Source organism: Simochromis diagramma, unplaced genomic scaffold (genome assembly GCF_900408965.1).
Source record: "Simochromis diagramma unplaced genomic scaffold, fSimDia1.1 OVJJ01000176.1, whole genome shotgun sequence".
NCBI lineage: Eukaryota > Metazoa > Chordata > Actinopteri > Cichliformes > Cichlidae > Simochromis > Simochromis diagramma.
The window spans coordinates 3,883,637-4,008,152 of NW_024386892.1; the positions used below are offsets into that span (position 1 = coordinate 3,883,637).

The following is a 124,516-nucleotide window of genomic DNA, read 5'->3' on the forward strand; positions in this document are numbered from 1 at the left end:
TCATCTCGACCGTGTGTTTGCTGCACGTTCCTCGCCCTCCATCGTTCCTTCCTTCCCGTCTTGTGACCGTCTGCATTCACGCAAACGTCTGCAGGTTCTCCAGACTTACAGTTAAAGTCAGCCGCCTTCCCTCCAGCTGACCCTCTCCTGAGACGTCAGCCATTTTTAACCCACTTCCTCCATCAGAGAGGAGGTGAAAAGTGATGGATGTCGCCTCAACCAGCTCGGATTATAGCTGGTACCTCACAGAGTAGCTAAAAGCGGGAGGAAAGGATTCATCCTCCGCCGATTAACTCTGTTGTTTCTTTAAAACCACCTTCGTTTGTCCGGGTTTAATCTCCGTTTCCTTCCCCGACACCCTCCTCTGAAAGGGAAGCACAAAAAGCTGCAGGGCTCCAGCTTTACAAGCAGGAGGTCAAAGGTCAGAGTTTCACTCAGAAAACACCTCAAACGGACAAATAGAAATCTTCACAGCTCCACTCAGAATGAGGGAAAACTGCGAGAACACTGGACAGTTTCAGACGAGTCGAGAGCAAAAGTTCAGACGACTTTCTCTGATTTTTACGCCCCAAAAGCCGAAGAGTTCAGGAGGGAAGGCGAGGCCGGATTTTAACTGTCCGCCGACGGACAGACGGACGGGCCGGCGGGGCTCAGACAGGCAGGGAGGGAAGAGCGAAGAGACAGAAACGAGAAGAAAGCGTCAAGCCGGGCAGACGGCCGGTCAGTCAAAGAGACAGAGAGACAGACAGGTGTGTGCAGCGATCGGACGGCGAGATTTAAACAGGCAGGCAGTCAGACGGACAACCTGCCCAAGAGTTAGACGGACAGGCCGAGAGACAGGCGCAGGTAACGCTTCCTCAGAAACACGCCGCAGATCGGAGAGGCTTTTTTTCACGTTTGGATCTGAAACTGTCCGAGGTTTCAGGTACCAGCGAGCGCGGGGGGGGCGGTTTTTGTTTCCTGTCTGCAAATCTGTGAAATCGGATTAAACATGAGTTTTAAAGGCTGATTCTGATGTCTGCTGATATTGTGTATTTGTCTCACTCTCAGTAAATCCCACGAAAGCAGCAGACCCACAGTAAATGTTCGCTACACCACCGTCTGATAGATCCTGTCATCCCTCTGCGCCGCTCAGCCCCGCCACTGTTAAAGTTTCACCTCACGTCACCTCGGCTCGCTCGGACACCGTCGCCAAAGTGTTTCTGAACCATCAGCGTCAAACAGGTTTCCATCTTTTCCTTCCAAAGTCCAACCGAAAGCTCTTCTCCTTCTTTCTTTAACTCTTTAACTTTAACTGGAATCAGCTGCTGCTGTCTGACTGAAAGCATCAGGAGACGTCAGTGGCAGAACCTGACGTGTTACATGGAGGTCAGAGGTCGTGTAGAGGACCCAGCTGCAGGATGCTGAGGTAGGCAGGTAAAATCAAAAAGGTGAAACCCACAAAAACATGAACAAGACGGTAAAACCAGGAACTAAAGCAGGAGAAACTCCTCCTGGATCACTAAAACAGCTGATTTGTATTTCCTGCTGTCGAACAGGTTTTACATTCGTGTGCATCATGACGTGTTTGTGTCTGTCTCCTCATCCTTTTATAATCCTTCAGTAATAATTCACTTTTCTTTATCATGTAACCAATCAGACTGCCGGGACAGACAGGCCGACATGCTGCGACGTCCACGGACGTTTCCACAACCGAGCGGCTCCAACAGAGGACACGCAACGGTTTCACTGAGTCACAATATGAACATTTTCAAGACTGAACCTGTCGTCACATCAGGAGCACTCCCTCACGCTGTCAGCTACAGTGAATCACGCTGGAACACCAAAACCCTACCAGCGCTAAACGTCCAAACTAATCCTTGAACGATTTCATCCCGTTTGTTCCAGATTATCGGGAACTTTGTGAGAAAGGACTGCTGGAAACATGGCGGTCGGTTTCACAGCTGCTGAAGGATGGTGAGGGTGATGAAGGAGAAGCTCTCCACAGAGGAGGCAGCGGGACGTGGAAACTGTATTTGACCAACAGATTTGGGTTTTTGGCTGAGCGTAAAGTCGTGAAGGGACGTTAGATTCTCTGCTTCTAGCTTCTCAAATTGAACATTTCTGCTGTTTATTCGCAAATGTGGTCGAAATTGTGGATTTTTCACTCGCAGGTCATCTGCCTCCATCATCTGAGGTCTTCCTCTTTCCCTCCTGCCCGGCATCTCCCCTCTTCACATGTTCAAGTTTTATTATAACGATTAAATGTTGAATAATTGAATCATGGCCATAAACATCGGCCTATTCTGTAATATTAAAAAGGTTTTGTTTCACTTTTACACACAGAAACCGACGTGAGAAGGTGGATGAAGCAGGAGAACATGGTGTGTTTGTAGGGCAGGCATCGCTGAGGAGACGGAGCAGAGGGGACGAAAGCAGGACACGGCTGATGGAGTGCGCAAAGAGAGGAGGTGGAGGATGGTACAGCGGGAGGATGGTTGGTTAGTTGGTCGGAGGGGGAGGATGAAGAGACACGATAACAGCAGGAGGGAGGAAACAGCAAATGAGATGAAGACTGTAAAGACTCGTGGGGGGAGCAGAAGGTTCATGGAGCATGTGGAGGATAGAAGCAGGCTAAGGAAGGAAAGGTGAAACCGAGACTAATGCAGGAGGGGGGGAAATCACGAGCTCGCCCTCAGTGCCCTTCGGCCTCCTCGGGCTCCATGATTATTGACGTGTTTCTGAAAGAAATGCATTGTGGGAAATGTGGTCGAAACATGACATGAAACTGTTGAAGATGTTTTCTCCAACAAATAAATGTAAATGATATTTATTATGGAGAGCAGCAACTGCAAGCCAAGGACACAGGTAACAACTAACACTGTCAACATTGTGTGTATATCATTTATTTGTACTTTAATAAGGTCGATAGTTCCTGTGTATGACTTCCTTGTGTTTTTTCAAAATAAAGATTCTGATAAAGACTAAAGGATTAATGAAGCCGAGGTAAATATATCAGGGGACAGATGCTCAACCTGAGGCGGGAATACCAGTCAGCTACAAACCTCGGCTCTGTGAACGGATGTCTTTATAGAAATGTGTTTTTAGGGAACGTGGGTGCACCGTGATTGGTCCACCTGTAAGTCCGTCAGCTGTTTGACCACATGAGCGCAGGAAAGCATCAAAAACAGTAAAAAATTAGAGACAGCTGCGATCGTCATCCAAATGACAGCGAGGCGACAGACGGTGCCGACATCCAATGGTCACAAGAACCATGAAAAGTTCCTGTGAGAAAGAAACGAGTACGAGGAAATAAAAAAGGCCACAACGAGGAAGTTTCACAGCGTGCAACCCAGAGGAAGCTTTGAGGTTTTATCCATTTAAGTAAGTGATTGAAGTAAAGGCACCGCCTTCCTCGACCTTAACACCGACGCTTTTGTTCCCTGACGGAGCGGCAGGCGTCCAGACCTGAACCTCGACCTGTGGGACTTTGCAGGGCCACCATCCACCCCGACCACCTCCGACTCACTCGTCCACCACAGCTCAAATGTGACGTCTTTATTTTAACCGTATTTATTCCCACAACAAAGCGTTTCACTGGCATGTTTGAGATCAGCGGCGTGTTTAACCTGCAGAACCTGACGGGTCATCTTTGGACCTGTTTTCACTGATTAGCAGTAACAGATGACATGATTCACTTCCTACATTTTTATTTCTGTATTTTTATTTCTGCACAAACAAACATGGCTGACTCTGACCTCGGGCTACAGATCACATGACCCTGAGCCGAGGGCTTCCTCACTCCTTCATCCTGCTTCGTCTTCATCGGCTTTTATTGTCTTTTATAATCATGTTTTTATCATTTCTGTTCTTTTTCACGTGTTATTTGTACTGTTTTTGTAACTTTGTGGCCTTTATGAACATCCCGGTTCAGTATTTCCATGTCTGTCAAAGAAAACTTGTATAAATAAAGTTATTATTTGCTGCTGTTGTTGATTTGAGGAGAAAAGGGAAAGGAACAGGAAGTGATGGGACAGCGAAGCAGAGCTGTAGGAAAGAAGGAGGAGGAGGAAAAAGGAGGCGAGAACATGAGGAGAGAGGAGTGAACGGAGGAGACGAGGAGGAGGAGGTGAGGCAGGTGGGTAAGCCAGGGTCAGCTAAAGGCCTCTGCACTGGAAGAGGGCGTGGCCAGCTTGACCTTCCTCTGCGCCCTCCTCTGCCTCCGCCCCCGTAGAGCCCTGTGTGCTCAGACCAATGAGATCCTCTGGTAACCACCGCGCCTTCCTTCACTCGTCTTCCTCCTCTTCTTCGTCCCCTTTTTGTTCTTCTTCTGAGTATTTGCGTTCATGCCCGTTGCGTGACCACTAATCACTTCAGAGGTCGAAGCGGCTCGAGCAGCTGGGCGCATCCGCCGCCACCGCAGCCCTGATCAGCTGATCAGCTCAACTCGGCTTGTGGTTAATAATGTTGGGGCAACGGCGAGATGTTTTGCTCCGTAAGGAGGCTTCCCGCTGCCGCTGAGGGGTGGCGCCGTCTGAGAGGTCAAAGGTCACAGGCGCTGCGGCAGTAAACACGACTTCCTGTAAATGTTTGAGGAGAAGCTCGTGAAGACGTCGAACTTTAAAAATTTCATTTTATACGCATCAGATTCACTTTAAACTGTGTGCTGGGATGTTGGCACGCGCAGGCTTCCATACATGGAAACACACACACACACACTCCTGATTTTACATCCGAGGACGTAACGCAGAACAAACGTTAACGCAGTTTTTTACCTGAAACATTCATCAGCCATGACTGCTCCCCCATGAACACACATTCTGTGTCTCACAGCTGTGTTTTACACATAAACACATTTATTGGCATTTCTGGGTTTGCAAACCTTAAAACAAGCACAGCTACATTAAAAACCACTTCGATACATTTACTATATACTGGTTTTAAACCAGTGGTCTAACTGGGTCACTGTGCATTCATAACACTAACGTATCATCGATTATTAATGAGCTCGTGAAATGAATGGAAAGCATCCATCCAGCCTGCATTCACTTTAAATTCATATAAAATGATCATCATTTTTAAATTAGCAGCTAAAACCTATAAAGGTGGTGCAGATCTATTTTTATTTTATTTAATTTAATGTATCATTCTGCGTGTTTGTTTCTGATTTTTTTGTGGTTTTTGGCTGATTTTTTAAAATGATTCTAAAATGTGCTTAGAAATAAAATTGACTTTTAATTAAATTAAAGTGAAAACAATTATTGGACTTTATATTCACATATTTTTAGTCATTTATGTAAAAAAAACAAACATGAAATAATAAAATGAAAAATCTTTAAAGTTATCTTAAAAAGAAAAATAAGATTTCTTGTGTTTATTTTGGTGAAACAGGAAGTCTTTTTCTTTTACAATATGAATATTAATGCAAGTTACAGACTGGTTTCAGATTTTAATTTTGCTTATAGGGCTTTTTTGTTTTGTTTTTGTAGAGTTTTAATGTTATCCTGACACAACATATAATAATGTAATAATAACGCTTTATAAACGGGCGTTTCTGTGTCAGCAGGTCTCAGCGTGATGACAGGAGAGCTTTTCTTCAGCTGTGAACAGCACAAATCTGCAGTTTGGTCTTTTATTAAACAGCCCCACAAAAAGCAACAAATAAGCAATAACATCAATAATAAAAGCCGCACAGGTCTGCGGAAAACGCGCAGAGCGTTTGAGTGTTTTGCGTTGTTCTCGGTTTGAGAATCTTTTTTGTCTTTTTTCTTTTATCCCACCTGACTCTTTACTTTCTTCTTCTTTATTTCCTGGTTTTTATAAAAATCATTTTGTTACTTTTTGCAGATTATTACCGTTTTTCCCTCTAATGCAGCATTTTCTGAGGTTTTATTTTTTCCGTTTGAGTCTCGAGCGGCTTCTTTGTCCTCGGAATTAAAATGAAACGTGTTTCAACTTTTTTTTTCTCCTCGTAACAACAAGGAAATAAATGAATCTCTATTTCCTTTAAGAGTGTGAGAAGCAGCTGCCGAGGGTGAAGTCTCAGTTTGGAACCTGGAGCCTCGACACGGAGATCAGGCTGTTTGTTAAACGTCTGGAAGACAAATAAAAGTTCAAGTCTGAGACTTTTTAAAAAAGTAAACCGTAACTTTATCCGTCAGAGGAGACAGAAACGCAAAAACAGTGACGGTAAAAAGTCCGCAAACGGCACAGATATATATATATAAATTATTTAGTATTATTTAGTTATTATCGGAAAAAGCGTGTTGATGATTTTGATTTGATTTTTTCGGTAAAATAAAAAAGAAGCAGCAAAGAGTCACAGTCAGGTCACCAAAGCGGAAACTTTGATGGTTTTCCTGCAGCGAGCAGCGCTGAAATCAGCCAACTATTCATGATTTTCACTTTAAAATAATAATAATAAAAATCCACCATAAACTGTCAGAAGGACAATTATGCATATGATTAGGCAGCTAAAACTTATTAGCTGATGTAATAATACTTTAAGTTTAAATGACATTAAATGACATCAGAATTAATTAAAGTTTGTCTGAAGAGCTTATTACACGTTTTTAAGTTTTTTAAGTTTCTCCTGTTTGAAATGTTATTATTGTGTATTTGCATGATTGTGCAAAGAAATAAATTCTTTAAAGTAAAAAATCAGAAAACACGTTTTTGTTTTAGATAATAAATAATAATGATGAACAGATATTGTAGCTTCCACGAGACTTTGTCTGTGATAAAACACAGTTAAACTTTAATGTGTTTTTTTCTGTTAACCAGCAAAATAAATCAGAACTAATAAAGTTTGATGTGAACTTTATGAAAACAGTTTTCAGAGAGTTTATGAAGCTGTAAGCAGGCGGGCAGAGAGAGGTGAGCTTATGATCACATCCACAAGCACCCAAACTGACCACACTGATCAGTAATCAGATTACAATGACAATCGTTATTAGGTGTGTGTGTGTGTGTGTGTGTCTGCGCAGCTGTAATCAGGCTGTAGTTATGATGCTAAAACAGAACATGGATAATGATGAATCTGAACTTTGCTGCTAAAAGTAAAAACATTTCTGAAAGTTTATTAAATTTTAGATTAACCATCAGAAAGTGTGACACATAAACAAGTGATGGAAGCAGCATTTATATTATTCACTTAAAAGAAACAAAAGCATGCTGTGGTATGCTAATAATCTTCTTTTAAAAGTAATTTTAACATGAAATAAATAAAATCGAACACTCTACCATGTTTATTACTGTTGCTTTACATTTATTGGTGTGTTTGTTCAGACAGAGACACTTTTAGCTGTTTTTATACAGTTTCTCGATTTTTGATCTTTAAAAATGCAAAAAAATCTATTTTGTTTGTAAGAAGGATTAAGAATGACAATAAAGGAGCAAAATGCACAAAAATAAACAAATATTAAAAAAAAATTAAATTACACAACATAGATGGGATTTTATTAAAAGCAGTCCAGACCTGTTTTAATTGTAACATTCGCTCTGGGAAAACTGACAGACTGAAAGTAAAAGTCAGTTCACCAAAACGCTCTGAAGCCGCACGGACACGTGTTGGGACTTTTATTTTGTAGGAGGCGTGTGGCTCTTGGCTCCCAGTGGTGTCGGGCATCGTGTCGCCGAGGCTCATTTTAGTGACACTGTGGATGAAAACAACATCCGCCGCGTGCCCAAACTGTGAAGACGTTGCTGGGAATTAGAGGATAATTAGGCAGAAAAAAACGAGCTGACCAGCGGCCGTTTGCTCACATCCCATTTCTTCTCCTCAGCTCAGCGTAATCTGAGAGGACGCCCCGGGCTGCACTTTACAGTTTGAGTCGAGTTTAAAGAGGGGAGGAAAAAACCAAATACAGCAACCTGTTATCCAGCAGGACTCGGCTCAGTGAAAGCAGTGTGTGCAAACATGAGGCCGTTTGCTGCCTGCAGCCATGACACCAATCTGTGACTGTAATCAGCCCACACCAGAGGACTGATCGGTCCCATCCAGCCTCACGCCAACGTAATCTTCCCTAAAAGTGTGCGGACATTCATATGATGGATGTCACTCCGATATTCCAGCCTTAATCTGCGGCTCTGACAGCTTCCACTCTTCTGGCTTCATTCTTCCCACCAGATGTCGACCCTGCAGCGAGGATTTGCCCCCACGGATGAAGGAGTTATCCCTTAAACTAACAAACAGGCCGAGCTTCCAGGTCTGAAGACTGCGTTCTTTTAATGCCCAGCAGGGGGCGACTCCAGAGGATATCCGAGTGCATAGAAGTGGAGGAGAAAATGAGCCTACTTCTCATCTTATTAAAACAGTTTCCTGACGAGTTTATCGTCTCGCTCTCTAGTTTCAGGTCCTACGAAACACAACGTGAAGTTCACTTTGTAAAATATGATCACATTAGAGTCAACACGGACAGTAAAACTGGGGCTGATTTAGGGCGGGGCTACCTCCTGACTGAAATGCCCTGAAACTGCAACAGCATCAAAGGTCAAACGAGAGGTCAACGTTTAGGTTCATTTGTATAAACCTCCTGTCGGATCTCTAATCTGCTGACTCGGTGTCACAAATGTCATTTGTCCCCTCTGTAGAGGAATTATGTGAAGCAGTAGCGGTTTTAGATACGGGCGACACGGGCGGTTGCCCGGGGTGGCATCATGGTGGGGGCGGCATCACGGGCCTCGGCAAAAAAAAATTTAAAAAAATGCTCGTACTCATGCTGCCCCGACGTCATGCCAGTGCATATTGTGAATGTCACAGGCACCAATCCTTTTTCTATCGCCCATTTGCTGGGAGTAAGGGCGCCCTTCGTTTGCGAGGTGCGCCTGCTGCTTGCGGCGCAGAGAGGAGAGGGCGGTTTGGTATCCGTTTGCATACCATGCATACTCTCTCTCTCTTCGTATGTGTGTGTGTGTACAACAGTTTTATGTTAATGTACAATCCTTAATATGTTTTATGTGTGTGTGTGTGTGTGTGTGTGTGTGTGTGTCGGGGGGGGGGGCGCCCGAGGGAGTGTTCGCCCAGGGCGCCAAACAGGCTAGGATCGCCACTGATGTGAAGTACGAGTTACGAAAAGTTTATTATGGGCAAATTCTGTGAATGTTTGAGAGATTTTTATCCAGCTCGACTGCTCATTCTATACATGCATGTTTTATAAAAACACTGAGATCAAATCAAAATGAACTTAATTCTCCAAAATAACTCCCTGAATAACAACCCAGAGCCATTTCAAGGCTGCTGCCGAGTGACAACACGTGCCTCTACTGCAGGAAGCATGGCCTGCATCATAAATGCCCCCAAACGCACTGCAAACAGCATCTTCCTCCATGAAGATCTTATGAAGGAGGGAGTCATGGACAGAGACCAGACAGTGTTTTAACATGGGAGTCTACGGGGACGGACTCACTGCTGCCTCTGCTGGACACCAGAGGAACTGCAGGGTCAGGCACTTCCAGCTTTGTACCAGGCAAAGTTAGACTTTATGATTTTTGTTAGTAGCAACACAAATTGGAAAATGTGACTCAGCGGTTTCATAACTGATCTGGTGATAAATGTGTTGTCCAACAATATTCACAGCTGAGCATCAGCTTACATCTACTTCAGGTTCCTGTCTCTTAGCCATGAAAGTCTTCATCTTCGAAAAATGTGGTGATAAAAACAAAGATGAAAAAGATAAAAGAAGATTTGTAAATACCTCAGATGTGCGCGGTTTGACTGCAGTGGTTCCCTTCAGTTGTGTGGTGCAGATGGAGGAAACATCCACAGCACACCGACCGTTAGTGAACAGGATGCAGCTGGCACACAGCATCACGGGGCAGATGGTGGAGGAACACTAAGCAACAGGGCTGATGGGAAATGTGGTCCTTAATCAGAGAGAGGAGGACTCAGAATACAGCGAAGGCTGCAGGCTGTTTACAAACCACCAACAATAAGATGCATAAAACAGAATCATGTCGAACGTTTCCAGGTGTAAGCGATGATTAATAGTCTTTGAAGGATCAAAGCTAACCCTAAGCTGTTTGCTGTCATGGAAACAGCAAATCCCCTCCACCCCACCCCAACCACCATCTTTACTGAGTGCCAGTAGCTTGCTATACATTTGCTCCTGACCTGTGCCAAGACAAAGGCTTACAGGTCACTAATGTTAGGCACTGCTGAGGGATAAAGGTCTTTAATAAGCCTCACAGTAGATATTTTAGGCTTAATGGATGAGGGAAGGAAACAGAGTGGGAATACACAAATACCTGCAGCATCGGTCCAAAAAGGGAAGCACGTGTGACATTACGTGTGCTCCCATCCACCTGTTTAAGGCACATTTTAGTCATGATGGAACACGTCCTGAATTTCACAATAAGAATTCAGTTTTTCTCCTTTGTAAATGGGTGAAGATGATGGAAAAGTCCTTTAGCAGCAAAAACCCAAATCGGACACTTCCTGTAGCATTTTGAGATTTGCACAATGATAAGAAGGAAATAACTCCAGAGTCGCTCTGTTCATTGTGTGTCTGCTTGAAGAGCTGTCTTTGGGTCATGAACAGCACCTCAGCTGGGCTTTCACAGCGATTACTGTCGACAGAGCTGAGCCGTCCGACTTCCCGATACTGAAGCTGTCCGTGAGATCAGCTCGGAGCTGTTCCTCAGTGAACTGGAGGAAGCTCACTTTGTATTTGTGACGTCTGATTTTAAATGAAACAGCACTTCTGTCCTTCAGTTTTCCTTAAAAGGAAGCAAATGAAAACATCAGCATTGTGCTAAAGTGTGCTGATTGGCTGGTTTAGGATTGAGGCCGTGCTCCATGGCGATGGCGCTCATTTCGAAACAATAACTGTAGAAGCGTAGTTACAGCGTCAGTCACACAGGTGACTTCCTGTGATCGTTTGCATGAAGGACGCCGTCCTGTCTGCTGACACGAGCGAGAGCACGTCCAGGCCTGAAACTCAAAGCTCGAAGAATATCTGTGCAAAGACGTGGACTACAGAGGGAAAACCGAAAATATGGTGGACGCACGATAAAGAGGGAAAACAGACACGCAGGGAAGGTAAACGAGAGGAAAAGCAGTTACTGAAAACTCTAAAAACTTTAATTGTTGACTATCTTCTACTCTACAGATGAGTGGGCGTGTCCAAACTCAGGTGTTGATTTAACCAATGGAAATGAGGAAAAGGAGGAAAGGAAGGAGAAACTGACCTGTTAGTTTTATAGAAAGTGAGAGAAAATATTGATGAAGATGATGAGCTGAGCTTTAACAGCAGCGCTGTGGATTCAGACTCATGAAGAACCTTTGTGATTATTTTCCAGAGAGGTGCAAAGTTTGGCCTCTATGTCCAGTTATTGTTCATTATTTCACTGATATAAAACTATAAATAAACATCTAAATATGATTTCACTAAATGTCTATTCTTGGATGTGTCTTTAGTCACAAAGTGAGATAAACATCCCTCCACCCTCAGGTCACAGCTCAATTAACTTGTAGGTTCATTTCTAATAGATCCATATTTATATATGATCTACTATAGATAGGTAGGTAGGTAGGTAGATACAACTTGACTAAAGGCGGCAGCTCTATTGCTGGAAAAACAAACTTAAAAACATAAATACATGAATACTAAAGAAACAAATGAAACATGAACGAGAACTAAAAAATCTGGTCAGTAGTGACTGGACTTGACCGGACTGGAGAACATGGACCTACACACAGCAACGTGGAGGAAGCAGCAACAAACAGGGGAAGACTGAGGACTTAAATACACCGCAGGGTAACGAGAGGAACAGGAAACACAGCTGGGAGTAATCAGACATATCGAGACAAAAGGAAGCAAAACTGAACACAGCAGGACGCGAGACTGTCAAAGTAAAACATGACGCATGCACAGAGACACAGACGCTGAGACATGACTGACTGCATATGAAACACTGGGAGGACACAGGGACTGAAAACTAGAAGCTAAAAACAACAAACATGAACAGAAAACCATCACGACAACTAAAACCATGAATAACAACAATCAAGGAATAAACACACAGAAAACACTGGATCGCAGCCCCAGTGCCGTGACTGGGATCATCGGACTGGTCAGTCCTGATCCTGGTCTGTTTGTGGCTCACTGAAGGCTGTAGTTCATCACGTGTGTGCTGATTTCTCTTCATATTTCTTATTGCTCACACAGACTTTGCTTTCTAGCACTCTGATATGTTATAAAAACAACCAAACATTTCTTTAATACATTTGCTTTGTGTAAAATCAGGATATTGTTAACTGAGGTCACCAACCTGCAAGTTGCTTTTAAACTAAGTTAAAATCGAACTAACAGACGTTCTGTTATTTCTGTCCGTGCCGGGGCTCGAACCGGCAACCTTCCGAATACAAGACGAACTGCCAACTCTTGAGTGAGTATGATAGCACCCAGGCTCTGTGTGCTCAGTAAACTGTGTTTGATTATAAAGACCACGCAGATGAAGCTCAGATCAAACTTCCTATAAAAAACTCTCAGACTTTTGCTTTTACGTGTGCACGAGCGTCAGCGGGTCGCACGCCTGGAAACACCAACAGTAAAAATATCCCTTTGTTTACGGTGAGTCGGTGTAACCGGACCTATCGCTCAGAAGCTCGCCGCATTAGCGCAGCTCTGAGGGAACATCGTATTTTCTGTTTACTCATTAACCTGCAGACTGGCCGGACTCCAGCACACAGGCTCACAGGTCAGCCAGGTTAGAGCCTCCTGAGAGATGCTGCCTGATAACAGGAGGCTTTACTGCCCAGCTTAATCCTGTGTACCAACATTAAGAGCTGTGTTTGGCCACAGAGTCCACAGCCAACAGCTGCATTAACACTGCGTGACTCGAGGGGATGAGTCGTATTTTTGTTCGTTTATGGAGGATGGCGTGATGTTTTGTGCTGTCGGCGTGCGGCAGAAACAGGAAGTCGGCCCGTGTAAACACCTAGAATCTTTTTTTTCTTAAGATGAGCTCAGGGGCAGATTTGGTCACAAATAACTTTTTTTCCCCACCAACTAAATCTTCCAATGGAAACAGGATTGGAAACATTTGTTTAGCCTAGCTTAGCATAAACCCCAGCAGCACAGGGGAACGCAGCGACTGATTAAGTCTGATATCTGAGTGAACGTCACACTAATAATGTCCCGATATAACAAACTATTCAAACACCGTCATACCCTGAAGTTTATCTGGTAATTATGTTAAACCACTGCTGGTGACAAAACATGCAGTTCCTCTGACGTCCACTGGAGGCTCCAGCAGTGAGTCAGCCCCACAAAGCCCCATGTTAGCAGAAATAAACATGTCGGGGCCTTCTGGAGCATTTTAATGACATCATCTGACCAATAATATGGCTGCAGTGACGTCACTGCACTAACAGAACATCCAAGACTCTGAGCCCAGTTTCCTGAGTGAAATATGAGGATTTTATTTGAATGTTACTCGGCACTAATTCTGTCGCTTTAACGCTCTTACACAGTTTATAGATGCAGCTTGTTAGCTAACATACCTAGCATTAGCTCGTGATGTTGTGGATCCAAAATGTAGACACAGAAAACAGGTGGGATTTTAAAAAGGCAGGAGTTTAATGAGGCTGAGGGGTAATCAGGGAAGTGGAGGCAGCTGAAGACAACGGGAAGGAAACTAAAAGTAAGGCACTACTAACTATCAAAATAAAGCAGGAAGTGAGAAGTCGCAGACACACAAATGAACTTAATACAGGAGGATTCAGTGTTGCCAACTTAGCGACTTTGTCGCTATATTTAGCGAGTTTTTTTCTGAAAAGCGACTAGCGACAAATCTGGCGACTTTTTCTGGTGTTTTTGGAGACTTATTTATGACGACTTTTTAACATGAAAGCACATATCGCTCTTACTCTCAACAAGCAGCGGTGCACCTCACCCGCGCCAAAGCGCTCACGGGCGGAGGATAGTCCTCCCCCAGCTGCTATCAGGGCAGGAGACGTTCACACCTATGAGTCCAAACTGTAAATGAATCGCGCATGAGCGAAGCCGCTGCTCCCGCGCTGACTGTAACGCAGTCAGTTCTTCTTTTACTCTTATGCTGTTTTGTGGATCACAAGGTTTAAAACTACTTATAAACAAACACTCTCACACACAAAGTAACTCCACCATTTCGGGTCACTTTTGCGGGTCCAAGCCCGGGTAAAGGAGCAGGGTTGGAACAAAAAAACAAAAACAACAATCGCTAAAAGAAATTTAATTTGTATTTCTAAATAAATTCTAAATGCATTTAGGAAGTTTTTTTACTCACTTTATGTCTCTTCCACGATGTTATTTCTCTCTCCGACAACGTAGGTTACAATTACATTAGCATAACCAATTATGCAAATTAGGCGATGACGTCATTTAGCGACTTCTAGCGACTTGCAGGACAGCCAATAGCGATTTTCCTTACTGAGGAGTTAGCAACACTGGGAGGATTAAACACCGAGGGAAGAACTAAACTCAACCAGGAACTAAGAACGGACTAAAGTCTAAATACACGATAAAAGGAGACTACATGATGAAAATATGAGCAATGATCAAACCAAGAATCAAAATATCTAAATAAACAAAAATGGAAAGTCCAAAACCTCTGGGTCAAACAACCCAGGAGCGTGACACTGAGGGGATTCTCCAAGGTAAAGTATCAGATAAATATGGCTCATTTTAAACTGTGAATCATGCAAAGCTGCTCTGGATGTGGAAATGAGCAGCTGCCTTCTTCAAAATCCAAAGTACAGCAAAGGAATCTGCTTCATGAAAACGGGGAGAAAAGAATGACGACCGAGCACTGACTTACAGACATCGTTGACTCTGCAGTGTGACGCAGGCAGCAGAGTTTACATGTCAGTGACTGTGACAGCGCCGTTTAGACAACACAAAGGAAACTGCACCAAACTTCCCGTTTAAACCTTGGCAGAGAAGAAAGTGGTGATTAGGATCTCACAGGCATTTCCTCCACAGCCAACCATATACTTGGCACAAGGGAAAACCCGAGCAGGCCAAATCCCTGGTGTGCTTGATGACATGTGATGTAATTGAGGTAACGACACGGCGTGGGAAGCGCGAGGAGGTCTTTGTGGGTCTGTATGAGAGCGGGAGGGGAGCAGCGGGAGAGGACATGGACGAGAAGAACAAGGAGAAGAGGAGGAGGAGGAGAAAGGGGGTCCTGCTGGCTGGCTACCTCGACCTCTCCTCGGGGGTGGGGTGAAGAGGTTAAACAAACAGGTCATCGCGGCGGTGTCGGTCCTCGTCCGCAGGCGTCAGCGGGCATCCCAACTGCCACTCGGCGGCCTGTTGTTGTAGGAGCCGGGGAGGGAGTGACGGTGACCTCCTTCGCTCCGTTCCTCCCTCCATCAGCACCACATGAACATGGAGCAAACGTTTCAGCGCGGTGGGCGTGGCCCGTTTTGCCACCTCGGATGGTTACTGTTGTTCTTTTAGTCGGAACATTTTGCTTCCAGGAAACTTGAAACACAAGATGTTTTTAAAAATGACCAATTAAATCAGTGTCGATGACATCGGAGGGGGAGTGTGCTTCTGTTCTCACCCAGCACAGCAGCAGTACTAACAGCTGTAGTGTTTGTAAGCAGCAGGTCACAGACGTTTGAGCGTCTGCACCGTAAATCCAAGCATAATAAATGATTTATAAAGCAGCTGTAAAAACAAACACGTCAAACAACAAAACCTTCGTCCTGCTGCTTTGTGAGCATGTAGTTGTTTGTTTGTATCTGTTTTTATTTTAATTACAAACCCATAAACATTTTATTGATAAAGTTAAAGGCTGAAGAATCAATAACTCTCTTTAAATATTGTTTGACATTTTATACAAAGCACACGGTTTAATATTTTAATGAAGGAAGAACTTTAGATATGCAACAATCAATAAATGTATTTATTTATATTTACTTTGTTATTTTAATTGAAGCACTTTGATGAACTTTTGCTACATTAATGATGAATTTTACATATTGAAGATTTCACATGACATTCTCTCATGACATGATGATGTCACCCAAACTTCATCCTGTTATCTCTACAGTGTCGGCGTCTGCTCCGATGTGCTATTTTTATAGCGGCTTATTTCGGTAACTTTATCGATAATCAGCTGGACCGTTCCACACATCGAGCTCCACACACAGTGTCACGGTCCCTGGGTGGGTTTGTGATTCTGTTTTGAGGATAATTTATGTTTGTATCCCACTTTGGCTTCAGCGTGTCTGGGTTGTTCAGTCTTTAGTTTTCCTTTTGTGTTTGCAAGCCTCATTTATCTTCTAACACTTTGTATTACTTCGTGTTAGTTACAGTTACTTTCTGTTAGTTTCCTGTTGTGTTTTGTGTCCTTCGGTGTCTCCTGTGTCACGTTTCTCCTGTTTTACTTCCTGTTTTATTTTGATCTTGTTTAACTTCCCACTGTTTGGCAAAGTTGTCTCCGTATAGCTTTTGTATATATTGTCTCAGTCCTCCTTTGTCCTTTGCCGTGTTGTCTCTCTAAGCTGTGTTCCCTCACTCTGATTTCCAAGTTTCCTAGTATTCCTAGAGTTCTCAGATTTAACTCCATGTCTCGCTCCTTGGACTTTTTTCTCCCGATCAGCGTTAACGATCGTTTGAGTTTGACACGTGGGTCGTGCGGTTGGGTCTCTAAGGTGCTCCCACACATCTCAACATGACAGCGAAATGCTGCTGCTTCTCTGGGCCTGAGCGGAAAACTGTCCTGTGATTTGACCAATCAAAGAGTTGTTTTGATACTATCAGGCAGAAACCTGGTAAAAGCTCTGTTGTCCTGTAAGTGTAAAGACATATTCAGGGTCTGTACTCCTGGCAGCATGATTGATTCTGTTTTTTGATTTTGTGGTTTTTGTGATAAAGCCCACAGATCACAAAGACTCGTGTCCCCTCTGAAGTCAGTGCACCACCATAAAAAGAGACTTTCTATGCTTGTGACTCAGGCAAAGCCTCATGTGGAAAGACGGTGATACATGGTTGTGTGACAGCCAGTTAATCAACACATCGGCTCTTTAATAATATAAGATTGTGTAAGTGAACTGAAGCATTGCAGGTCTGACTTTTCCGGTGCTACCCACATGGATTATTTCACCTCCCAGTTCAGGTTTTTCTTCTTCTGTGACCTGAGAACGAGGTGCGCCAACATCGCCGCAGCAGAGGTTGAAAGCAGGATTGCAGAGCGTGTGAAATGTGAGATGGAAGCAGAGTTTTTAAATGCACGTCGGTGCTACGCTACACTGACCGGACCAACTTTGCTAATGGTCTCTCTGGCTTCTGGCCAATGCTGTTCCCCCCAGTAATCTCCTACTTTTCCCACTTTGCTCTTTAGTTTCGTTACTCTCCAGTGCAAGGCGTTCAGCCTGACCTCTGCCACCTGTCCTTTCATTCCTCCTTTTCCCGTCTTTCTGTCAGTTTAACTTCATCTACCCGCCTTTTTTTGGTCGTTTTCTGAGCACTGCACTGCATTAAGTTTGACCTTTTGTCTCTTTTCTCATGTCCATCAGGTTCCTCTCTGTGTTCTTTCTCCGTCCATGTCTTCCTTTGTGTAATTGGGTCTGTTCGTCTCTATGCTGCCTGAATGGAGGAGAGGTTTAACTCCTCCTGGATTAGGGACCCCTGTGGTGAAGTGAAGGCATGAAAGACAGAGGAGAGGACACGCTGATGCTGACATTCATGGGTTTGTCCTTTGGCTCATCTGAAGCCTCAGAAGATTTACTAAAAGTCACAAAATCATTTCTTAACATGTCAAGAACCAGTCCGGAGAGATGGGAACAACCCAAAGCCCGGATTCAGACTTCAACTTGAAAGATGGGGTAAGACGTGGGAGCGGGAATGTTCTGAGTTAGATCACAGCGTTCAGTGTTTTCCTTTGTTCCACTTAGTGCTGAGGGTTCAGCTCTCCTCAGTGGTTTCAGTAGTAAATCTGACCTCTGAGATGAAAGCCTCGCTGTCCTCGTCCAGCGGTCATGATAACTGTCAGGAATTTGTCCCGGGCGGGGCGGCGGTCACGCCTGGTCAAACCTCTTTGCTGGTCTTTCTCCTTCCTCTGTCACCGGGCTCACTGAGCCGTCTCACCAGCACGAGCTGTTAAAGGCAGAAAATCAGCCCAAATTAAGATTTACTCCTCCAGCATCAGCTGTCAGGAGGTCAAACTGCAGATATGATGCTAATAAGCTTAGCTTTTTCATTAAATGCAGATCAAATAAAATTTAGTTTGACTTCACACTCACTCATGCACAGAGATCGTACTGCCAGGGCTGGGGCCCAATGAAGTACAAAGAAGGCCTCTGGCATGAACATGTGTACTTCTATCAGGAAGATTTGGTAAAAGACCCGAACATCATCTTTGCAAACATCACCCTGCACAAAGTTTCCAGTGTCAGCAGACTCGACTGCCGGACTCTCTCAGCAAGAGACACAACAAGCAACTCTTATCGCTCGATAAAGTCACGTGGTACCAAATACTAAGTCTGAATAAAGCCAAACAGTAAGACGCTCATTTGCATCCAGAACTAGTTTAGAGATCCTGAACGTGCAGTTTGGCCAAAAACCTGCAGGTCCTCTGACATCCACGTGAGACTGGCTCCAGCAGTGACTCAGTTCCCACGGACTCTTTGGTAAAATGCACAACTTTACAGCAAACATACACATTTACAGCCTGCACAAGCATGAAGGTTTGTTGTTTTAAACTCGCCTGTTTAATTTGCTAGGCGCTCCTGGACTGGACCTGTGTGACGGTTCTTGGATTAGAGGAGGGGCTCATTTAGAGTCATGTTGTTGTCACCTGGGCTGACTGACACAGCACAGGTCCAAACATGCGAACATTACATCAGTTACTGATGAACTAACAGCATAATTAAGTATAAGTGATGTATGGTCTCTGTGCACAGACTTTGGATTAAAAAAATAGTGATAAGGTTAAACTCATGGTTTTCAAACAGAACTCCACAAACCAGTGGGTGATGTGGCTACTTCCATCTGTTATATACAGTCTCATTTTTACAGTACATCACTCAGAGTTTACTTTACTACTTAGTGACAGTTCAGGCTATCAGATACTGGAGATACTGAATCACTCGACTCCATCACTGAAGGGCTCCGCCCTCATGGATGACATCATGGATGTCAGTCTTTAATATACAGTCTATGGCTGGACTAGTGATACACAGAAATAGGGAGTCATAATAGTAAAATATTAATCATATATTAGTATAAAATATAACACAATTAATATGATATTAATATTAGATTTTAGACACTGTGACTTCAAACTGGTGACAGTTAAATTCAAACAGGGCCAAAACTTTTAGGGAATAAATTCAGAAACAGATTAACGCGCGTAATTCAGTTTTACTTAAATAACAGTAAATCTCACTGATTTGGAGTAAAATGAAAGTTATAAATCAGAGAAATCATTTACATTTATCATGTGCTGACTTTTAAACTGAAACAGGCTCACGAAACCAAGTGAAACCAACAGCGTCCCAATGTTGACGGAAACGTTTGCAGAAAAATGAAGGAGTCTCTGATCACAGTAGCTCCATGCTTAAATATCATGTCTTAAAAACGTTTTAGGTACAGCTGAAGCCAGCTGCTGGTTTTCAGGTCTTCATGTGCAGGTGTTTGGGGGTAGCTGGGGCTGGAGGGAGGAGCATCAAAAATAAACAATCACAGTTTCTGTTTCTTTTTTCAAAATCACACGACAGGGACGTCTAACAAAGCAACACCTTCTTGGTTCACCATCAGCCCACCTTCAGACCATCGTGGTGGATTCGCTCGTGGCAAACAGGCTGCTGAAGCTAGTTTGGTTCGATGCCTGAACTCATACACAGGACTGTGTGCCACTTCAGCCGGTCTGGGCTCCACCCGCTTCCTCTCATCTTCCTCATTTCCATAAAAGTGACTTCACCTCTGGCTGTGCGTTGATGGTCTGTTAAGAAAAGATGACTCTCTGCACGCTTTGTTTCCAAACGTCGACTGACAACAGGCGCACGACGCTCCACTTCCAGGGAAAAACTCCGAGGAACAAACTGTCCAGGCAGAATCAGACAGGCCTGATGTGAAGTCTGCATCACGCTGATGGCGCAGATGTTTTCCTTAGATTTCAGATTTAGACACTAATGGATGGCTTCGTGTCATCTGAGTCAATTTAAGTCTTTCTCTTTAGACTCGCAGGTCTGTTTGGGATTTCTCGTGGTCACATCATACGACTGTAAGGTAAATAGAGCAGCTGGAGAGGTAATTACCAAGAGTTCATCAGCAGATCATTTGATTGTCTCAGATTTCTCCTCCTTTGTTTTAGAGCCCGTGAAGACAGATGTTTCTCAGACAGTTTAAATTCTGCATCAGATTTGACGTCCAGAGGATGGTGACATGCTGAGTAAGCCTCTCGATAAGCTAGCTCTTATGTTTATAAATATTTCTAAATTTCCTCAGCTATCACTTCAATTACATTATGGGCCAGAACATTAGGAACACAAAGGAGAAACAGGGCTTTTGTGATTTTTCTGTTTTCAGAAAAGATCACGAACATTTATAACAAGATGTTTAAACTCCAAAAAAGAGCAAAAAGTCTTAGGATATTTAGACATTACGTTCTCACTGACAGAGCTGAAGGGTTTTTACCGTAAGCAGATTATTACCCTTTATTCTGATTTCCAATAACACATATTAAGACAAATTTACTCAGATCTACTTTTCATGTCACGGTGTTCAGGTTGCTGCGAAAATCCACAATACAAAGCCTGCAAGGTGACGGCCAAAACCTACCAGAGAACAAACCAAGGACACTACGGACACCAAAGACTGAGGGGAAGGACAGGGCTATTTATACACATGAAGGTGATCAGAGAAGTGGAAACACAAGGGTAAGGAGGCACCGCTGAACAAGACAGTGAGACAAGAGGAGGGAAGTAAGACTGAACATGAAGTTAGAATAATTACACGAGGAACAGCAGAGATGAATGAACTTAACGTGGAGGCAAATGGACGGGACAAAGAAAACACTTACAGAATAAAATAGAGAACTAAAAAGAACTAAAGACAGAGTGACTAAGAAAACACAAGAAAATCCAAACAGATTCACTGACCAAGCAAAGGAGCACCAGAGAAAAAGAAGAAATCAGAACAGTTGCATCACAAAGTGTTCTCGACTTTATCCGCTGTCTCTTTATCATTTGGAGAGCCGCTTTAAGCTTTAAGCCTGCCGACCTACACAATGTTTGTGCAGCAGACACACAACTGATGTATCGCACAACTGCTGCGATCAGAAGTAATCCATAGCGCTGACCAGCTTATCACTGCATACAGGAGCGTCCCAACTGTGGGTGATCTGAATGATTGAAAAAAAGGATTAGCCCCCACAAACCCACTAAAAACATTTAAGTTGGATGTGAAGTTTTCCCATCTCGCCTCGTTCTGAATGTCAGTGTAAAATTATACTTTATTGTCAGCTGATTTTAAAGCTCTGCGATGACCTGCAGATGAACTCATTCACTTCCTTTAGCAGACACTTTCATGAGAAAGCCGTCACATTTCCCACGTCAGATTTATCCTGTTGCTCCTGAGAAGTTATTATTAATCCAGCAGCATGCAGCGCTTATTTGCTTCTTATGAATGAAAACACAGACGTGTATATTAATTTACCACGTCAATCTTTTATGCTCATTATATCGCTTTAATAACGGAGTTATAAAAACATATTTATTGTTCTTCTTCTTTGCGAGCTACATATTCATAGTTAAAGACAGGGGTGGTGGAGCTCCAGGGTTCGAAGGCCGGTGTCCTGCAGGTTTTACATCTCACCCTGGGTCAGCACACCTGAATCACATGGTTAGTTCATTCCCAGGCTCCTGGACAGCTTCAAGACATGTTGAGGAGGTCATTTATCCATTTAAATCAGCTGTGATGGATCACGGACACGTCTGAAACCTGCAGGACACCGGCCCCGAGGCCGAGCTCCGGCTCTGAGGCAAAGTGATCGATTACAGGCTCTGTTAGCATCACTGATGATGAGGATTTATTTAAAGATATGTATGACAACATATTTCTGTGGACTTAAACTATTTTTAGTGCAGTGGTTCTCTATCAAATAATTTATTTACAAACAACAGCATAAACATACTGCAAACGTATAATTTCCAAGGGTCTATAGATATTAGTACAGATAACATATATACAGATACGTCGATGATCCTGGTCCCACGGCCAGTAACAGAGTGAGCTTCATCCCGACTGATCAGCACCTCCGGGAGGAGTTGGGGAACAGTCACTGTGATCGTTATCGATGATTTCAGGTTAACGGGCACGTTTACTTTAATCCCCCCGCGCTCTTCCTCGGTCGACGGCTTCACTCAGCTGTTCGTTTTATGTTTCGCTGTCGTTCTTAAAAGTTTCATTTCTTCTTTTCACTTTTGCCTCTCAGTTAACTTCATGCAGCGAAGCTTCAAAGCAGTTTTCATGAACCTGGAAAACATGTTTCTGTATTTCTGTGATGAAAACACAAATTCAGACCAGAAAAAATTGTCACAATGATCAAAAGAGGAAACTGTGAGGACGTGAAATGTGTTTGATTGTATCGGTGCTGCTGATTCGCTCTTTGAGATATTTCTCCCAGGCCGGACTGAGACCTTGTTTTCCAGCCGGCGCTCCACCAGGCAGGGTGCAGTAGAGAGCAATTACACCACCATCTGCCCTGCAGGGATTTACTGTGGTTTACTGGTCAGGATTTTACAGGCTGCGTTCAATAAACATATTCAAACATTTTCAAACAGCACGCAGCCATCTCTCCGGCCTGTTGTGTCTTTCCCGGCTGTAATTACACTCGTGTTTCCACAACCGCCGTCTCAGGTTTCACAACGCGGCAGGAAGCAAAAGCGGCGACTAATCAGCTGTAATGGAGGAAAGAGCTGCCGCAGATTAAAGGCTGCTCACGATCAATATGGCCGACATTTCTACATGTGCTTACACATGTCATCGCCGCCAGGGAAAACCTCGATGGCAACGGAAACACGAAGATGCTCTGAGAAGTCGTCGGCGCCCTCGGTTTTCCAAACGATTATTACCATGTACTGTGAAAGGTGATATTCCTGTTCTTTTCTTTCACTGCTAACGTTTGTTAGAGCAACAGCAGGCTGGGAAACGAGGAGCAGCACGTTATGTTGCCACAGCAGAAAGTGATAAAGCAAAAATCTCATTTTTGTCAAAAAATGCTGAAAATCAGCCTCCAAACCTCTGTGTGCTTTGACAGGATGTAAGGAGAATCCAGGGATCTTCAGATCTGCTCTTTGAACTCTAAACTGGGAAAGATTAAAAAGTACAGCAGATATTTGTAAAATATTTGTCCTGGATGATGAAGCAGGATTAGAGGAAGAGTATCTGGTCCAAACTGGCATCATGATAGACAGATTCCTCCTAAAAGGATGGACGATTGTCAATAATGGATTTAACAGATGTCGGGAGTGTTGTGTTGATTTTTCAGCTCTGTGTGAGTGTTCATCTGTCTTTGTGGGAGTGCTGGTTCTGTGAGGCCATGTGATAAAGACCAGAGGTTTGGCTGCCTGACTGGTAACACGCAGGTTGCTGGTTTGAGTTCTTGTTGAGTCTGTCATCTACACCATCACTGAAAAAGCCCACACAATGTCCAGAAGTCCACAGCTACAGGACGGTTTCATCTGTCTACAAATAGTAAGAATCAACATCTGCACATTTATTTTCTGTTGCAGTTTACACACACACACACACACACACACGCACACACACGCACACACACACACACACTATGTCTGGTTTGCTACCCTCATGGGGACATCCCATTTCACATACGCTAATTAATGAATTCATTAGTGAGCGTGAGCACCTCTGTGAAAGCAGAGGTGTTGCAGTTGTGTTCACACAATGTCAAAAGGACATCAGTGTGGAGAGTGTTCTGCATCCCGTCATCAAACAGTGACAAACATTCAGTCGAATCATCAAGACGGCTCCCAGTCCTCCCAGTAGTGGAGTGACCCCAGGCCACACCGAGCGCTGCTCAGAGGAGCCGCAAAAACCCAAGAGCTCCACCGCAGACTCTTCAGGCCTCAGTTAGCAGGTTGAAGGTTAAAGGTCATGGCAGGTTTGGAAAGGCTAGCAGCACAGCTTAGGTTTGCAAAGCTGCATCTGAACAAAGAACGACTGCTGGAACAGATGAGACCAAAGAGGAGACGTTTGTCCTTAATGCACAAAACCAACTCCTCAGACCAGCTGTGAGCACGGGGAGGAGTGGACCGTGAACTCCTCAGTATACCGAAGTAGAGTCACATGTGTCCCACAGCTACAGGACAAAGATCCAATCACAGCAGCAAATCTGCAACAGAACAGCTGAAAAAGGACAGATTAAAGCTGCAGCGATGGTCCAGAGTGCAGAGCTCAGAGAGCTGTGCATGAATGGATGCTGCAAATGTGAAGCCGAAGCAACGACGCTGATAAAGTCACACAGGAAGCCATCCATGCTGCACATGTATCACTGTACAGCTGCTGTGTTTGGCCTGGTGGGGTCGGTGGGCGGGTGGGTGGGTGGGGGGCATTCACTGATAATCAGGCATCTGGAAACAATGACAATCAGAGAACAGGAAGTGCTCAATCAATGGGACGGCACACGTACGATTATAGCACACATACAGAGAGAACATGGACACACACTGAAGCTCAGAGACCACAACAGTCACACCTGCTGTTTCACACACACGGACAGCATCGTCCAATCACAGCTGCTTATAATCATAAGGAGGAGCGGATCGCTGTCACATGATCACAGACAAACCGACCAGCAATAAATCCTCCAGAAACCAGAGCAGCTAGTCTGATTATTCACCCAACCTCAGACACCCACTTCATTACGTCAGCGCTAATCATATCACATCCCCACAAATGATTTTTACCCTGACCCCCCACCCCCACCAATGGGCAGCTAAAATTAAATGTTTGTATTGATTTCAGGGGAAATAAGGTCTGAGGTTTAAACAGGAACAAAGTCTTTTTTTTCCAGCACAGAGACGAGAGGACACACGGTTAGTTTGAGTCATTTATCAAAGCAAAGGCACAGAAATACACCGAGATATTAAAATAATACGGAGGAGATTAAAATGCAGAAGAATAAACGTGACCCTGAAAGTCTGTGAGTGCCCAGATCAGAGAGGCGTGATTTTATTATTATCATGTTTCTGTGAGAATAGAAACTGTATTTGTTTCCTTTATTTCTTTTATTGTTTGGATTCTGAGAAAAAAAAATTCTGGAATCTTTTTACTTTTTTATGTTTGTTTATTCAGTTTGAAGATTTAATATTTATTAAACAAATCAAAATTTCAGTTTTGAACATTTTATGACAAGATCTTAATTTCTCTATTATTCTTTGCCATTAGTATCTCCAGTGGCGTGTCCAGCGGGGTGGCCGTGCCCCCCCCCCCCAGACTGGCCACCCGAGGTGCCACCCCGAAGCTAAAACAATAAAATTCAATCAAATAGCAAATGTACGATTATGTTTTCACAGTGAAGCTCAGATATCTGAGTGTAAGTGAATGCAGCATCGGCTTCTGCACTATGAGCATCATGTTAGCAAAGGAAGGAGAAAGACGCCACTGCAGAAAACTATTTTTCGGTGAAAGAAAATGAGGAGAGAATAAATGTTCCGGTAAGTAATATTAATTAGTTTGTTGAGTTTAGTAAACTTTAAATTAGAATACCAAGGAAAAAATAACACTTAAAGAATTATTGCAACCATCGAATATTTCAGACAGTAGGCTGCTGGGGGAGCTAGCATAAGAGCTATGAGTTATAAGATATAATCCAAGTCGTAACATTGCTGTATGGAGCTGCAGATTTGGTTGCAGGTTAACATCGCTGGACTGGCCATCGGGCATACCTGTGGGCATGAACAATGAGAGGTGGTGGATTGGCCAGATGCAGGTCGATGTGTAAAAATAACTCAGTTGTTTGGTGGTGGCTGTGGCGGAGCTTCCACAGAGGCCAGCAGGTGGATGAGGGAAATGGGAGGCAGAGGAGCAGAGGCCCGAGGCGGCCGCCGGTCCGAGCGTCAGGTGAACTGAACTTCAGGTAAGAAGTTCTGACCTGCAGTCTGTCTGGGTCAGATATAAACCAAGTTTAGGTGGAGTTTATTTTCGTTGTGCTGACTTTTTACAGTCAGTTACATCAGCGGTCTCCAACCTTTTTTGCGCCACGGACCGGTTTATGCCCGACAATATTTTCATGGACCGGCCTTTAAGGTGTCGCGGATAAATACAACAAAATAAAACCAGTACTGGTACCGAAAAAAAAAGAAGATTTATTCATAACACACGTGAAAAGACCCAGGAAAACCGAGTAAACGATAAAAACAATAATAAAATAACGCTGAAAACCGATAAAAACCCTGAAAACCAGACATTTCACACCTGAACCTCAACTCTCGCGGCCCGGTACCAAACGGCTCACGGACCGGTACAGGTCCGAGGCCCGGGGGTTGGGGACCGCTGAGTTACAATAACTCGTACTGTGTACTAGCTAGCATGACGGAGTTCCTATACAGCTGGGTGGTGCTGTGATGTTACTGATAGTGAACTTTATTTTATTCGTAAGGTTAGTTAGTAGAGTTGCCAACCGTCCTGTAAAAAACAAAATCATCCCGCATTCAGAGAAAATATTACGCGTTTGGTGTTGAGCTGAAAAGGAACAGTTTGTCCCGGACTTCAGCTAGAATGGAAAAGACACAAAGCTGGATTTATTCTGTGTCTTTGCTGCACAGCTGCCTCTTCTTCTCTCATTCTCTCCCCTCCCTCTCCTGTTGCTACTTCAATCATGAAACTGATCAATGATCAGCTGATCGGCTTTTCTCTCTTGTTTGTTTATCACTTTGTGCCAGAAAGAGAAAACCAGCGGATGTCGCGCTAAACAACAGCAGCACGTTTAAGCTTGATCAGCTGTTGTTAGAATTGATTTAATATTAATTTCTAGTATCAGCTGATGTTTGCTGGAGCCACAGCTGTAAAGCTGCTGGTCATGATGTCGGTTTGGATATGTGGTGAGAGGGAAACATGAAGATGAAACCAGGAGATGTCCTTACTGAATCATCAGAGCTGTGATGGAGAAACAGGTTTACCTTTTTGGTGACATGGATGAGTTGAAGTTATGAACTGTTTCTGAGAGACAAATAACACCAGGATCCTTTTCTAAGCAGCTGACAGCTGGTAACTGTGCAGGGGCGGGTCTAGCAAAGTGTTGCCAGGGGGCAGGTAGGGCATTAACAGGGAGAGGGGGGCAGAAAGACATACCTTTCTTACTTATTGTCATTTTAAAAATCTCGCTTTTATTAAATAATTATCGGAATCTTGTGAATTATATGTAAAATGTATAGAAATCATACATTTACCAAAAAGACTGTACATCACTGTCACCACAGCGTCTGTTTTCATTCAAAGGCTTTATGGCTTTACTACCTGGTGGGCCCGTCTTTAGTCAAAATGCCCGATTTTCTGTCCCAGTCCAGCCCTGCAGGTTAATACTGGCAGTGTCACCGTGCCAGCTGACTGTATTTCATCATCAGCCAGTGTTGTTCTTTATCAATATTACCAAAGTTTACCATAAGGCAGCATAGAAAGTATTTACTTGCTTTCAGGTTTTATTCAAGTATTAGTCTTTTCATTTGTTTCCCAACTTTTTTCCTGTTTCAAAATCAAACACCAGTTTGTGAGAAGATTATCTTCTTTTTTTAATTAACAGGCAGATAAAGTTTTGCATCGGCTAATTTGCCAATTGTATGTTACAAATGTTCGTATTTTAATATTCAAACATGTTTTCACCCAAAACATATGTGCACTACATGTCAGTAAAAATACTATGCAAATATTTCTGTCCTTGAATGCTGAGTAAACACTGACTGATTGTATCTCTTGTACTTTATCAACGCAGTATCTAAAAACTTTGCACCGTAGTGGTTAAAATCTCATTCTAATAAGAGTTAAAAGCACATTCGGTTATTAGGTTTACAGGGTTATTGAATTATACTTAACGGTTGGTAGATTTTTTTTAACATTATCTGCCACCCTTCTCCAAATCTGTGCCCCTACCTGGCCCCCCCCAACAAAACTTTTCTAGACACGCCACTGAGTATCTCGGAGCTTTTATTGTTGCTGCTTTTACAGCAATAATATTTTTGGTTGTTTATTTTTATTCTGCACTTACAGAATTAATATGTCAACAATAATGTTGAAATACTTTTTTGTTTTCGTGTACTTCATTGATCCCCTGTAGGGAAACTACTCTCTGCATTTAACCCACTCACTCAGTGAGGCAGGGAGCAGTGCTTAGGGACGGTGCCTTGCTCAGGGGTACCTCAGGGTAGCTGTTCAGTGGATTTGAACCCCTGACGTTCCGATTACGGGGCGAGCGATCTACCTACTGAGCTGAAAAGTTAAATGTAGAGCTCGATTACTGAAGTTCAGGTTCATAACCTAAACTTAAATTTATTCACATTTTATAATAATAAAAAAGACATGACAGCACTGACCGAGTGCACAAAATAACAAGAAAAGTTTTTACTGAAGTTTAAATCCGTCGGGATAATTTCCCCAATCACTCAAAAAAAACTGTTGACTGAAATGTGATTACTGCAAGTTTTCTGTGTGTTTAGTTCTTTAAGCACAATTTAAAATGTCATATCTGTTCACATTAAATGTAATGGCTTACACACGTTCAGCGTACACCAAACACATTCCTGAATGATTCATTATGTGAATCAATAAACTTTGGATTTTATATATTTCAGTTGCATTTTACTCAGAATTATTGCTTCATGTTTATTGAGCGTGAAGAACAATTGGAGAAGTCGCCTCCTGCTGGCCATTGGACAGAATACAGGTTTCATGCACTTCAGAACCCGCAGACGCTACATCCATCTTTTACATACAGTACGCTGTTTCTTCCTGTGACGCTGGACGTTTTCCTCACACGACAGAACACCCGCGGATGACGCTGACTGTGACCTGATGCTAAACTAATAAAATGTGTTCGTTTAAAGCAGCTTCAGCCCCGGCTCAGCAGCCAGCACGGCCGCCTGCAGCTCACGTTTGCTGTCTGTGTTTTCCATGATAGTGAGCCATGGCTTAGACGAGACCTCTGCGTTTACAGTACAAGTTAAACTTTGGGACAGATGGCCTGACGTTATCTTTAAGCTCAGAGGGTTTCCCGCCAGCATACTGTAAGCCCGGCGACCCACCACGCCTAAGTTGCCCCCTGTCGGGGCTCAGCACCCGAGGAATATTAGACATAAACAACAGCGCTTAAATAAGATATTCATCGTTTTGACCTGCTGCACACCTGTGCAGGATGCACCCTGCATATGAGAGCATCAGGCTGCTGGTGATGGAGAGCATGCAGCAGCTGCTGAGATCGAGGCTGTAACGCTGATCTAATATCAGACTGCAGTTATGTGGTTTCAATAAATGTGTTTTGATGTGCTTAATAAAACCAATCAATCAATTAAACAGGAGATATGAGCGTGCTGTCAAACTGCAATAATGGACACACAAGTGTGTGTGTGTGTGTTGTACTGTAAAACACACAGAAACTTGCAGATGTTCTCTACCCCAGCCCTCAGGAAAACACACAAAATTGCTCATTTATGTGCAACATTTACACACACGCAGACACACACACACACGCACACACACACGCACACACACACACAGACATGCAGTCAAGCAGACAAACGTGTATGAAGTCACATTTTTTTACTACAGCGTCTCAGATTCTACAAAAACGCACACAGACGTGGGCGTGATGACACACAGCATGTCTTATCCAAACTGCAGGCCGGGACACAGCAGATGAGTCCTGGGGGCAGAAACAGTGAACCACACGGCTAAAAATAAACACAAATACACATAATACAGCTAAAGTGAGCGCGGCGCTCATGGTCGCAGGGTTGACAGTCATCCGCTCGTTAAATCCTGTCTTCTTAACTGTTTATGGGGCCAGGTTCTTTTTTCATGTCCTCAAAACTAACTGGGAACCAGTTTGAAACACTTAGTCCTCCCAGGTGTTAGAATAAAGCGACACCCATGTAAACTAAAATTTACAACGACTGCCAAGTTAGGAGGAAGTTAACTACAGACGATCCAACTGGAGGATTCCTAAAAAACGAAAACCTTCAGCTCTGCTGGAAGAAAAGAAAACGAAATCTCAGCCATGTTTGGAGGAGAAGTCGGGCCAGCTGACAGACACAGGCCAGGTGGGGGATGAGAACAGACCAAACTTCAGCTGAGAGAATGTGACCAACGAGATGATCGGCGTTCGGTGAGGCCGTGAGCTTTAAAAAGCTGAGCTTGAAGACGAGCTGACTGTGAACAGAGCCGGAAAGGCCCAACGAGTTTTTACGGTCTCTTATTTAAAGAGTTAAAAGCACGAGAACCTCGTCCGGTGTAGGAGACGCTCAGATATCAACACTTGTTTACTATGAATACAGTTGCATTTCAATTTTGCAACAGTCGTGTTAAAGGCAGCTGCGGAGGAGAGCGCGCACAGAGCTTTTTAACACAATCCTGGAGAGCGAGGGGACGATGAAGAGAAGTGTGCTGGTGATGAAGCTGATGAGCCGCGCCGTGAAGCTGAGCGAGCAGCAGTGTGGCTCCATGCTGATCACGGTCCGTTACAAGCATCAGAAAGGAGGGTTTCTATTATTCGCTCACGATTTGTCAGCACGCGTCACAGTCGTTAGTCGGTGAAGTCACGGTGGCTACATCCACCGTCCACGACGGACGCAGGTGACTAAGCATGCACGGTAGAAAAATGAATGAATAATAAAAGTAATAATAAAATCAGGCAAAGTCAAATAGAGAAGAAAAACATCTTTGCACTTGAGCTGCTTCCTGATGTGCCAGCTGTGCTTTTGATGCTTCTGCACCTCCGTCACAGGGCAGGGATGGATGGAGGCACTTCTCTCTGCTGCGGGGAGACATCGTGGAGGTCGGAGGAGTCGCAGGGACTTTGTTTCCACAGGTAAGAGTTCTGCTGAGTTTGCACGTTTTTTCTTTTTTGCTCCGCCTTCCACTCGATGGTCATGCTGATGTTGTAAAAACGACTCGGTGAAAGATCGGGGAGATTTGTGGTTTGGGTTAAAACGACCCGTTAACGGCAACAAGCCTGTTCATTCACACGTAACGGGAGTGATCGCTGTCACCTTTGACATCCAGCACAGAGCCACAGCACACACGGCTCTGCAGACACCCATCAGCCACGCCGGCACCTTTGAGGAAGCGGTACAGACTGAGGCCTCGGCGATCAGCCTGGCTGGACTGCTACAGCGGTTCCAAGTGTAGGTGTCTAAAACCAGATGCTGACTGATGTGCACACGAAGCTGCGTCTCCGTAGATCCCAGAGGGACGAGGCGTTGTTGCTGCTGCGTTACATTTCAGCCACGTTGAAAAGCTTTGATCAAACTTGTCTTGAACTTTAAGAGCTCGCTGTTACCATTTGTGCAGTGATAAACATTCAAATGTGTGAACTCAACATTTTAAACACATAATACGCCCTAATGCACACACACAGACACACACAGACACACACACAGACACACACACACACACAGACACACACACACACACACACACACAGACACACACACACACACACACACAGACTTATGGCTCGCTGCCAGCGTCCAGCTGTACAGCCGTTAATGATCAGTGAAGTGCTGACCACCAACGGACTGGTAATGAACCGAGCCAGACAATGAAAGAAGCGTCTGCACGCCCCGCCACAGTGCACGCACACACACACACACACACATTTACACTACATTGTAATGGAACAAGATGGCCGATGCATCAACACAGAGGTCACTGGGTGTGTTGGGGGAAAAGCGAGGCTGTCGGGGGTTAATGGCGCGAGAGGGTGTGGGGTTCACACACACACACACACACTCCCACGCACTCCGGGGTTTGTTTTTGTGCAGGTGTCGCCCGCTCGCACACGGAGGGAAGCGAAGGCGGCGGTGAAAACAAGGAGCTGCCTTCCAGTCTGCAAAAGTTTTCCAAACAGATCAACTGCAACCGAAAACGGTTTGCGGACACAAAATGGCGGCGCTGGCCGGGAGTGCTTTGGTGCCACTGTAGTGCTGCAGGAGGGAGGCGACGCTCGAGCCTCCTGGTTTTTGCTGCAAAAAGAACATTTTTCCTCCTCCGGTCCTTCTGCCGTCGAGCCCGAGCCGATCCAGCTTTTGTGAGGTGCGTTCAGGGTCGTGGTCGTCTTGTTAAAAGAAGTCGTTTCCACTCACAGTCTTCGTTTTAGCCTCTCACAGTGGAGTAACTCTGTGTGATCCTCTCAAAGGGAATTAACATCACGGCTGTTTGGGCTTTCTTGATGCAATAAAATATAAAAACCTACAGAAAGCGTGCGAGCCGCCGTCGCAGTTTCACGACGCTGAAAAATCCTGAAAGTGGAGATAAAATCGTCCCGTTTGAGTCGAGATTACGTTCCTCTTCTCACTTTATTCAACGTTTTCCTACAATTACATGGAATTTACTCGACTGCAGAGCAGCGTCCTGGTGATCGTCTGTGTCCAAAACGTCTCGAAATAACGTAGATCAACCTAGCTTTAATTAAAGGACAGCATGAATGTAAAACTCTGAGAGCTAAGGTTGAATCCATCGTTTTAAATGTCGCACTTTGAATTTACCGTCAACAGTGCAGCGATTTCATATTTCTGCTTTTAAACCGTTACGGCTTTGATTCCAAACCAAGTCAGGACATCAGAGTGTTTGTGTGTGAATACTTCAAAGATGTAAAAGAAATACGGAAAGTGTAAGAAATTTAAAATTAGGAATTTTTATTCCGTTACTGAGCGTTGGATTTTATTTTAGCAGAACAAGGTAAAGACACTAAAAAAAAGTTGAAATAAAAAAGAATAGAACAGGATATTAAATAAATGTATTATTTAATATGTATATATATGTATATATTTGTGTGTTTTAATGAAGCGTTTCATCTCTGGAGGTAAAATAGAAAAAACACAAAATGTGTAAAATATTTCCAGGTCACGTGAGTTTTAAAAACAATCCAGACGAGTTATTAAGAAATAATTATAGAGTAAAAAAAACTTCTCTGGTAATAATAATTAAAAATATACAGTTACACCTCATTCAAATAAAATCAGCACTTCTGGAGTTTTTATGCAGCTCAGTGTGTTTTAATATTGATAAAAAAGTTGGATAAAGAAATGATATAATGTATGTATTTTACACAGCATATATTTGTTACCTGTAATAGAAGCAGACGATCGTTGTTTTATTGAGGTTTCATTATCAAAGAACTCTTTCTGGATGCTTCTTTACTTTTGTGTGGGAAAAATGAGATTTTTCAATCACTTTGATTCTTACATGCATTATTACAGCCTTTCATTTATTACTGCAGTAATACTTCACTTGGTTTGTGCAGGATTAAAGGAAAAATAATAACCTGCAGCAGGTTTATGATGCATAGATGTGGCCGAACGTTGATCAGACATCGGTGAATAAATCAGTGCTCCTTTATGTTTGCGATATTTAAGTGTAAATGATGGACAATAAGTGCAATAGTGAAATTAACTTTCCTAAATTTAGTGAAAACGTGGTGCGGCTAATCGATGTTTTGGTAATAACTGTTAACAAGCAGGATTTGTGCGGTTGTGTTCACAGTGTCGTGTTCACAGTGTCGTGTCCACACTCACAGACAGGCGAGCCGCCGTTAAAAAGAGGAACTTCCTGTTGGGAGCTGAAGCCTCACGTTTAGCGCGACGTCTCATCGTGTTTTTGACCCCGTGTTGTTGTATAAACTCGTGTCAGGTTATGTCAACATTAAAGTACTGTTCAGCCATCCACACTTCCTGTAGAGCACCTGCCAATCACAGGGTGTGGGCGGGCACAGTGACATCATCACATGTAGCCTAGGATGTGCCCCGCCCCTCGCCCAGTATGAGCTGGGAGACGCACTGCGACCCTCTGCCGGGTGACACTGGTACCACCGTGAAGTGTTTTGCTTCTGATTACAGCAACTTTATTTATTTAGTTGTTTCTGATATGAAATGAATAAAATGTTCAGGTTTCAGTCACGCTGTGCAGTTTCGTGTCGGGCAGAAGAAATCCAGATTACGTCAGGAGCTCTGCTCGACGTCTGCGTGGTTCTCAAACGCTTGCTGGTCGACAGGGGCAAGAAAGATTTCAAATTTTAAATCTGTCCACTGCTTTAATCAATCATCAATCATAAACAAAGGTAAATATAACAGCTGTGAGGCTACAGATGACCAAAACTACAAATACAGAAACTTTAAAAATAATGTTAACGTGGGCAAAATTACACAAGATTCAAAGATTTTGAACTCTAATATAAATTAATTATATATAAACAATTCTAACATTTAACACAGTAACAATTTTCAGCTGGTTTATATTAGAATATAACAGGTGTGACACTGAATTAAAAGCAGAAATGCAAATAAAATTAATTTATAGATATAAAATAAAATAACACAAAGGTAACTACAGACGCAAATGTCAGAAATCCATTTGTCACATTTATTTTTTAATATATTTATATTATTACTATATATTTGCTGAGGTGTACAGTGATCAGGCGTGTCCCTTTTGGGAAACTACTTTCATCCCGTCTCTCCTGATCTACATTGTGGGAACTTTCCGAGGGATCAACCGGCTCTAGTTCAGAAAGTTAAGACTTGTGAGTGTGAACGGGAAGTTTATCTGAACTCTGGATACATCCACACTGAAACTCCGAGGTAATACGGAGCTGAAGTGAGAGCTAACATAGTAAAGTGCTGGTTTAGGGGAAAGTGGAAACAGGATATGACAGAGTACAAACACCGTCACCGTCTGTGACCTGCACGGTTTATCTGTGAGCCAGGTCCTAATCTGCTTTGGTTTTAGAAAATGAGAAAAACTGGAATAATTAAGTTTTCCCGTGAAAATATCTCAGATGAAACTGGATCCAGAGATCATTCTGGTTTCACAGGCTTACTTAAGTCTCACAATGCTCTGAATGCTTTACGAGAACTTCGCTTCGGCCACGCCGGCCCTCCCACTAACAACACGTGCACGGACACGGTCCCGTCCTTCAGTGCTGTTCTCCGTTTTGTATAGATACAAGTTTGAGGGAACCGTTTCTTATTTGTGTGATCTATTGTCTCATCATTCAATCACCCAGGTAGGAAACGCTAATCTATCCCCAAATATTGGGAATTCCTTTGTTCACAAACATAAAAGTGTATGCTCTGATTTTAAAGTTTAAAAAATACTAAAAGAAAATTTATTTTATTGTAAAGTGTAATTTTGGACAGATGGATCAACAAACGCAGCTCTATCACCTTTTTTTTTAAACCCACCACACTTCCATCACAAAATATTCAAGGTTAACAAATGCTGATTTTTTTTTTCAAAACATCATGTTCTTCCTCATCTCGTTTATTTCTTATTTAATGATTTATTAATTAATCTAAGTATTTGTACCTAAAATGGGCCAAAGCCTGCTCCGTCCACGTCTTGAATGACCCACGCTGCCCTCTGGATGCAGAGAACAAGCGTTGCTGGAACCTGGAGCACAGAAGCTGCCGCCTGGTTGTATGTCAGACTTCGTGTTCTTTGTGTTTGCAGAGAAGAGCTCAGAGCTGGTTTCCACTCTGCTGCACATCCACACTGGGAGCTGCCCAGTACGAACACACGCTGTGCTTTTAATAATTACCGTCCACTTCCATGCATGATATTATTGTATGTATTACTGTAGGGTCTACCTTCAAAATATAAAGAGCCTCAATATTTTAAAAAAACTGAATTGAATATTATGATCTTACAGCTGACATCTCTAATTATAGTTTAATAAGAGGTATTTTGTGAATAAATAAAACCTATAATTTATTTATACTGTATAAATATTAAAAGTACTTCTACAATAAAACATAAAAAATTAATAGTTTCAAACAATTTAAATGAAAAATCATTTTTACGTGTATTTATGTCTAAACTTAAAACATGATAAAGTTGTTTCAGTTTATATTCCTGAGAGTTTACATTACAAGCAGTAAAAAAAATGCAAATCTGAAACCTGCTAAAATAAATAGATAAATCCCCACAAACACTTTCTTACATGACAATGCTGACGGATGCCAATAGGCACCAGTATGGCCCCCAAACTTTATGAACTGGTCTGAGTCTGGATGTACCGCGTACGGTACTCTACACCAGCCTTTAACATTTGGTTCTTTCTCACTAGCCTGCTGCACTAAGACCTTCTTTCGAGTACTGATACACAAAATGTGCACTGTATGCACCCACTGTGAGTGTACTTTAAAACTGTGTTGCTCCGTTACTGATTGCCACCACTGACTGTGACACAGAGGCTGTGTTCACATGTACGGGAGGATTTTTCCTCAGCACAGTAAACTCAAATGTAGAAGAACGTGAAGAAGAATTTCCCTTAAAATCTGAGATTATTGTACAAAATCTGTCACGTAATAGGACAGAGGGAGACGTTAAACCTTTCTGTATTTGTAACATGTGGTAGTGCAACAAAACGCACACACACACAAACCTACCTTAACATGAATGATTCTAATGATTTTGGCCACTTCACAACATTTAAGATTAAAACAGGTCGGTGCAAGTAACATAGAATATAGCATAAATATATGCGATCAAAGTTTAGTTTAAAATATTTGTAAGTATTTAAATTATTTTTATTCGTTTACATTTACAATAATTCATTTTGATAACGTACAAACGTTTTGCTTTGAATTGTTCTGAACTATACAGTAAGGAACCGTTCAAAAGTAAAAATAGTTGATTACAAGTCTGGAACTTTGTTAGTGTAGAAAAGTGTTCAAGTACTTTCAGCAAAGTATTTGTACTTTGTATGTACGTAGTAATTATGCAGCAGAACAAACACTTTAAAACTGTCAGTCACGTATGGAGTAAAACATCTGGTTTTTATATCAATCGTTTGCACTTTTCCAACTAAGTTGTTAAAATAAAGTTCAGCTGTTATGGGTATTACAGATGAAGTAAAATTAAAATGTAATTATACGATAATTATTATTAATTATTATTATTATTTAGGAATTAACGGGATGGACAAAATAACAGAAACAGCTCGATACAAGAACAATAACCTCATAAAATTTTCTACGTTCCCCTTTTCACTGCTAAATTTCACCAAAAACAAACAATGTTAACCAAATGTTGGATTTCTTTGCAACCCGACTCTGAGGTATTTTTGACAGTTCAACATCTTTTCTGTCTTCTTCTTTCTTAAACTTTCTCTCAACTTTCAAACAGTTTCTTACCACGACCACAAAGTTGATTATTTTTATGTCTTGTACATCAAGTTTAAAATATTAGCATAGTGTGTTGGTGTCACAAAAGGTCATACAACCCCTTTGTATGACACTATCAGGGACACTGATCATATAACTGTAATAAAGGTGTAATGTATCACAGAATAGTGTGCCTAATAAACTGGCAGCTGAATGCTTTTCACAGATACTTGCAGTGTGTTTGAGTCATAGCTGAACTGTTTGTACAGAGTTTGGTGTGTTTGAATAAATGAAGGAGACGTTTTATTTTTCATGCCCGCTCCTACAAAACAGAAACGTGTAGATTAATCCTGACCTTACAGATGTAATCGAGGATGTAAACAACATCCAATTCCTCCTTGGGGTCACTGAACGAGGTCGGCCCCTGAAAACGAGATTTAAACCTACACGAGCGATCGTGTGTTTGGGAGTAAAGGGATCACTGATTTTAAAAATACAATAACTGCTGTTAATCTTTCACCTCCAGAATCGGACTGAAATAATAACATGCAACAATATTTAGAGACTGCAGAGCTCCTGTAATCTCATTACAGTGAAGTCTGAAAAGCAAACCTGCACTCACATGTGTTTTGTCTGTTGCTGAACGACCTCAGCTCGGTTTTAATCCCATGAAACTTCCTGTTATTTCCATTTTGTGATCCAGATTTAAGGTCAGATCTCCTTATCCAACACCTCATACAACAACAACAACCAGCACATGGCTCTTCTGCTTTCATTTCCCTTCCACCTCCACGTTTTAGACTCTCCCAAACACACCGGCACAAACAACCTCAGACCATCCGGTGGTCCAGGAGGGACTCTACTGCCCCCTCATGGACCCCAACTGAACAGTTCCCACAGCAGCTCGTTCACACATGGACCAGTATGCTGACATATTTGGTCCTGTGCTATTTACTCTGTATGTTAGCAACCTGAATTAAAGCGAACGACCTGCTACAACTTCACAGACGTACGCTGATGATGCCATCAACTATCCACACGCTAAACCAAACAGGAGACTGCAGAAGAACTCTGAGTTATACTGGTCCACATATCCGATCCATGTTTGCATCCCAGTGTCAGTAACACTGGAAAGGGATCCAGATGTGTTTCAGTAACAGGAAAACGACGATCAGTATCAGAAAATATGAACGTAACAAACTTAAAACACAGCGAAGAGACTTAAAAGTAGTTTGCCTAACTTCAGACGTCTCCTCCTGAGAATGGAGGGAAAGTTTTTTTTGTGATTTCCTTCCTTTTTGGAGCTAAAAGAGGTCACTCAAACACACCAGATATCCAGAAAGCCCAGGACGTGTCCTCGACAACGGGGCAGCTCAAAAGATAGACCAAAAACAAATGTGCATTAAAGAGGACATTAATTAATAAGTTGGTTCCCATAAGGATACTGTAGGCTCTTTAGTTTACATTATAAACCACTTTGATGTGACTGCTGTTGTGTTTTGGCTCTATATAAATTTAAGTGAATTAAATTGAATATTAGGAAGAGTTTGTGTTCTTTAAGTTTGACGGGATACGTGGTTATGTTTGTTTTATCATCCACATGCTTCTGCTCTTGTCTGTGAATAGATTTCTAGATTTAGCGTCTACAGATAGGCTGCAGATAACAAAGAGTATGTTCAGATAAATTACACAGACTTTGAAACTCTCCTGCCTGCAAAGCAGCTCCGTCCAAACCATCAAACTTGTAGCATCTGCTTTAACATAGAACAGCACAAACCTGTCCCGCTGTCCCGTCTTATGTGGGACTGCATTGAGGTTCTAGTCTTTTTTCCTACATTCTGATGGTGTCCAGTATTTCCAAGTCAGCGCTTCTTTAACTTCAACACCGCAGCAGCAGTCGGCCTCCTTCGGACACGCTCAACCACGGATCATGTGCCTCAGTGGCGATCTGGAGCAGTGATGGAGCACCGATAAAGAATGAAATACTATAGATAAGTGAAGCCGGCGGGAAGTTATTTTTGCTATATTATTCAGTTATGCAGAGTTTACTGTGCCAAACAGCTTCATGGATTTAAGGGAATAAATGAGTGTAGCAATGCATGTTTATATTATTCACATAGAGACTGAGCTGGGGTAAAATACAGTATATTTGTCTGTCACATGCTGAATACCAGACCTGTATCCTGCACACGAGTCACCTGCCACACTGTGGGCAGGGTGAACGGGTCGGGGGGGGTCTCAGATCCAGGATTAGATCCAGTCTGGCTTAGAGTAGACCTCAGATCCATCACAACTGTTTCCATATCCCAATGCATTATTCAGGCTTTCCTATCCTATCTTTAATTCCTCTGGGTGCATATCCGTGTTCAGTAGTGTATGCTTTAATGTTCTGTTAATCAATAATTCATTAAGTTTGTCTATATTAACAGCTCGTGTGGTCATGTCTTTGTTTCTCTTTTGTTTAAGTGTAAGAAAATGTGTTATAGAAATCACATTTTCATTTCCAGTCACTCCTATTTTTTCTCTTTAATGAAGAATACATCAGTTATTGCTCCTGTTTTGTAAATAAAATACAAGTTCTATTATTTTTTGCTCTTTTTAATAAAGACGTGCATGCTTACACTGAGAAAGAGTAAAATTACCATTCTTGGTAAAATTTGTTCTGCACGTTCGTTAAATCCTTTGTTGAAATCGTTATCATCAGTAGGTTCTGTTTTTGGTAGCGTTCGTGTGCATTCGTGTCCCTCTGTAAACACCACAGCTCATTTTCAAGTTTTGACTTTATGCTGATAAAACTCAGTGGGGGTGTGGAGTGGGGTCGTGTCTACGATCCATAAAAAAATGTAGCTTACATCCATTTAGCTCTTTAAGGTCAACTTAATGAATTATTGGTGGAAAATTGACAAAAAGCCTTAAAATTTAGGAACTACGACTCTTAAATGTTTGGTGCTTCTAAATGTATTAATGTGCTTTTATTTGATCTTAGATTTTTAGAATATTTGTTCATAATTAAATATCCAGTAACATTGATTTTATTGGTAATCAAAAGATAAATATTACATCTAATTCGCACAGTTATTCAGGTGAAATGTGTTGTGAATATCACAGAAAACTAGCTCTCCGTTTCTACATCCAGTTTACGCTCTCGGTTGTGTTTGTATGAGCCGTAGGTCATAAACTGCTGCAAATATTTTTAGAATCACTAACCAATGACAACAGCGTCAAGTCACGTGAGTTTGAAAAGCTGCGTTCATGAAAAAAGCCTAAACAGAGCAGGACTGAAACCCTCGTGATGCCGTCCACGTTAGTTCGAGGTCCAGGCTCCTCTTTTTCCTGTGTGGCTTAAAAAAATCTAATGCCACATCTAAAAAATTCAATATACTTTCAGTTATTTATCAATTTGATGCGACACATTTTAAGACCACAGTTTTGTGTTGGAGTAAGCCCAAAGCTCTGGCTCGCTTAAGCGATCAAACCCCAGCAACACTTTTGACGCAGCTTCAACACTGTTTACACGTTTATAACACGTTTATAACCTGAGAAAAGTCCATTGTGGTGTGAAATCGATCATACTTGTAATGCTGAGATATGCTTTAACATGCAATAGTGGGACAGTTCCTTACACTGCAGGATGCAAACACAAACATTTAATTAAATGGATTCAATTCGGTTTCATTCACACAGCACCAAATCACAACATGTCACAGCTGTCAATTCATCTGTCATCATGAGAAACACGAGTCCAGTGTGACCTCATGTGGGCAAGATTAATAAAATGACTTAAAACATAATTTTGCATTAGTGTAAAAAGTTCACTCTAAAAATCCAACTTTACTTATAGAGCAAAAATAACACCAGTGACCAAAGTGCTCTCCAGTAAAAAACAGATAAATCTCATACATTAAACGACAAAGAAAATTAAACAATATAAACAAAATGAACAAAATAAAGAAGACTGAAAACCCTGACTGCACGCTAACTCTGGTCCTACTCCTAAAATGGAAAAAGGTGTTTTTAAAAGGCCGGATGGGAGTGTTGGGCGGCCGGGTCTGGATCCGTGGCTCTCACAGTGAAGACCATCCCGATGGGCCCGAGCGGCTGCAGGGGGGGATATGAACTAATGAACTCGACGGCTAGATACACAAGATGACACGGTGCCAGGTTTGTGTTACTGCGCTGAGTTTTTGTGATATAATTGAGTTTTGAGCCTGTTTGAGGTTTTAACTCCTGTTGTCGGCCTCCTCAGAGCTCCCACTGTTTGGATCCCCTGATTTGTTTCTGCAGGTTTGGTTTCTTTGTCAATTTTTAAGTTTTTTAATCATTCATAATTGGGGTTGCTCTAAGTTACTTTCACTTCCTTGTCCCTGACATTTAAATCTACGACACCATGAAAAGAGTTTACGATGCCATCCTGCTGACCTTCGTTTGACTTGAAGTCGACGTGTTTAAAGTCGCGGCCTCGCATCGTTTTTGATTTTTAAAGGGTGAGGGAGAAACACACAGACAGGGCCTGAAAAGATGTGACTGCACAAAATTAACATAAAACAATTAGATTTAAAAATGATGCGGGGGTTGGAAAATTGTTGCAGTTGAAAGGTGTTTCATTTTGGGGATGGGGGGGCTGTATGGTTGGCAGTATGAGTTATTTATAATATGATAAGAGCGTTATGCATTATTCTGTGAAACATTAGTTATGCATGGTTTTTCTATCTAATTGTGGTGTTCAAAAACAAATTACACTCATCTGGTGGCTGGGAACTGAAAAGAAAAGTGTAATACAAGTAAATAAACCACTTTGCCAGCAAACCAACAAACCACACAAACCCAGCAGCTCTGTAGAGGCTGTAATGGCGGCAGTTTCATCAAACACCTGGACGCGAGCTTAGATTCACAGGCAAAGCCAACAAACAGGCCGATGAGCCGGGAAAGCTGGTGTCCGCTCACTCAGGACTCACCAACGACATATTTCACAATACATTAAATCTGCCGTCCCCAGCCTCTTTTGCGCCACGGACCAGTTTATGTCCGACAATATTTTCACAGACTGACCTTTAAGGTGTCGCGGATAAATGCTACAAATAAAACCAGTACCGGTACCAAAAAAATATTTATTAATAACACACAGGAAAAAAACCCAAAAAAAACAGGGAAACCGAGTTAACGATAAAAACAATAAAAAAAAAAATAACGATAAAAACCCTGAAAACCATAAATTTCACACCTGAGCTTCAATTCTCGCAGCCCAGTACCAAACGACTGGTCCGTGGCCCGGGGGTTGGGGACCGCTGCATTAAATAACCAGCTGCTAGCTTCCTGCTCTCTTAGCACAGGCCTTTAGGCCGTCATCATGTGACCTGATGCTGACGCTCGGCTCAGGTAAAGAATATGACTCCATTTGTGAGCCAATATATCGGCTATTTAAAATACCACAAATAATTGATACAACAGATTTAATCACAGTCCAGTTATTAGTAGCTGGAAGTGCTGCCAGAACCCGCTTGAGCACCACTGAAACGAGCATTTCAGCATTTGAACGCTAACGTTTAATTTATTAAAACTGGTGGAAAGAAAAACAAGATGTAAGCCCCGGCTAATCCTGCAGTCACACGAGGGAGAAACAGGGGTGCTTTAGTGACGAAGACCAACCACTAACTATAGGACTTTAACCAGAATACAACCAGTTGGCATCCAGCTTAGTCCCCTACTGCAAAGACACGTCATAGATGATCCGAGTTAATCGATGCAGACCAGCTTAGATTGTTTACAACCTGCATTTATAAATCAGACTGTAATTATTTGACAGTGATTGTTGGACTGTTTGCAGATCGGTTGCTTTTCTACCATTTTCTACCAATCAGTCTCTGACAGCAAAAACACTGAATGCAACCACTGATTGTTGGTCATCACGGGGACGTTACTGTGCTCTGGTGTTCACTCTGGTGTGACTAAACCCTAAGTTTCAGTGGTGATAATTATGAGCTGGTGTTTGGAGCCATATTACAAATTGTAAAACAGACAGAAATGTTGGTTAAACAAAGTCCTCCTTAAAAAGCCTTCAGCTGGACTTTTAGATGTTGACTTCATCAGGTCAAAAGTAGCTTACCTGAAAAACACGCTGCTGTTTTGCTCTTAGTGTCAATAAAGTGGTGTTTGGGATTATAATTTACAAAACAAACTCATCTTATATTCATTAAACATGATCAGGGAAGTGTTTATAGAGTCCATAGATCAATTTTGTCATAGACAATCGTGTTTTTGCAGCCAGAGAAGTCGCCCCCTGCTGGATACTGGAAAAAATGCATTTGCTTTGTTGACAAAAAAACAATTGTAACTTTTTATTTTAATTTTTCTTTTTAATCTCCTTCAATCTGTTTTCAACTTTCCAGCTGAACCAAACTGCACAGTTAATCCACTGTATATAAAGGATGGCCTGAACCACTGTGACATCACCCATCGAGGTGTCCAGTTTGGTTTGTCCTCCTTAGATTGTTGCTGGTGTTTACAGAAATAACCTGAGCTCTCTAGCTTCTCCTTAGCTGAGGACTGGCTGTCTCTGCTTGCAGTTTGTTGCTAACACACTGATTGATATTGGCAGAATATCGCCTCCATTACAGGTTTCCAGTTATTTAAATCCACACCTTCCAACCAATCAGAATTCAGAAGTTTCAGCAGCATAACAGCACCGAAGCCACCAGCCAGACTGAGCTGAGAGTCAACAGCTGCTGTCTCAGTATGAACACACGAGTCTTACCTTAAACCTCTCCGTCACCTGAAGTCGCGCTCAGTGGATGTCCAGCCAGCCAATCAGAGCCACCGCGGTGCCGCTCGTTCAGAGCCGATGAACCGAGCCAAACGCCCTCCAAATCTGCTGCTGCTGTTGTGCAGTGCTGGACTGAAGACCCATAGCGACGCAGGTCCAGACAGAGACGCCCTCCTGTGCCTCTCCCAGCAGCCTTCAGGAGTGTGTGGCTGAAATACAAAAGAAGAAAGAGGCCGAGGGATGAGCGAGCGCTTCGGCGTGCAGAGGAATGTCTTAATGACTGTCTGTCTGTGTATCTAACCTCGTGTCCGTCGTCCCGCTGCTCTTTTGTGCTCCAAACCGAGCGTGTGACCTCAGTGCGTGTGAATCAGAGCTTAAACAGACATAAATGAGGAAAAGTGAGGCACACAGCGCCTGAGAGAGTCTGAGTATCATCCACAGAAAACCTGCAAGAGGTGAAAACATGACATTTAATTTCATGCAAGCAGAGAAACACGATTAAATACACTCGACTGACTTACAGCATCACATCTGCATTGTACTGTCATTTTACACTGTGCTGCTACACAGCGCACATACATGTGACACACACTGGAAAATATACTGAAATATTCAAAGACTGACAGTGAAAAATGTGTTTTTAAATGTATTGAAATGCACTCACATTAAATAAAATTAGCTACTTGTTAGTTTTTACTTTCAATATATTAGCTAGCAAAGCAAAGCAGGTGCATGTGGTTCTCATTAGATGAGGTGAATACTATTGTTTTACTTTGCTCTTTATTTCGTGCTCGAGGGCGTAAAAATCCTGCACTGATGTGTTGATTGCAGTGTCACATTTACCCATTAACACTTCAGGGGAGGATTTTTTTTTTCACCTGTTGAGAGAAAGAAATAATGTGCAAGCTAAAATAAGAAATGAGGAAATGCAAAAAGGCTGAGAGAGTAGAAAATGTTGTTTTACTCAAATCAAATCTGCATTTTAGCATTTATGTCACTGAACTGATACGAGATAGTGTGCCATCTTAGGACAACCTTACGGTGGCCCTGAGAGGCCAAACGGACTGCAACTAAAGAAAACACCAGCAATAAGAAAAACGCTGCAAAAGCACACAAAACACAACGGAAAAAGGAAAAAACTGATTTCCAAAAGCACAAGGGAAGTGTTTCTGGGGCGACAATAACCCAAAATATGCTGAGAACTGAGAGACACTTAAAAGTGGAGGATCCGTCGATTTTGTGAGGAAAGAAAAGATGAACAGTAAGTGTGTTAGCCTAACTATTAGCACAAAAATCCATCATCAGTATTTTATGAATCCTGATAAGACACACCCACCATGTTTTGAGTTCCTGCAACTGGTGCGTCGGGTTATTGTCTCCCCAGAAACACTTCCCTTGTGTTTTTTCCTATTTCCGTTGTGTTTTGTGTGCTTTTGCAGCGTTTTCCATTAAGTTCGCCAGTGTTGGTCAAGTTACTTGAAAAAAGTAATAAGTAACTAATTACCGATTACTTGCCCAAAAAAGTAATCCCGTTACTTTACAGATTACTTATTTTCAAAAGTAATTAATTACTTAGTTACTTAGTTACTTTTTAAAAACACGATCTACAACCTGAAGAGGTGATAAAGCGATAGATCTTTCAGCCCAATTCTGCTTTTTCTGCATAATCCATCATACAAAATGTAATCAAATGGAAAAGTCTCTTTTTAAAACTTGTTTTATTAGTTTTAATCTTTTAACTTTATGCATCAAGCAAAACTGAAATTATCTGCAACATTCTCTGACTGGAAGAAATTAGTTTAACATTTAAACTTATTTTCTGCACATTCCAGCACATAAATAAAATATTTTTTGTGTTTACACTCAGTCTTTCAAATAGATGCAAGTAAAACACAGCAGAAAATAAATAAAGTCAAAGACTCAGCGGTCCTGTTGCTCTATTTTCACCTGTAAAGCAGGAGTGGGGTAGGCGGAGGTTTACCCTGGTGCAGGTGTGCTGCAGCGGTCAGTGGAAGAATCCATTACGTCGTAGCTACTCGGTGCTTGTTTAGGGGTTTTTTTTTCGCTGTAAAAAGAAGTTTTCTTCCCACGCACGATGGACGCTAATGTTTTTGTCACTTTTTATGGAATCAAACTCAAAGTAAGGTCAGTACTTCCACGCTTTAAACGCTGCACGCTCATACTCTCTCCTGCACTCGATATATGATCCATTGTTGATCTGCACACAGCTGTTGTCACGAACGTCGCACTCGCTTACGTCACTGTCATGAGACATTCTCGCAAAAAAAATCACGGTTTTAGTAACGCAGTAACGCAGCGTTCCTACGGGAAAGTAACGGTAATCTAATTACCGTTTTTGCAATAGTAATCCCTTACTTTACTCGTTACCTGAAAAAAGTAATCAGATTACAGTAACTGCCCATCTCTGATCTTCGCTAACCTTCACTTCCTGTTACGGAAAACGTTTAGCCGGTAGTTTCAAGAATCCTGTTTTACCCCCCGGAAGGTCATAAAAATGGGATTTACTTAAAGGGGTTAACTATTCATAAATCAACAGGCTGAGTGCTTGAAGAGATGATTATGAAGCTACATATCAGACTTTAGTATTTTTAATTTCAGCCTCAGCGGGCTGATGATCGAAAAATGCTCTGACATGCAGTTTTATCCAGGTAACTGAAAGTATCAAAGTGAATCTGTGCAACAGTATCTGCTCTAAAAACATCTTTTGGGAGTATTTCCCAATTGTTATTAATATTATTATTGTTTTACTATTTAGTGAGTCCAATTTTTCCATATTTCAAATATTATTTTATATACTTTAAAAAAATACAGAATATACATATTCTATATAAATATTTAGATAAAAACGTTACTGGAAACATTTCTGTTGTAATACCACCAAGGCAAACACAATAAATCCACAGCACCAGATGTAAAATCTTCATTTATGGATTTCTGGCTTTCATTAGGCTGGTGGCAAAATAATCAACTAAGACAACCAGAGTCCAAAGAACAGCTTTGATAATCGAAGCTGAGATATGGAAACGCAACAAAGACGAGAGAAACACGAGGTTTAAACAACGTTATGTGTCATTTTACACGTTTGTTTCTTTAACTGAAGCCCAAAAAGTTGTATTTCACTATATTGAGATATCTCAGAGATTAAATATGTTCCCAAAATTTGCAGTGGGACAAGTGAGGAAGTAATGACCAGCAGGTGAACCAATCAGGGAGGAGCAGACCATCACAAACACTGACATGAACGCTCAACAAGATGTGAGAGATATTTACCAAGTCCAGTAAATAAAAACGACAACTTCTCAGTAGAAACCACAAAGTGAAACAATAATGGAGACATGAACCAAAACACAGGATCGCACGACAGCCAATCAGAAAACCACAGAGTCAAACAGAAGCAGGATCTCAACGATATGACACGAAATCAGAGTCAGCGTTAGAATAATAACGAAATCTTTCAAAGCTTCAAACACTAGAATAAAAAACCCAAACAGGAAGTTAAGCATATGACACCAAGACCTCTCACCATCAGCGACCATCACCCACCTGTGCCTCCAACAAAGCCTTTAAATCAAAACTAATTTTTCTTGCGACCACTTTGGCAGCGTGGCTGTCAATCATGTCGATCATGTGATGGTAGCAGCAGGCATGCGCCAGTCCCAGGAGAGTCTGCAGTCGTGGCTTGGATGGCGTTGCTAGCTCCTCATCGCTGACACGATCCAAACACAGGCGCTTGGTTCCATCACAGGAAGTGAACAAGAAGTTGAGCTTAGCGCTTCCTGCACTAAAAACACCTTCTGTCCAACGTTAACGTGAAGCAGTCTGCCTGTACCTGGGATGTTGATGACCACAGGACGAGGTTAAAGGTCATTCACAGGATCAAATCCACTGATTTAGAAACAGATTTTTAAAATATTACCTGATATTGTCCAGATGTGACTTTGTGTGAAACATGCCTGCTCCAAAGACAGTAAAACTACAAAACTGACAAAAAAAACTACAGATTTAAACATTTAGAGTGACGTCATGCATGTTTCCCATAATGCAGTGCAGTCTGCAGTTATTACTGCACAAGAGGGTTCAAAGTTAATGTGCAAGATACACAGCACCTACATGCAAATAGAAGATATGTAGTGTGGTGTGTGTGTGTGTGTGTGTGTGTGTGTGTGTGTGTGTGTGTGTGTGTTGGTGTTGTTGAGACAGAGCCCCCCCCCCCCCCAGACAGTCTGGCGTTCAGCCAGGACTGATCGGGGTCCCGAGACGTCCCAGAGAGTGACCCGAAGACTCGGCTGTCGGTCCGCATGAGCATCAAACACACACACACACACACACACACACACACACACACACACACACACACACACAGAGCAGTCAGTAGAGTTTGGGGGGGGGGGTGCTATCTGAAGGTAAAGGGGGGGTAAACTCCTCTCTCTCTCTCTCTTGGCTCCCTCTCTTGGACCAATCACAGATCTACAGGCTGATGGAGCTTAAATCACAGAACAATAAACTTCTGATCAAATAATCCTTAAAAATAAGTAAAAAGTTGAGACGTGACTGCAGATACATGAAGAGGAAGGACTCGCGCTGTAAGGGCCGAGGCAACGATTCAAAGTACTCAGTGCGGACAGAATGTAATAATAATGTTTCCAGATGTCACACAGACTCAAACTGTCAAAATCAAGATGGAATAACTCCAAAACAAAAATCATAAAATCATTTATTTGCTACCTGACACATGCAGACAGCGTCACAGCAGTCCTACAAAAGCCTCTGCAGCCGGACCGAAACACCTTTGTACTCTTATTTTGAAGGACGACTTCACTTTTGAATATGGTCAGTAAACAAAAAGTGCATGTACACAAAATCCTGTCACATCTGAGGAAACTCATTAATTTGCCCATAAATAAAGTTCAACGTCTGCCGTCATCGTTTTTCTTTTTATATTAGTGTTTGTGTTTATTTTGTTTTGACTTTTGAGTTTGTTTGTCTGAGTTTCCACTGCACGTTTGCTTGTTTACTTTGATTTCAGTGTCAGGTCTACAGCACAGGTGTTAAATATAAAAACACTGATTTTTGTAAACAGTCGACTCTCACTGATCATCCAAAGCCTCGTTAGATGAACGAGTTCTAAAACCGAAGATATTTACTTCTTTATTTTTATTAATTATATTTATAAGGATATTTCTTTTCATAAAATGCTTGTTTCAAGTGTATTTTATTATTATTCTAATAATCTTGGTTATAATTATCGTATCAAGCTGTTGTCAGACGTACAGATCCAGAGTTTGACTTTTACGTATCTCCTGTGAACGTCACGTGCTGAGCAGTGTTACCGTGTTTCTGAAGTTGTGGCCTTTTCCTCCCGGGAACACGCAGCAGCTGAACCTTCGCACACAGTCAGGGTGAGATTTGTTTCTCTGGTCAAAGCGCTGCTTTGTTAGAAGTGACCTTCAGTTTTTAAAAGGTTCCTCCGCTCCCTCCTCTTCATCAGCACTCAGCACGTCCTGAAGGACAGCGCCTGAGAGGAGCAGGTGGAAGGAAGAAGGTTGGTCTGTGGAGTATTTACTTCAAAAAAATGATCACAGTTAATATTATTGCATCGGTCAGATTTAATTATTTGTTTATCACCTCCCGGGATCGTTTACAGATGATCAGCTCATCACAGAGCTGGAGGGGACATGAGCTTTGATGATGATGCTTTTCTGGATTTCTTTCCTTTATTCAAAGACTCTGACTCAAAGAGTCTGACTCCACTCTGCCCTGTGTGACCGCAGCGTGGACGCCCTCCTCCCTGATTCTCAGACGCTCAGATATCAGCTGTTTCCTCACCTGAAAATAAAAGTATATTTAGAAAACAAACACGTCGTACGTGTTATTATCCTGCCTCCAATTTTCTGCAACATGCAGTCCGACCTTCAAACCAGAGATATTGAGGTCACATGTTCAGATTTCTGATCTCTGGGCCTTGTTTACCCCTTCTCTCTCTCGCTCTCTCCATCCCCTTATTCACACACACACACACACACACACACACACACACACACACACACACACACACACCCACCCCTCAACCCTCTGGCAGTTATCTGTTGTATGGAAACACAGCTAACCCCGTTGCCCTCCGATTGTTCCTGCTAAACCAACCAACCAACCCAGCTGTCCATCCATCCATTCATGCATTCATCCACAGTCAATACGTTACCTACTGTTAACCACACACACACACGCACACACACACACACACGCACACACACACACACACACACACGCACACACACACACACACACACACACACACACACACACACACACACACACACACACACACACACACACACACACACACACGCACACACACACACACACACACACACACACACACACGCTGACATTTGCAGCTGAAACACGGTGGAAACTCAAGCTGGTATCGACTTGAAATTTGGAGAGATTTGCTCAGTGCAGCAAACTGCATCCACACACTCAGCTGCTCCTGTTTCTACTGCCCCGGGCTCAAACGCTGACATTTTATCTGCCGCTGCATCGCCGCTGAAAACGTCTGACTGTGATTGATTAATCTGCCAACACAGAGTTATGTATCTGCACTTCTGATGATTAATGCCAAACGATTTTAAAGACTAAAGGCCGATAACTCTTTAATGAAAGCGTCTCAGGCTCCAGAGGTTTGTGTTCACTGTTTTAAAACTCAGTAAATTACATTTGTCTGCAGGTGAGACAAAGCAGGATAAAACAGGACACTGTGTGATGCTAACAGGTTGATTTTAGTTAAGTGAAAGACTAATTATAGTTCTTCGTCACCTTTAAGAAAAAAGTTTTTTTGGTGCCATTTCAATTCTTCATTTATATTTAAAATTAAGGAATAGTTTGTTTTTCAGTTTACATTTATTTAATCCTATTAAATAATATGATTTGAATTACTAATTCAAATTACTAATATTACTAATATTACTAATATTACTAATATTTACTTTTAATTATGATTTAAAGAAAGGGCATATTTAAATAAAATATGTATTTAGATAAATTATTATAAACAAAATAAGAATATAAATATAATCAAAGCCTTTTTCCCTCTCTATGAATGTTAAATATTTCAGGCATATTTAAGTCCACAAAGGTTTAAACTAACTTCCAAATATAGATTCTAAAGAAAGAAAGCTGCAGTTCCCCTGATGCCCAGCAGGGCGGCAGCAGTGAGTCAGTCCCCATAGACTCCCATGTTAAACCTTTACAGCAGAAATAAACACGTTTACAGGCTGATACACAAACTGATTGGTCTCTATAGACAATTTCCTTTCAAAACACCTGCACGTGTTTTTATAACTTAAATTGTATCAAGGCTCAACATCTGTATTATTAAGGCGGGGCCTCTTAGCTACCATAGTATTACCTGATAATTTAGTGGTTCACCTGTCCAAAAGGGGTATGGCTCTTTAAAACTAGGATGGCGATGACCACAGTGGGGTCTCAGATCAAACCAGTGACATCACCACTGGGTGGTGTCTCGGTGGCTACGTCCATCATTAATATATTACAGCCTATGGATTACTATTGTCTAGTGACAACTGCAATTATTTTTAAGGAATATGGACGAGGTGGGGCTGATGGATGGGCCGATAGACTTTAACCAGAAACAGGATGTGGTGGAACGGGAGATTCACATGGTGATCACATGGTGATGATGTCATGTCGACATGGAGCTAAATCTCTGAGGAATGTTTGCAGCTGCTTGTTGAATCTGTGAAATGAAGAATTCAAACAAGTCTGAAGGTAAAATAACAAAGTGTACCTAATGAAGTGGCTGGTGAGTTATTTTTCATCAGTGGAATACCTCCCACTGTGCAGGACAGGGATAACCAGTGTGCAGTACCATTACTACCAGCAGTGGTACTGAAATACTGCTTGTAGTAATAAGTTCAAGAAAAGATGGAAGCAGCGGGTTCACAGTAACTGTAGGATCAAGTACTGGAGTCAGCATTCAGAAAGCCAAACACACACACACACACACACACACACACTCCCTATCCATTGTTAATGGGAGTGAAGCACTCAGTGTTTGACTGTGGGTGAGCGAGGAGGCGGCGGGACGTCAAACAGCATCAACGTCAAAACGAGCAGCATTCAAACTCAGCTCAACGGCGCCGCCCTGCTGCTGCAGCAGGAGCACTGCACCTCACCGGACCTCAGCCTGTGTTCTCTTTAACTGTCTGCAGTTTTACATGATTGCATCTGCTCTCCAAACACAGTCACAGCTCACATTTATCAGACTGTAAATGAGAGGAAAGCAGTTTGTTCTCACGGTAACTCAGTTTATGAAGATATACTGACATGGTTGTTGGAGCTAAGAGATGAGCCTCAAATCTGTGAAAGTGTCTGTGAGCTGAAGACGTCGCTCCAACCTACGCTTTGACTGGTCATTGTAGGCACTGTTTGTATTTTGAGGAAAGTTTCTGCAGGAATCGTGTGTTTGTGCATCTCCACACATTTTCTGCCATCATGGGTTCAGATCACAGCAGGAGCGTTTCAGAGGAACGTTTTATCCACAGTCTTTGGAATTGAAAGCTTTGTCTTCAGTGGGAACGATTACATCACAGCTGGAACGTAATGGAGCTGGTCTCGGTGTATTCCTGGGAATTCTGCTGTCAGCTACACTTCCTGTCTTTGTCAGTTTGCCCTCCTTTCTAACTGGCCCATCTCCTGTCTGAGCCCCACACATTTGCATCATCGGTAAGCTAGCCTCAGGTGGAAGGGTGTCATAAAGTCCTCCAATACAGCGTCTCCACTGACGCTGCCTGCGAACCGCACTCTGAAGGTGCTGCGAGTGCTTGTGTCCGATATGTGCCTGAGCCCATAATCTCAGACTGGAAGTCTTTTTGTTATCGCCCCCAGTGGCCATTAAAAGTAATGCAGGTTTAAGCTTGCAGTGCATAGCACAGGAACGCTGCTGGCTTTAAACCAGGGGTGGGCAACTCCAGGCCTCGAGGGCCGGTGTCCTGCAGGTTTTAGACCTCACCCTGGGTCAGCACACCTGAATCACATGATTAGCTCGTTACCAGGCCTCTGGAGAACTTCAAGACATGTTGAGGAGGTCGTTTAGCCGGAGGGACAACAATCTGCTATGATGCTTGAGGGCTAAAAATGAGCATATGACATCATTAAATGCTGATGATGTAGTGCTGTTTAAAACAATATTATTAAGAACAGACTGAGCACAGAGGTCAACTTCAGGAGCTCCAGTTAGCTGAGGCGAAGCCTCGCGGACAGCTAGCACCTATACAGTCATCTGTGACATCATTCAGTTGTCAGTCAAAGAGGCCACGCCCCTAATAATGCAAAATTTGAGCCTACACAGGTGAGTTAAAAATAAAACCCTCTGGGTTGTTATAAATGGGGAAGTAACGATAGAGAGCACCGTATCAGGCTGCAAACATTCTGCAGGTGGAGCAGAAGGACGCCCGTTTTAATTTTTGAACATTTAAAACACAAAGTTCAGAAAGTGAAGAAGTAGGTCTGAATATTAAGATCCTATTATCACTTTTATCTCACTGATCTGTGGTTGGAGCTCTCAGAAAAAAAATCCAGGATTTAAACAAGTTGACAAATCAGCTACAAGAAAAACAAGTGTGTGTGTGTGTGTGTGTGTGTGTCTGTGTCTGTGTGTGTGTGTGTGTGTGTGTGTGTGTGTGGTGATAAAAAAGATTTTGGTTGCTTTAAGAGAGGGAAGCAGCTGTAGTGTGTGTGTGTGTGTGTGTGTGTGTTGCTGGATGTTAAACAGACAGTGATTGTGGCTCTAAGTGTTTCTGTTCGGCCTCGGGGGATTAGGTCGTTGACTTTAATGTTCCCGCGGAGCTCGGCGCTGTGTGTGTGTGTTGGGTCGGATTAGTCTCTATTTGAAGTGTGAGGTCGCATCTAATCTGCAGGTCGCTGTAAACAGATGCAGTGATCCCGCCTGTCTGAACACAGTGTTCACTGCCAGCGTTACACAACACGCGGAGATTAACACAGTGATTTCATTCTGATCACAGAACTGCTTCCTGTGGAGGGCCGACGTTTCAAACGAGGCGGCTCTGAGGAATCAGAAAATGACAGCAGGAAGAATTACAGCATTAGTGACGCACAGCCTCAGCCTCAGGTAGAGATCAGGTGATTCACGCTCTGATTTTTAACCAACTTTAACAAGAAAACGTGGATTTGGTTCATGAAACAAAGACAAAATCTATTTTACACTCACTGTGTGGGGCTTTTATTGTGAAAGGCGAGGATGGGAGGAAAACCTTTTCACACGTGATTAAAACTAATTGTTTTTCAACAACTGGATCGGGCTGAGACAGATGTGAACAAAATGCAGTCTGGTTACGACTGATCAGGAGTGGTTCTCCGTCGATCTGCGACCCTGAGCTGCAGGGAGTGACCAAAAAAATGAGGTCAAAGACACAAGTGGTGGAAATGAGCTTCCTTTGTCTGAGTTCACCAGATGTGACGACTGTGGTGTGAATCCAGCGACATCCAGTGAGCATGTGCAGGAAAACCCTCCTGTCTGACACATTACATGTCCGCCTTTTTAGACTTGATGTTTTATCCAGTACGAACCAAAAAGGAGTCACTGTAAACTCACCAGAAACCAGCTTCGACTTCCTGTCGAGTGCCAACACAGGTGCTGCCCCCTAGTGGTTCATTAAAGAGAATCCAGTATCAATAAACTTCCATAACAGCTCCATGGTGCTGTGACCACAGCGGTATGATGCGATGTGCAGGCAGATTCAGTTTCAGCTCAGATTTCTGGAACCTGCTGGATATGAAATGACTGAATTTAGTCTAAACGTCTGCGTTCAGAGGGCGTCACTTTCTTTTACTCATTTCCTGTTTTTCTGCCACCAGAATGTTCCTGCACAGAGTTATCAGGAGCATGTGATGCCTGGGAATTAGGAAGTATTGTTAAAGCTCGACTTTACAGCAGCCAGAAGGACCCATGTGAGGCTAATATATAATTTATCACACTGAGCTTATGTATCTCCTACAGACCGCGTACAGGATGATAGCGCTGTCTCCCACAGGACGCACTGAATGTTGTACCGAGGATGAAAATGATCCAGGGACAAAACAATGCATGTGATTGGCAACTCTGCAGCATTCAGTTGCAGACTGACTTTAGCGAGAGTGTTTGTTTGCTTCACAATCTCAAAAAGATCAAAGGTGACATGAGATAACTAACAGAATCACAATATTTGTTATTCCGACACTCTGCATTTGACAAAACGTTAAAAATCTGGTGATTCCCACTTTGTGCTAACTCCTTCAGAGTCCTCGTATCTCAGCCCAACTGAACACTGATGGTGGCTTTTGAATCTTCATCCTCATCATCAAAGCATAAAACCATTGAGGAGAAGCAAAGCTGCAGAATGAAAAGCTCGATGTTGGCTTTTCCTTTAATCTGTCAGCCATATAAACGACGCGATCACCTCTGAAAGTCGATTCGAGCGACCAGACGTCAGTGAGGTCACAGGCCCCGCCCTTCCCCTCCAGTTTTTCTGCTCCAGTTGGCGCAGCTGAGGTCAGGGTTTGTGACCTCAGAGGACCTCTGACATCATTATCGCCCCCGCGGCTGCTGCTGCGGCTGCCATGACCGCACTGAGCACGTGCACCACATCTCTGCTTTTCATGCAGATATCCTTCTACGCTGTAATCCTTCTTAACCCGACATATTCCTAAAAGACCAGCAGAGCCTCAGTCACCTCCCTGCAGCCGCGCTCCACCTCCAGCAGGCTGCCCTACATACGCTGCTCTCCTCCTCATCCTCCTCCTCCTCATCATCATCATCGTGTTCCAGTCAGTTTTTTATCCTCAGAAATCACACGAGAAAAAAAAGCATGCAAACTTGCACTAAAATCTGTGAAACAGCGAGGTGAAAGGTGAACCTGGTGAATCTGGTTTGACTATTCTTCACCTGTAGTTTGAATGCTGAACATTGGCCTGTTTAAATCATCAGACCAGTCACTATACAGAGATGTGCTTCTGAATGTGGACGATGTGTCTTCTGCTGCAGTGATGCAGTTCTGCTTGTGTTGAGTGATGCGAACAACTGATCGATCTAAACGCTTTAACCGTCAAAATTGATCATTAGATTTTTTTATGACACAACAGTGGTGAGTGTTCCCACCTTCTGCTCCACCACATCCGGTCTCAAACCAGGAAGTTAGCATTTTCTCGTGCACAGGGTCTATCAGCTCAAATCCAACAGCAGCCTTTGGAACTGTTACAGGAACTATTATTACTAGAGACACTGAGATTGTGAAGGAGACCAAACAGGTGCGCTCGAAGTAAAGAGATCTTCACTCTGCCTGTACATTACATCAGCAGGTGTTTGCTTGTGCATAAACCCTCCAACACTGCCTATAAATATCATCATGGTCGCTCATTTAATCTCTAATAAGAGAGCCAAGAGATTTGTCCAGATCTGACACTTTAAATGTCAGAATTCTATTTTTTTTTTCAGCTTGTTTGGTTTTTTAAGGTGAGATCCTGACTCCGCCCTCCTGAAAGAGTAGTGGAATGTCAGCAAGCAGTACTCGAGTAAATGTACTTCTACTTTCCTCGTTAGGTTGCGCGTACGCAGTCGGCCGGTGTGACCTGAGCTGACCGTGGGGCGGGCAGCGTCGACCTCGGCGGTGTCAGATTTGACCCAGAAAGCAGCGGCGCTGCACTGATCCTGTTCATTTGGTGGGGATTTTGGTCACAGATTACAAAAGCTCAATACCATTTGTTTTGTAACAAGCGTGTGAAGTCAACACTCATAAAAACGCTGCCACTCCGGACTTTGAAATGCTGCAGGACCTCGTTACAGGCTTAATGACTGTTGAGCACATCCAGCGCTGAGGGAGCAGAAGCTCCCGCTAAGCTTTCCAAGGAAAAGTACTTCTTTGATTGTTTGGTCAAAATCTCCTCTGAAAGCCGCAGAACAAAACCAGAGGAGGGATTATCCTCCTTTGGAGAGGAAATGAAATTCTTCAGAAGAGGCACTTAAACGGGTTCCAGCTTCTGCGAGTGTGTGTTGGGGGGAAATACGAGCGGCGCTGTACGACTTGTTAGCTCCAACAATTTGACACATCATCCAAAAAACGAGGCTCCAAAGCTCATTAGAACAACAGAAAGCGCAGCTGTGGGCTCGGCAAAACCAAACATCAAATCCTGAAAGATGAAGCCAATGAGGAAGGAAAAGCTGCAGTTCCTCTAACGTCCAGCAGAGGCACCAGCAGTGAGTCAGTCCCCATAGACCAGAAAGAAACATGTTTACAGCCTGACACACAAACTGCTTCGTCTCTATGGGTAATTACCACCTTTGTAACACCTGTACAGGTGGAGAAAGCTTAAATTGTATTAAAGCTTAACATTTGCACTAATAGGGGCGTGGCCTCTTTGACTGACATCACTAGCATTACCTGATAACTTAGTGCCTTACCTGTCTTGCTAAAACCAGGACGGTGATGACCACAATACTTAAACCAGTGATGTCACAGTAGCTACAGCCATCATTTATTTACAGCTTATATTTTTAAGACACACCCTCTAATGATAGCTGTAACAATGACTGAAGGATGGGGGGGAGGTCAGGTTGATGGAGCCGATGCACTTGAACAGGAAACTGATGTTTATGTCCAGTTTCATATCAGTATCTTAACCACATCTGTGCCTGTGTGATGCACAATTACAGTTTATTAGTGCATCTTCTTAATAGAGCTTGCTAGCATTAGCACTTTACCCTCGGGTGCTGAATGTAGTCCTTTCTGGCATTATCCAGAGCACTACTGTTGAGACTTCAGCCTTTTATGTACAGCCTAAGGTTTACCATCAAGTGACACTGCCCTCTAGTGGTGACTTGAAAAAGGGACAGAGGTGGTTAGGGTGGATGGATGGGTCAGTAGATGACAAAGTATCTCCTTTGTGTCACATTTCAAAGAAGGTCTTGCCGTTATCTGTGTGATGTATCCATACAGGCTAACACTTTGCATCCCATGCTAGCTAGCATTAGTAGATAGCTTCCACACCATGTGAGCAAACGTTTGAGGCCAAAATACAAATGCAGTGGCTTCAAAATCTGAAGCCAAGAAACCAGTGAGTGACCTCATGATGATAGCGTGGAAGCTGGATCCCCATCTTTTATGTACAGTCTTTGCATTCGAACTAAAGTCAGATTGTTGAGTTTGTAGCAGAGCTGAAAACGTGAACCAAATTAGGCCAGTTTAAGTGGCAGCAAAGTGCAGCTTTGAACCCTGCTCAGTGTTTCTGACACATTCAGATTCTACAAAAATAGGCACACCTTTCTTCTTCTGAAAGGTGAGAGGCGTTGTGCTGAGGACATAAGGAGGTGATCAGCTGCCTCTTCAGTGAGTTTTATGTCTCAAAGATGGACTCGAGCATGTCATCTATCCTCAGTGTTTTACTTCTGCTGCTGAAATTTACGATAAAGTTTCATTTGGTGGAGAGCTGTGTCTCATGTATTTGAGACTCCTCAGATTTGAGCCGAGCCCTGCAAGGATCCTGATCACAGAGGAAACATGAAGCTCGGAGTAAAACGTGTGAATGTTTCATGGGGAAGGAAATGCATTTGTCAGTTTGCGTGAGGCTCAGTGATGCGTTTCTGTGAGAGACGAGCATCACTGCGTTTACCGCAGGAGGAGCCCGAGAGGGGACGAGTGTGTCGGTAAACATTTGGTCGCGTTTGGCACATTCTGGGACAAAGTTTTGAACACGCACCTCTTTAGTAAACTCCTGGGAAAACGGCGAGCTTCCCTCCGTGCCCAATCTTCTCCCCATCGTTGGATTTGAACAAACACAGTGATCAATGTGCGCCGAGCTGGAAAAAAAGCGAAACTTGGGCCTATTAGCGGTTTTTGGAGACCAGGCGGGTCCCTCAGTAACGGGGTCAGGAGTCTGTTGGCCTCCTAACACGTTGCGACTCCGCCGGCCTCGAAGCTGTCTCCTCGCTTCATTCTCATTCGCCGGCCCGCAGCGTCTCTCACTCATTTGAATATTTTCTGGGCTGATGAGGATGCGAGGGCGGCGAACCGAGGGCCGAGAGGGTAACGTAATTGCAGGGGACAAAATAATGACCAGTTGCAGCAAAGTCGCTAAAGTGTGTCATCCATTAAAATGCAAGCGTGTGGCTGAGCACGCTTTGTGGCGTCGGCCTCGTTGGATGTGACAGCAGAAACAAGATGAAGTGAGGACACGCCACAGCGGCGTCCTCAGACCCTCTGATGCTTCCAGGGTTTTGAAAACTGTTCAGGACCTAACAGGTCCATGAGCTCCACATCACAAAATGATCTGGACGCAGATGGGATCACAGCTGGAAGATGACCTTAATTTAAGTTTGATCCAGTAAAAAGTGACAAACATTAGCGTCCGCTGTTCACTCTGCGTGGGAAGAAAACTTGTTTCTACGGCGAAAAATGAAACTTCAAATCTGAGCGAGCAGCGAGCACGCTGCCACGGGAATGTGACATTCACAGAGAAATCCCCAGATCCCCCCCACTGACACGCCCGCTGTGGGCAAACCTCCACCCGCCCCACTCCTGCCAAACAGGTGACAACAGATTTAAGAGCTGCTCAGTCTTTGATTTTATTTATTTTCTGCTGTGTTTTACTCGCATCTATTTGAAAGAGTGTAAACACAAAACAGTGTTTTATTTTATTTTATATGCTGGAATATGCAGACAATAGGTTTAAATGTTAAACACATTTCTTCTTGCATATAGTTTAATTTTTGCTTGATGCAATGTGCAAAAGTTAAAAGATTAAAACTAATAAAACTAAATAAAAGTTTTAAAAGGAGACGTTTTCATTTGATTCAGTTTATATGATGCAGAAAATATAGAACTGGGCTGGAAGGTCTTTGTCTTTATTACGTACTCAGGTTGTGTATCGTGCTTTTAAAGAGTAACTAAGTAACTAATTCGTTTTGAAAATAAGTAACTTTAAACGTGTTTTTCTGCCGTTGTTATGAAGTTCAGCAGAGCAGTCAAAACAGCTGGAAACATCATTTAAAAGTACTAAATGGAGGTCCTGTAAAATATTCATAGTATGAAGGTAAAACTTTGGATTTATTAAATATAATAAAGTTATTAATCTAAAAAAAAAATCAGCTGATTCTGAGGGGGTCAGGTGAACCAATGGGGACCTGTCTGTGTTTGTATTGGGCGTGAGAGAGGACGGGCTGTCTCAGTACAGACAGAGGATCATCAGGCAGAAGCTGAGAGGTCAGAAGGTCACCAGCGTCCTACAGGACACGATGAGGATTCCAACGAGCTCGGCTCATGTTCACAAAATCAGACGAAGCTTCAGAAGAGTCAAGAATGTCTTCAGTCAACTTCCAACCTCAGAAAACAGTCAAATTTAAGAAGTCTGGAAAGTTTTCCTGGCTCGGACTTCAGAACTTCAACGATTTGTTTTTAACGACTGGAGCAGAGGCGTCACAGCCCGACATTTAGTGTCATTAGGAACTGTTTGAGTTCGTTTGGCTTCACTCTGTTCTCCTTCAAACATTCCCTCGACCTCCTGAAACTGAAGGACAGCGAGGAGGAAGAGGAGCTGATTTGTGCGACTGTACCCAAAGCCTCATGGCCTCTTTGTGAGCTCGTCTGTTGGGGATGTGCAGCCCTGATTTCCTGATTAGGACCCGCCTAAATAAAAGCTGGTCTCCTCCTCCTCATCATCCCCACACGCCGGGACGCGGGAAACCTCGTACAGGGGCGGAGTCACTGATGGTGTTTAAAGCTTAATAGTTGATGGACTGAGCAGATTTATGGACCGGATAAAGATCTGGGAAGTTTCCTGATCACTTAGGTCTCACCTTTGCCCCGTGACGTGGAGCTCCACCACGCTGGACGAAGTCGGTCTGTGAGGAAGTTCTTCGTTAATAAAATCTGCATGAAAACGACTCAAACGAAAAGATAAACGAGGATTTCTGATGTTTGGTGAATCTCGGGTGAGACGTGGAGTTCGCTGTGATACTTGTTTCACGCAATGCTGGAAATATTAAACATCAAACTCTTAAAGGATTCAGACTCAAAGACTTTTATTTTTTTAAGGAATGTTTGCAGGAAAAAAAAGCTTACAAAGTACGAGCACGCCACTTTCTAACCGCCAAACCTCGCGATCAGTCCCATAACAAAGAAAGCACTCAAAGATACGCGGTGGTCCCCTCGTCCGGACAATAAATACATCACCACCATCGCTCCTCTGAAGTCATCGACATCTAACACCAGAAACTGGCGCCGTCGTCGATGCTGTGACGCCGCTGCCTGACTCGACGTTCCCGAGGAGCCGACCGTCACAAATGAATTTCGAGTACCCGAAAGTCCTGAACCCGCCGGAGCGGTCACGGCCGGTACTGTCGGTACTGCGACTGTGAAGCCAGAGGGTTTCCGAAGCGCAGCGGCGCCGTCGACCCGCCAAACGCAGTTCTGTAGCTCTGAGAGGACGGCCCCCCGCCGCTGCCCACGCCCAGTCCGAGCCCGACCCCCAGACCCTGTGTGCCCAGTCCCATCCCGCCACCAGGCCGCGCCAGGCCCTGATTCAGCATCCCTGTGTAGGGGGTCGACCCGTAGGAGAGTCCCAGGCCTCCGTACGGCCTGTGGGTGTGGTGTCCCAAAGCGGCGAGGACCATCGGCTGCACGTTCCTCCCCGGAGTGTCGAAGGAAAACTCCGGAGGGGGGCTGGTGGGTTTGGAGGGGGTGGAGGTCAGCGGGTCGAACTCTCCTCCCGGGGACAAGAGCAGAGGAGGCAGCGATGAGGCGAGGGCGGCGTAGCCATCGGCAGCACCCAGCGGGGAGGCAGTGGGCGAGGAGGACGAGGAGGAGGAGAGGGCCCCGGTGAGGAGGGGCCGGGACCAGTCGTCTTTGAAGATCTGCACGGTCAGCGTGGAGACGAGCGGCAGCAGCCGGTTGGTGACGTGAGCCAGAACCAGCTGCTCGTTGGCGTCGCGGCGGATCCGGACGTGGGCGGAGCCAGCCTGAAACACAAGAACAGAGACAGAGAAGAGCTAACTCTTCAGTAACTGCTCAGCAAAGCGATTAAATACAAACACGCTCCAGACCAGATCAATAACACACAGATTACAGTAAGCCTGATCATGCAGTTCCTCTGACGCCCACACGGGGCTCACTCCACATACACGCCTATATTAAAATGCCCATACGATGTCTATCGATGCCCAAATATGGTCATATCTGGCTCCGAAAACCCAAAATGAAGCAAAAAAAAAGCTTCAAAATGCAGAAACCAGCGGGTTATGTGACGGTGGCCACGCCCACACGGCCTGAAGTGTCTTCAAGTCCGTGACCCCGTTATCGGTGCGCAGACACGAGAGCGATCATCTGATCCGAAATCATGCAAACAGTTCAGATCCAAACTCGGAGACGAACAAAGACGTCTCCAGTGTTCCTGCAGCGCTCCTCGGGCAAACCGAGCGGCGTCACAAACGTGCGCTGAAACGAAGCTTAGCTGGACTCTAAACGCTGTTTAATCCAACCTCTCTGACCTTAAAACATTAAACACAGTTTGTCATTTCTGTTGTTGGGAATATTCAGACCTCACAAGGACAGACTCCCTCTCACACACACACACGCACACACACACACACACACACACACACACACGCAGAGCGAATCGCCCCATGGGGCAGAAGTGCAGTCAGGGGGTCAAATCAGTTTGGACAGCTGCTTTGTTAGCAGTGGGCCAACAACCAACAGTTGTGTAACTGCAGCAGCATCACAAACGACAACACGAGGGGCGGCGGCATCGACAACACGAATACAAACAATAAAAACAGCATCAGGGCGAGGTAAACACGGGCGCTGCGCCACCCGGAGGCAGGCAGAGGAACGGCGGCCTTCATCCTTCATACCAGAGAGGAGCTTTCAGCAGACACACGCCTAACACAGAAGGTTTGGCCTGTAACCATGGATACTGTGGTGATGTCATCTTTAACCCCACAGACATGAGCCTCGGCTGGAAAACGCCTCCGTGCCTCGCAGCTCTTCGTTTACAGGAGATCCAAGAAGAAGTCTAAACTCAACCTGAAGTCGCCGATTTCAACCAAATTTAAACCTTGACAGGCTCAAAGCACCCACCCCTCTCACCCAACCACCCCACCCATCTAAACCCCCGGAACCAATGGGTGTGTTCACTGAAGTCTCGAGGGCGCTGCAGGGTGGATAAATTTGACTAAACGTTGTGTTTTGGTTTTATTAACATGTATGAGCCGAGTGATATGAAACTGTGCTAGCCTTATGTTAGCGTCTCAGTACAAAACTCCAACAGGAAAGCTGCTAATTTAAGATAATAAGCTATAAAGCAGAACTGAAAGCTGACTCATGAAGTGCAGATGAACTATTTTATCCCTGTTTGAACTTTGTTGTTTTTCATTAGCGACAGCTTCACTTTTACTTCCTCACTTTGTTTTTAGGACGTTAAAAAAAACGCAGGAAGTGGACAGGAAGTTCTCCTCGTGTGAACCTTCAGGCTCAACAGCAGCACGGTTAAATTATCCATAAATTATAATGAGCATCTGAGCCCGGCAGAGGAGACTGTCGGTGTGTGCGCTCCTCTCTGTGTGCGTCCCGCCCTGAAAGCCAGCTGGGTTTGTTTGCGTTGCGACGACAGCAACACGAACAACAACAACAACAACGCACCCCCAAAAAACAGAGAGGGAGAGGAGGGGGGAGCCAAGTCTCCGCATGAATGAGTCGTTCCTTCTTTTCGTCTCGTTGAACAAATCCCTGCAGATCATCGCTCTAATCCGACGAATGACGGAGGAGCGGACGGAGGAGGGAGACGGGACAAACTCAACAGGAAGAGGAAGAACCGTCAGAGAGGAACTGATCAGCAGACCCTGAGAGACCTCTGACCCCGCTCTGTAAGTAACCCGATTCATTTCTTTAAAAGAGATCGCGGCGCCCTCACTCATTTATTTACTACGAGTCTGCAGAGCTGCACTCAGGCTCAGCCCAGGATACGTTTTCCTTATCGGGCTTCACTGATTCTAACGCCAGCGATCCGACGCCACGATTAACTGGATAAGTTAATCCAGAGTTTCTCCGTCGGCCTCTGTCACTCACCAGACATCCAAAGCCAACAGTCCAGAAGTGCTCGTTTCGGACCTCCAGCACCCCGTCCAGAGTCGACACCTGATTGGACACAAGAAGGCACAAATAGCCAATCATAATCAGTCATAATCAGTCAGTGTGCTGTTCTCTCAGCTGTTCCTAATAAAGTTTAACGTGGTTTACGGCGTTTGCTCGCTGGTTTCCGTCTGACGTTGACCTCGTGTTGTGTCTGAAGGACTCAGAAACCAAGCTGCCGTCACCGTTAACGTGAATGAAGGAAACATGAACAGCAGCCATGTTTGGAGGGTTAGCTCAGGACTCGTTAACTCTCTTTAACTAAAGTTCATGTTGGGAGTCCCTGATGGGCGGAGACGAACGCCATCGGACGACAGGAAGCTGAAAACGGAAGCTGTGAAATGATCCGCCCAGTCAGTAATCTGCTACTTCGTGGTTTGGATTGACTGTGAACGGAGTCGAGATCCTGAGCGTCGGTGAAATCGCAGTCGGCCCCGAGGCGTCCGGTCAGCTGCAGAGGTTTGAAATTCGAGTTTCTGCACAGTTTAATGGTGCAGTGTGCTGGACACCCCATCGATACGTCAACAGTTACATTTGCGCTTGAAATTTGATCTTAAATACCAAAAGTGACAGTTTTATGCAACAATCTGGACTCAATGTAAGTGATGTATGAAGCCTCGCAGGGAGAATTTGATTGGTGGATTTGATCCAGTTCATGTTTGGATTTTAAACTCTGGTTATGAAGAATTCTGGGATAAAACTAAGCAGTAGAAACACTTCCTGATGTTGCAATAACGCTGCGATAAAGCGCCGGCTCTCACCTCTCTCAGAAGCTTGTCCAGCTGCCCGATGATGTGGGAGGGCGTGGTCTGTGGGCGAGAGGCGGTTAATAATCATGATCACGTGGCTTCCATACCTGCATCATATTTTGGGGTTAAAGGCCAAAGGGGAGCGCACTGTCCCGTCTGTCTCACCTGCAGCAGCACTTTGCCGCTGTACACGCTCATGGGATACATGGTGCCGAAGGTCATGAGGGCGATGGCGACCGCAGACGCCGTGTCCACCGCGTTGAAGTTGCTGAGCACACAGATCACGGACACGAGAGAAGAAATGGTTCATCAAACATAAAGAAGATTTCCACTTTTCTAAAATAAATAAACGACATCACTGTCACCACCACAGATCCTGAAATAATCCGGTCTGTAAATGAGCCGATACAAGCGCACAGTTCACTCTGAGGAAGACTTCAGAGGAATAAATGACAATATTCATGTTATTCGTTGAAACTGGTCGACATTTTCATCTGTGCACGTTTGCCGCTCTAAGCTCAGCACCGCTGAAGATATAAAAGGGAAGCGGGGATGGAAACGGCATCAGCTGAACAAACTCGGGCTGGTTACACAGATCGTGGACGAGCGTGAACGTGGGGATTTACATCCACGCAGATTAAATTCTTACTTGATTTCGATGAGCATGTAGGTGATGCACAGGGACAGAGCTCCCGCCATGTTGATCAGGACAAAGGGGTTCATGCGAGGCAGCAGCACGCTGCTCAGGCCTGGAACGATGCCACACAAACTACACACAGACACACACAGGGAAACAAACAGAAACAGGATTAGTGCACATGATCACCTCCACATTCTCCCACTGAACAAACTCCAAAAGCTCCTCCAGCGTCAATAAAACATAAAAAAGATTAAAATACGACCGAAACATGAAACAGGTCACTTCCTAAGGAAGCTTCCTTTACGTATGTTTCCTACATCCTAGTTTTGATTTATAATTTTTTTTCTAACTGTATATTATTAAAAATAAGTGCAGTTATGCTCACGTGCATGTTCTTTATGATTATAATGAAACTGTAGTTTTAAAGTAAGCTGCCCTTTAACTTGGTGAAGATGCACCTGAAACCTCAAAAGCAGAGCCGAGCAGCCTGTTTGGTTGAAGACTTGTTTGGTGATCGTTGTGAATGAAACTGTCATTAAAATCAGACCAACACTCGGAGGAGCAGCAACGTTATCAACTGTGCAAGGACGGCTGTGTGACAGTCACCTCCCCGTCGCACGAGCTCATTGGTCGTGCAGCGACCGCCAGCTGCTCACGTGAAAACTTTCTGCCGAAGTTAAAATCTTTGGTTGGATTTGCTTCTGTTCACGTTTGCGCCCGTCGGCTTCGCTGCACAAAATCAGACTGTGCAAAAATAGGTGTGAACACACCTGAGGGGTTCTCGACTGATGACCTCACAGGGTTAACAGGACACCCTCACCTCATTGGCTCATCGCAGACACAGCAGCAGGTTCAACTTGTTAATAAAATGTCATATTCTCGCACCTCTGAGTCTGTGTGCTCTCAAGTCTTTCTGGCGTCAAACAGGTAACAGGTGCGCAAAGGTATGAATTTAAACTGACTTCATAGTTTCATAGTATCTGGAATTCCTGAAACCCAGCAGCGTCTCTGGGAGGCAGAGCCCTGAAACCTCCGGTGTTTATATTTGTCTTCAGGTTTAGCCTTTAACCCGATCACGCCATCATAATGGACTTTAGGGGGATTTGAACTGGACCTGATGGGATCATTCTTGTTTTGTTTCATGTTAGTTTAAGCTCCGACCGAGCTCCCGCACATCCTGCCTGAGCATCGGAGAAGAGCCGTCACACGAAAAACTCCCTCCGAGTTCATGCCAACAGCAGCAAATGATTTAATGTGGGAGGAGCCGACGGGGACGCTGATCTAAACGATCCCGGGAGTTAAACACTAAGGACCTGCTCCAAGAAGCAGCGATCCCGACTCCATGATCATCAGAAGGACGAGGAAATAGGCACTGAAGATGAAATATAGTTTATCCCACAGTACAAAAGAAAACCCTGATAAATGATAATAATACAGTGAAATATCAAAAAGAATTTCAAATGGTTTATTAAATACAGTCACATGTATCAGACAACAGCAGATATTAATATTTATACAGATACATGTTCATTATTTGCTGCTGGTTGGATAATAATAATAATAATAAAGAAGAAGAAGTAACAAATATAATAAAGGTGTGCGATGAAAGTCGACCACCTGCAGGAACAGTCTGACCCCTCGACCTTTATTGTTCCTCTCAGCTGAGGTCAAAGGTCGCGCTAGCGTAAAAAACAGCACCTGTGGAGCTGCGGAAAGTTTCGGTTTCTTGCTCAAAGGCACTTCAGCAGGAAACGATGCATCTGACAGGACCTAATGTGATGTGACAGCGTGATGTGATGTGACAGCGTGACGTGATGCAACGCGGCGTGACACACGAAGACGCGGTGGCGGGATGGTGTCCCGACGGAGCGCCACACGTCGCGGTTCAGAGACAGCGGCATGGCGCCGGATGTTCAGCCTGAGAAGACTCGACTGAACGAGGTCAGAGAGGACGCCCATCGATGACGCCTCGTCCGAAGACGAAGATCGAACGCAGCCTGCGGACGGGCTCGCCGTCATTTTATAACCAGCTAAAGAGAAACGTTGGCCTCAGGACACGCTGCCAAAAATCCTGCTGTTCCAGCTGTGACAGAAGAAAAGGACATCCTCCGTCCTAATCCTGCCCCAAAGCCTAAAAGAGCACCTCTACGGAGGGCCCACAGTGCCAACAACCGAAATCCATAACATGAAACGCAGCAAAAAGACCTCGCGCCCCTGGTGAGACTGAATATGTCACATGGCTGCACTCTGCCGCCGCTGCCTGGGCGTGTATCATTAGATGATGATTAGAAAGAACGCAGAGACACGCATGTCAACACGTAATTAACGTCAAAGATGTCATTCAGAGAGGCGTGTGCTCGCCACGGGCGGAGCTGGAGGAACAGACGAGGGGGGGGGGGCATCACATGTTTAGCAGCAACAACAGAAATGCACGTGCTCCTCCTTTAATGTCTTCAAGGTCAGCTGACGGCGTCATCAGATCCTGCGGCGGCTCCTCGGACGGTGAATAATGGAGGGCCGGGCAGGACGCGGTGATGTTAGCGGGATACTCGAGCACATGTCGTGATTCACCGGAGGACGCTCCGCGTTCATATCTGAGCCGCGGCGAGGAAACCTGAGCGATGAGTCACGACACGGGAGCTGCTGGGTTCCCCTCGCCAGGCTTAGGAGGTGCGTTTATGTCCCCGCAGGACCTTTGAGGCGTGCAGAAAATAAGGTTTAGGTGTCTTCCTCATCATCATCGTCACTGCTCGTAGCTTTAAGATTGCAAAGATTCATCAGGATCATTTAATTAAAGCAAAAATGGATGTTTGAAGAGTTTTTTCCTTTAATTTACGTAAAACTGAGGCACAGACGAAACAAAATGATCATCTGATCTTGTTACTGACGCTCCGGGCTCTTTAATCTGACATTCAGTGAAGAACTGAGTCTGCACACTGTGAGACTTCTTGTCTTTAGTGTTGGACTGGAAAGAGCAAAAGACAAAAAGGAGGCGAGACTCAGAGTGTCGAGGATGAGCCTGACAATCCCAGCGATCCCATAATCCCCGCTGATGCATTGATATAATTTGACATGTGACCTTGTGTGTGCTCATCCAGAGCGGCTGCAGGATTTAAGCAAAGTCACAAACGAACTCTTGATACCCCGTGGCGCTCTGCCGGCTCCACAACGAACCCGATAACAAGAAGACAAACGCCCAAACTGCAACCCGTTAACCTGTGGGAAAACTCCAGTTTAGGTAAGGGGCGGAGCCTGGACACAGCGCTGCAGGAGGCAGGACCACGACTACCCGATCACTGTGAACTCTCCAGGCTGAACGCGGGCTCGACTGAAGCGCCGTCCGAAGCATGCAGCGATCTGCTCAGGGGACCAATCACATTTAAAGTTGCTGCTGTTCACGCCCATTGGAGACAAATGATTGTTTATTTGAAACAACGACAACGGAGTCGGTATAAACGTACGCGGTCCAGCGCTGAAGCTTTGAACTCGGCGTTTTCACTGATACCATCTGAGGAACACCTGACACCTCATTAACCACTGAGCACACCTGGGATAATCCTCTAAAGCCCGTCCACGTTTAAACCAATTAACTTGTTGCGTACACTTTGTAGCCGGTCACTAGTGGACATTCGTAGATAACCCTTTAATGCTTTTACCACCTCGTGCATCCATCAGCAGCATCCTTGACTCACACTGAGAGAAGCTCGATGCAGGCTTGAATCTCTGTCAGAGGTTCTGATGGAGCTGCAGGGAATTACGATCGACATGTACGGACATGTTTCATTTGTACTAGGGATGGACCGATATCACGCATCAGTCCGATACTGACCTAAATTACTGGATCGGATATCGGAGAGAAATAAAAAATCTAATCTGATCCATTCAATATCACCAAAGCACCTCCCAAAACTAGCGACGCGGCGTAACTCAGCTCATAACGTTAGCACGTCGGAGCAGTATGCGTCACGTGATAGAGCAGCTGTGGCGTGCGAGACCTGTCGGCGGTCTGGTTGAGCATTTGAAGCCTCGCTACCAAACCAGCATTTCAAAGTAGCAAAGTGGCATCGTGCCATCTCTAATTTCTACACTGCAGTTTGTTTATAAATAACGTCGTTCCCGTGGCTACGCTTTTAGCATCCCGGCCTAGTTCCAGAAAACATCTGCAGGAAAAAAACTCCAGATCAACACAATTTAAGACAAACTGGTTTCCAGTCTCAGCTTCCACCCACAAATATCAGGTGTGCAGATATTCAGCTCCCTGCAGCCTGACTCGAGTTCACAGTGAACTGTGACGGACCCGTGCAGGGAGGAGTACAGACTCCTCCCTGCTTCCTGAATATGAAACAATAATTTACATCCAGCCTGTGAGCACATAAAGGCATCAGGAAAGGTAAAATTCATGCAAGGTGAAGCGTTATTGGAGCCAGTGTGACTGCCCCCTGCTGGCCGTCAGAAACACTTCTCTGTTTGCGACACGTCTCAGATCCGGGAGCTACGGCCCGACGGCTCCCGAGGGAAACGTCTGCATTTCGAGCCGCTAAAAGCTTCTCCGTGTTCAGCAGCGAGCGTCTGACTGAGCCGTGTCTGTTTGCTGCTGAGCAGGTACTCCGCTGTGGCTTTTTAGAGCTTCTCCTCTGAACACAGACGCCTGCTGCGAGTGAAAACAACGCTACGGGCAACCGCTCTCGCGCTGTCACAATATTTTCACATCGTCATTAGAAAAAAACGCCAGTTTAAAAAAAAGAGAGAGAAGAAGACGCTCAGTGATACAGCAAGTGTTTTTTACTTCAATGCAAAAGGAGTCCTGCATACAATAACCTGAAATATGACACAACACAGCAGCTCAATGTAAACATCACATGGTCTGCAAGGGAAACAATTAATATGTGTAAAGACTTCAGCTCATACAGACGTTCAACGATGAACATCTGCAGTCACACATCTGTCTGCTGCCCAGGTGTTTGGGGGCTAATCTAAGCTCATTGTGACATCACTAGTCTAGTCCAATCATCTTTGTGCTGGCCTTCTCCAGGCCAATCAATTTAGATGGAAAAAAGAAAATAAAGAGAAAATGAAATTACCAACTGAGTTAAGTTGGTAGAGATTTCTAAGTGTCGAATGATTTTGACTGTGGTCAGACGTCCTGCCTGCACGGGCAGAAAAAGACGGAGACGTGGGACTCCGTGACCTCCGTGCCACAATCACGTCTCCTGTGACCAACAAGTCGACTCCATCAGAGGTCAACCATCCATCATGTTATCAAGGTGATGCAGAGACTAGTCTCCGCCCACCTGAGAGCACAGGTAGAACCTCCCTTGACCCTGAGAGGTTTGCACGCAGACTGAATCTGGGGGCGGCTGATGCAGTCCTCTGCATGCACGGTTAGAAACGCCTCCTCTGGTTCCTCACGTGCATTGACACGATTCAGCAGCTGCTACTGAGAGAGAAGCTGCAGGAAACACCTCAGGAGGCGATAACGTCTCCATTCCTGCTCACCTTCGACACTTTGAGGTCAGAAACACTCTGGATGTGTTAGTGATGTTCAGGAGGAGGAGCACAGATCTGCTCCTGCATGTGATAGCAGCAGAGATGGTGAGAGGACGGCTACACAGCTGACGTCTGGGACAGGATGTCAGGGAGGTCCAAGAGTGCGCGTACCTGGGCGTCCACATCGATAACAGGCCGAGCTGCAAGACCAGTGCAGAGGCTGGATACGAGAAGGATCCGAGCAGGCTCTGCTTCCAGGGAAAGCACCACAGTGGATTTCTGCAGTAAGATGGGGGAGCAGCATCGAGCTGCAGCCTCCAGCAGACGGGATAAACTGATCAGGAAGTCGGGCTCTGGGATTGGAGGTCACCAAGAAACAGTGATCCATCATGGATAATCCCGACCACCTCCGGCTCCTCCTCTAACACAGGAGCTGCCCTGAGCGCAGACGCAGGAAGACACATCTGCCAGATGTTGTTGTGACTCTTCATCATGTCTGCCGTAACAAACGCACAAATCCAGGAATAATAAAGAATTTCTCATCTCTGTATGTAAACGTAGACAAATGTGCTATAAATAAAGTTACTATTTAAAAAAACTGAAGACGGTGCAGCGATGCTTGGAAGCAACCGGACGAGCAGGATCAGGGCTCGTTAATCCAAATCTGCACGTTTTTTACTTCCTCTGTCTCTCTCCTCCCCGGTGGCAATTTACACACACACACACACGCGCGCGCACACACACACGCGCACGCACACACACGCACGCACACACGCGCACGCACACACACACGCGCACACACGCACACACACACGCACACACACGCGCACACACACACACACACACACACACACACACACACACACACACGCACACACGCACACACACACACGCGCGCACAGAGCTCAGGCTTCTGGCTGGTGAGGCTGACCGAGCAGCAGGCTTTATATAACCCAGTTGGCCCTCAGACCATGCTGGGGTTAAGTGGGGACAGGCTGTGATAACACACACACAGTAACACACACACAGCATCTCTGTGTGTGTCTCTCCCACACGCAGTCAAAGAGTGGAAACTAGGCTGGGACGTCCTGTTCACTTCTGCCCTCTCAGCCAATCACAGCGCAGTTCTGTTGCACAACTCTCCAGGCTGTCACCCTGAGTAACCCGCGCCGACTGAGCTGCTGACTCTCAGCGTGTGTGTGTGTGTGCGCGTGCGTGTGTGTGTGCGGGCAGACATCGTATATTTCACCCACTTCGGATGCCGGAGCGATGCAGCAGCATGGAATATTTATCACAGGAGCAGCAGAGGCTTCAGAGCCGGTCGACAGGTTGCACACGGGAAGTTGCCTTTGGTGTTTCATCAGACGCGACGACACAATTATCAAACACCGATTAATGCTTCATGCTTTAATTGCATAACTCGACATAAGGAAGCTGAATTCTGGGAAGCATTTCAAATTTCTGATTCCATGTTTCTATTTTTGGATTCGACTGCAGCAGCTTTGCACGATTCACTGTTAAAAATAATCAACATTTACCTCACCTGCTGGATAATAAGCCCCGCCCACATATAAAGCACATCGTGCGTCAGCCGACTGCCACCTAGTGGACAGTCCTGGCTACTCGCTTGCTTATTTACCGCCTCTCACACGTCCGTAAAGAGCATCCTTTGTTCTCATTGGCAGTCACTGGGTTTGGACTGATTTCATCAGCCAGCAACGACTCGCCGACCACTCGGGGAACACAAACTTTTTCCTGGAGACGTGTGGCTGTCAGAGGGTCATCGGCCAGTCTGTGTGTCTGCGTCACTGACGCCTTATTTCGCTTTCATTTGCTTAATGTCACTTCCTGTGGTACGCCCCCTGAGGTCATCAGCCATTGTCCAACTCTAAATTCTCCCTCAGCTCTAAAAATCAAACACTGCGGCGCCGCTGAGACTCAAAACGTCCAAATTCCTCCAGTTCAAACGGACGGATCAGTGTGGCTGTTTCCCCGGGTCGGCCACGACCCAGGCTGAGAGTGACGGGTGCAGGGGTTTGATGATGCTGCAGAAGAGTCGTGCCTGTTGTTGCTGACGTCTCGTTCTCTTAAACCAACCATCGATCGGCCTCAGAAAGACTCGCGGTTACGATAATATTCACTGAACTAACGCAGCATCAGTGGCATAGCTTCAGAGGCTTTTCCTTCCTGACCAAGGAAAACGTCTGCAGTTCTTCTGGGCGTTGATCCTCCGGATCAACAGAATTTAAGACAAACTCTGCTCTGGTGCAAAGTCTCAGCTTCCAACCACAAATATCAGGTGACCAGAAACTGTCAGCGGGGGGATATTCAGCCCCCTGCTGCCTCGCCTCTGCAGACAGAAACTGATCTAACAGCTGTTTCTGAGAAGACAAATCAATGAGGCTAACCTTTGACCCCAGAGGCCATACACCTGGGCACACACAGGTGTAACATACAGGATGGATGTGTGTGTGTGTGTGTGAGCGTAAGCAGAGCGAGGAAGCGTCCTTACCTTCGACTTAAATCTGCCACATGCTCCTGAAGCCAACTGCTGCTAGCCGCTGAGGAGAGAGAAAGATCGGTTTAATACAGCAACAAAAACCACACGCAGCCTGTCTGAGGGTCCGAGGGTGGAGCGGTGGTGGAGCGGTGCACGGACACGATGAGCCCGGCTCGTTGATGGCTGCACTCGTTAAACTGTTCAGATCAAACACGAGGAAACTGGGGTCAGTGTCCCATTTAAAACCAAAGGAAGCTCAAACTGTTATTTTTAACCTCCTAACTCTTTGATGGCATTTTTAATCTTAGCTATTTGGGCCGACTGCGACCTGATGAATGTAAAAACAAAGAGTTGCCTGATTTTTGTTTCTGACAAAAATGTGATGTCCACATATGAGGAGCCAGGTCCTCGGAGGTTAGGCTGAGTTGACTTTCTTCTTTTTTTAAACTTTTCTGTTTTGGAAAATGTGGTTTCTGCCCTTCGAGCCCTTCATGATGTCACTCCTGTATTTAACGCCTCTGCCTGAATACAAACGTGATTGGTCGGATCATCAACACTGATATTTTCTGCTCATAAAATTGTTTCCTGTTTCTGCTCCTGCATCTTTTCACTACAGGCTTTGATTTTGTCGCTGAACACAGCCGAGCTACGAGATTTACCGCTGCAGGTACTCAGTGCTCAAAGTGACGATTAACAGAGCTCAGCTGACAGAGATGAGTCGGGCTTATGAACAAAATGATAGAAAACCATATCGGATCTCTTTCTGAGTCAGCTGTAGAGGAAGCAGGTGTGACAGGCTCCGCCCAGCCTGCGTCCTGGCCCGGGTCCTTCAGCGTTACAGATTCAGACACGATGGCGCTTGTTGTGGAGGAACGGAGAAGCTCGAGATGGAGAGTGGAGGACACGTTTCTGTCTCAGTGCTGCATGAAGGTCCCAGCTGTTTCACTCCACAGCTGCCTCCGTCAGCTCCGCCCTATAGATCGGACACTCGCGGACTCCCGCTCACCCAAACCTGCAAAACTGTACATCGCAGTTTTCTTCTTCTTCTTTTTTGGTTGTTGGGTGGGCGGGGGTGGGGGGAATCTGATTACAGTGTTTAAAGTGAGGAGGGCGTAGCCGCCGCCTCCATGATGAGGGATAAAAATACCTCCCACTCGTCTTTAAAAAAAGATAAGCGCTCTCGCTCGGCTGCGCCGTCCCACCTTTAATGTTTGAAGACGCCGCGAGGCCCGAAGGCTCAGCGTCGGGTCAAAGGCCCTTCACATCCCATCCTGCTCAACCCCCGAGTGTGTGTGTGTGTGAGGGAGAGTGTGTGTGCTCTGTTTGTTTTGCTAGCAGGGTGAGTCAGTCTAAACAAACATTTTAATGGAGTGACTTATTTATGATCCGTGTGCACGAGGACGCCGTGTTTGTGTGTGTGTTGGCATGTCTTTCTGCTCGCATGGCCCCCTGGCACACTACATTACCACTGTCTGGAACATGGTTGCGTAATGCACTTTTAGTCTCGCTCCATCAGAGATGCTGTGTGTGTGTGCGTGCATGTGTGTGTGTGTGTGTAATGAGTGAGAGATTGTGTGCTTCAGCAAAGTTAAGTGCCCGTGTGTGTTTGTGTGCGAGCGTGTGCAGCTTCATCCCCCTCCTGTTCCAAAATGTCAGATGTTAAGTGATGTTGAGACTGCTCCGAACGCAAGAACAGACAGCTGACGAACACACACACACACACACACACACACACACACACACACACACACACACTCTGACCTCATTCATCGGTAGACTGTTCATGCAGTGAGTCAGCCGGAGAGGAGAGGAGACGAGGGGAACACATGAGAGGAAAGGAGAGGAGGAGAGGATCTGTCGGTCTCCTTCCATCTTTTTATTTCTCCACATGATGACGGTTTGGATTTTTAAGGAGAAATGATGGAAAAAGGAGGCTGGAGTGAAGGAATGAAGGGGGCAAAGAAGGCTCTAAGCTGTGTGGCTTGTGGCTTGTTGTTTATGGACCTTTCAGGCTCCTCCTCCCTGCACAGGTGTACACCTGGTTGGCCAGGTATATTCTGAGGTTTATTTTTACCTTTTCATCCATCAGATTTTTAAAGTTCAGTTATGGCTACGAAGCTCAGGTGGACTTCAACTCCAACATTAGTCCTTTTTCTGCTCTGGAGAATTTTAATTCCAGTTATTATAGGCAGGGTGGAGCGGGTGGAGACGAGTGTCAGGGGTGAGCTGTGACAGAAGGTGAGCAGGAAGACTGAAAGAGGAGGTTTAAAGATGGCGCTGAGATGGCGATGGTTTGGAGACGGTGGAGCTGAGCTGATGTTCGCTGGGAGCGAGCGGGATCATCTCCTCCACAGAAGTCTGTATCCTACGCGGGTGGACGGCCAGTCGACTCCTGGTGCTTTTAAATGTTCTTAAAAGGGACTTCAGGAAACCTTCAGGAGCATGGAGCTGCGTTAACCCTTTAAGACCTACCATAGAACCAAGTCCGCCAGAGCTTACTTTATATTTTTACATGCTGCGGAGCCATTTCTGGGAACATTTCAAGCTGCTATACATCAATACAACTGTTATAGCCCAAATTTTAATAATATTTATGCATTAAATCCATAGTAACCACATTAATTGCAAAAAAGTGCAACAAACTACAGAAAAATTGAAAATCGTTTTTGTTTTTTTTACATATATTTCTAATTAGAGAAATTTAAGAGGTTTATCCCTCAAAACTTTAAATACAAAAAAGTTGCAAAAAATAGTTTACAACCACAGGAAATTTATTTTGAGTGTCTTCATAGTTTTATTTTTGAGATACAGCAATTTTTATATACTGCAGGAAAAACAAAAAACAATCCTATGTTGCTAATTTGCAAAGAAAACAGCAGGTGCATCAAAATAAACTATTTCCAGCAGTGCAATTCGAGTTCTGAGCATCCCAGAAACTATTCAGAAAAGCATAAACCGAGGACAAGCTGATGGCATAAGATGTAAGTACAACTCCTCCGGTTTCATATGCAAAAAAATTATTGCGCTAGCTTACGCGGTTCCGGTTCTACAGGGATCTACAGGGATAGTTACGCAAAACGGAGCGTGCCCGCTCTGACCGGCTTTAAAGAGTTAAAGCTTCAAATCTAAAGACATTCATTTCACTCTTGTTTGTAAAAGGCTCTGAATCCATTAGGTTTGGGTAGAACTCAGTCCATTTTTGATATGTGCTTCAAAATGATGCCCCAAACCTTTAGATAACACGTCTCACAGAAATCTTAGTGATGGGTTCAGATAACAATAGCAACTGCATACACACATTCTCGTTTTGCTATCTTAGTGAGGACATCTACTTGAAAAATAAATGCCTAACCCTAACCCTTAGCCTAAGCCTAACCATAACCCAACTGTAACCCTGACACTAAAACCACATTTTGAGTCTCAAAAATACCTTCAAACTTGTGGGGACCCCACGAAGATATGAATACACACACACACACACACACACAGCAGGTGGGGACACGCACTGGTTTAACTGCGATGAAGAGGCAGGACGTACCTTCTGAGACGTAGGCGAATGGTTTGTTCCTGACCGACAGTAAAGTCAGCAGGTTGAAGAAGAGAGCGACGAAGGTCCCGACCAGCAGACGCCCGCTGCAGACAGAGAGAAACACGTTCAACATGTTATCCAGACACAGTTAGGTCTGCAAATGTTCCCACAGGAACTCGGGGTTCACATGTAGGCACGACAGATCTGAATCAAAGGATCGGACTCTGATCGCCTCAAATCAAGGAGCCAAACACAAATATTGCTTTAAAAGTTTATGACTGCAGTCGCTTTTGTACATTTTCAGATGAAGAAGTAGAATAAAGTCCATGAAATAAATCTAAGATACACTTTTTGTATTTTAAATATACGTGTTAAAGGAATGACGGTAGATTGTGGATGGGATTAAGATGCTGGAACGATGGCTTCAACTTATATTTGCGTTTTCTTTCTATTTAAATGAAATAATTTGTGCTGGCAACCTCAGGTGTGCCGTCTTCTTTATATATTGCGTTCACTGAGATTTTTGTATTTTTTAGCTGCGGCTCTTTGAGCATCGAGCTCTGATCGGCATGGATGGATTTCCATCGATCAGAGTTGGATTCAGGAGCTGATGAACGGCATGCTGCACAGAACTGTAGAGGTTACGAGGAAAGGTGAACGCTGTGGACTCCAATAAGTCTTTGAAACATTTGAAATTCTTATGATTGGTCACGAGGTTATTGTAGTTATCTAAAACTAAAAACTTAAACTTGACCTTTAAAAAACTGAAACCTCGAGAGTTTCACTTACTAAACAAAACAAACACTGAAACCGTGAAGTGGAGCAAACAGACTGAGCCCCCACGTGGCCACACCCTCGCCTCCCCGAGACCTTTTCCAGCGATCGGGCCCTCAGATCATCTGATCAGGGTCCACATCGACCGCGCTCTCAAGGCTGTACCTCCTAAAGTGTGACGCAGCCCTGAAAACGCACGTTTACAGGGTCGCCTTTCCTTCATCTGTCATCACTGATCTTATTCAGCTACAGCCATGGATGCTGGGATATGTACGCCTCTTTAACGGGTGAAGCACTGCTCTAAGACACGCTGTACACATAAAGGTAAAACTTTTAGAGGATCATCGGACCAACAATTTTAAGGTCTAAAATCTAAAAAAAAAAAAAAAAAAAAAGACGTCATCAGCAAGCTAAACAGCTGAAGTACAGATTAACGTTTTTAATTAACATCCTTGTAATAAGAGCCTGTAAATAGATGCTTAGTAAACCATGTTAATGAGACTTAATAAACAAACAAACAAACACAGAGTTTGAGCTCGACGGCTGTTTGAGTGATTAAAATTTAATGGTTAATGTTTTTAAGGCTTTGTCTTTGTGTCCCCAGAAGAAGTCGAGTGACTGTGTAGTATGAGCACAGATTTACACACACACACACACACACACACACACACACACACACACACACCAATACACTAATCACACGGGACAATCCATTTAAGAGCCTAGAAATTTGGTCCAAACAATCAGCGGGAGGCGAAACGCTGCCCGACGGTGAGCCAGAATAACTGGATGATAACCTCCTCCTCCCTTTAAAAAGGAGATTAAAGAGAGAGAGAGTGTGTGTGAATGTCTCTCGCTCGGCGGACACCTTTCATGCCGTCCAATCACATCTCGTCAGAGAGGAGAGAGAGAGAGCGGAGTGGGGTGGGGGGTAATCTCGTCACAAGAGACAGGTTTAAAGCTCGCTGTTTTATTTTATAAAAGCCGTCGCTAATCTGCTTTAGAACCGAGAGAGATGGACAAAGATGGAGAGGGGACGAGCGAGAGAGGAGAAATTATATTGCAGAAATCAATAATCATGATTGTTTTGGTCAGATTTTAAAACAACTATCACTGACTCAGGGTCGTCTGGTAGGGAGTTTAGGGGAGTCGTCATGTAGTCAGTATAAAAGAGGGCCGCAGTTTCTGAAACACGAAGCCGATACTGCCCTAAACCTGCATTCTATTTAATATCCACCAGGGGGCGACAGCTGTGGGACGAAAAAGACTTCTAGACCTGCTGAAACTAAGAGAAAACTGTCAAAATCAACAACCTGTAGTGATGACTGGAAAAATAACAATCGGTGAGCTGGTTCTAAAAGCGAGGTTGAGACGAGCGATGGAGGCAACCACCAATCAGAGTGAAGGGTACGACTGATTGACTTATTCTGAGTGGTAAACATATCAGAGGGCTACCTGTGGATCCTGAAATACCAACCACCAGATGCAAAACAATGCATGAAACTTAAACTAAAGTTATCGAAGGATCACTTTGCATGAACGCGGGACATCAGCGCGAGGTGTTTCTGACATGGAAGGCCAGCCTGAAACCTCCACCATGAGAAGTATTGCTGTGTCACGTGGGGGTAACAAGAAGCTTGGGCAGCATCAGGTTATCCCCAAGCTTTCCTGGACTAACCCGGGGTCTCCGTTTGGTTTGGAACTCCAAAGGGAGGCGTCCTGACATCCAGGAGACGAACTCGGCTGACCACTTCCATCTGAGTTCACGACCGTTAGCGACTCAGCTCTCTTTACCGCGATGGTTTGGTACAGTGCTCGCATCACTGGGACCGTCGAGAAACTAAAATATCAACCAGCGACTTCCCATTCAGATGCAAACTGAGTTAAACTTTGATGTTTGGCTGCGCCGATGCCTGAAAGGTTCAGTAAAACCTCCACGCTCCACCTTCCCAACGCTCATATCTCCACTCTGATTACCTTGATGTTTATTTCAGACTTCACAAGAAATCTGAACAACCTACAGAAAACTCTGAAACCAGGAAAACACTCGGTAGGTATGGAAAACATAAACGATACCACCGAGGGAGGAAGCATGGACAGATCTTACTGGTCTGCTTTAGTTGGTGTATGCAGACTGGTCAGTGAAGGAGGCGAGGGTTCAGCGTGCTGCTGTGGACAAACACGATCCTCCGACTCAGTCCCAATCCCGCCGTGTTTGTGGGTCTGTCTGACCCAGTTTGTTTGGGATGTTCTGTTCTGACAACAGCTGGCAGGCTCTGTGTGTGTGCTTTTACAGACACACACACAGGTGTATCATGCTGTGTCTGTTTATTTTACAATGTCACATGGGAATTTGTGTGTGTGTGTGTGTGTGTGTGTGTGTGTGTGTGTGTGTGTGTGTGTGTGTGTGTGTGTGTGTGCGCGCAGGGGTAATACTTACGTATGGACCTCAGGCTGCTCCATGAAACGCTCCACACTAACAAAACAGAAACAAACACCGTCAACAACAGTGGCCAGGTGGGACTACACTGTGTGTGTGTGTGTGTGTGTGTGTGTGTGTGTGTGTGTGTGTGTGTGTGTGTGTATGTGAGAGAGCTAGAGGCAGAGTGATCGAGACAAATGAAATGAATGAAAGGAGACAAGGGGTGAACAAACAGAGAGAAAACAGGAAATACATTAACACACATGCACGCACAAGCATGCATGACATGGTTTCATCTGGCTCCGCCCCCTGTGCTGCTGCCCTACTGAGCCTTTCATGGTGTGCACAGACCCCCCCCCCCCCCCCAACATGCACGCACGCGCACACACACACACACACACAAAGCTTTGTGTGTGTGCGCTGCCTCGCTCACAGGGAGGAGCAGAAACGAAGAAAATCACAGACCTTTAAATTAAACTGCTGTTTAACAGCAGCGTCCACCAGCAGCACACAGGAAGATTTAACCCTCGAGTGCCCGGCCTGGTGCACAGTCACCAAACATGAGTGTATCAGATGAAATGGTCACGACTTTTAACCTGTTCATTTGGGTTTCTACTCGTAACTGAAAATGCTCCAAAGAGAGCCATGTTTCCTGACTTCCTTTCCTAAACCACCTCAACCTGATGGAGCTGCAACTCCAAGCTGCCTTCAGAGCTCCTCCTGCATCTGCAGCCTCATGGTTCTGGTCATCCAAGAGTTCATGACAGAGGGACCCACGGACAGAGGGACACAAGGACAGAGGGACACAAGGACAGAGGGAGCCACAGACAGAGGAACCCACGGACAGAGGGACACAAGGACAGAGGGACACAAGGACAGAGGGAGCCACAGACAGAGGGACACAAGGACAGAGGGACACAAGGACAGAGGGACACAAGGACAGAGGGAGCCACAGACAGAGGGACACAAGGACAGAGGGACACAAGGACAGAGGGAGCCACAGACAGAGGGACACAAGGACAGAGGGAGCCACAGACAGAGGGACACAAGGACAGAGGGACACAAGGACAGAGGGAGCCACAGACAGAGGGACACAAGGACAGAGGGAGCCACAGACAGAGGGACACAAGGACAGAGGGAGCCACAGACAGAGGGACACAAGAGGACAGAGGGACACAAGGACAGAGGGACAGGAGAGGGAACCACAGACAGAGGGACACAAGGACAGAGGGACACAAGGACAGAGGGAGCCACAGACAGAGGGACACAAGGACAGAGGGACACAAGGACAGAGGGAGCCACAGACAGAGGGACACAAGGACAGAGGGACACAAGGACAGAGGGAGCCACAGACAGAGGGACCCACAGACAGAGGGACACAAGGACAGAGGGACACAAGGACAGAGGGACACAAGGACAGAGAAACCCACAGACAGAGGGAGCCACAGACAGAGGAACATAAGGACAGAGGGACACAAGGACAGAGGGACCCACAGAGAGGAACCCACAGACAGAGGGACACAAGGACAGAGGGACACAAGGACAGAGGGACACAGGGACAGAGAAACCCACAGACAGAGGGACACAAGGACAGAGAGACCCACAGACAGAGGGACACAAGGACAGAGGGAGCCACAGACAGAGGGACCCACAGACAGAGGGACACAAGGACAGAGGGAGCCACAGACAGAGGGTAGGTGGACTGACAGATCTAAAGCTGAGCTCAGTCTGATAACACGTCTGTATCAAACCTCACATTCCTCCTTTGCATCACTCGTGAAGAAGAACATCCCAGAATATCTGAGCGCTCTCTCAGCCCAGTGAGGTTCTGGGACTAAACACCTTCGTGGTTAAATTTAGGCACTGAAAATGAGGTGCAGGCTGTTTGTCATCCATGTCACCTCCGTGAGTCTGCACAGAGAGACAGACTCTGCAGCAGTAAATCTCGTGACCCTCGGTGTGTTAGGTCGGAATTAGAAGCTCGCCACACCAATGACCCAGCTCATGTACGAGTCGTGGTGAACTTGACGTGTTGAATTTACCTGAGACGTTTCACTGACAGCTGCAGTGCAACTGAAGACTTTAACCTCACTGAACCACAAACCGATCGGCCGTATTTAAACCTGATGTGATTTTTGCTTTTATTAATGGAGCTAATCAAGTTTACTCGGAGTAAATCACTTTATGCAGCATTCAGGTTTGCAATATTAAAACTAAGACTCAGGCTAAGCTGCAGAGTCCTGACTGAGCGCAGACAGAGAGCACATTTCCCCATCATTAGTGTCTCTGTGGAGAAATGAATTTAAAATCCTTAAACGTCAGGCCCGATTAAAGACCTCGTAGCAGCACATCATCCACACACTGCAGGCTGACTCGTGGTTTGCAGTGTAACTCAACGTTGTTATAATGGGAGGCAGAGCAGTCAGGACTCTCTCCTGTGGAGCGAGTCGCAGTAATAAATACAAATGAACTTTCTGTGAATCTCATTTTCCTCTTACACAAAGGCCACGTTTACAAAGTGCTCTGTGGTATTTTAGGTGTGTGGGGTCAGTTTTCCTCAACGCTCCGTTCATAAATGCATTTATGCAGGTTGATAAATGCTGAGGCCAATATTCCCAAAACACACACGTGTCTGCAGATGAAAGCGTGAACAGACCTGTGTGTGTGTCTGTGTGTGTGTCTGTGTGTGTGTGTTTCAGTTTTCTGGAAAGGGAAAGGAACCCCTCCCTCCCCTGAGAACTGACCGCAGGACAACCTCACACAGGCCACCTGAAGGTGTGACTGTGTGTGTGTGTGTGTGTGTGTTACACTGACAGACACAGCTAGGCAGTGACATTCCCACAGTCTGAAAAACATCTCAAACACACACACACACACACACACACACACACACACACACACACACACACACACACACACTCACACACACACACACACACACACACACACACACACACACACACTCACACACACACACACTCACACTACAGCAACCCACTTGCCCAAAAAGTGTTTGTGTTTTAGAGTTTAGCAGAAAAACTATTTCACACCCATTTTTGTCCAGTTGTTTAACATCAGTCTCATCACAGTTTGCAAGAACTATAACTGTCAGTTAGTGAGATCACTGTTTAAAAAACGCTGGCAGGAGTAAAGAAAGAAGGACTTTTTCCAGAAGAACGATTGTGTTTAATCGAGATAAGGCTTAGACGTGAATGAAGTGTGTTCACACTTTTACCCGAACAAACCACGGGTTCACAAACGTTTGAATGTTCCTACAAGAGGATTAAAAGTGTGAGTGAGAGAGACCTACACACCTTTCCTTCAGGATGAACAAAGCTCCCAGCTGGACGAGAACAGTGGAGGCAAAAACTGCCAAAACTTCCAGTCTTTCAAACCTGCAGACAAGAGGAACACACACACACACACACACACACAGTCAGATATATATACACGACACACCAACACACTCATCAAAATCCAAAAACGCTGATGTTTTGGACTCATGCTGGTGTACGGTCACTTCCTGCCGGCTTTGAGCACCTATAAGCAATATTCCCACTGCAGCAGCTTCGGCGGCCGAGGGAGATCTGCTCAGCATTTACAGGGTTGGATGCTTGATTCAGATTCTGGGTCTAAAGGTTTCCCTGAAACACCTCAAGAAAAAGAGATTACGATTTCTATTTTCATGGGCCTCTGTCAAAAACAAAAAAGTAAAAACGGTAGATTAAGAGCAAAAAAAAGGACAATTATGGAGTAAAAATAGTCAAATATAGAATAAAACAGAATGGAGTTTATTCCTTCCAGACTCAAACATGAAGCTGAGGTCTGTCGTCTCCGAGCCTCGGGACACGTCCCTGCTTTGGGTTCACACTTTAATGCTCATGCACAGGAACATAGCCTGACATAACCTCTCCACAGGGAGACAAATGAACCGCTCCGCTCTCTAACACCAGCTTTACTCTGTGAAGCATATTCAAATATAGTCACTCAAATATACATTGGATCCATCTCACTACAATAACCTGAACCAGGATGTGCCACAGCTGCAGATGCATGTCAAATCAAAACGAAGCAAGCGTCGGCCTCAGGGCGAAGAGATGAAGCTGCGACTCAAAGTACTGCAGCTGCAGTTCCTCTAGTGCCCACCAGAGGCTCCATCAGTGGGTCAGTCTCCATTAGGGCTGGGTATCGATTTTGATTTCTATGATCGAATCGATTTAATTCAATTTGGACTCAAACGGTCAGAAATATTATAATTCTGATCATTTATCAGCACATCTCCATATTTTATATATGTATAAAAACAAAGCTGACACTGTGAGACTTCGTCAGAGGAGTGAGCATCACAGCAGACGCCTTTGTGTCAAAGTCACTGAGGATAAAACAGAAAAACATGAAGCACATTTTCCTGTCCTGTCCTGTTTCTAACAGAGAACCTTAAAAATATTCTGCACTCAATCAAAAACTGAGGAAAACCATGAATCAACATCTTTACGTTACCTGATGCTGCTGAAGTGAAGCAGAGCAAAGTTACAGAGGTTTGATTACAGACACAACGAAGAAATTTGGCATCACTTTAAAAAGTTTACATTTCTTCCTGACTGAACAGCAGAAACGAGGCTTTACTGTCATTTCTGGAGGAAAAAAAAAACAGAGGCCGACAGCACTGAACACAACTGTAGACTCATGCGTAACAAGCAAGAGAATAATGCAGAAAACTGAGATGTTTGATGGTAAACTGGTCTCTGAGTACGCTGAGAGAGAGCGCTGTGAGGAAGTGTGATTTTATCGTGGTGGAAGCAAAAGTAAAAGGGAATTCATGACGATGTTTATCGAACGTGTAGTTCGGATCTTCTTTTGCTGCTGGTTCAGTGAACTTTGGCTGGAGTGATGAAACCTGCAGCCTCAGAATCTGTGAGACGTCGGCTTTCAGCCCCGGGGGCGTGTCCGTACCATCGAGTGACCGTGTACCTGCTCTCATTTACTGTTTCACCTGTTTGGCGGGTGCTGAAATAGTTCTGTGACCTTTAACCTGAGATTCTGGTGTTTCTGGCAAAATGCATTTATAGTTAAAAATCGATTCAGGATTTAATGAATGAATATCGTTTTATTCAAACTAAAATCATTTTGAATCGGAAAAAACGATTTTTTAAACCCACCCCGAGTCCCCTGAGACTCCCAGGTTAAAGTTTACAGCAGAAATAAACATGTTTACAGCCTGATGCACTGATGTACATTTAAGGAGGACTGGTTCGGTTTGAGTCTGCAGTCTCAGAGGAGGAAGCTCATGTAAAACATACTGACGGCTGCATTATGTGTGAGTATTCTCTGTGAGGAACCAAAGCTCAACACCAGCTGATTCAGACCGGAATAAACCCTTATGTCACCAATAACAACCATGAATACACCTCTGAGTTTAACTCCACCCTCTCACATCCACCCTGTTTATCGGACACATTCACACGTTCTTTCCTTTCACAGGAAGTACAGTTTCTCTCAGAAGACACTTTGATTTCCAGGTACCCTGTTTAGCCCCTCCCTCTCGCAGTCATTTGTCCTGACCCTGCAGGTCTTGGTGCAGGTGAGGTGAACAGATCGGGGCTAAGAGGCTGAGTGGATTCAGTCTCAGCTCTAAAGAAGAAACTTGGCTGCACAGTTAGAGGTTTGATTTCTGAATGTGACCGCGTTCAGAAATCTCTGAACCTCTCAGCCGGTGTCGTCACCGCCGTTTGTGGCAGCACATCGTGTGGGCGGGACTCGTCACCAGGGAAAAATGGGGATGTCTATTTCCGAGCAGCGAGATAAGGCGGACAGAGACAGGAATGGGGCGACGCCAGTCCTTCGCACAATGGAGGCGACAGTGGTGATGAGGTGATGAGCTGTCAAGATACTGTTGCCATAGAGACAAAAACCAGAGACTTATGAAGCGACTGGATTTGTCCAAAGTCCTTCAATCTCAGAAAAACGCAAACCCTGTTTAAGTGAACACTGATGGATCTGAACTCTTCCATACTTATTTTTCCTAAAGATAATTATAACATGTGCCAATGTGTTTTTGATTTTAGACCAATAAGATTCAGCTGCTCATAGGACCGCCTTCAGCAACAATAAGCTGCTGTGATGGTTTCTACTAGAGATGGACCGATCCGATATTACGTATCGGTCCGATACTGACCTAAATTACTGGATCGGATATCGGAGAGAAATAAAAAATGTAATCGATCCATTAAATATCAAAAAAGCACCTCACAAAACTTGCGACACGGCGTAACTCGGCCCATAACCTTAGCACATCGGAGCAGTATGCATCACGTGATAGAGCGGCTGTGGCGTGCGAGACCTGTCTGCGGTCTGGTTGAGTATTTGTAGCCTCGCTACCAAACCAGCATTTCATCTCCGAGAAAGTGATCCCAGAGAGAAGAAAGCAAGTGTGTAAGTTCATCTCTGAATGTTTGTAAAGCATTCAAGGTTAACAACAGATACATGGAGCGACTGCCTCTCTCTCCCTCTCCTGCTGCTACTTCAATTGTGAAACTGATTATTGATCAGCTGATCGGCTTTTCTGTCGCGAGTCCGTCTCTCTTGTTTGTTTATTGCTCACTTCGTGCCACAAAGAGGAAACCAGCGGCTGAACAACAGCAGCACGTTTAAGCTTGATAAGCTGCTGAATTTATTTAATATTACTTTCTACACCAGGATCTTTTTCTAGCTGACGGCTGGTAACTGTGCAGGGGCGGATCTAGCAAAGTTTAGCCAGGGGGGCCGATAGGGCATTAACAGGGAAAAGGGGGCACAAAGACATACTTTTCTTTCTTATTCTCATTTAAAATGTCGAGCTTTTAATAAATAATTATCTGAATCTTATACACAAAGTTTTAATCTGATGTAAAATGTATAGAAGTCCATTACTGTATATAGTAACTGTTAAGTCTAATATACCCTAGTAAGCTATAGTACTTTTTCCTATGGGAAGGTACCATCTTGCAGTCTGCAGTTCTGTTGAAGAAAGATGTTGAATCTATTTAATTATTCTTGAAAAATAATTGATTTCTGTGCATTTTTTCACACTGCATCAAATTATAGTTGATTGTGTTGATTAAGCATCATGAGGTGGGAGGTGGGGGGTGGTTCCCTATTTTTTTTTTTTTGCTGGGAGTTTGGAACCCCATTAGTTAGGTTGCTTACTCTTTAAAATACCAGAATAGGGAGGATGGTGCAGGTTTAAGTTTATTAGATTGATCAGTTTTGCTGAACTATGAAATATTTTGGGTGCAGTGTATTTTTTGCATACAGGTATAACAGAATAGCTTTAGTGTTTTATTTTTTTTTTAAACTTGAGTATGAACTTATACAAAACGCAGCAAGATATTAAAAAAACAGTTTTGTTGATTAAAAAACACTATATCGGATTCATATCAGTATCGGCAGATATCCAAATTTATGATATCGGTATCGGACATAAAAAAGTGGTATCGTGCCATCTCTAGTTTCTACTCTTCTTTACGGCGTTGCTTCAGCTCACAGAGGTTTTCAGCACAGCTCTTTGAAGCTGCAGCATCTCAGTCAAGCTGAGCTCTGCGCTGTGACATCACCATCGCTGCAGCTTCATTCTGTCCTTCTTCAGCTGTTCTGTTGCAGATTTGCTGCTGTGATTGGATCTTTGTCCTGCTGATGACTCAGTTTGGTCCAAGGTGTAGCTGTGGGACACATGTGACTCTACTTCGGTATACTGAGGAGTTCACGGTCCACTCCTCCCCGTGCTCACAGCTGGTCTGAGGAGTTGGTTTTGTGCATTAAGGACAAACGTCTCCTCTGTGGTCTCGTCTGTTCCAGCAGTCTTGTTCTTTGTTCAGATGCAGCTTTGCAAACCTAAGCTGTGCTGCTAACCTTTCCAAACCTGCCATGACCTTTAACCTTAAGCCTGCTAACTGAGGCCTGTAGAATCTGCAGTGGAGCACAGCCCGGTCTGACCTCAGGGGGACTTTGCTGGACGTCCATTCCTGAGAGGACTGTGGCATTAACACACACCTGAACGCTCCAAACCTCTGCTTTACAGATGTGCTCACTCTTACTGATGCTCAACTAATCAAGTGCGTTGATTAGCAGCACACCTGTCTGGTAATCAAAACAGGCGGGGGGGGGGGGGGACAAGGTCTTGTGAGAGACTTTACTCGACGTCAGCGGGCTAACTCCCGACGCCTTCAGGTTAATGGGTTCCTCGTCTCACCAGGACTGCAGAGTGGGGACGCTCACAGATGACTCCTAAATAAAATCCCACATAGTTCCCACTGATGTGGGGTCAAAGGTCACACTCTGCTCTGCAACCTCCTGTGGTTAATCTACACAGGCTCCACGTAAAGCTGCCGTCTGCTGACATCATCATGTGTGCCCCTCCTCCTAGTTAAAGATAAGATCAATATTGATCGTACATAAAGTCAGAGTTTAGTGAGGACGCGTTATTACCGTCCATCACGCCGCTGACTTAAAGAAGTGAGTCACAACTCAACCTCAGTGCTAATGAATCAACACCACGCTGTCGGGTGGTGGCGATGATGTTTTGGGGGAAACAGAATTAGAAGCTGCCTCCTTCGCTCTGACAGCCCTGTCACAGTGCAGATGACAGCGCCGCTATTCATGGTTTATAATTGTTTCAAACATTTGAGTCTAAACATTTATTCACCCTGTAAATCCACTTTATTGTGTTATATTCACACATTAATGCAGCATATGAAAGCTCTTGGTTACTTTTAGAATTTAACTGTTATTATGTGAAATTCTTTTCATGTAACATATTTTATTTCTAACAGTTTGCATTTAGTGTTTCATTTCATGTTCTTAACGTCTGGGATGAATAAAAGAATATTTCTGATTAAAAATACTTATGGGGATAGTTTTGACTGCTAATTTAAATGGCTGAATGATAACGTCCCACTGTGATCAGGTGGTCATCACCGAGTGAAGATCTGGATCATGTTTATCTTTTCATTATTCGTCAGCGTTTATTTTTTGTTTGATGTCCTTTATTAAATTGTACATTTACTGTTTTCTTGTTTTTATGCATCATGTCTTAATTTTAATGAACTGTAAATTGTCTTTATCCAGCATCATTTCATACAATTTATTTTATTTGTATATTCTAAACGTACTCTGGGTATAATTACAGTTAACTGGTCATTTTGGGCACATAAGCTCCGCCCACCTACTGATCAAACTTTTGGTTTGTGAAGGATAGCCAATCAGAAGAACGCTGATTTCATGGAGGAATTAAAATAGTTTGAGGATGATCCTACAGGCTGCAGAAAAGCCCAGAATCAGTCAAATATGGATTATTTTGAACTGTGAATCATGCAAAGCTGCTCTAACAGTTAGAATAAAAATATGGAGCTGGATAACTTTCATGATAAGCCTACTGTGATCAAACTAAACTGCAGCCTGAGGTGGTCATGAGGTGCTAAGAATTAGAACAAACATGGATCAGGCTAATTCCTGAAAAGACCAGTTCAGCTCCGGTGGGGTTTAAAGGAGTCAGACACTGGTTGAACTGGGGTGTGGGCCATTTAGGTACTGAAAGTCCATTAGGACACAAACACAATTGCAGACACACAAACACACACTTGGGCATTATGGGTGTCAACTGAAGCTGAAAAGCAGATTTCCACACGATCACCAGTCTCCCACACCTCAAGGTCAGAGATCACCTGTCAGCTGCAAAAGCACTGTTTAGCCAGCTCACAGACACACACAGACAGTAAACTGGCTGTGTGTGTGTGTTCGTGAGAGACACACAAACAAATGACAGCGCATAAACAAACACAGATGGAGCCCAAACCAAAAACAAGGAAGCGATGCTGATACATTCATGTCAGTAACGACTGCAGTAAATATAAACCAACGGATGCCTAAAAATAAATCTCTCGGGTCTGGACCTGGAAAACGAGTCTACAGTCTGGAGTGGATCACGGCCACGGAAGGTCGCTGCTAATTTCACTTTTCAGAGGCCGACGTTTAGCAACGAAAAGCAAAAGCAAAGGCACAAAGGATCCCACAAATCTGCTCAGAAATACTGCAGCGTGCACTTCAAAAGAAGTACAGCAAAGCATCGACTGTATAATAAAGATGGAGCTAATCACTGTGCATTCATTCTTTGTTAAGTCCCATTTTTATGCTTCAACTTAAGCATTTTACAAAGACAGAAATACCTGCTAATTAATGCTGGAGCTCAGACGTCACAGACAGTCTGTTCAAACGATATCTGGGGTCCAACTGTAAAAACACGGCCCAGAGGTCCCGTTCAGAGGACAGCTAGCAGCGACGGCTACTGTCAGTCAAAGAGGCCACGCCCATAATAATGGAAACATTTTGGTTTTAATACAATTTAAACAGCTAAGTTATAAAAACCTTTTCTCCCCGTACAGTTGTTATGAAATGATCTATAAAAACCAGAACAGTTTGTGCATCGAGCTGTAAACACGTTTATTTCTGCTGGAAAGTTTAACATGGGAGTGAATGGTGATGGACTCACTGCTGCCTCTGCTGGACGCTAGAGGAACCTCAGCATGGAGGTGGTTTGATCTAAACCAGGCAGAATTTACTGATATCTGAGCCTTTTGAATAAAGATGTTTATTCAAAGAAAATGTATATAAGTGTAACTGTGGTGTACAACACGTTCTGGGTTATTATGGTGGACTCACCCAAACGAGTAGACCTGGCTGGGTTTCTTCATGGTCACCCAGGAGCTGATGAGACAGGTGATCAAACTGCAGGTCAGAGGAAGGAGAAGAGGAGGATGAGGATGAGAGGAAGCAAGGGTGATGGCAGGGAAAGAGAAATTGGGTGATTGATGGAGTGGATGGAGGAGGACAGACGAGAGAAGGACAGATAGGAAGAGTCAGCGAGAGACAAGCGGCAGAAAAAAGAAACCAACACGACACAGAGGTCGGCCCAAGTTCACCTCCTCCTGATTTATTTTTCATTCATAACATCTCAGAATTTATTTTTCATAAGGAGCAGAACATGAAAGTACAAAGCTACGCTGAGCAGGCTGAGTGCAATCCGCCATCAGTTTCTGCGCTCAACCCGTCGATCAACCTGCCAAACATCTTCAACCGGCTCTAATCTATTAGACTAGTCTAGTCTGCAACCTGCTCCGGAGTTTCTGTAACACTCCCGAGACTGTTAAAGACCTCAATAAATACAAACTAAGATCAAACAACCACATTGTGTCACGTTAGATTTTTTATTTTTTTAAATGGAAACCTCCAGACACCAGTGGCAAACCTGTTCTGCAGAAGCTTTCAGTTATCCAGAGCTACACTGTCACGTTTTAATAAACTATTTCAACTTTAAAGTGCCAATAAAATCAGAGGAAACAGAAATATGAGGTAACCCACTCACCTGAAGAGGTCAAAGATGGTGAGGTACGTGTAGGCAGTTAAAGCTGAAACGACAAAACAAAAAAAGACAGTCGAGTTAGAATTTGTGTAATTTCATGTATTTGAGGATTTATCTTCATCTACATTCTGGACGCATGTATACGCATAAAAGAGGTAACTGATTAGAATAAGACATTTAATAAAATTACCCACAACATTTAAATTGTCTTCTTTTGGTGAATTAAATGTCATGAATACAACTTCGTGTATTAACCAGCATCTGTAATGAAGCGAGAGGTTGATTCATCACATCTCTGAGACAGTTCTAACGTCAAACTGTGTCTGATGGAGTTTGGCAAAAACACACAAACTGAAACACAAAGTCTGATCTGCAGATCTGTTGCCATCATCTGGTACTTACAGTTGCAGCAGATCCTCAGAAACCATTAAATGTTTTTCACTGACTTTAAAGTGAGTGAAGGTGCTACAATCAGTTTGTTAGCAACGAACTGAAAAGTGCCCACGGTTGGACACCCATCCATCAGGGTAAAGAGAACTGAACAAAGTTTGTACACAGAGAAGTCAAGCTCAGCACTATAAAACGCCAAATCCACACTGCTTGCCTATGAAAATCTAAAAATACACATAAATTAAAAGCCAAAGTGAAATCTCTCCTTATATATCGAACAGCGTTCTGTTCTATAATCTCCTCTCGCTGCCTGTTTGCATCCGTCCTTTAATTACTGCCATCTTATGGTCACAGTTTGCTATTGTCTCTGGAAGCAAGGCCTGAATCTGTCGAGCTGAGCAGGCAGCAGCTTTTCTTTGCTGTAGTTAGCTTGTACGCATTAACAAGCTAACTACAGTAGCTTGTTAACATATAGCTTTCATTGTTATCTGCCTGCTTAAGCTAGTGGTAGAAAGCTAACAGCTCTGTATTAAGGTGAGGTAAGACGTTCTTCTTTGATGTCAGAGGTGGTAAAGCTTCACTTTCTAACAGTATCGAGTCAAAAATGGTAAATATATTTCATGTTCATTTATTCTGGTCTTACTGACCACTCAAGGTACCTGATACCTCAAAAACATGCCCATTAGTGCAGCATGTTGTCTATCACAAACACACATATACACTGATGGATGCATTGGGGACAACTGGGTGTTCTGTCTATGGCCCTTCCAAGCCACTGTAGATTATTTTGGGATGCTAAAATAATCCCTAGGCTTAGTGAAATCTAATATTTTTACCCAGTTTGGGGCATTTTGTTGGCATTTCATCCTTGAGTTGTACAGTGTGAGGTTTACTGTTCATAAATTAACTTCCATGTAATCCAGTGGTTGCTGGTGCGGTCAGGGGAACACACGGAGAGTTTTACGACTGTCCAAATGAAATGGGTCGGTTTATACAGACTGTTTACTACCAGGCTTGACTGCTAGCCACTAAATCAGTCACTGAGTTAACAAGTCAGTAAATCACGCGGGCAGACAATCAGCCAGGCTTTCACCGAGTTAATCACCCAGACTAATTACCTGGCTCGTTTCCAGCCAGGTAAGCTGAAGCGGCAGTTAGCCAGTTAGTAGACCAATTAGGCAGTCGGCCAACAAAGTAATCAGTCTGTTAACCAGCCAGATACAAATATCGGCCTGGCTTAAACCCTGCCAACCTGCCAGTCCGTCTGTCGATCTTTCGGCCTGTCTGTCTGTCCTAATGCTTGCCTTCCTGTAATCAGGCTGTGCTGTGGGGGATGAGGAGAGCGGATTAGAGCGGCTTTGTGCTGAGAGGAACATTTTGTTTCCCCACCACCGCCGTTCATGTTGGCCAACCTGACGTCCTGTAATCCTGACAGAGAGGCCCCGCGGCAAAAACCCAAAGAGAGGCAGACGGACAGAGAGGGAGACGGGCGGGAGGGCTGAGTGACAGATCGACAGGCTGGGAGAGGGAGGCGGAGGGAGACAGATGGATGGATCGAGGCAGGAAGACGGGCAGAGAGAGGGAGGTGAGAAGGCGGATAGACAGCATGATGGACGTGTGGACGGACGGGTGCAAAGAGGGAAAGTGAAAGAGTGAGAAAGAGTGAGAGACGACCCCTAAATGTGGCGAGAGTAGACAAGAAAAGGGAGATTGAACCAAAGAAAAGTGTTTTCTAACAATGGTTTGGATTCTAAAAGAAAAATCTATTCACGTGATCCTCGTGGAGAATAAAGTATGACTAGTCTCTGTACAGGCGCCAGTGCGACCAACAGCATTTAGTTCAACTTTGATGAGCATGAAGTCGTAAACAGTTCATGGAAAGACAAGAAGCCCTTCTTACATACCGATTACATCCTTCAGATTGATTGCTAACAGCTGTGGCTCTGATAAACTATTAATAAATTATTTACAGTTAGATTACTGCTCAGTGCTCCAAATCAATACCCACATTTATCATCTGTTCAGCCTTTTAATCACATCCTGCTGTCACAGAGGGACCGGAATAGTTTTTTCCAGACTTAACGTAAGAACTCTTCAATAACACTGATAATCGAATTAAAATGTGAATTAAAATACATTCATGTCAGTTTTACTTTGACACCATCCACCTGCTTCATCGCGGCCCCGGCGCGCTCCAACAGCCAGTCAGACAAATTTGCTTCGTTAAGTAACAAAAAAGAAAACATCAAAGCAGGAAGTCGGCCTCCAAACCAGTCCAGAGGTATCAGAACTGAGACACTGGGCCCTGATTTAGGGGCTTTTCCTCCCCGCTGTTACTCTGCTGGCTCATCGTAGGGTCTTTACCTTACACGCCTCGAGGAGACTGCTGCTGGGATTTATCACCATATAAACAACTTTACTGCACTAAATTTGACCTCTGACCTAAGTCAACACTCCCCTGTTGAGTTTCTGGTCCCGTGCTAGCAAACAAGTGTGCGGGTCTCAGTTTCTGTTAGTGAACAGCCCCACAAAAAGGCGACGCTACGTGGGGCGCATCGCCTTTCACCGATTCTGTTCATAACTTTCATGGACAGCAGCTGCAGCCACGGAGCGGACTGTGCTGGCTTTGGTGGTCGTTTGATTCAGAAAGCAGCGACCTCCACATCAGACTGTTAAAGCTTCAAATCAAGTGTGAAGTGGCACCTCCACGCCTGAGCCTGTGGTTCTCTTAGATTTCACCTGTCCCACATCTGATATGAGCCTTTAAAGTTTACCCAGAATGCAATTTTTGACGTTTTCTCCAGTATCAGAAACTTTTGGTATGATTCTGATGCTCAAAGCTGGTCACAGACGCAGGAACTTGTGTTCACACTGTGACTCTGGGGGTAAACTGATTTGGTTGACTTACAGTAATATAAAATAATTTTCAGAAGGTCCTTTTGCTGACTTTATTTTGATATGCAGCAGCTCATCTCTCCACGGGGATCAATGAGCGTTGATGTCACTGTGTTGAATTAAGAGCTGCAGACAATAAAAGCAATAATAATACAAACGCTGACATCACAGTGACCCTGAAACAGGCCGCAGCAAATCAATACGTGGGCTGAAATTTCCCCTTGCTGTGCTCAGATAGGTTTACATGTACACTGCAGCGCAGACGCACACACACACACACACACACACACACACACACACACACACACACACACACACACACACACACACACACAGAAGCCAGTTGAATTCCTGTCCCAGCCTCCTGCTTACAAACACTGACACCCAGAGGACGTGTGGATGTGATACCAGAGCTGCAAACACAGCAGACAGGACATTATTCATCTGTAACACACACTCATGCTAAAAGGAACAGATGGAGAACATTACGCTGAGCTACAAAACAAGAAAACACACACACACACACACACATGTATATTAGAACATGTAGAGACATAAAGGCCCCAGAGGACCTGAACTCAATACTCAGAACAGAACGAGAGGATTAAGATCCCTGTGTTTGTTTTCAGGAATGATCGATGGAGGGGAGGGCAGCAAATCTGTCACAACCACTCGTCTCTCTTTATGTTTTTGGCCTAACTCTTCCGTTCTCTTTGTTCCACGGCTTTCCTGGGTTTGCTTTCCTTCTTTGATGTTTTAGAAGAAACAAAGTGTGAGGATTTAAAACAGAAGGAAGAAGGAAAGCAGCGGGGAGTGGACGGACAGATGAGAGAGGAGAAATACGAGCAGCAGGATGAATATTTAATGGTGTCTGCAGAGGAGAAGCCCAAACACACACACACACACACAGGAATCAGAATTAAAACTATAAGCGCACACTGGCAGACGGACGCTGCACCTTCACAGGTTGCAGATTCAGAATTCGTGTGGCCCATTTTCTAAGAAAGTTTCTACGAGTGCATCTAAACCAGCTGCCCCTCCCATAACCATCACGTCCTCATGATGGACTCCTGCTTCACGGTCTTGGACTGCAGCTGGTGGTGTTTGGGGCATTGAACCAGCTCTCCACCTGCTGCAGGGTCTGGTTAGCGTGGCCTTCCACCTCTCACCACCTCCAGGCCAGAAGGACTTCCATCAGCAGCTGGAGCCTGAGACTGTGACACTGGAAGAAACCTATCAGAGAGAAGCTAGACCAACCAGCCCAATGAGCCGGCCTGCAGAGCAAACAGGCAGAGCACAGGACAGCTGGTTAGGACTGCCATCACCAGCTGCATCATAGCAAGGACCGCCTCAACAGCAACCCGACCAGCAGCAGGCACAAAGATGGCAGAACTGCAGTGAGAGCATCACCCATTCGTTCTGAACTTCGACGCGTCAACGTCAGCATTTTAGATGCCGCCATGTTGTTTTGATATGGATGAAAGGGCGGAGCTTTAGCCAATAAGCTAAAGCTTCTATGCTCGGTTAGCAACAGCATCCACACCGATCTGCACTAATTAATGCGACATGAAAAACGATTTAAATACCAAGAAAACTGGAGCTGAGTTAGTACAGTGACCTCACAGCAGCCATGTTATTGGTCAGATTAATCATTAAAAATGCAGCACAGACACGGCGCACAACTTCCACCTCACCGCTTTCTGTTTGGGGCAACAGTTAGACACAGAAACACACTCAGATACTCTTTGCGCTGACATAATGCCCAACCCTGACCCTGACCCTAACCCAACTGTAACCCTGACACTAAAACCACATTTTGAGTCTCAAACTTATGGGAACCAAAAGCCTGGTCCCCATAAGTAAACTTTCAATTTTTGGTCCCCACAAAGATATGAATACACACACACACACACACACACACACACACACACACACACCCACACACACACACACACACAAATTGGGATCTGGATGTGCTAACCACAGAAAATAGCAGCTTAGTGTCATTGGTTCCGGCAACCAGTAAACTGACACACACACACACACACACACAGTGGTCGTGGTGTCAGTTCAGCTCTTATGTGGTGCAGATGTAAACTAAAAGCTTCTATCGAACGCCTCAACTGCTGCGGTGAGGAGGAGGATCCTCGGGGACGAGGAAGAAGATGAGGAGGAGGAAGAGGAGACGGCCGGGACACGGGAGGAGGAGGAGGAGGTGCACTGCTGACCACTGAGGAGGAAACTTTAAACTGGAGAAGGCAACACACACACACACACACACACACACACACAAACGCATGATCACAACACTGCCTATAATATCAGCACGCAAACACTAAATACACACGTGCTGATCAATACACACACACACACACACACACACACACACACACACACACACACACACACACAGTCTTCATCAGCTTAATGTGAGGAAATAAGCTGGAAATCAATCAAATGAATAAGACTGGGAACCATCGTGTCCATACGATCATATTTTAATTATTTAATTGGTCAAACAGAAACACGGACACGCCCTCGTCATCTTCGGCAGATCTTCGTCGATATGAAACCAGAGCGACGCCGCTCTCAGTCAGACTCTCGTGTCTCCACGTGGGAGTTCAGAGGCAGCTGGCTCTGATATGTTAAACCACACAGGCCCCCCCCCTCGCTCTGACCCCGCAGCCCCCTCCTCGGGCACTGCTGATGAGGATAATCAATAAAACACGATGAAGATAAGCAGCAGGGCTGTGTTAAGGCTGCCTCTGCTGACTTGGATCTGCATTTAGGAAGAATTTCAGAGCCAAAGGACCATCTTCATGACAGATCAGGTAACCCCCCCCACCCCCCCACCCAAGACACTGTGATAGGCTTATTAAATGCACACAAAACCTGACCTTCATTCAAAACGAAAAAAGGCTGAATTTTTGTGCTTTTCAATCATTCTCCAGTATTTCTGAGTCCTTGTGATTCCACAAAGTGCTGCAAACACTCACATGGAACTTTCAGGACAGAAAACTGCAACCAAATCCGTTTTCTCCAAAATCTGTTTATTAATGACGGGGTGGAGCTCTGGTATGGTGGGATCTGTGGTAGTCTCAATAAAGAGCTTCATGTCTCAGGAACAGAAGCGAGCGTTGTTACCCTGCATGTTGGTTCTGTTTTCTGATTCCCTCTAAGTTTGTCTCCAACCGTGTGGGACGGACGGCTGCTCAAAACAGGCGACGGCACATTAATCCTCCATGTTTGGTTCAGGCCGGCCCACACGTTAAGGCGGGCATGGAGCACATACAGTCGAATCACTCCGGTCCTGCTTAAAATTCCTGCAGTCTGAACCCAAACAAGCCGTCGTTAGAATGAAGTGACTGCAGTTTGCAGCAGGCTGTGCCTTTAAAGGTGGGACCCCTGGGAGCACATTCACAGACATCAGTGTGTTTAGGAGATCGAGTCATAGGAAGAGCCAGGAGCACATGTGGTGGCTGTTTGGGGAGCAAGAGGAGTGGATCCCTCTCTCAACACACACACACACACACACACACACACAGCTACAGCAAATGTGTGTGTGTTGGCTGTACTGAAGGCCCCGTGGGACGAACTGCTTCACCAGCTGTGTTCTGACACACAGGAACACTGAGGGCCTGGGGACAGCACACACACACACACACACACACACACACACACACAGATCACATGTGTGCACTCAACCGTGTCGGGATGAGAAACAAACAAACTCATGGATATGCACACAAACACTGCAACAGCCGAAAACACGACTGAAATATTCCAACTCCTAAAGTCAGTGCATGAAAACCGTCTTTTCTACTCGAATTTAAAACAAAACTCCAGGAAACATCAGATTCTTTTTATCATCTGTCTCAGACTGAAACACGACGAACAAAATCAAACTAAGGTCTGCACATCACAAAACCCCCCACAGAGGGCAGGTCTTCTATTCTGAAATCGCACACCTATCCTTTCATTGTCTTAATGTGAGAAAGTCAAACACACACACACACACACACACACAACAGGCTCAGTCTTCAACTCTCCCGAGGACGGAGGAGCAGGACGTGTGTTTATTCGTCTGTTGAAGACACTTGACCTGGTTTGTCTGAGCTGCTCTGGGCCGAAAAACAGCTGGAGACACACACACACACACACACACACAATCAAAATATTTAAACTATATATTGAACCTGGGCATTAATGTGGGTTGTATGATTTTAGAAATGTTAATTCAGTGAAATATTCAGCTGCTCAGCCGCCACACAGGATCTAACCTGCACATCTGCACTGACCGTACGGGTGAAGATCTCAGGCAGGGTACGAACCACCACCACCACCACCCTAACGCTTTTAAAGACAGCAGTTATTTTAAATAAATCCACAAGTATGGTCTGCCATCAGAAACCATTTCTGGGTCCAAACACTCGACCGGTGCCATCAAATGATCAGCGCACAAAAAACAAAGCAAAAACAGAGCTCAAAGTCGTGCTGATGACAGCCTGGAGAGGCCGAGGATGACATATGACACATGACATCTGTGCTCTGAAATAAATAAATAAATAAAGGTCAAAGAACTGAATTAAGAGACGAGAGGCTCGTCCCACCCAGGAGCTGCTGCAGGGAATAAAGTTTATTCAGTCTGGAAGCCTCGAAGCAAACACATGCAACATGCAATTAGGTCCAACTCTGTGAAAGGAGGAGGAAAACATGAAGAGCCTCTGAAAGATGGAGCAGCCATGAGCTGCGAGGAGGGAGGAGGGTGGGGTCAGGGGGTTGAGACAGGCAGGAGAGAGAAGGAGGTGAGTTCAGGTAAGTGCTGAGAGGTGTGTGTTTGTCAGGGAAACAGAGGGGGAGACGGGATCTGTGTGTGTGTGTGTGTGTGTGTGTGTGTGTGTGTGTGTGTGTGTGTGAGTGAGAGACAAAAAGCTGATGTCTTCATTTTGTAGAAAGCTGAAAAACGATCCAGTGGTCCACTGCACAATTTGATATGGACACACACACACACACACACACACACACACACACACACAAACACAGATCTGAAGAATCATCATCAGATTAAGTTTCAGCAACACTGGCTGCTTAAACAGCGTGTGCACACACACACACACACAGACACACACACACACAGTCTGAGCTCTCACATTTAAAGAGCTTTTTGTAGTTTCCCTCTGCAGTGCTCGACTAAAACTTTCACCAGCAGGGGGCAGAGTTTCACCAGCGTGGTGACATGTTTCGTGTGCGGCAGGTTTCGCTTTTTCACTTTTATATAAGCCCACATGTCCCACAGAGCTGTAAAGAACACCTTCCTCATTAACACTGATATGAAGATTACAGCACTGCGCCACCTTGTGGTATAAAATGATACTGATTACAATGGTGCAGCGTGGTTCGACTTCTTCTGTGTCATAGCGATGGTTTCGTCCAACGCCGTTGATGCCTGTGGTTGTTTGCATTGAACCGTTTTTAAACCTATGAATTTACCTTTTTAAGCATCGTTGACGGAGCCTGCGTTAACCTGAACATTCACATCGTTGCTTTGTCCAGATTTCAGCTAATAAATAATCAGATTCATCATATTAGGCAATCTCAGTCGGCTCGCTCGTGATGTAAGACTGAAGTTTCATTTATTCAAGACAGGCACGTGTTTACAGGTAACTACAGAGTGTGTTTCTATGTCTTCAAATATATTTTTCATTAATTTGGTTTATTTGATGTATACTTTATCATTTGTAGGATCACTTTATAGTCTCTCTGTGTCGCAGTTACACACAACGTGAGGTTAGCACTGGCTTTCTTTTTGCTTTCACAATGACAATAAGGTAACAAATGAAACGCCACCCGTAACGTTTCCCTCTGATTTAGCTTTAAATACCTGCTCCTCTCCAACATTTAAACCAGGTTCCTCCTGTCTGCAGTGACGTCATTGCTGCTTCTTACAGTTATGCAGACCACCCTGACATGCCTTCATCTGGATACAAGTGCTGTGCAAAAGGCCTGAACCACCCTCATTTCTTCCTTTTTTGCGTAGATGTGTTGTTAGGTTGGGATAAAGTAAGATTAGGCTGAGATTAGGGTAAAAGTTCAGGAAACTGACTGTAGAGAACATGCCATCCTCTGATGGCTGTAAATCTATGGTGTGTATTTAAACGTCAGCTAAGCCATTAGTCATGAGCTAAAGAGTGTCTGCAAAGGGAGGTCAGCGGGGACACGTCTGCGTGCGTGGGGGGAGTCACATATATGTGGCTTATGCTTCATTTAAATGAAGGCTGCCTCTGCACCACAGGTGCTGGATATACACATTTTATTTCAAAGGCACCAGAAAACACCAGCAGCTGCAGTGAAGTACGAGCAAATTAACCTCCAAGTTAAACTGCATAAAAATGTCCAATAAGTCGCCTGTAAATGAGGCATTAAATTTGTCTCCAAGAATGACATCATTGAGAATGTTGGCATGATTTAACTGAGCTGGTCGGCTCCTGTGATGCTGCTGTGATGCTGCTGTGATGCTGCTGTGGGCCTGAGCACACAGCAGCATCACAGCAGCATCACAGCAGCATCACAGCAACATCACAGCAACATCACAGCAGCATCACAGCTCTGTGTCCAGTTCTGAAAATCACAGCAAATCTTTTTTTTGCACACATGAAATCAAAATTTTTAAAAAATGAGTGTGTAGGTGTGAACCTGTGAGGGTCTGTGCATCCACGCCTCATACGTGTGTGTGTGTGTGTGTGTGTGTGTGTGTGTGTGTGTGTGTGTGTGTGTGTGTGTGTATTGGCCTCAAACTAATGAGGTGGAAGATAAACAGTGAACGTTCCACATCATCAGGGTCATTAGCCAACAGCTAAGGACAGGAGGAGATCTCATTGGATCTGACACACACACACACACACACACACACACACACACACACACACACACACACACACACACACACACACACACAGAGCTGATAACTAATTGACATAAATAAATCAGAATAGTTTGACAAAAATGAAACAAAATTGCTCAATGAGCTGAAAATGAAAGACAACAATATGAAATCTTTAAACCTTCCTGTCTCAAATCATCGCTCAACGTCATCTCCACCCGCTCCACCCTCCCCTGCACTCATGATGATGAAAGAATGAGGAAGAACACATTCTCTCAGATAACAGAGTTTTTAGGAGGAAGGATTTTAAAAGTGGCTCCATCTGAGAAGTTCAGAGAAGCTATTCTTCTAAAAACGCTGGCCAGGGTGGAGATTTCTGAAAACTCAGTTTTTGCATTTACGTGTGGACGAGGAAAACGGAGAAAACGCAGCGTCAAAGGTGTGCGCCTTATTTGCCGTCACACTGTGCGCCAGGTTATTGTTTCGGTGAAATGAATTTCTACAATACTGTTACTGTTACTTGTACTCGCTGCAGTGTTTAAATGCTCACATATACACACAGTTACTGTCCCTCCACACATACGACTCGGTTCTGCTTCTATGCCCCATCTTTGTTTACTTTTTCCCACCGAGGCTTCTAGACTTCTGATTGGCCAACATTTCTACACGCTTAGGAATATATCGGCACCTGTTGCTTTGGCATGTTCCTAGCAGCGTTTTCCTTCATTTCTGTCTAAATACAATTAGGGAGTGTGTCTTTACATGCCAGAAAAAGGGGCGGAGCCTGGACTGGAATCATGAGCTGCACAAACGTTGCCCAACAAACACGAATGTACCGGACGCCACAGCGTGAGCGTCGCTGTCTTTTCCTCAAAGGGTGCATCCATAAACACAAGCACGTGTCGTACTTCCTCGTAACCTGGGTTAAAGTTGTGTTTGCTGCTGAGGTCGGAGGAGACTTCCTCGGTGCAGAGGACTGTCTGATAGCGTTGAGACCGGCCCGCTGTCTGCGCCCGTTGTTCTCCTCGGGCCCGAGTATCGACAGCGGTGTCGCCTTCCCCTGTTTGTTCGATACCTCTGTTCTCTGCTTCCTGTCTGTGCGACACCCGACGCCACCACCCCGTGTGTGTGCGTGTCTCAGTGTGTGCGTGTGTCTGATGCCGCAGTATTTGCAGGCAGAGCAGGGGATAAAGTTGCATGTTGTTCTTTTCATGGCAGCGTTTTTCAGAGCGATGGATCCCTGAGAGGATTTAATGTTGGTGGGCATACACGGGCCTCGCTGACCATAAACACGCCGCCTCACCCTGCGGCTGGAGGCAGACGGAGCATCAGCACAAACACTAAATAATCAAACCTGAGCTCGTAACACTCACACGAGTTTAAGCTGCGACAACCGATATTTCAGGCTTTTGGAAATGTTTCTCTCCTCGGCATCATTCCCACCGATCTATGAATCCACCAACCTGTGAGCAGACGTCTCCTTCCCATCTGCACAGCTCTGAGACTGATTTAAACCTGTCTCTTTCATATACAGCGAGCAGAGCTATGAGGTGGAACGGCTCTGCTGTGCTGCTGAGTTTGGAGAGGAAAAAATAAAGCGTGCCTGTCAATATGACAGATGTGTTCTCTGTGTTGTAGCACCGGAGGGCGAAAGCAGACGCTGTGAAGGACTCTGTTTCTTCAACGTGCCCTTTAAAGTGCAATATTTTGACTGAGGTGACCTCCCCGCCGCCGCCGCCTCAGACACACGCACACAGCAGCATCGGGATCAGCCTGACCCCCTGCGGCGAGACGATCCTGCCTGTGTTTGTGTGTGTGTGTGTGTCAATCTGTGTTTACGGTGTGTCGACAGGTATCTCTGCCGGTTAACATCCGAGACTCCGAGAGTGTGTGTGTGTGTGTGTGTGTGTGTGCTCACCCATGCTGTTGGTGGAGCTGCACCACATCAGCAGACAGCCGGTGCACAGCAGGTTGAGCACCCCGAACAGCAGGATCCTCCACGACTGCAAACGACAACAAACAAACAAGAAATCCGTCAGAGAGCGGCGGCTCAAGCTCCGGGTCACAAGCAGTCCTTTAATCAGCATCACATCGACGAGAGGCACGAGGGACTTTACTTCACTCAAAGTGCTGAAGAAATGTTTTGAAGCTGTTTTGAAGCTTTTCACCGACTGGGATGGATCAGTGTGGTTAACCATATGAAGCAGAACAGATACAATCATTTTAAGTTTATTTGCACACGTGAGGTAAATGTTTTTCGAACATGCAATAATAACAAAAAGGTTCATAAGCGAGCAGGAACACCAGCACTCCTCAGACAGCTTTACATCCGGCGAGCAAGGAGCAACGTCAGCTGATCAGAGTCAGGCTTTGATCAGCTGACCCTCAGTAAACCAAACAAAACTCAGAGTGACACAAGAGTTTTTTTAAATACATTTTTTGAGGCTTAATCACGTCTCAACCACTCACCACAGACAGCTCTCCTCTAACAGGCAATCAGAGCTCCAATCGGACTGGGAGCTGCTGGTTTTGGCTCTCGGACGGAGAGGGTGAGTTTCCCACCTGCAGTCCCGCCGCTCTGAGCTCGGTGAGATTTAAGTAAACGCTCTGAGTGAACGAGGCTTGGCCTGGTGGCAGGACACGCTCGCTGAGGTCTGAATCAGAAACACGAGCCCAGAGGAAGGTCACATTCAGAGCACGAGAGCAGGAAACGGGCTCGGTGATGACAAAGAGCAGCTCTGCCCGTCAGGAACATCTGCAGGGCCGAGCCTCTTATTCCAAACAGAGAAATAAACGAAGCAGAACACCAAGCGTATACAGCGCTGAGCCACGCCTCATTTCTTTAGATTTTGCCTCTAAGGAGCCAGGCTGTCTTGTAATTCTTAAACAGGTCTTGAGAAATAGTTCTCCAGATTATCTGAAGGTATTTTTAAGTTGTTCTCTGGACATTGGCTGCTTTTTCACTCATTTTCAGTGCAGTCCATGTACTTGATCATTTTCACCGCAGTTTCATGTTTGTTAAACCACCTACGACTCATTCAAGCAGAAATAGCTTCAAACTCAAAGCATGAATCAGTGTTATGTCTACACACAACTGAGCACCTGTTACCAGCAGGTGTTTCCATTTCTTTAGTAGAATCTATGAAAAATGCCAAAATCTGACATAAAGTAGTATTTTTGCACCAACAAGGTGAAAAAAATTAGCTGAAAACTTGGCATATGGAGCACAAAAGAAGAATTTCTTCTTCTCCTTTTTATTTACAACAGATCAGAGATGACCTGGACCTTCAGCTGATCGTCTACTGTTGACTGAAGCCTCCTCAGAAATGTCTCGTGGAAGGGCGGCTGTCAGTATTTCCATGTATGTTTGCATGTTTCAATAAATTACTGCATCTATTACTGCAGCAACACATAAAGAAGGGCTGGGTCAAGACTTTTACACAGTACTATGCTTCTTAGCATTTAATGATACGCACCAGCAGACCCGTACGCAGCATTTATAAAGACATAAAATAGGCCCTAAAGCAGGCCCTTGTGGAACTCCATATGTCATGGTGGCTCAACTTTACCTGAGAAAGCTACACCAGTGTTAGCTTCTGTCCTCATGTGTGGTTTGTGTTGGTAACCAGTAACGAGGCGACATTAGTGATTACTGGATGTTATTCCCAACAGGAAACCTTTGTGATTTTTTAAGGGAACATCCAACTTGACTCAAAGAAAATCCTGCTATTAAACCAATGTCTTCCTTCTCTTACCCCAACCAATCACAGCAGATGGCCCCGCCCCTCCCTGAGCCTGGTTCTGCTGGAGGATTCTTCCTGTTATAAGGGAGTTTTTCCTTCCCACAGTCGCCAAAATGCTTGCACATAGGGGTCATATACATTTTCTCTGTATGGTCTAGCTTACAGTATAAAGCACCTTGAGGCGACTGTTGTGATTTGGCGCTGTATAAATAAAACTGAATTGAGAAGATTTCACTTTTAACAACAGAACAGCTGACCAAAGTGCTGTACAAAAACAAAAGCCTGGTTAGCTGATCTAAGCTGATCATGGGGCGATCGTGGCTCAAGAGTTCGTCTTGTAATCGGAAGGTTGTTGTGTCCTTGGGCAAGACACTTCACCCTACTGGTGATGGCCAGAGGGGCCGATGGTGCGATATGGCAGCCTCGCTTCTGTCAGTCTGCCCCAGGGCAGCTGTGGCTACAACTGTAGCTGCCTCCACCAGTGTGTGAATGTGAGAGTGAATGAATAGTGGAATTGTGAAGCGCTTTGAGGGTCTCAAAAAGCGCTATATAAATGCAATCCATCATTATTATAAGAGAACTCGACGGCACGTGAGGGTGAAGCTCGCACAAATAAGAAGGGGCAAGAGACGCATTCCTGTTGTCTGCATAAAGCTTTGTTGTTACAATTTGTTTTACAGCCTTTAGTTAACAGTCAACAAAAGAAATTTAACTGCGTCTTCCTACAATGACAAGTAAAAGATCTCAATCTTAACTAGAGCAGGGCGATATGGCCAAAAATATTTATCACGATATATATTTGAAAATTTGCGATAACGATATAACTGACGATAAAATTGATGCGAGACAAAATACAACTCCACAACATTACTAGCGCAAAAAGACAACCTTCCATTTATTTCCACTTAAACAAGAAGCTGGTTTTTATGTACATTAAAGCTTTATAAAAATTTAACAGTGCAAATGCAAATTGCTTGCTGAAAGTTTAACCAAAAGGCATTTCCAGTAGAAATGGGCTGACATATCCTGAGCATAACCATGTATAATATCCACTGAAGTTAAAAAGAGGTGCTGTGCAACATTAAACTGCAGTGTGCAGTACGTATTTTTCGGACAATAAGGTGCACGGGACTATAAGACACATTAAGCGAAACAAAGCAGTCAGATGAATCAAACTTTATTAAACTCATTCTTCTTGCTTCCTCCACTTCTGTACCATTGATTCATTAATGTTGAATTCTCTGGCAGCTGCTCTATTCCCATGTTGTTGCAGTATATTAATGACTAACCTCGTGTTGTGGATGGATTATCTCAGTTGTTCTCCTGACTGAAGTTTGGTCCGTTTACAGCATCCTGCCATGCGATTGCATTTGTCTCTAACCATGAGGAACCTTCACGTTAACTTTTATAAGTGGAAAAGTGTTAGTGTTCGTCCTCCAGCTTCACTGTTTATGTTATGCTAAGATAGCTGTGTCGCTAGCGATCACGTAGCACATCATTATATACCAGCTAGCCCAACTTCAGTAACCCTACAAACGTCACTGCTGTTTAGTTTCCTGTCTTCATTTATGTTGGAAGTGATAGCAGAGCTGTACGTTTGAATTTTTTCAGAAATCTCTCAGTCAGAACATGCTATATCATGCTTAGGTAACTAGCGAAACTAGCGAGCTAACTTCCGCTAGCTTCCTGCTAACTTCTAACTCCGTTAAATGTAATACATTTTGTTTTCATGGATGCCTGGAAGTTAAACTTCATAGTTTCACCTGGTAAAGCAGCAATGCTGATCGTTTTATTAAAGATGAAAGACTTTAGACAGTTTTTAACTCTCAGTGATGCTGCAGTGTTGTTTGACCTGAAGCACACGGAGTTTAGGACCCAGATTACTCCCAGATTTAAGAGCATCTTAGTCCGACAAATACGACAATAACGACGGCCGCTTGTATGTTCTGCAAAAAAATGTGCTTTGTTGTGTAACTGACGGACAAACACCAAACCAGTTCCACATCACTGAAGTTGCACCATTTTTATAAACCAATTCTGGTTCATCTGTTTCACTCAACAATCGGCCATGTGCGTATGAAAACAAAGGCACTGCCCATGCGCGTTTTACTCCCATTCTATTGCGATATTTCATTTTCCTATCGTTGCCTAACATTATACCGGTATTGCCGTGAACGGTATAATATGGCCCAGCGCTAATCTTAACCTTAATAAAAAGCATTTTTTTAAAAAGCACATAAGGCGCATTTAAATCTCTGTGGGTTTTATGGGCAAACACACAAAGGTGACACAACTCCAACAGAGTCCGCAGGTAAACGTTCAGTGTTTTTACTGTGAGTACAGCCCGTTCCCTCAGCCTGGATGTGCAATCAGCAGAATTTTCAATGAAGAGAAAAAACCTTGAGTCCAGGCTGCGTGTGCACGTGTGTGTGCGTGCACGCCTGTGTGTGTGCGTGCACGCCTGTGTGTGTCAGAGGGGAGAGAAACGAGAAATGGAGCGAGGCGGACGAGCGACTGTGTGTTTGTGTCCTGGCCTGTCACTTCGTGTTGGAGTCATATGCCGTGGTGGGGAGCGCCGAGTGCTGTGAAATCTACAATTACTGTGGTGTGCTGTGTTATGACAGCGTTGGGGCGTCTGGTGACAGCACTAGCCAGCGACAGGCATGGGAGACCTTCAGTGTGTGTGTGTGTGTGTGTGTGTGTGTGTGTGTGTGTGTGTGTGTGTGTGTGTAAGACAGAGAGTGTGTGCAAACACAGAGACAGCACTCGAGCCAAAACACCCCCCCACCTTCGCTTCCCTCCACGTATGCAGAGCGCCCAGGGGAGCGCGCACAGCGGCCACATTGCGACGCTCTGCTGCCCCCGTTTGTCCGTCAGCGGCCTCGCCCGGCCGTCTGGCGGCAGCGTGACGGCGTGCCAGCATATTGAGGCTACATGTGACACTGGAGTGACAGAGGGTCAGTCGCCAGGTACTGTATTAAAATCCCGAGTCGCTGCTGATGCCAGGCGCATCACGGCATCACCACGCAGCGCCAGGCACATGTGTGTCATCGTGGCAAGCAGAGGTGTGACTCACACCAGTCTCGAGACTTTGTGCAGAGCGGGATTGTGGGATATTTTTTTGTGTGTGGCGAAACCCACCGAGGCTCGCTTTAGGTGGCAATTAAAACACAAGGAGTGACCTCCGATGACCTCGGTGTGGCGCTCAGACCGCGCCGACAGGCCTCGCTGTCTCCAGGGTGGCAGTGTTCTCCTCTCAAAATAAACCCACTTACATAATGAAGCGGCGGCGGCTGCAGACGAGTTTTCCCGCTCGTTTGAAGCCTGCCAGCCTCTCCCTGCCGCCCTGCAGTCGTGTCCTTCCCGATGTCCCCGTTCAGCTTCGTTGGGACGTTTTGCTTTCAAAACGTCGATGCAGCTCCGCAACCCTGTGCTGAGGGAGAACTGCAAGAAGCTTCCACTTCTTCTTCCCAGGTCTAAAGTCTCCTCCTGTGTTGGAGGAGGATCTCATCAGCGTCATTCTCAGTCTCTCCAGCGGGTCTGTGTGGCACAGTGGTCCAGTGGTTAGCGCCGGTGCAACAGACAGTCCAGGGTTTGAATTCGGTCTGAACACAAGCACGTTCAGCTAAACTTGTGATTCTAAATTGTCTGTAGGCGTGAATGTGACTGGTTGTCCATCTCTCTTTGTTAGACCTGTGATGGACCAGCGACCTGTCCAGGTGTCCCCGCCCCTGTCCCGCCCTGTGTCAGCTGGGATTGGCCCAACACCCCTCAGCTGACGTTTGGTTCGTTTTCAGTGTCTTCTTCCTGCCACGTGATGTCGTTTGTCTTGACGAAGTTCTGAAGATTTTTTTTTGGTTTTGAAGCCCTTCAGTCTCAGATGCCGTCCGACGGTTATGGGGCAGCAGTCGGCACCAGTAACGGCCTTAGTTTGGGTCGAGGATCAGCCAGTGTCTCAAAAGACAGCCAATCAGATCCTCCGGCTCAGTGCTGGTGACATTTTTTGGGGTCTTCCACTTGATTCTTTTGTTCCATAACCCTCAGGATCCTTTAAGAAATTCCAAATGACCGTCTCACTGCGTCCCTCTTTATGCAACACGACCACGTTCAGGGTTTGTTTACCTTTGCCATCAGGACTACCTGACAGAACATGACAATGAATCCACATTTTTGCACCGATTTAAAGACACGTGGTCCTAAACCTTTGATCACCTGTTTTGATTTAAGTGTTGTTTTCAATAAATTGCTCAAAAAAGTTTCTGTCTCACTCACATTTCTTCTTGTTGCATGTTGAAGCTCTACTTGGAACCTTGTTGAGATCCAAAAATGCAAAATATAATTTTGTTTTTTTGTTGTCATTTTTAAAGTGGTTTTAAACTTTTGATCAGGACTGCACCATCTCTCTGGCCAACTACCATTACATTTGAACTAGCCTGACTTCAGTGCTGCTGATTTTCCTCCATCGTTTTAGAAATCCTTCAGGCAGCACTCCTTTAAGTTCTGCTCCTTGTAAATCCTTGTTTTAACGTAGTAGCTGGGAGGAGAGCCGCACTGATCGCTGAATGGGGCCGTTTTTAACGCTCAGTTTGTCTGATGTCAGGAACTAAAAGAAATGGCTGCGAGCAGAACATACAGCTGGAAGTCTGACAGTAACATAATCACACAGTCACATCCGTTTCTGTAGGCCTGCAGTATTCTCCTGAGCAACAGGTGTCGCCACTGAGACGATCCACCACACATATGAAAGGAAGATTCGAAACTAGAAGCAAAACCATTAAAAAGTGTTTTTATTTTTAACAGAATGTTTCATCTTTTTGAACATCTGCAGCATGTCGGTCTATAAAAATCTGAATCTGTGAGCTTCTGAATGGATGTGTCATTAACACGCTGGTCAAAGGTGACACGATCGTACACTCGCGTCTTCAACCAAGAGGTGCACCACCAACCGAAAAGACATCAAAGCAGCCACTCGCAGTTGTGTCCTTGATCCAACACAGCTGATTTAAATGGCTAAATGACCTCCTCAACATGTCTTGAAGTTCTCCAGAGGCCTGGTAACGAACTAATCATTTGATATAGGTGTGTTGACCCAGGGTGCGATCTAAACCCTGCAGGACACCGGCCCTTCAGGCCTGGAGAGGTCCACCCCTGGTCTACATACTACTCTTTTTCCATCATCACACACAGCTCGCCGTTTGTGCCTCTTTCACACGAACTCGTAGTCAGACTGGGAGAGCCCGCGCTGACTTTTCCAGTTGGTAACCACCTTTATGTGACCGCTTGGCTGACATTAGGAAACAAAGGCCATCCCCCAGCCGGCGCAGGATGCGCGTTCACTTTCAGGCACATTTAGGCAGCGAGAGTCTGACGCTGACTTCGTTTCACAGACCTAATGTCAGCATTTATGGCATGAAACCTGCAGATTTCAGCGATCAGTAAAAATATCTGCATCGTGCTAATAAAACCTCAAATCAGATGTTGACGAGCTTTATTGCACAAACAGGAGATGTAAGCGGAGACTGGAGGCGAGGCGCTGAGGAAGCACGTCTCAACTTTTGCTGCTTTGAATCGCGTTTGGTCGCTAAGCCGTGTACGACACCGCGTAATCCAATCCCGGGCTCTACGGGGAGGCCGGACCCCCTGCTAGTGCATCACCAAAGTGGATTATAGCACAATAACACACACACATGCACACACACACATTTAATCCTTTCACATTCATTACCATGCCTTCAGTGTTTTTGCTTTTTTTGTCCTGTTCTGAGACATTTTTAGCTCCACATCTGTGCCTGTTTTGTTTTGGCTCTACCTTATTTTTTAATGCACTGTAATTGCATTTTTATTTATAAGCAGGAATCAGTACAAACTCTGCTTCTGCTCCTTGTTTTTATGTTGTTGTTGAATATTTAATTTATGTGTACGGGGGGGAAATCGCAGAACAAGAACCCTCCCTGGGATTTAAAGTCGTGTTGCAGGAAGGGCGAGAGATGCTGACGAGACGCCTACAGCAGGCGGCGTGAACCGGAGGCTGCAGCAGGAGCCAGAAGCAGGAAAACCAGGCATGAACACAAGCCTCGTGTGCGATGTCTGAAGCACTAACATTTGCACTACACAGCTCCTACCAGCATTTAATTCAAGCTGCTCAGATTTAGGAACTTTCAGACGATCTGAGCTCTGAGCGAGGACAGCTGGGTTTCAGTGAGAGTTAAGTGAGGAAGGAGAGTTAACCAAAGGACCACTCAGTATATTTATTCCATGTCACCGTTTTGTTTTGTTTTTTTATACACTGGGATTATTCTGCTTGTTACAGCTGGAGAGGTTTTCATATTTTGTGATGGACTGATCCAACTTTTTCCCGTTGTCCTCCGATACTGCAGCTTTGGGAATCGGTTGACCCCGAGCACTGATCTGATGTGTGTGTTAAAATAATACCGGGGCCAAGTCCTCACCTTTTCCGTGGATCCAAGTTTTCAGGCCGTGATGATGATTCAGGCCCGGACGCTAAACGCTCACCTACGAGCCCGGCCTGGCCTTAGAGATAAGCGGAGGAGTTAAAAATAGATCCGCTGCTCCTTCGTGTTGAAAGCGAGCCAGCTGAGGCTGCTCAGGCGTCTGCTTTGGATGCATCCAGAGCGCCTCCCTTTGGAGGTTTTCTGAGGACATCCAGCTGGGAGGAAACCTCGGGGTAGACCCAGAGAAAGAAACCCAAACCTGAGCGTGATAAAAGCGTGTTCCCATTTCTGCTCAGTCTTTCTTTCCCTTTTTATTCTCTGGCTTTTAAACCGCACGAGTTCTAATGACTGTTTATTCACTTCATCTTTTATTCTTTTAGCTGCACAGCACCTCCCGTTTCAAGTAGAACTGAAAGGAAACTTCAGAGTTAAATGTGCCCAGATTTGGTCACCGAGCAGCGATCTCTGCTGGAAACGCCGCTAATAAGTCAGAGGTGGTGGAAACCTCACGGGGTTGATGGAGGGTTGTTTTAAAGGCCTGGAGTTTGATGTTAAAGGATTATCTGGATCCAGACCGAGCGTGGACATCGACCAAATAAAGTGACAGGCTGACGACGATCACCCACAGAGACTAGCCGCCTCCTGGTGTGGGTGATCCTGGTGAGTGCGTGCCATTTGCTTTTACAGCCTGTGATTTGGTCATTCGAGGGCGAGTAGGAGTGACACAGGAGACTTTAAATTAAAAACACATAATATATCCACACATCCTTTAATCTGATGACCTCTTCACTCAATTCAGCACATACATGCAGACTTTGGGAAGTCCACATGGATCTCCCTCTTTTTCACACAGACTGTTCACCTACATCAGCCACAGCTGAGGTAAATATCACTCAGACGGAGCACAAACTCAAAGGTTTCACTGCCAAAAATCTCGCTCCTGTGTGTTCATATGTTCATAGAAATTAAACCTTACACTCAAAGTAAGCCTGATCTGCGATAAGGTGTGTGTGGTATTCCCAGTGAGTTTCTACCATTGCAGTTAAAACACCCAGCGCTGCATGTTCATATAAAACAACCTTCAGTCTTTTTTTTTTTAATCTACGGGTCTTTATGATGTCAGAGAGAGAGACTCGTGTGCAGAAGCCCCACCCACCCGCTTTTCAAACCTTATTTTTCCAAAAGCAGCCAATCAGAAGAAAGTCTTTGGAGGAAGGAGGAGCTAAAGCAGCTTGTTTCACACTGGATGAACTGAGGGTGCCGTATAAGAAAAATTATTCTGAGCTGTTAATCATGCAGAGCTCACCACAGGGCTGTTTCTACCTGCCACGGCTCATCTAGTGTGGAACAAATAATAAAAGCTGGTTTCTGAACAGATTTTGGTGATTTTGAAACTGCACAGAGTCACAGGTTGACTCATCAAAGTTTGAGGGAAAGGTTTGCTACTAAAATCCTAAATTCTGCTCGGTTTAATCTTCCAATCAGAGGGAATATTCTAAACTTTAACCAAAAAGCAGCAGCAAAACAGATGACAGCAGGAAGCAGATGAACGGAGGCTCTGCCGGCGCTCCGAGGACCTTTAACGAGCTAAAGAACGTGAAATCAGCTCACGAATGACGGTGTTTTCCTCTGAGGGTTTCATCCCTGCTGGAACACGGTGACCTTTCAGGAAAACAGGATTACAGGAGGTGTTTGGGCTGGGCTCGGCGTATGACACACAGCGTCTAACCAGCTTATCGGGATTATAACGTGAGGATCCTTCAGATGATCGCCGCTCAGTGAAAACGAGAGGAGGCCAAACAACCAAAGCCTGGAGAGGACACGACATGTTTCATCACTTACTCGTCTGTCTGAGGACACCAGCCTGAACTCCTGCAGAAGCTTCCCAAAGATGGATCTGTGCGTCTTCCTGAACGGGTGAATAGTCCCCTGAAAATTCAAAGCACACGAGGAAGAGCCATGAGAAGCAAAATAAAAGCCCTCGGTCCGGCTGTCAGTGAAATTAAACTACGATCAGGTCCAGAAGAGCGGCAGGCAAACATTGACCTACACCGCCACCATGTGGTCGCGTGTTGTAGCACATTTATTTCAGCTTCCTGATAACCTCAAGAACAACTTTATTCTAAGTTTGTAACACTGAAGGAAAATAAATCACAGTGAAGTCGGCTCAGTTTTCCATCCTGGGTCAGATCCACGAAGCCCACTCTGATCTTCATGGGCTGGACGAGTGAAACTTTGCCTTCTGTCAGTGTAAACAAGTTTAATTACACATTTAAAATCCCTGCTACATGTTAAGAAAACAAAAAACACACATCTCAGCTTTTCTTCATGAGACACAGATTTGCTGTAGAAAATGGAAAAATGTCTTTCTGTAAAATGTTAATTCTAACATTTAATTGTTTATCAGTCACTTTGGTGCAGTATGAATCAGCCATGAGCTCTTTATCAGCAGGAAAGCAGTAAAACGCCTGAAAATACAGTTCAAAGTTCAGACGCCCTGCTTTACATTTTCCAAAGCTTGGAGACATTTTCCAGGGAAATGTGCAGAGACGGGCTGACAGATTCATGCAGGGAAACAGTTTATGATTAAAAGTGTCACAGCAGCACACGATGACTGCCTGGCCAAAGCAGCACTCACATTAGAGGCACTGAGAACGATCAGACCAGGGTTTCAGCTAAAATTCTGCGGATTTTAAAGAAGACAGAAATGTTTTGAGGTGACACCAAATTGAGCCTAACAGTTTTCAGCTTTTCGATGTCGTCAGATGACGACTAATAACTCTGTAAAACCCAAGCGTGTGCTTAAAAACAGCTGAAACCCAGAAAAACAACACTGCAGAAACTTTACCCCAAAGAGTATGTTCATTTAAATATTTAATATCTGCATTTTTCTGACAAATGACTGTTTTGCATCACACATGAAAGCCTTAATTAAAGCTTTGCCTGCCTTCTTTCTACAAATCCTTTGTTCCAGTTTCACACTGGAGAGAATTTCTCTCTCTCTGTGGCCAACCCTCCACTCCTCGGAGTTTGACTGTGTTTGAGCCCACGTGGACCACTGGAGACATAAGAGAGAAACTATGACTGTGAAACCTGAGGAAACTCACCAGGACGTAGGTGTCGTGCTCGTGCTTCTTCCTGTGCATCGGGACGTCTGTGGACGACAAAAATCAGTCAGTGTGTTACAGCACAACTACAGAAGGACTCAAAAGTGTGATTACAGCCTTATAGGACAGAAACGTTTGTCCCGTCTCAGGTTTTCCAGGTTTCCAGCTTTTGATTGACTGGGTCACAGCTGATGTGGTCCTCGATGCCATGCACCATCACTAGTTCTCAGAAGAACTACATTTTAAGCTGCAGCACATTTTTCTGCTTTGCAGCCTCCGTTAACTCATCAGAGCTGCACATAAACCAGTTCTCCACCTGCTGCAGGTGCTGATCCTTCATCTTGTTCGGCAAAAGGGTGTTTTTGATCCAAGTGGTTGACAATTTTAAAGATTTATCTGATTATTCATAAGAGGTCCAAACCGATATTAATACACTGAGCATGTTTCAGCTGATCTCACATCAACCACGAGACAGCAGGACATGAAAAGATTCTTCCATCCACTGTCTCCTCCAGCTTCTCCATCTAAAAGGAACTAGTTTCCTATAAAATACCTGCACACATACTTCACAGGTGTAGCGAGCAGATATTAGTGAGTCTTTCTTTAACAATAAGATGAAATGGAGCAGTTACCATCAGGTTCTGCTGACTCCAGCAGAAAGGTGGCCCTAACCCTGGAGTGTGAGCCTGTCGCTTTTACAGCTGTGCTGGTTGTTGCTGGATCCACCAAGAAGGACCAAAAGAGTCACGTTAGGCTGATTATTTAGCAGCAACACGGGAGCCGGTGGAGGACTCCTGCTTCACCCTTTTCCATTAAAGGAGATGAAGCAGGAATGGTGGAGGAGTGCAAATACGCCGTTTAAACGTTAAACTGCTTTCTACGAACTGATTATCCGGATACAGCCCTCACCAAAAAAAGACGACAGGTCTAACTGACTCAAACCGGCCGTTAGCCACGGTGCTAGTGTCGTTTCAGCCGGTAAACAGCCGGTAACTAGTCGGTAAACTCCGGAGCAGCTGATTGAATACGTGTTGTTAGCCGTTAGCCTGCTAGCATAACAAACCTGAATCCTTGATGTTGAGGACATCCACCGACACCATGTCCGGTTTATCCAGCGGCCCCACCTTCCTCTCCGTCACCCCGGACGGCACCACGTCCGGCTTCGGGCCGAACTTTCTCGGGTAAAAGTCCCCGGCATTGTGATAAGATAGACCCGAAGACGTGGACATCATTCCGTCCATCGCCATTTTGGACTTCCTGTTCCCATCAGTCTGTTCTTTCTTTTGGTTGCGCCGCGCATGCGCCACTCCACCAATCAGCGGAAGCGCTGAACGTTTACAGATCAACCTATGGAAGACCATTTGGGCTAAGGCTTTTTTTTACATATAATTTAAAAATTGAAAAATTAGAATTTAAAAACTGTTACTGTTTGCTCCAAGTCCCGAGAAACTGAAAGACAGGGCATCCTGCGCCAAATCAAACATGTTACAATGGAGCATGACGAAGGAAAAGCTCGAGTGTAGAGGTGAGGGTAGGGACAGCAACTTAAGAAAACACAGGCAAATAGAAACACGCTGCAAAAGTGCACAAAATACAACAATTTTTGGTAAAAAACAAAAAAACAAAACAATATCTGGCGACATAGTAACTTGACGGACCGGATGCGGAAGTGACAAGCTAACAGTAAACAGCAAACTCAGTGTGGTCCTTCATACATTTCGGTGCCGGTCGGGTTCTTTGAAGAGTGGGAAGGCAGTCTTCAAAGAGTTTGAAGACTGCCTTCCCAGAGAGGTTGTGAAATGGGACAGTTTAGCCCACGATGCGCTGCCCAGTTTACCTAGCAACCAAGACATTAGCCGCTGGAAACATTTTATCATCTTATTTTGACTGATTTCACATTGGCATGTGATATATCTGAGGCGGAGAGACAGTCATTTTAAGATTAGCTAGTTAAAAACAACAAGCTAATATACTTCATGAGACCATTGTCTATCACACTTTGGTAATTTAATGTACATATAATATGTCAGACATTACATTTATTGTATTAAATTAGATGAATTCAATTAGAAAATTTAAACCTGTTTCAAATACCATTTGAGGTGCAGTTATTTCTATTTCCTATCACTTTGTATCTTGTTCATCTCAAAGACAAATATCCGTTACACTGTATATAAGGATGCATTATCTATGAAAGAGATAAATATTGTTCTTTCAATATATGGTACCCCTACATTTGTCTGAAAGCTTACCTGTATAAAAAAAAAGAAGAAAGAGAAAGAGAGAAGGGAAACGTGCAGGACAGACAGAGAGGTGACGGGCTCAGGTGGTGTACAGAACTACAAAAACAGCACAAGGAGTACTTCCTGTTTGTGTTAGTATTAGGGCTACTAAATAAGATGAGAGCTACATGTTCCCCCACTGGCCAAGCGTCTGGCTCCTGTGAATAAACTCGTTTCTCCTTAAAACAAACATCGGTTTAGCTCGACACCACTAGCAGAACCAGCTTAGTGTAATCGACCCTGATGTTTGTGCATCACTGTAAAAGTGAAATTCAGCTGAGTGTTGCCAGCATGTGTGTCGGCGTCACATGTTCCGTTTTGGGATATTCTGCCATTATTTATCTATAACATCGTAACCGCTCTGTAAGGTTGATGTCACTCTTTGAACACCATGCGTCATAAAGGCTTTAAAAACAAGTGTAACCTGAACTGCACTGAGATCACTAATGTCACGTGACTTCGCCAACATTTGTATCTCTACATAAATCAGTGAGATTAAACGCAGTACACACTTTTAGAAGTTTACTCTTTGGCTGTCGGCCATTAAAAACTTATCCACCGCCACACTTCCATCAAATCACTTTCCCAGAAACACTTCTGATTTCTTTCCAGATTTTTTTCTTTTTCCTTTTGCAGTGTTTTCCCATTTCTGTTGTGTTTTATGTGCTTTTGCAGAGTTTTCTATTTGCAGTTCGTTTGGCCTCTGAGGGCCACCGTGCATTCAGGTCTCACAGGCAGTTCAGCAGAATACTGATATATTTGATATATTTTGCACTTAAAAACCAGATTCATTGATAGAGCCCGATCACTGCGCTGTGTGCGGCTTATTTAGTGAGTGAAGCTCCTGAACAAACGTGCCGAGGCACGTTTGTGATTCAGCTCTCTGCAAAACCTAACTAAAACTTTCACCACCAGGGGGCGGCGATGTGACAGTAGGTGTTTTATCTTCTCCTTATCCAGCTCAGGGTCACCGTGAGGTCACAGCCGGATGTTGAAATAATTTCATCTTTAAAATCTTGATATTTAACTTTAGCTAACCTCAGTTTTCACAAGACACAAATTCTACTGATTTCTCTTTCTCATAAAATTTATGCCAAAAATATTAATAGTATAAAGTGGCTAATATTTTTAAAAAGTTTTGCTAGATGTAAATATTTTTGTCCATGTTGCCACTGAGCAGCGTCCTCTTCTCTAACATCAGTCTGTGATAGTCTGATGGAGGATTCCAGCTGCTCAGCTTCGTCCTGTTTTTCCTCGTGATGCTCCAGATGTTCCAGATGGCGGGCCGGTTCAGCGGCTTTTCTCCTACGAAGCCGTGCTGCTGGAATAGATGCAGTCACCTGTAAAATCTGCCTCCAGCTAACAACGTCTTGTTGCCATGAAATAATAAAACATGTCAGTTTGAAGATTTCATTTGTTTTGTCTTCTATTGTGAATAAAATCAATGCATTCTGTTTTTACTCACATGTCATGCGAACTTACAACTTTTTGAGAATTTTGATATAAAGAAATAGTAAACTGAGATATGTTCATACTTGATAAACGTCAGCCAACACCTTTTCTGTCACTAATCTGTGTTCTTCCATTTTACTCAAACCTCTGCTGCCTTTTATTTACTTTCTAATCGTGATTATGGCGATCAGTAAAACTCGGGAACAGGCCTGGCATCATTCTGATGAAGTGAAATCATTCCCAGCAGAAACAGACGCGTCTTTGTAGGTGTTTGAAACGCCAGCAGGAAAAGTCAGCAGGGTGTAAAATCATTCATTAATTAAACACTTTAAGAGAAAGACGAGGAAGTGTGACGGATTCAGGCGTGGAAATGTGTGTGTGTGTGTGTGTGTGTGTGTGTGTGGAATCTGTGGTTGCTCCTTTGCATGGAGCTGAATGGAGTTTTTTGTTTGGGACAGTTTGCAAATGACACCGTGAGGCCCCGATCACCACTGTGGCCGAGAGGGGCCCCGGGCGGAGAGCCAGGATGTAAGACAGCGGGTGAAGAGGGGAGGGGGAGGGGAGTTATCTGAGGACAGCAAAGAGGAAGGGTGAGGGACCAGAAGAACAAGCGAGCGATTCAGACTTGCAGATTCTTTTGTTTTTAGACCAAAGGTATTTTTCTCCGTCCGGCTTCATCTCAGAGCCCTGAAGAAGGATCTGCTTCTGCCACATCTGCTAACCTTCAGAACAAAAGTGCCCCGGTGCAGCAGGGATGCTGCTGATTGTTTGAGCTTGTAGATTTTGGTTGGCTCTTTGATGCAAATCAAACTAAGACGTAGCATCACCGAGTTCCATCTTCAGTCTCTCTCCTGATTTTTCTGCTCTACGTGACCCGAAGAGAAAAAGGTTGCGAGTAAAACCAGCCGGCTCAGAACTTGTGAGATGAAATGTCTACAGAGAAAAAGACACAAACATGCAGATGATGGGAAAACACCCGAGATCAATAAAAATGGAAATGTTTGATTTTTATTTTAAAGGTTTACAAATTTAAAAGACAAAAACATCAAAATCATCTGTAATTTTTTTAGAAAACTGACATTTATGAATGAAAGCAGTATCTGCATACAGATGACATTAACATTGCATGTTAGGATATAAAATAAGGTCAGGTTTATTTATTAAGCGCTTTTCGTAGACAGGCAACAAAGGTAAAATAAAGAAAACATTAAGTAATAAAACAGACAATATAAACAATGCAAATTCAAAACAATTCAAAAGTGTTGATTAACTGAAGGCCTGTTTAAACAAACACGTTTTAACTGCTTGTTAAAGGATTCCACAGAGTCAACAAACGTAGTTGTGGTGGGAAACTGTTCCACAGCCTTGGTGCCACAGACTGAAAGGCTCCGCCCCCTTTTCACCAACCAACAAACTGTGAGCCTGTGAGCAAAGACCACGAGCAGCAGTGTAACAATAATATTTTTAACATACGTCAGAGTCAAAGGAGCTGCAAAGAAAAGCGTCTGGACTTCTTTAAGTTGCTTGAAGACGTTTCACCTCTCATCCGAGAAGCTTCTTCAGTTCTAAGGTCAAATGGTGGAGAGTCCCAGATATAAACCTAGTGGGAGTTTCCCCCCACAGAGGGACAAAAGGACCCCCTGATGATCCTCTAATCGCCTGAGCCAAGGTGTGAAACTGGGTGTGGGTCCCAATCAGCCAGAGTTTCGGGTGAGTTCATTGTGAAACCTGGCCCCACCTTATCATGCGAATTCCTGAGGTCAGATGGCCCAGGATGTGAGTGGGCGTTAAGGCGTCTGGGGAGGGATCTCAAAGGGATACTCCCACTAGGTTTAAATCTGGGACTCTCCACCATTTGACCTTAGAACTGAAGAAGCTTCTCGGATGAGAGATGAAACGTCTTCAAGCAACTTAAAGAAGTCCAGACGCTTTTCTTTGTAAGCTCCTTTGACTACGATGACCTGGATGACTGAGAACCTTCACAGACAACATACGTCAGAGTTGGCTCAGAGCGATCCTGCCACAGAGACTCGGTCCTCATGTGCAGCTGCTAAGTGACGAGGGGCTTATGTGTGTTGATAATGCAAATAACGCACACATGCAAACACAAGCAAGGAGACCAAGCAGAAAAGCGACGAATGAAACACGACCTAGAACATGTTATGAGTAAATGGTGACCTCGTGAGTCTCAGGATAACTCCACCTGAAGACCTGAAAGCATTTTGATAATGACCTGTTTACAGTGTTCAATACTCTTAAATAAAGGGTGTATTTGATGGTAATTATTATACAGTTTGTCGATTGCTGTTCTTCACTCTTTTCAGACGTCAGACGTCTATTTTGTCGTCACACTGTGACTCAGGTGTGAGCCCACTGGACAGCTTTAGTGGACAGATGTTAAAGTTCTGTAGTGTCTCCTGTTGATAAAGACTCCCACCACTCATTGCCACCCATACGACAGTGCTGTCAGGGTCCTGGGTCTCCCCACCCAGCGTTTTTAGTTCTTTGTGATGTTTGTATTATTATACTTGTGTGAGTTTCTATGGTTTCTAGTTTCGATCCCTTGCCCTTCATGTTTCTCTGGGTCCCCTCTGTTCTGTGTAGTCTGTGTCTGCATGTTTGAGCTCCCCTCTGTGTCTCTCGGTTCTTAGACCTCTGCCTTATGGTTTATGTCTCTGTGTTTCTTAGTTGCTGTCTCCACTGTGTCAAGTTTGCGTCTCTGTGTCATACTTCCTGTTTTACTTTGAAGGTCCGTGTCTTATGTGAATGCGTCCTGCTTTGCTTGTCTCGTCAGTCCTGATTTCTCCCAGCTGTGCCCTCCGTCTGTGTCTCATTCCCCTCGTTACTTCCCAGTGTATTTAAACCCTGTGTTTCTCTGAGTTAGTGCTGTGTCGTCCCTTGTGCTGTGTGGATCTCCCTGTGAGTTTGCTTTGCTTTTGTACACGTTTCCCGGCCAGCAAATAAAGCTGTGGTTTTGAGTTCACCCCTCGTGTCTAAGCGCCTGCATTTTGGGTCCAATTCCTGCCTGCCACACAGCGATTCATGACAAGTACAAGGACATTTTCTGTGAATAAATGAATTTTCTACACGTTTATCTTTTATGTCCCCTCCGGCTCTGCAGCAATCACAGTTATTGTCTGAAGGACAAGAAAAATACCCAAACAGATTTATTTTCCCAAGTAGACCATTACAGCTTTTGCTAAACTGGTTTACTTGATTGTCATATTTTATTTGACCTGTATTATATTTATTTATTTATTTATTTTTATTTTGAGTTATTACAATCCGAATGCACAGGACGGGGGAACAGGAAAGAGGAAGAATGAGAGGTGAAGGGTTTTAATGAAGGAGGAATAAACTGCTTGTGGCCTTTTACGTGATAACTTGTGGTAACTGGAGCTACTGGACAAACGTAGCGCCATAAAAAGCCCAAAGTGTTGCATAAAGCAGCTCCTCCTCATCCTGTTTCTTCACGTGTTTGCGGGACTGACGACTCAGCATGACACACTATTTTCGTGTAAAAAGATTATGTCACCATCCTGACCCATGCACTACTAGATCATTTCCTAATTCCTCGTCTTCCCCGTTTCAATCCTGCTCTTCCTGTTTGCTTGAATGTGGGCGTGTCGCTGCCCTCTGTACCTACTGAGGGTTGAACCACAGATCAGGACACCTGTCCTTTGTGTCCTTTGCTGTGTTTGTGTAAACCTCGTACCTGCTGCGTGTCAGCTGTTATGGCACCTAAAAGTAATCCATTGAACCTCTGACTCCATCTTAATCTCACAAATCCTTCAGTCCCGTCTCAGGTGGGCCACACCTGGACGGGTCACACGGCTGTCTCAAGTGGGGACACACAGCCATTCAGCTCCATGCAGGTCCTCCCACAGCACTTTGTGTATGTTGGCTTCAAACCCAAGACCTTCCTGCTGCGAGCCAACAGTGCTAACCACAGCACCACTACTTTATGCTTTGTCACCCAATGTCAGCACGCCTCTGCGTTCTCTGCCGACTTCATTAAACTCACTGAAGCTGCTGTTCAGAAATCAGTCCTGATTCTGAGCTCGTCACCACAGGTTCATTGTTTTATTTCATGATGATTTATCTGTTTATAATACTGGAGAGAACAATAACAATGTAAATCCTAATGAAAAACAGTTTCTGTCACAGTGACGCGAGCAGTAGGAGGAGGCTCTTGTATCGTTGAGCTGCAGAAGAATATAAAGACATAGACGCCCGATGGGAGCCCGAGTTAATGACACGATGCAGCTTAAATCTAATATTTGAATGTTTCACTGATCAGTGTCAAAATCCACCCACGTCTACACGAACTATTGTACTCAATGTGACAGCAAAACAATTTCTTTCACTCTTTTTTGGGACAAACTTGGATATTGTTGCTGGAGCCCTTCAGCTCCATCGATGCACAGCTTGTATCCACATTATAGGCAGGGGTGAAACCGATGGGGGGTTAAAGACTATCCATTCAATTTTATGTATATAGCGGCACAGCGCTTTGGTGACAGTGGGAAGGAAAAACTTTTAACAGGAAGAAACCTCTGGCACAATCAGGCTGAGGGAGGGGCGGGGCCATCTGCTGCGACCAGTTAGAGGGGTCCTAAAGACGTCGGCACACAGTTTAATGCTCCACAGACATAGTTGCTTTGGGTGGGGCGGCTGCACCCAGGTACCCTTTGTCTTCCACCCCTTCCATGCTGACCTCACATTTTAACATTAAGCACCATAAACCTGGTGAAAAGAGAAGGCTTTAGGCCACGCCTACAACGCAAATATGAAACAAAGAGTTAGTCCCTGCAGACCTCAGCTGCTCTTTGATATTTGATAAGCAGACATTTTTACATTAATAATAATTATAAATGAGAGAGTGAATAACAGTCGTGTCCCGATCGCTGCGTCTGTTCCCAGAGCTTCACTCGTTTCAGTTTGTGAAATATTTTAGACTGACTTTGTTCTTAGAGTTAGTTGAATCTTCTAGTTCTCACAGTAGTTTAGCTTTGTTGTCAGCATTGTATCTGCTGGGTTGTTTGAATTGCCTGACACTTAAATAAAGCTTAGTTGCTGTCTCGATGCTGAACAATTTATTGTCGTGGTGCATTTGAGGAATGTGACATGTTTTTCTTGTCAGGGAAATGTTTACTTTCAAACGATTTTTGCACAGCAGCTCGCTGACACGAAGGCAGACGAGTGAATCGCGTGTGGAGGACTGTTAGACAACCCGCAGCCTCACCCACAGGGACCCGCATGGACCGGGGCTGAGCAGGACGCTTTTCCTCTGGAGGAATGTAGCTGTGTTTGCCCTCAGTGCAGCCACTGAGGCCTCTTTCTAAGAGACTGACACATAATAGCTTCCTGAGGTTTGTGTGATAAATGAATGAGGATTAGCCCCGCCCACTTATAGCACGCTCTGCTCTTGGAGCCTGGCTCTCGTTTTGGCCATGAAACAAGTTTTCTTAACTTTTTTGGTGAATTAGACACGGGCTTAAATAAAGGCTTCACTTGTATTCCGGTGTCAGGTTATGAAACCC

General features: G+C 44.5%; 1 protein-coding gene and 2 long non-coding RNA genes across 4 annotated transcripts; all 3 read right to left on the minus strand.

Moving 5' to 3' along the window:
* Positions 1–15,712: 15,712 nt before the first annotated feature.
* LOC120734888 lies at positions 15,713–45,524 on the minus strand. Of its 2 annotated transcripts, XR_005696129.1 has the most exons (4): positions 44,839–45,524; positions 44,368–44,512; positions 44,058–44,275; positions 15,713–18,068 (listed from the first exon to the last, which is right to left on the minus strand). It is a non-coding gene; the product is annotated as an uncharacterized LOC120734888 (long non-coding RNA). The 2 variants fall into 2 exon arrangements; XR_005696128.1 differs by having other exon boundaries at positions 44,368–45,524.
* A 2,958-nt stretch (positions 45,525–48,482) lies between these two features.
* Positions 48,483–56,046, minus strand: LOC120735003. Its single transcript, XR_005696155.1, has 3 exons — positions 54,718–56,046; positions 49,713–49,913; positions 48,483–49,602 (listed from the first exon to the last, which is right to left on the minus strand). It is a non-coding gene; the product is annotated as an uncharacterized LOC120735003 (long non-coding RNA).
* A 5,318-nt stretch (positions 56,047–61,364) lies between these two features.
* LOC120734889 (zinc transporter 6-like) lies at positions 61,365–116,521 on the minus strand. Its single transcript, XM_040033993.1, has 15 exons — positions 116,303–116,521; positions 115,240–115,286; positions 113,975–114,061; positions 103,856–103,940; positions 91,776–91,818; positions 91,073–91,138; positions 83,695–83,775; positions 80,399–80,434; positions 77,194–77,288; positions 73,668–73,716; positions 65,678–65,797; positions 65,194–65,296; positions 65,041–65,088; positions 64,217–64,285; positions 61,365–62,109 (listed from the first exon to the last, which is right to left on the minus strand). Exons 1-15 carry the CDS (start codon positions 116,484–116,486, stop codon positions 61,477–61,479), a joined length of 1,746 nt encoding a protein of 581 aa, XP_039889927.1. The 5' UTR covers positions 116,487–116,521; the 3' UTR covers positions 61,365–61,476.
* Between the last annotated feature and the right edge of the window lie 7,995 nt (positions 116,522–124,516).

What these genes read in the sequence shown, in the direction of transcription:
- LOC120734889 (XM_040033993.1), bottom strand. Translation starts at nt 116,486, where the DNA reads ATGGCGATGGACGGAATGATGTCCACGTCTTCGGGTCTATCTTATCAC. An exon ending in TGGTGTCCTCAGACAGACGA is followed by an intron (nt 103,941 to 113,974) that starts GTAAGTGATGAA and finishes TGTCGTTTGCAG; the next exon opens with TCGTGGAGGATCCTGCTGTT. An exon ending in CAGCTCCACCAACAGCATGG is followed by an intron (nt 91,819 to 103,855) that starts GTGAGCACACAC and finishes TTGTCGTTTCAG; the next exon opens with CTTTAACTGCCTACACGTAC.